Source organism: Schistocerca serialis, chromosome 7 (genome assembly GCF_023864345.2).
Source record: "Schistocerca serialis cubense isolate TAMUIC-IGC-003099 chromosome 7, iqSchSeri2.2, whole genome shotgun sequence".
In the NCBI taxonomy this organism is placed as follows: Eukaryota; Metazoa; Arthropoda; class Insecta; order Orthoptera; family Acrididae; genus Schistocerca; species Schistocerca serialis.
In genome coordinates this window covers 376,404,034-376,548,212 of record NC_064644.1, presented here as the reverse complement: position 1 = coordinate 376,548,212, position 144,179 = coordinate 376,404,034, and the positions used below count along the sequence as shown (strand labels likewise).

Genomic DNA, 144,179 nt, shown 5'->3' with positions numbered 1-144,179 from the left:
AGCAACTGCAAAGGACACTGAATGATTTATACTGACTTATACCGCTGAAGCCTCCTGTTTTTGTGAAGGGTTTGGAGAAAGTGGAGTTAATGACATGTTGCCAGAACATGACGTGAATGATAATGAGGCATCCAAATCAAAACACCTGTTGATGAATATGAACGAGTTATTGCTAAGTTAAAAAACTTTTTTAGAGCGGAGGTGGCACGATTGTCACGTGTGTGATTCCCCATTCGATGGCAATCGGTGGAACGGACATTCGTGTTGCGTAATGAAATAAATGTAATGTTTCTTGACATGAATGACTGAAATGAACCGTGTTGTTGAATAATGAGGAAACTGTTATTTTTCTCATAACAAAATTTATGTCTAGAAATTTTTGTCTGTTTTTTTATCTCTTCCTTTGCAACATATTACATAAAGAAATATTTGGTTGTTGATACTTTGGCGCAATGTGAACATGTTGTTCTTGCTGACTTCACAGTAATCAACATGCAGACTGAAATAGCTGAAGAACTGCATTGCCCAGCACAGGAAGTCTATCTGAGGAAAGTGGCTTTCAGAAAGGCAAATCTTGATTATCATCAAGCTCATATGTTAGATTTAGTCCTATTTTCCAGATAAAATTCAAGCTATGAAAACCTGTTAATAGTAATGTACAGCAAACATGCATGAATCGCTGTTCTAAGGACAGGCTGCAGATGAGCTTAGAAAGACGTGCGGAAGATGTAATAGGAACATGAAACATTTACAAGTAGTCTTAGGTAAGGAATTTTACAATACTCATTTCAAGGAGCTAATGCAAAACGTAAGATTAATCTCTTGGGACTCATTGCTTTCAGCTTGAAAGCTACAGTCGAGGAGCAGTTCAATAGAATTCATAAGGGTAAAATGTTAAAACATTAAACTGCTCAGGGTATTTGTCAGTTGCTTTGATATGGTGCAAGAGCTAGTAAATTTGTATAATCACAAAAAACATCCATCTGTTAATGTGGGACTTATGATGTGAAAGATAATATATAATAGATTCTTTTGTCTGGTGTGTATAGCAATATTAAGATGGTAGATCCACAAAAAAGTGAATGATATGTCACCAGCTTTGTCGCAATTAGCAAATATAATATAATTTCCGGGAAAGGCTTCACACCAAACCGGCTTGATGACATATTCATAAATCGAGCTATTCAAGTATCCATCCCATAACGGCAGAAGACGGATTGCTTTTAACGTCCCGTCAACATCGAGGTCATTAGGGACGGAGCACAAGCTCGGATTGTACCAAGACAGGGTAAGGAAATTGGTCGTGCTCTTTGAAAGAAACTATTCTGACATTTGCTGGAGCTGTTTAGGGAAACCACAGAAAACCTAAATCTGAACGGCCAGACGCGGGTTTCAACCGTCGTCCTGTGAATGCGGATCCAGTGTGATAAGCACTAAGCAGTCTCAAAAATGTTCAAATGTGTGTGAAATCTTGTGGGACTTAACTGCTAAGGTCATCAGTCCCTAAGCTTACACGCTACTTAACCTAAATTATCCTAGGGACGAACACACACACCCATGCCCGAGGGAGGACTCGAACCTCCGCCGGGACCAGCCGCACAGTCCATGACTGCAGTGCCTAAGACCGCTCGGATAATCCCGCGCGGCTGTGCCATCTCACTCGACTATCCCATAATGTATGTGATGGAAGATTACAGACCACAATCCCTAACAGGAAGTTTCTTCAGCAAGGAAATACAGAAAACGACATACCCATCCACATAAGTAGTTGAAAGTATCATGCAGGGAAAAGGAAAAAAAAGGTTTCCTGAAATGGATGAGTTTGGATAGTACTTACAATTTCTGGATTACCTTATAACAGAGTACATGTGTACACAGGCATCTCACTGCAGGGTGGAAATCTCTAAAAAGAGCCATTTCTTATCATGTGTTGCCTGCAGCTTTACCATGAAAACAAACAGTTCGTTGTTGACTTCAAAGGATGCCAGTTGTTTAACACCGGTATGGCGTGCGCCCGATCTCTTATTCGAGCAGCCAGCAGGAGTATTCTTGTTGGGAGATGTGTGCATAATTTTTTCTCAGGTGTGTGTGTGTGTGTGTGTGTGTGTGTGTGTGTGTGTGTGTGTGTGTGTGTGAGAGAGAGAGAGAGAGAGAGAGAGAGAGAGAGAGAGAGAGAGAGAGAGAGAGAGAGAGGGACAGGATCAAGGATAGGGAGAGAAAGAGAGAGACAGGGAGGGAGAGGGAGGGAGACAGAAATTTAGATATTGTGGTATGGTCCTATGGACCAGACTGCTGAGGTCATCGGTCCCTAGGCTTACACACTAGTTAAACTGACTTAAACTAACTTTCGCTAAGGACAACACACGCACACACACCCAAGCCCGAGCGAGGACTCGAACCTCCGCTGGGGGGAGCAGCGTGAACCTTGACAATGAGCCTCACACCCCTCGTCTACCCAGATCGGCGGAGAGAGACAGAGAGAGAGAGAGATCTGAATTTGTTGAATGATGGCACCTTACACATTACAGGTGAAGCTTATATTTATATACGAATGCTGTGTGTGCAGAAGGAGAATGATGATTATCTTAACTGTAACGTCAGAGGGGCGTGAGGTGTTACAAAGCACAATTACGCTATTTTATTCATTTTGATTTCATTAATTTACCTATCAACGACACCTTGCATTTCTTTTTAATTTCGCGAAAATGTGACATCATTTAGAGGTTATGTGGCTTGTGAAGTCATGATTATGACACCATTCATAAGATAACCTGGCTTGCGTTTTCACGCCTAGGTCGCTGACCTCCTGTAAAAGTGATGTCATAAAAGTAAACAAAGCGTTTCAGGTGCCCAACAGCCATTCTACTACAACAGCATATACAACATATAAAACTTCTCTTTGTCTTAGCTACGGAAGAAATAACACTTATCAACTAACTAATCAATTTAATGTAAAACACGTGAATGGTACATACTGACTTCCACTATCCTCAGAACTCCACCAGTATACATGAAACCAACAGCACAGACACTTTGTAATAGATGTCAAACGAGTAACAGTACTACAATAATGTACCAGTGATATTAATGGTACACAGTGCCACATATCAAGAAGGCAGAATCTTTGATGATATGGTTGAAGGCTCTATACCACTATGGATTGTTTTAGGCATTGAATAAATTCAAGCTATACTGTACTCAGATATGCCGTTATCATAGGTGTTTCGTGATATTAAACACCGATAGTCCAGCAAAATATTGGGCATGGCCTTTAAATTTAAGGTTACCGTTTCCAGACCTCCTTAATGTGACCCATCTTATCCTATATTTCTTTTCTCAATATAAACATTTTGTGGTCATTAGAAAGAGTCTCGATCATTATAAATAACCCTGCATATGTTCACGATAGTATGAGATTCAGTGTGGAACTATACAGGGTGGTCCATTGATCGTGACCGGGCCAAATATCTCACGAAATAAGCTTCATACGAAAAAACTACTGCGTCTAAAATTGTGAGCCATATGTTTGTGACTCTTACAGCGCCATCTATCACAAAGCTAAAAAAGTGGTCCACCTGAAACATTCATATTTCTTTACGTAATACACGAATATGTAATAAAAATGGGGGTTCCAATTTTTAGAAAAACGCAGTTGATTTCCGTTTGACCTATGGCAGCGCCATCTAGCGGGCCAACCATAGCGCCATTTGGTTTCCCCTTCAAGTTAGACTAGTTTCGTTCTTTGTAGTATTTTCATTTGCTGCTTATTTCGTGAGATATTTGGTCCGGTCACTGTCAATGGACCACCCTGTATATGTTGGTACAAAATACTTTAATAAGCTGCCTGCTACAGGGCAATAAGAAATCTGAAACCCAACATGTCACTGAAATTAACTGAAAACACTGGTTATTAGCCATTAACCTTTTAATATGTAAAATACGGAAACGCAGATCTGAGAGTGGCACTGAGTGGAATAATGTTCGTAGTTACTGTAAGTAATTCAGTACAACACAGTCAATTATGATACTTGCTTCTCTCTGTTAATGTACTCACTGTCTCGTCCGACGTTAGTGATGGTCTCTTTTTCATGTATGTATCACTGCATCACGACATTTGTCTGAACTGACATGTTCATATTTCTGTACACAGTCTTAAGTATGGTCTGTACGAGGTGGATTTCAATAGTCCAAACAGGACCAGGACGCCCAAGGAATCGGCCGGCTTCATGGCGGAGCTCTTCAGTAGTAAGCAGCTGCCTGACCAGTACAACTAGTAGGAGCTTCTGCGCTCCCCGCAGGAGAACTGGACATCATTATATCAATGAAGTGATTAAATGGACCACTTGACAAATTCACTACAATTACATGAGGCAATAAATGTATCGTATGCAACTACTATATGTAGATGTCTCCACGCACTTACTATGTTAATAAATTTCTAAAAAGAAAGTCTGCACTTCGACCAATGTCTTTTTTTCTGGTACAAAAAGAGTATCAAAAGCCAATGAAGGCGGCACTGATGGCTTCATGGCAGAAGTATTCAGTAGTAGGCAGCTGCCAAACCATCACAAAAGGCGACGAGAAGCTGTCGGCGTTGAGTAACTGTAGGAGGATACAAGATGACATACACAAAATTTCTAGTTTCTCTGATGAACTGCAGCTAGTTCCATATCTAAAAAAGTATAACTTAATGCAAATGAGTAGGAAGGTAGCCTCCCTTCGAGCATAGAATAGAAAAATTGGGAGATTAGATCAAACCAGTCAGAAATGAACGATCTATTGAGAATCCCCACACGCATTTTATTCTCCAAGTGTTTCCTTTAGTTATTCGCAGAAATAGAAATACATTGAATAATTTAGAACCATTTTGCATTTTTACGACTACAATAAGTGGATAGGGAGGGTAGAGACATTTCTTTTTCAAAATTTTACGATTAATATTATGTAATATAAACTTGAAGAGGTTCAGCATCAATATGGAAACACTGCGGGAAATACATCCTTGAACATAAATGATGATGTTAGTCAAGCTTGCAGGTTGCACTGTTTTATTCGCTCACCGACGACACCTCCGCAGTATCCTCAATACGTTGCAAGTATCGTCAAATTTACCCTGATCCTCAGGCACACATTCCTGTAAGGATTCAGTCTTGTTGGCTCGATCTTTAGCCATTCAAGCATTTCTCCCCCTTCCTCTCTTTCTCCTTCCTCTTTGGAGAAGGTAGTACCAACACAAAAGGCGACGAGAAGGTGTCGGCGTTGAGTGACTGTAAGAGGATACAAGATGACTTATACAAAATCTTTAGTTGCTTTCATGAACTGCAGCTAGCTCCAAATGTAGAAAAATATAACTTAATGCAAATGAGTAGGAAGAATGAACCTTTTGTTTCACGTATCGATACTACTCCACAGGCGTCAAAGTTGGCAGCGGAATTCCCCGTTTCTGTCAGACACTGATGGCAGACATGGGGTATACAGCGGACCCAATGGTGCACACCCGCTGAGCCACGCATCCAGCAGCAGTGGACTATGAACGCCCTCTGCCGCTGCTATACAAGTCGGTGGCATTCCTACAACGACAGTTGCCACACCCCTCTGCAGCCCTGCTCTCGTTACCGTCGTGTATAAAGTCGTGCACAACAAATCCCATAACGAAACTTCCTGGCAGATTAAAACTGTGTGCTGGACCGAGACTCGATTTCTGGACCTTTGCCTTTCACGGGCAAGTGCTCTACCATCTGAGCTACCCAAGCACGACTCACGCCCCGTCCTCACAGCTTTACTTCTGCCAGTATTTCGTCTCCTACCTTCCAAAGAGTCTGCGGCAGCAGCACAGCCTCTTTGAGACCGCACGCATGACCTTCCTTGAAATGTCCAACACGAGGCTCGACACACGCTCTTTGAACATGCAAGATGTTTGCTTGTAGTTTTTAGAGTTCTATGCGTATTTGTATCACGTTTTTAAAATCATAGATCTTGGAATTGTGGGCGCATTTTGTTTCCATTTCAGAGTGCCTTGGTAAAAGACAAAAAATGGTGATATCCTAAAGTAACAGATGGGACGAAATGCAATTATATTTAATGAAAATGATCGCTTTCAAACCTGCAGTCTTTGTGTTTCATAGATATACTTTTAGTGTGTATTATTTGTGCATCGTGGAGAAATGAAAGTGTATCAAGTATACTAACAACTGACTGAACACACAACTAAAAGCAAAGGTAAACAAAGCAGTCGGTAGTAGATGTGCGTCAGTCTGCTTACTTTTCTCCAGTCTTTGTCGACCATTGCTATAAATTTCCAAAATGTATGTTTTATGGAATGAGATTTTCACTCTGCAGCGGAGTGTGCGCTCATATGAAACTTCCTGGCAGATTAAAACTGTGTGCCCGACCGAGACTCGAACTCGGGACCTTTGCCTTTCGCGGGCAAGTGCTCTACCAACTGAGTTACAGAAGCACGATACAGGCCCGGTACTCACAGCTTTACTTCTGCCAGTACCTCGTCTCCTACCTTCCAAACTTTACAGTTTTAATCTGCCAGGAAGTTTCATATCAGCGCACACTCCGCTGCAGAGTGAAAATCTCATTCTGGAAACATCCCCCAGGCTGTGGCTAAGCCATGTCTCCGCAATATCCTTTCTTTCAGGAGTGCTAGTTCTGCAAGGTTCGCAGGAGAGCTTCTGTAAAGTTTGGAAGGTAGGAGACGAGGTACTGGCAGAAGTAAAGCTGTGAGTACCGGCCGTGAGTCGTGCTTCGGTAGCTCAGTTGGTAGAGCACTTGCCCGCGAAAGGCAAAGGTCCCGAGTTCGAGTCTCAGTCGGGCACACAGTTTTAATCTGCCAGGAAGTTTGGTATATTTTCTGTTTATTACACCTATTCTGGTATATGCTCCTGTGTATCTCTAATTGAACCTATTCAAATAAAGGAAAGGCTATGTTGCTTGCAGTTTTTGGAGAACGAATCTGCTTTGCAATTGTAAATGATAAATTTTCCAGCAGAAACACTTCTAGAAGTAAGTAATATTACAGGATTTTACGTTTATAATCGTCTTTGCCACAGTCACCATAATATCAATCTGCCATCGTTCAAATCGATACTTAAAACTATTCACAGATGAATTTAGAAAACCATGTTGATTAACTCCTTCCGTTAGACAGATATCACAAACATACTGTGTAGCATTTAAATGTTCAGGTTACTTTCAAAGTACAATTCCTTCTTATCAGAACGATGCAATTGATGCTCTGATACCAACTCCAGCTTTCAGGTCGTGTCAGACTATACGACTTCATTGTTCATTGAATAGTACATGAAATAGTTGCCTAATGGTGGGCATTAAAGCTTCTGTAGTGGCTAACACTCGTGGTACTGTCTTTGATTCAATGATTGCTCTTGATAATAATTGTGGGAAGGCCCGAATTTTTATTTAGTCAGTTAATTAGATAAATTTTGAACTGAACAACTGGACACAACGGATGACACAGTGGAAGGAGCAAGCAATCAAAGGAGATACGTGAATGAAAATATTTGCATCAGTCTCTGACACGATCATTTACCAATGGGATTCTGATGTAAAGAATGATTGATTGAATAGTATTTTGGGATAAAATTATTTGTTGTTGTTGTTGTTGTTGTTGTGATCTTCCTTCGTAAGACTGGTTTAATGCAGGTCTCCATGCTACTCTATACTGTGCAAGCTTCTTCATCCCCCAGTACCTACTGCAACCTACATCCTTCTGAATCTGCTTAGTGTATTCATCTGTTGGTCTGCCTCTACGATTTTTACCCTCCACGCTGCCCTCCAATACTAAATTGGTGATCCCTTAATGCCTCAGAACATGTCCCACCAACCGATCCCTTCTTCTAGTCAAGTTGTGCCACAAACTTCTCTTCTCCCCAAATTTATTTAATACCTCCTCATTAGTTACGTGATCTACCCATCTAATCTTCAGCATTCTTCTCTAACACCACATTTCGAAATCTTTCTCTTCTTGTCCAAACTATTTTTCGTGTATGTTTCACTTCCATACATGGCTACACTCCATACAAATACTTTCAGAAACGACTTCGTGACTCTTAAATCTATACTCAATTTTAGGAAATTTCTCTTCCTCAGAAACACTTTCCTTGCCATTGCCCGTCTACATTTTATATCCTCCCAACTTCGACCATCATCAGTTATTTTGCTCCCCAAATAGCAAAACTTCTTTACTACTTTAAGTGTTTCATTTCCTAATCTAATACCCTCAACATCACCCGATTTGATTCGACTACATTCCATTACTCTCGTTTTGCTTTTGTTGATGTTCATCTTATATCCTCCTTTCAAGGCACTGTCAGTTGCATTCAACTGCTCTTCCAAGTCCTTTGCTGTCCCTGACAGAATTACAATATCATTGGTGAACCTCAAAATTTTTATTTCTTCTCCATGGATTTTAATACCAACTCCGAATTTTTCTTTTGTTTCCTTTACTGTTTGCTCAATATACAGATTGAATAACATTGGGGTAGGCTACAACCCCGTCTCACTCCCTTCCCAACCACTGCTTCCCTTTCATGTCCCTCGACTCTTATAACTGTCATCTGGTTTCTGTACAAATTGCAAATAGCCTTTCGCTCCCTGTATTTTACCCCTACCATCTTCAGAATTTGAAAAAGAGTATTCCAGTCAACATTGTCAAAAGCCTTCTCTAAGTCTACAAATGCTAGAAACGTAGGTTTGCCTTTTCGTAATCAATCTTCTAAGATAAGTCGTATGGTCAGTATTGCCTCACGTGTTCCAATATTTCTACGGAATCCAAACTGATCCTCCCAGAGGTCGGCTTCTACCAGTATTTCCATTCGTATGTAAGGAATTTGTGTTAGTATTTTGCAGCCGTGGCTTATTAAACTGATAGTTCGGTAATTTTCACATGTGTCAACACCTGCCTCCTTTGGGATTGAAATTAATATATTATTCTTGAAGTCTGAGGGTATTTCACCTGTCTCATACATCTTGCTCCCCAGATAGTAGAGTTTTATCAGGACTGGCTCTCCCAAGGCTATCAGTAGTTCTAATGGAATGTTGTCTACTCCCGGGGCCTTGATTCGACTCAGATCTTTCAGTGCTCTGTCAAACTCTTCACACAGTATCATATCTCCCATTTCATCTTCATCTACATCCTCTCCCATTTCCATAATATTGTCATCGTGTACATCGCTCTTGTATAGATCCTCTACATACTCCTTCCACCTTTCTGCTTTCCCGTCTTTGCTTAGATTTTGGTTTCCATCTGAGCTTTTGATATTCGTACAAGTGGTTCTCTTTTCTCCAAAGGTCTCTTTAATTTTCCTGTAGGCAGTATCTATCTTACCCCTATTTAGGATTGCCTTATCAGATAGGGTCAGGTCTATGATATTATTACCGTGAACAATGACGTTGGTTCTCATTAAGCATACAATTTACTTGAGGAATTCCTTCGAACTTTAGTTGAAAACAAAGCATATACAACGTACTTGATGCGCTAAGGATGCTCAGTATCTAAACCTAAGCTATCTCGTATATTATTATGCACAGTATTTGGAGAAAGATTATGTTGGTTCGGGGATCAAGGTGGTTGTCAGATGAAACCTCCGTTCTCATGGCATCCATGCACGTCTAATGCTCAAAGCCAGAAATACGTATTCGCCATTAGGATCGATCTTGGATTAAGAGCAAAGCTTCACACGAAACACAAGTAACACTTATATCAAAATTACACAAAACCTTGTTGCAGTTGTGAAATGATACAGATGTGTAAGCTACGCACTTGAGTAATCTAGAAAAGCGACACTAACACTTTTACAAATGTCATTTGCTAAAACTTAACTCACATAATAAACATTCAAATGAGTTTAATTTTAGGAACTGGGTAACCAAGGTCTAAAACTTGATCAGATTCTTGCAAAAGCAATCCATCCAACGGAAATAAATGTGGCTGTTGTCGAAGCACTTTTCACTATCACTTTGCTGCTTACCTTGGTTACCTTTCAGATAGTTTTATGTTATCCACCAAATAATAATACCATAATTAGCAACCGGGGTAGAAACCGTATAATCTTACTTCACATCTGTGTTGTGGCATCTCGTGACGAAATTACAGGAAGCAGAAGCGAAGACGAGTGAAAGAGGATGGTGTCGACACACCCAGAAGTTTCTTGATGGTGTTGTTGTGCTGTCGCTGCAACTTCAACAATGCGTGATTTTTGTACCAGACGCTTTTCGCTTCATTGAGGTAAATCATCATGCATTATGCATTATAAAGCAACTACGGACACTATGGCCACACAAATGAAGAATTTACACCCAGAAGAGTTTCGACACACTACCGCATCAGATCGCTTACTTAGTCTGACGGGGTTGCCAATCCGCGCAAGTCAGCAGTCAGCGTCGAAGACGACAACATTGTCTCTCTACCGAGCCAGAGGTGCTGCAATTGAATTAGAACTCTGACAAGAGACCATTATCTTGTTCGACATGCTCTGTAATAGAAACAGATACTCATGACAGTGCTGTGGACATCAACTGTACAAAGTTACGTATTTAAGTTGTAATAAAGCGATCTGATATTTTATAATTTGTACTATCATTTCGGCTCATCCAGGTGTAAAGCTAAGAAGATGATGAGGTCTCCGAGTAGTGCAGGGGACGATGCGGGAGACCTGCACCGCCGTACTAGGCAAGGTACTAGCGGAGGTTGTTTGCCCTTGCCTTCCTCCGACCGTAATGGGGATGAATGATGATGATGAATAAGACGACACAACACCCTGTCATCACGAGACAAGGAAATCCGTGACCCCGCCAGGAATCGAACCCGGGACCCCGTGCGCGGGAAGCGAGAACGTTACTGCAAGACCACAAGCTGCGGACTAAAACTAAACCGTTGAGCCAAGGAATGGTATTGCGCCCGTCACAAAAACATTCATAAATGAAAAACATTAAGAAACAAAACAGGGAATGGTCGCCAGTCTCCTGAAGGTACAAAAATAAAATTTTCGTATCTTGACAAAAATGTCATTCTAGACACAAAGGAGTTAAAGACTTTTTCTAACAATGAGCACTGATTTATATCAATGCGAAAGTTTATATCAATGTGAAAGTTGTGCCACACCAGGATTCGAACCTTGATCTCCCTCTTAGTAGGAAGGTGCGCTGAACACTACACCATCTGATCATTTATGTCAATACAACTGCCTTTACTTCTCTAGGATGCCACCCTTCAGATCCAAGTTCTGAACTGATTCACTGCTACAGATGCGGTGCCGTCGCCCATTATCCTCATTACTCAGATTCCCGTAAGACAAATATCATTGGCTGATCATGTCACTAGCTTCCACCGTTTGCTTTAGTGAGGGAAGGGATGATACAATGAACCACGATTTCCATAATTTTCTTTCTTTCTTTCTTGGGGCCTTGGTCCCACTTCAAAGCGGAGCCGGCAGTGTTACTATTGATTTGTCAGTGTTAGTTTCAGAGGGTGGCCGGATGCCCTTCCTGCCGCCACCCCGAAAGGACCCCAGCTGTCTGCATCTAGTGTAAGCCATGAAATAGTGCGAACGTCTTCAAATGTCTGCGAGTCGTGTAACTGAGGCGGAACGCGGGGAACAAATCAGTATTCACATAGTGGGATAGGGAAAACCGCCTAAGAACCACATTCAGGTTTGCCAGCATACCGGCCCTCGTCGTCAATTCGTCGGGCGGATTCGATCCTGGGCCGGCGTGCTTACCCAAGTCCAGGAAACAGCGCATTAGCTCTATGGGCTACCCTGGCGGGTAACCATAATTTCCACACTACTACAGTCACAAACACTAAGTTTGTTCATTATGAAATGCAAACAAATCGAAACTTTCTGACACGAGTTGTTTGTAGTTAATTGATGGTGAACTAATGCCACTGCAACCATTCTCTATTTTAAAGCAAGGGGGGAGGGGGGCTTACATTTACTTTACCGGAATAATCGCATAGCGGTGTGGAACAGAAATTTACCTAGTTACGAAGATGTCGTACGGAACAACTGCCTGGTGCAAGTATTTCTCGTTGATACTGCATGTCCCGACCACGGTGGCCACGCGGTTCTAGGAGCTGCAGTCCGGAACCACGCGACTGCTACGGTCGCAGGTTCGAATCCTGCCTCGGGCATGGGTGTGTGTGATGTCCTTAGGTTAGTTAGGTTTCAGTAGTTCTAAGTTCTAGGGCACTGATGACCTCAGATGTTAAGTCCCATAGGGCTCAGAGCCATTCGAACCATTTTTGATACTGCATGTCCGACAAAAGAACTGAAAACGAATATAAAATACTTTGCAAGCAGCGAAGTAACGTACGAAACGATGAAAATGTTAAGGAAATAAGTAGTCCACTGACCCTAGCATAGTTTTTGTAAGACTTCTATATTGTTCCAAATAGTTACCAAGATTATCAAATGGCTCTGAGCACTATGGGACTCAACTGCTGAGGTCATTAGTCCCCTAGAACTCAGAACTAGTCAAACCCAACTAACCTAAGGACATCACAAACATCCACGCTCGAGACAGGATTCGAACCTGCGACCGTAGTGGTCTTGCGGTTCCAGACTGCAGCGCCTTTAACCGCACGGCCACTTCGGCCGGCACCAAGATTATCAACTTTAACTTAACTCAGTGCTACAGTTCTAAAGAAATAAAACGTTCCCCCCTTCCAAATAATGGACAGACGTGTGAGAAATAATCGGCCAAGACGCTGGAGTGTTTCATTTCTCTTACAACAAGTTAAACTCCAGCTCATCACCTTGCTTTTCTGTAAACAACACGACTGCAGTACTTTTTAGAAATTGTGGACCTAGCAACTTTAACCTTACACTGCCTCAGAAATGTTACGTTTGCGGCGATACACGATGGTCCATTAATATATCTCACGAAATAAGCAGCAAACGAAAAAACCACAAAGAACGAAACTCGTCTAGCTTGAAGGGGAAAACCAGATGGCGCTATGGTTGGTCCGCTACATGGTGCTGCCATAGCTCAAACGGATATCAACTGCGTTTTTTAAAATAGGAGCCCCCATTTTTATTAAATATTCGTGTAGTTCGTAAACAAATACGAATGTTTTACACGGATCACTTTTTTCGCTTTTTGATAGATGGTGCTGTAATAGTCACAAACATATAAGTACGTCGTATCACGTAACATTCCGTCAGTGCGGACGGTATTTGCTTCGTGATACATTAACCGTGTTAAAATGGACCGTTTACAAATTGCGAAAAAGCTATTGTGATCAAAATGCCCAACGGGCGTGTGCTATGTATGCTGCCCGGTATCCTGGACCACATCATTCAAGTGTCCGGACCATTCGCCGAATAGTTACGTTCTATAAGGAATTAGGAAGTGTTCACCCACATGTGAAAGGTCAACCACGACCTGCAACAAATGATGATGCCCAAGTAGGTGTTTTAGCTGCTGTCGTGGCTAATCCGCACATCATCAGCAGACAATTTGCGTGAGAATCGGGAACCTCAAAAACGTCGGTGTTGATAACGCTACATCAACATCGATTGCACCCGTACCATATTTGTATGCGCCAGGAATTGCATGGCGACGACTTTGAACATCATGTACCGTTCTGCCACTGGGCACAAGAGAAATTACGGGACGGTGACAGATTTTTTGCACGCGTTCTATTTAGCGACGAAGCGTCATTCACCAACAGCGGTAACGTAAACCGGCATAATATGCCGTATTGGGCAACGGAAAATCCACGATGGCTGCGACAAGTGGAACATCAGCGACCTTTGCGGGTAAATATATGGTGTGGAATTGTGGGAGGAAGTATAATTGTTCCCCATTTTATCGATGGCATTCTAAATGGTGGAATGTATGCTGATTTCCCTTCATAATGTTCTACCGATGTTACTACAAGATGTTTCACTGCATGACAGAATGGCGATGTATTTCCAACGTGATGGATGTCCGGCACATAGCTCGATTTCGTTTGAAGCGGTATTGAATAGCATATTTCATGACAGGTGGATTGGTCGTCGAAGCATCATACCATGGCCAGCACGTTCACCGGATCTAACGTCCCCGCATTTCTTTCTGTGGGGGAAGTTGAAGGATATTTGCTATCGTGATACACAGACAACGCCTGGCAACATGCGCCAGCGCATTGTCAATGCATGTGCGAACATTACGGAAGGCGAACTACTCGCTGTTGAGAGGAATGTCGTTACACGTATTGCCAAATGCATTGGGGTTGACGGACATCATTTTGAGAATTTATTGCATTAATGTGGTATTTACAGGTAATCACGTTGTAACAGCATGCATTTTGGGAAATGATAAGTTCACAAAGGTACACGTATCACATTGAAACAACTGAAATAAAATGTTCAAACGTACCTACATACTGTATTTTAATTTAAAAAACCTACCTGTTACCAACTGTTCGTCTAAAACTGTGGGCCATACGTTTGTGACTATTACAGCGCCATTTATCACAAAGCGAAAAAAGTGGTCCAACTAAAACATTCATATTTCTTTACGTACTACACGAATATGTAATAAAAATGGGGTTCCTATTTTAAAAAACGCAGTTGATATCCGTTTGAGCTATGGCAGCGCCATCTAGCGGGCCAACCATAGCGCCATCTGGTTTCCCCCTTCATGCTAGACAAGTTTCGTTCTTTGTAGTTTTTTCGTTTTACGCTTATTTCGTGAGATATTTGGCCAGGTCACGATCAATGGACCACCCTGTATAAGAGAAACGACTCATTACTGCAACTGAACTGATCAGTACGCGTCGTCTGACAATGTTCCAAGCTGCCCGTTACCCAACACACTCGATCGTCAGTAGCATCCTCCAGCGGCTCTCCTCCAGAAAAATTCGGTTTACTTCCCCTACTGAAGTAATGGAAGGCTACCTTCAGAAACAGGTAACCATAAATTGATTACATTTGGTATACACTCCTGGAAATTGGAATAAGAACACCGTGAATTCATTGTCCCAGGAAGGGGAAACTTTATTGACAAATTCCTGGGGTCAGATACATCACATGATCACACTGACAGAACCACAGGCACATAGACACAGGCAACAGAGCATGCACAATGTCGGCACTAGTACAGTGTATATCCACCTTTCGCAGCAATGCAGGCTGCTATTCTCCCATGGAGACGATCGTAGAGATGCTGGATGTAGTCCTGTGGAACGGCTTGCCATGCCATTTCCACCTGGCGCCTCAGTTGGACCAGCGTTCGTGCTGGACGTGCAGACCGCGTGAGACGACGCTTCATCCAGTCCCAAACATGCTCAATGGGGTACAGATCCGGAGATCTTGCTGGCCAGGGTAGTTGACTTACACCTTCTAGAGCACGTTGGGTGGCACGGGATACATGCGGACGTGCATTGTCCTGTTGGAACAGCAAGTTCCCTTGCCGGTCTAGGAATGGTAGAACGATGGGTTCGATGACGGTTTGGATGTACCGTGCACTATTCAGTGTCCCCTCGACGATCACCAGTGGTGTACGGCCAGTGTAGGAGATCGCTCCCCACACCATGATGCCGGGTGTTGGCCCTGTGTGCCTCGGTCGTATGCAGTCCTGATTGTGGCGCTCACCTGCACGGCGCCAAACACGCATACGACCATCATTGGCACCAAGGCAGAAGCGACTCTCATCGCTGAAGACGACACGTCTCCATTCGTCCCTCCATTCACGCCTGTCGCGACACCACTGGAGGCGGGCTGCACGATGTTGGGGCGTGAGCGGAAGACGGACTAACGGTGTGCGGGACCGTAGCCCAGCTTCATGGAGACGGTTGCGAATGGTCCTCGCCGATACCCCAGGAGCAACAGTGTCCCTAATTTGCTGGGAAGTGGCGGTGCGGTCCCCTACGGCACTGCGTAGGATCCTACGGTCTTGGCGTGCATCCGTGCGTCGCTGCGGTCCGGTCCCAGGTCGACGGGCACGTGCACCTTCCGCCGACCACTGGCGACAACATCGATGTACTGTGGAGACCTCACGCCCCACGTGTTGAGCAATTCGGCGGTACGTCCACCCGGGCTCCCGCATGCCCACTATACGCCCTCGCTCAAAGTCCGTCAACTGCACATACGGTTCACGTCCACGCTTTCGCGACATGCTACCAGTCTTAAAGACTGCGATGGAGCTCCGTATGCCACGGCAAACTGGCTGACACTGACGGCGGCGGTGCACAAATGCTGCGCAGCTAGCGCCATTCGACGGCCAACACCGCGGTTCCTAGTGTGTCCGCTGTGCCGTGCGTGTGATCATTGCTTGTACAGCCCTCTCGCAGTGTCCGGAGCAAGTATGGTGGGTCTGACACACCGGTGTCAATGTGTTCTTTTTTCCATTTCCAGGAGTGTACTTTACTACACCAAAGTGCCATAGAGTCTGGTATAGCCATGCGTATACAAACACAGATATGTAAACAGATAGACTACCGTGCTGCGTTCGGCAATGCCGATATAAGGAAACAAGTGTCTGGCGCACTTGTTAGATCGGTTACTGATGCTATTATGTCAGGTTATTAAGATTTAAGTAAGTTTGAATGTGGTGTTATAGTCAGCGCACGATGAGACACGGCGTCTCCGAGGTAGCGATGAAATGGGGATTTTCCTGTACTACCATTTCACGAGTTTAGCGTTAATATCAGGAATCCGGTAGAACATCAAATCTCTTACATCGCTGCAGCCAGAAAAAGATTTTGCAATAACAGGAGCAACAACGACTGAAGAGAATCGTTCAGCGTGACAGAAGTGCAACCCTTCCCCAAATTGGTGCAGATTTCAATGCTGGGCCATCAACAAGCGTCAGCGCGCGAACCGTTCAACAAAACATCATCGATATGAGCATTCGGAGCCGTAGGTCCACTGGTGCACCATCGATGACTGCACGATACAAAGGCTTAGGCCTTGCCTGGACCCGTCAATACCGACATTGTGCTGCTAATGACTGGAAATATGTTGCTATGTTGCCTGGTTGGACGAGTCTCGTACCGAGCAGACGGACGTGTACGGGTATGGAGACAACATAGTGAATCCATCGAAGCTGCATGTCATAAGGTGACTGTTCAAACTCGTGGAGGCTCTTTAATAGTGTGGGGCGTGTGTAGTTGGAGTGATAAGGGATCCTTTATAGTCTAGAAACGACTCTTTAAATATGACTCTAACAGGTAACACGTACGTAGCAAGCATCGTGTCTGATCACCTGCATCAATTCGTGTCCATTGTGCGTTCCGACGGACTTGGGCGATTCCAGCAGGACAGTGCGATACCCCACACTAGTAGAATCGTTACAGAGTGACTACAGGGATATGCTTCTATGTTTAAGTACTTCCAATGGTCGCCAAACTCCCCAGACACGAACATTATTGAGGATATTTGGGATGCCTTGCAATGCGCTGGTTCAGAAGAGATCTCCATTCCCTCGTAATATTACGGAATTATGGAAATCCATGGAGGATTCTTAGTGTCAGTTTCCTTCAACATTACTTCAGACATTAGTCGAGTCCTTGCCACGTGCTGTGGCACATCTGCGTGCTCACTGGGACCCTACACGATATTGGGGAGGTATACCAGTTTATTTGGCTCTTCAGTGTATAAAGATATGAACACTAGTTTGACATCTAACATACCTTACAATTACATAATATATACATTATGGGCCATGTTTTCTCTACATTTTGCGGAATGTTTTTAGACATCTCATAATAGTTATGAAAATAAAATTGCAAATAACGTAGGGAACGCAAATATCGTATTTTTACGTCATGATCTATTACGCGTCGAGTTAATGGAGTGACGGGAAAACACCTTGCAATGCTTCTCGATATTTTGCCAAAGAGATGTCTTTCTCACTTATTGGAAGAGCTCCCACACTAACTATTATGTACGACAATGCTAGACGTATCCTCATATGGCGAGAGGTAGGAATACTTAACACACCCAGGAAAACTGTTTGATAAGATCGTTTTGGTGGTCCGAGTTTTTATGTTGTGGGGAGGCACAACGCTGTGTGGGCATACTGACCTCCAAACCTTCGAACACGGTAAACTCGCCGGTCAACTAGTCCTTCCCCATGTGCTTCTTTTAAGAAGTGCATTCGGTCTTGATTTCATTTTTATTTATGACAATGTGTGACCGCATCGAACAGTGCAGGGTGGGGAGCTCGTGAAACGAGAGGCCGTTCGCCGAATGGACTGCTCTGTCCGTTGCACTCACATGAATCCCATCGAGCGCGTGTGGGATGTGTTCGGGGCTGGAGGAGCAGTGGTACATCCTAACAATAGAACTCTGTATCAACCTTGTGTTCAGGATGGGGAAGTTTTGCATATCATGTACTGCCCTCTGTGATGATCATAGATAATATTAAGGACCATTTCCTGCCTTTTGCAAATGTCCAGTGGAACTTCATATCTCGGTGACTTCAGGGCAAGTATTGTGCTTGAATAAAAATCGAACTCGTGTTCCGTACTGCGTATTTATTTCAGTTACTTAATGCACAATACAGCAGTTCCCTCCACTGATGCTCCAAGTTTCATATGTATGTGCTATTTGGCAGTGATCCATCATGCGAAACTTACTTTGGTCCTTACGTTTTACGCTCTTGTCTGCCAAAGCATTCAGAATAATACAAAAGGTACAAAGGTGATTCATATACAACATTTCGCAATTGAAAATATCTGGAATCTTACAGTCGATTTACTCTGCCGCGAGACTGACTCCGCCTTCTTAGCGCTGTTTTCACCTCTCTTCGCACGAGTAGGTCGTGGCCAGATACGTCCTCCACCTCGTACGAAATTTTGCTATTCATTTTTGTCCATATATTGTCGTGAATTAATGCAGCCCCACTATGCAGCAGGCATCCAGAGCATCAAAGCGGCCACTCCAGTATCTGGAGACTTCATCGGCACGTTATCAGAGGCATGAGTGTGTCATTTGATAGCTACACAATGACTTACTGTCGCAGTTGTGGGAGTATTTTCTTTAATAGAAGTGGCGCTAGCGTTCGTGCTACACCAATGTTTTTATACAGCTCAGACAATTTACAGGAGGCGCAGATACTATATGTAATAAATTTGTGCAGCAAGTGTCAGCCGAAATTTTCCCAGACGAATGTTTTCCCCATTGTAAGTGTTTAACAAAAGCCATCTGTATGTGGTTTACAATGAAAGAAAGAATTTTGGTGAGTATAAAAACATATAGGATTCTAAGCGTAAAATAAAAAAATATCCAAAGATTCCCTTAAAACATACGTATGAAACATACTTCTGCAAAAACCTGTGAAAAATGAGCATTGTTCCATAATGCATGAACAAACACTATCGACGATTCGTAAAAATACTCATATGTTTGGGGATACTGTGGTGATAGTTGCAAAACAATAAAAGAACTGGCACTCTATAGAGTAATCTCTGTTTTATCTCCGGCAAGAAAGCGAATTAATTCCTGTCTTTTACCATGAACGACAAGTGATGCACTTGCTAGCAACACATTTCTTACTGATTGTTGCTGGCATTTATTCGTAAAGTTTCAGTGACCGGAAAGCAAGCAACTATTGCAAAAATGTGTAGATGCTTATTCCAAGAAATGAAATCTGAAGCAGAGCAATGCATAGTCACACACAGCATGTTCCGAAGCTACCTCAGCACGATAAGATTCTGATTTGAGTTTGAAACGTATTTTGTTGATTAATTAGAGAATACTGTATAGAACTTATACTAACGAATGATCCAGTGAGATACTTTATCGTATACTTATTTTGTTCTCCTAATTTGAAAACGTTTGGGACATTATATGGCGTCATCTTGATAATAGCTCAAAAATTCGCTTGCTATTACCCTATTAGAAAAAGAAGAAATCAAATAAGATTAGAAATTCACTAGAAGGTCGTAATCGATTTAGAAGGACTAACAGTGCAGCTCCAACGGTAATGTCTTTTATTTGTCACAAAGACGTTCGCAGTTTGGAATATGAAGTCGATTTAAAACCTTAAGTTAAGGGAACATGAGATTTCTCTTGACAGTTGGCTATTCTTATCCGTTACAAATAAAATTTTTACACCAGACACCTGGTAGAAAATGACTTGCAAGTTCGTGGCGCCCTCGGTCGGTAATGCTAGAAAATATGGTGTGGATCCACCCTTAGCCTTGATGACAGCTTCCACTCGCAGGCATACGTTCAGTCAGGTGGGAAATGGCAGCACATTCTTCACGCAGTGCTGCACTGAGGAGTGGTATCGATGTCGGTCAACGAGGCGTGGTACGAAGTCGGCGTTCCAAAACATCCCAAGGGTGTTATACAGAATTCAACGGCGTTCCAAAACATCCCAAGGTTGTTCTACAGAATTCAAGTGGGGACTCTGTGCAGGCCAGTCCATTACAGGGATGTTACTGTCATGTAACCACTCCGCCACAAACCCATTCATTATGAGCAGGCGCTCCATCGAGTGGAAAGATGCAATCGCCATCCCCTAATTGCTCTTCAATAGTCGGAAGCAAGAAGATGTTAGAACAGTACTGTAGGCTTGTGCTGTGATAGAGCCATGTGAAACAACAATGGGTGCAAACCCCTTCCATGCAAAACACGACCACACCATAATACCACCGCCTCCGAATTTTATTGTTGGCACTACAAAAGCTCGATGGCAGATGACGTTCACTGGGCATTCGCTATACCCACAAACTGAAATCGGATCGTCACATTGTGTACCGTGATTCGTCACTCCACACAACGTTTTTCCACTGTTCAATCGTTCATTGTCTACCCCCCTTACACCAAGCGAGGCGTTGTTTGACATTTACCGAGACGATGTGTGGCTTATGAGCAGCCGCTCGACCACGAAATCCATGTTTTCTCATCTCCCACCTAACTGTCATGGTACTTGCAGTGGATCCTGATGCAGTCTGGACTTCCTATGTGACGGTCTGAATAGATGTGTGCCTATCACACATTACGACCCTCTTCAACTGTCAGCGGTCACTATCAGTCAACAGACGAGGGCGGCCTGTACGCTTTTGTGCTGTACGTGTCCCTTCACGTTTCCACTTCACTATTACATCGGAAACAGTCGACCTAGGAGTGTGGAAATCTCGCGTACAGACGTATGCCACAAGTGACACCCAATCACCTGAGCACATACGAAGTCCGTGAGTTCCACGGAGCACCCCATTCTGATCTCTCAAAATGTTTAATGACTACTGAGGTCGCTGATATGGAGTACCTGGCAGTAGGTGGCAGCACAATGAACCTAATAAGAGAAACGTATGTTTTTGGGGGTGTCAGGATACTTTTGATCACGTAGCGCAGATCGTATTTGATCTACTTAAACCTATCTCAAAAGCAACCGTTTGAACTCTCAATCGAATTTTAAATAACACTATATGAAGTTAGCTAACAATATACAGCACAACATTCACAGGTCAAAATAAAGTCTGTAAGTGAGCACTGAAGCCAAGTCTGTCTGGGGCACTGAAGTGTTGGTGCTGATTTTCCATTGCTGTCCTGCGACCTGCTACAAAAGATCTACTACTTTACTCCGCAAGGCCAACTGATGATGTGTGGTTCAAGCTGTCACGTGTTCCACGATCACTTCCTCGATTTCCTACCCCAGTCGTGAATGGTCTCGCGAACCATGATTGATGGTAAGTGCACATGCGAACTCCAGTCTCTACTGTTTTACTTTCATTGCCCTTTAACTTGATACACGTAAGAGCGAGAAATACATTGGCTGATTCTCCTCGGAGCGTACGCTTTCTGATCTGTCAGAATAAAGCATGCCGTGAAGCACAACACCTCTCTTGCAACATATAGACAGGAGTCAGATGAGCATCTCAGTCACTTATTCGCACTTGCTAAGTGAACCTGTAGCGGACCGATTTGCTCGTCTTACGAACTTATAAGTGCTCTACACTGGTCAGACGAGGGTTTTGTAAAATACCTCCTTTGTATGTGGATCTTCCAGTGAATCTGTCTGACATCTACTATGCCCACGATTTGTTTTATGTGGTTGTTACTTTTAAAATTGTAATAATACATTCAGATATTTAATGACCTTCTTGTATTTCATTACAGTTACCAAGTGTTGCGACTTCTCTGTATGAAATAACTTCATCCGCAAAAACTCTCATGGACATTCCGTAGGTATCCACTTGACCATTTGTAGATATTCGGTATAATAATGGGCCTGCTGTACTTCTTTTTGGTGCTCTCGCAGTTATTTCGGCGGCTGACAATTTCTCTCCGTTTTGTTACATCACGCTTGCATTTTCTTTAACGATGCACTACGTTGACGATTTTTCCTCGACCATGATTTATGAGGGTATATATACTGAATCTTGTGTGCACCGTTAGTTACTGATTTTGGGGAGTATTATGCAAATTTTATTGTCTTGCAGATGTGTCCGCCATATGGACAACATATTTAGGATGAGACTCTCTTTTACTAAAAGTAAGCTAACAAGTTTCGTAAAGGTTAGCGCCACCGCTCTAACGTCCATTACAGGCTTTGGTTACAGTGGGAATTACGTACTCCGATAAAAAACAGAATTAGACTTAACTGCGGAAAAAGTTCACTTATGCTTCTCCTTATCGCTTGATGCTACGTGGGTCTTTGATATTATCAAAATGGTTCAAATGGCTCTGAGCACTATGGGACTTAACATCCATGGTCATCAGTCCCCTAGAACTTAGAACTACTTAAACCTAACTAACCTAAGGACAGCACACAACACCCAGCCATCACGAGGCAGAGAAAATCCCTGACCCTGCCAGGAATCGAACCCGGGAACCCGGGCGTGGGAAGCGAGAACGCTACCGCACGACCACGAGATGCGGGCTGATATTATCAAACTCTGCCCTCACACACTTGAGTTCTTCATAAGACCCCGACGGATATCTCTGCGCACTTTATCACGGTCAAATTATCTAGAAGAATGTACACACTGTCTCGATGGCCAACTTGTTATTTCTCTTTATGTAAAAGCAACGTATCCAATGTCAGTGGAAGAGGTAAGTAACAGTCCATGGTAGGATGTTCACTCAAGTTCGACGCTTCCCTTTGGAGTATAGAGGCCGCAATTTTTCTTTACATATCAGTTCCCTAGACTTTCACTGCTTCCTGAAAGACTATCGAATGTCAATGCACCTTCTCCAATCAACGCCTCTAGTTTGCGCTGATAACCCAGACCTTTAGGACCACTGTCCAACGCGAGATTCATTGGTGTTTGGTGGTGTAGCAGGCACTTGACTCGGAATGGATATTATATAACCGGAGCAGAGACGAATAGAGAACCATTCAAGCGACGAACAGGTCAAAATCGGAAAATATGATGACGAGAGAATTTGATGGAAAATTATTATGACCTGGCACCTGGAAACGCTCACCTCGGAAGTAGCGAAGCTGGTTAGTACTCTGCGTGCTACGTCTTGAACATCTACTGAAGGTGGTAGGAGGGCGTTAGGCGTCAAGGTGCGGCGCGTCCACGCCAGAAACGTGGAGAACGGAGGCTTTTCTCCTCCATAAAGGAGAACAGACGGCGACCTGTGAAAGATCTGCCGATAGAGTACAGTGCTGTTTCTGGTACCGCCCGCCGCGGAATTTGAATCCGCGCCAGACGTCATGGACGTCGAAGGGCCCTAGAGGTCTGTGCACCATAGCGCCTTAAGCTGTGGCGGCGCGCCTCCTGGGCCCGCTTTTAGTGTGAGGGCACCACAGTGGAACACGTGGTTCCAGCGGGCAATAGCGGCGCCCCTGATAGAGTACTTAAGCGTCTGCCTCTCGCTCAGACAGCACCTTCCGTATCCTTATGTTCTCCAAACCCAACAAGCCTCCATCTGATGCCTCTTCCTATCGTCCTATCTGTTTCACATCGGTGTTCAACAAGCTCTTGGAATCCATCCTTTCCAGGCGCATCCATCACCACCTCCGCCAAAACCACCTCCTCCCAAACACCCAATGTGGCTTTCGACCTTCCTTCTCTGCTGATGACCAACTCCTCCGCCTCACTCATCTCCTCTCCCTCCAGCTTAACTCCCGTCGCTCTGCCATTTTTGTCTCCATTGACCTCAAAAAGGCCTACGACCGTGTCTGGCATCCCGGTCTCCTGTTTAAACTCCAAACCTACGCCCTTCCTATCAACTACATCCGTCTGGTGGCCTCCGTCTTCTTCCGCCGCCCCTCCTATACTACCATCCATAATGCCAATTCCCACACCTTCTACCCCTCTGCAGGTGTGCCCCAGGGCTCTGTCCTCTTCCCTCTCCTCTAACTCCTGTACATGGCAGATATGCCCCAACCCCCCCCCCCTCCAGTACACCTCTTGCAATATGCTGATGACACCACATTCCTCGCCCTCGCTCCTACACTCCAACGGTCCCAATGCCTTCTCCAGAATCACCTTGACCTTTTTACTGCATGGTGTAACCAGTGGCTCCTGAAACTCAACCCTTCCAAGACCCAGGCAATCATTGTAGGTCGTACCACTCGCTCCTTCCAGCTCCTGGATTTCTCCCTTACTGTCTGTGCCCGTCCTGTCCACCTCACCCCCACCCTCACCGACCTAGGCCTCACCATTGACTGTCACCTCACCTGGATCCCTCATCTCCGCTCCATCCAATCCAAAGCCCACAACTGCCTCCGACTCCTCAAAATCCTCTCTGGCTGGACATAGGGGTTGCACCCCTCTACCATCCTCCACACCTACAAATCCTTAATCCGTCCCATCCTCTGTTATGCCAGTCCTGCCTGGATATCTGCCCCCCCCCCCCCCAAATTCTATAAGTCCCTCCTGATCCTTGAGTGTCATGCACTCCGCCTCGCCTTCCGTATACACCTTCCGTCCCCCACGCGGAACCTCTATGATCTCATTCCTTTCCCCCATCTGCTCCTATTCCTTGAACATATCCACATCCTCTATACCTCCCGCCGTCTTGAACCCCCTCAACCCCTGGTTGCTCCTCTCCTCTCCCATCCCCGCGCCCTGCCGCGTCTTCACTGTTGTGTCCCTCCTACCCTCCATATCTACACCCTACATGTCATTTCCCAAGGTGGCTTCCATCAAATCCCCCTCCCAGCTGATGCCCTCTCTCCTCCATTTATCCCTCCTATCAACTTTGATCCTCACTCTCCCTCCTTTCCTCTGCCCTTTCCCTGGGCCCCCTCTTCCCCCCTTCCGTCCTGTTTTCTCCCCACTAAACCTCTCCCTACCTCCCTTCTCCCCCAACGAGTCCATTTGTATTCCCCCCCTTCTGCCTACCCCACTCCCTGTCATGTCTGCCCCACCCTCTTATGGGTCCTCATCCTCCATCAGCTCCTTTCCCAGCTCCCCCCATTTTTTATTTTCCCATCATCTGTCCACTCCCCCCCCCCCCCCCCGCCCACCTGCTCTCGGCTGCGGTATATCACATTTGCCAACTTTTCAGTGCAGTGTTCCAGTGACTGTTCAGTGTTGTTCGTCTTTCTCATGTTGCGAACAGAAACCATGCCGTCGCTGGGTGTGAATTTTATGTCTTTTGCGAACAGAAACCAGAATGTCGCCGTGTTTTTTTAAATTGTTTGTCTATTGTTTTACCTGTCTGCTTTGCATGTATTTTCTTAGCGTCATCATCCCTCTGTTCTTTGTTTTAAGTTCCACGATTTCTTTTCGCCATGTTACTCTTTAAGTCTCCGATTTTATCGCCTGTTTTTATTATTTATTCTCTTCATCTTTCTAACAAAGTCTGTAGGCTGAAGAGCGGCATACTACGCTGCTGCCACCCCGCCCCCTTCGGGGGGAAATGAAATTCAATAAAGGAAAAAAAAAAGGCTCAGGCAGCCAGTCTAATCTTGCATACGTCTGCGCACACGTCGCCTCGCGTTAGACAGCTTACTTACTTTCTTGTTCTGTGTACGAGTGGACGTGTTCGTTAGGTTTCCTTGTGACTCCATTGTTCGATCTTGTTGTTGTTCGTTCTGTCCTTCGTTGGTCGTGTCCCTCCTCTCCTGTTGTTTTGTTGTTCACGGGTCTCTCTGCGGGTCCCGCTGCGCTTTCCGTCATTTCAACACCGCGACGTCCCGGTCGCAATTACAACACTGTTCAGTGCTGTTGCACGCCTAAGTGTTTTAGAGTGCTCCGCTGAGCGCTCTTAGTTGGATATGAAGCTCCACAACAGACAACCCAAATGTGATCCCAGGTTGACCCAACGACTTCATCAATTATGAGTGCAGTGAACACGTGAGCATTCAGAAATGATCATGGATCAACAGAAACGTGTTTCTGTTCTACCATGTCGTCGGTCGCGTCCACATACGTTGTCATCCAGCCGGACGGATGTTCGAAAGATGCACAAAGCCAAAGACACAGGCCGTGGCGGGAGTATTAATATACGGGGAACATTTACCTACGGGACGTATGTCACTATTCGAAGCGACGATGGCAGCTTCGGTCTACTTGAACAATACTGCCGAATATCTGCACTTACCTTCCTAAACGCTTCCACCTGGATAACTGTCCGTGTCAGCACGTAAAAATTGCGCTACAGTGGTTTTATGAGCACAACTGTGAACGCTTGTTAACGTCTCTTGCACTATATTTACCTAATCTGAACCGAATAAAGCGTATCACAGACACTACCCGGCGTCTGAGCTCACAGACTACCGCCCCATAATCTGCGAGACCTGCGCATAACCACAAACCACAGGAAACTTCCCAAGGAGTTGGTGAATCCGTGCCACACTGAATCGCTACAGCCCTATTTTCCAAAAATGGACCAACACATTATTAAGCAGGTCATAAGTTTTTGCTCATCAGTGTATGTCGCACTTAGGTAGACCAGGTATGATTATTGACTACGAGAATCAGACCAATAGCTGTAATCGATAAAATTTGTGAAATTATTGACATTGCTGTTCCTTTTCTAAACAATACGAACAGACCAAAAGCTGTAAAATTGAAGATATTTAAGGGCGCAACCATTTAGCAATACACATGGTTGATAAGGGATATCTCTAGGGTGTTGAGAAAATATACTGATGTGTTCAAATAACTTAACGGGGATACAGCTGGACGGTTTCGTCAACAACTGCCATTTTCACTGCGAAGCTGTTAATGGAACACTGTATACGCCAGGAGAATCTAAGGTCTCCCAATATGCTGACATGATTTCTGCAAATGAATTGGTACGAAGCAACTTTTCCAGAAGAAAGTGTAAACCTCAGTCACAGAAGTGTCCTATAATGTGATTATATCACTGGAAGCCCCGATGTCACCTCACACTTTCACTAATTACTCATATTTAAAAGTATGGTGTAGGTAGGTAAATCAACTCTGAACACATCCCAGTTTTGATTTAGAACTCTGATAATACAAAGCACCTGAAAGATTAAGTTATGGTTTAGAGAAACATTAAACTCACTGGAATGTAATATGAAGCCTTGTGGTGCATTTAAGGATATCATACTAGTGACATAAGAAGCTATAGCGTCGTAGCAGCACAACAGAGCTGGAAGAGGCCACGCAGAGCGAAAGTGTTCGTCATGAAAATGAAGACGGCAGATAGTATGAGAGTATTGGAGAAGTATTGATATAGTTAACGATTTTAGTCAGAATACTGAGGGCATAACAAAGAAGTGGCTATTGAATGAAGAAAGTATCACACCACTTTCGTTGTCACAAGGTGGTGAATAGAGTGAAGTAATGTGGTTAAGGTGTAGAGGAACAGTGATGCCGAATACACAGCTTAGAAATAATGAGTGGAAACTAAAAAGAAAAAAAATATCATAGGTCAATTATTACTTTTAATCACGTAACATACGAAATAACTCCAAGGAAATGTCCATGCACTGAAACTGAGCTCACAGTCATTTTAAAGATTTTAATCATGTGTAGCAGCGTAATACTTGCAGGATCAAGTCTCGGGAATTTTTGTGACCAGAATTAAAATTTACCTGTAGCGGATTCTTTCAATAACACTTCGTAACTGTCAGATGACAGCATTTGAGCAGAAGATATAAAGACCTGCAGTTCAGATAAGCATTTAAATATTAGCACTCACAAGTCAGCAAACAATTTACTAAAGCAACTTGATGCAATATCTTGCTTCCCATTCCTGTACAAATAAAACATCTACTTTTTACATGATGCCCTACGGGCAAATGAGGAACGTGGGGGGATATGATTCCGACAGTACCTAATTTTTTACATGTAGCAACTTGTAGCCGTGATTCTACACTCAAATTGTCTATGCATTGGTAACAATTAATATATTACACAGAAATATAAAATAAAAGGCAAATAGTTAATTTAACGACAAGGGTCCTATTCTAATGCATGCAACTGATTTAGACGACAGAGAAATATGTTGAATAAAGTTTATTCACGAAAGGACTTCTCGGATTGACGGTAAGTGGTCCTACGATATTCAGTTAAAATGCTGACGGAAAACACCCTTATCAGATGCAGTAAAATTCCGTTGAGAGCGATACAAGAATAGTAGCAAAATCCCCAAGTAAATAGTTATCAAAGGCTCGCTAAAACTAAGTCCATTTCGTGCTCACAATTCATGAAATATTCACCAGCTGAAAAGAATTGAGAGTTCAACATGATGATTCACAAACTGACACACGCTATAAAAAAAAGTAACTCTCTCTCTCTCTCTCTCTCTCTCTCTCTCTATCATTAGTACCATAAACGGCAAAAGTGACTACCCTGGAGCACATTCGGACCTCTCCCAATACAAAATCCATTCAAAAATTAAAGTATGGTAGAGGCCTTTCACTGCCCGCAATCAATCACCTATACAGCCGAATCATACGCGTGACCCACATATAGTGATGCAGTCGCCCTCTTGAGTTCTGCACTCGAAAATTCCCAGTTTCCAGTTGACTCCCGTAGGCTCCGACACCATCCAGCTATCATTGGCTGAAGGCCATTCACACCAAAAGTATACCGTTTTCTAGCTACAGAGGTGATTTGACTCACTTCTCCACTTTCCCTCACTAAAATAATGTATTATGACAGTAATTAATTAAAAGAAATGTTACGAACATTCGTTTATATTCGGACCATTTACAATAAATAAAGGTAATAGCTGCTTCGGAACACAAATAAGCCGGAATTCTTGCGCAACTGCGCTCACGTTACATGACAACAAGTTTTTGTTAGTTGTAGTTTAAACAGTTATTGAGGCCCTCTTGTCAGAAGTGTCTTTTGGCATTCTTCTACAACGGTGGTGTCCGCTAGCATATGTGATTAACCACTTTCAAGTTAGCACAGTTTTTGTCGTAGCACTTGCAATCAACCTTTAAAATAAGTCGCTGGGAAAACCGTTACAATCTGGAACCGCGCGACCGCTAAGGTCGCAGGTTCGAATCCTGCCTCGGGCATGGATGTGTGTGATGTCCTTAGGTTAGTTAGGTTTAAGTAGTTCTAAGTTCTAGGGGAATAATGACCACAGCAGTTAAGTCCCATAGCACTCAGAGCCATTTGAACCATTTTAAAAACCGTAAACTATTAATTAAATAAAAACACAAATATGACAAAATACGAGGTATTCATGTTGCATTCATTTGCTGTGGAGAATACGATGTTCTGACAATCATTTGCCTTATAAAAGATGTACAATCAATAAATAAAATAGATGGTGATACGTAGATTTCAGGGATGATAGTTATAATGCAGTGCTCTCATCTGAAATACCGTTTGTTGAAATCGCATGAAGTGATAATTCAGAGGGTCACTGTGAAAAAGTTTATTCAATGGGGAGTTATCAACTTCTCTAGCTTTAAAGAGATTGAGATATTATTGTGTCACCCGATGCAACTCATTTTTTTGTGATCGCAAATGTATTCAGATTTGCATTAATATTTGATGACAGTTATTGTCGAGTCTCAAAGAGCTTTAAAGGTATGTGACAATCCACCATTTTCTGGAGCATATTCAGCACAAAGGCAATGCGAGCATGAGCCATCCAAATTCCCAGCTCTGGGACTTACCCGTTTCCGGCGACGCGCACATTGTTGCTGCATCTGAGCTCGCATGCGGTGAAAACGGGTAGTTAGCCAACATGGCCAATGCACATCCAAAGCCCTTGGCTCGCTAGCTTTGAGCAGTGCAACAAATTCATGAGTGTAGGGTAATATCAACAGCAGCAGAAAGTGGTGTAATGGAGTAGGATTCGTTATGAATAGGAAGGTAGGGCAGAGTGTGTACTACTGTGAAAAGTTCAATGATAGGGTAGTTCTTATCAGAATCGACAGCAAACCGACACTGACAACGATAATTCACGTATACATGCCGACGTCGCAAGCTGAAGATGAGGAAATAAAGAAAGTATATGAGGATACTGAAAGGGAATACAGTACACCAAGGGAGATGAAGATCTAATAGTCGTGGGGGACTGGAAAGAAGTTGTAGGGGAAGGAGTAGCAGAAAAGATTACAGGGGAATAAGGGATTGGAAAAAGGAATCTCAGGGGAGAAAGATTAATTTCAGCATGTAATAGCGTATACACTGTTCACGATTCAAAAGAGGAGGACGTATACTGGGAAAGGGCCTGGAGATATGGGTAGATTTCAGTTTGATTACATCTTCGACAGAGACTCCGTATTCAGATACTGAATTGTAAGGCATACCCATGAGCAGATATCGACTCAGATCCTAATGTAGTAATGATGAAAAGTAGGCTGAAGTTTAAGAGGTTAGTCAGGAGGAATAAATACGCAAAGAAGTGGGATGTGGAAGTACTAATGAATGACGAGATACCCCTGAAGTTCTGTAAGGCTATAGATACAGCAATAAGGAATAGCTCAATAGACAGTACAGTTGAAGAGGACTGGACATCTCCAAGGAGGGCAGTCACAGAAGGTGGAAAGAAAAACAGGTACAAAGAAGATAACAGCGAAGAATCCATAGATAGCGGAAGAAATGTCAGTTGATCGATGAAAGAGGGAAGTATAAAAATGTCCGTGGAAATTCATGAGTACAGAAGTAAAAGTCGTTAAGGAATGAAATAAATAGGAAGTACAGGGAAGCTAAGACGAAATGGAGACGAAATGGCTGCATGAAAAATGTGTAGAAACCGAAAAAGGGATGACTGTTGGAAGGACTGACTCAGCTTATAGGAAATTCAAAATAAACTTCGCTGGAATTAAAAGCAAGAGTGGTAACCTTAAGAGGGCAACGGGAATTCCTCTGCTAAATGCAGAAGAGAGAGGAGGTACGTGGAAAAAGTACAATTAAAGCCTCTATGAGGGAGAAGATTTGTCTGATGTTATTGAAGAATAAACAGGAGTCAGTTTAGAAGAGATTGTGGATCCAGTATTAGAATCAGAGTTTAAGAGTGCTATGGAGGACTAAAGATCAAATAAGGCAGAAGGGATAGATAACATTCCACCAGAATTTCTAAAAGCACTGGGAAAGTGGCAGCAAAACGACTATTCTCGTTGGTGTTCAGAGTGTATGAGCCAGTCGACATACTATCTTACTTTCGGAAAAAACGTCATCCACATAATTTCTATGATTGCAAGATCTGACAAGTCCGAGAATTATCACACAGTCAGCTTAACAGATCATGCATCTAAGTTGCAGATAAGATAAATATACGGACGAATGGAAATGAAAATGGAGGATGTGGTTGATGACGATCAGTTTGGCTTTAGGAAAAGTAAAGGTTGCAGAGAGGCAATTCTGACGTTGCAGTTGTTAATGGAAGCAAGACTACAGAAAATTGAAGAATAGTTATTAGTATTTGTCGACCGAGAAAAGGGGTTCGACAGTATAAAATGGTGCAAGATGTTCGAAATCCCGAGAAAAACAGGTGTAAGCTATAGGGAGAAACATGTAATATACAATACGTACAAGAGCCAAGAGGGAATAGTAGGTGTTGACGGCCAAGAACTAGATGTTCGGATTAAAAAGGGCGAAAGCCAGGGAAGTAGTCTCTCGCCTCTACTTTTCAATCTGAAAATCGAAGAAGCGATGATGGAATTAAAAGAAAGGTCCAGAAGTGGAATTAAGATTCAAGGTTAAAGGGTATCAATGATACGATTCACTGATGACATTGCTACCCTGAGTGAAAGGTTTACTGAACTGTATGAACAGTTTAGTGAGTACAGAATATGGACTGAGAGTAAATCGAAGAAAGACGAAAGTAATGAGTAGAAGCAGAAATGAAAACAACGAGAAACTTAGGATCAAGATTGATGGTCACGAAGTAGATGAAGTTAAAGAGTTCTGCTACCAAGGTAGTAAAATAACCAATGACGGACGGGGCTAGGGGGACACCAAAAGCAGACTGTGCTGTTCTGCTACTGCCCGAAATGTCGTTGCTGATGAACTTGGAGTCGCCGCCGGTGGCTCGCTTCGCCTTGGTCACCACTGCAGCTATGCCGGCGTCAAGCTCTCCGCTGCTGCTGGTCGCTGCAGACTCGAGCTCAACAGGCCCTTGGGTAGCCTTCTTCTTATTTGTTGAAGTTTGCGGCGAGCTTCACCACACCTAGCTTTTACTGCCGATACTCATGAACGCAACTGCTGCAAAATCTTATGAACACAGTCCCCACGCTAACTGCCTGTCATAGAATAGATTTGAACATGGATCGCAAACGTGTTACAATTACAACTCAAATTCTGAAGGGACTAGATTCTACACCGGACGAGCCTTCCTAAGAGAGAGCCTCCGTTCTTCAAAGCTAATTGTGTAAGTGTAGACCAGATATAGCTCGAATTCAAAGATACAGTATCGACAGTAATAGATAGATTCATACCGCGTAAGTTAAAAACAGACGTGACTGATCCACCACGGTACACAAAACACGTCAGATCACTGTTGCAGAAGCAACGAAAAAAAACATGACAAATTCAGAAACGCGTAAAATCCCCAAGGCGGGCTAAGTTTCACGGAAGCTCGTGCGGACGTCAATGCTAGATGTATTTAACAGTTTCCACAATGAAACATTTTCTCAAAATATGGTAGAAAACCAAAAACGATCCTGGTCGTATGTAAAGTACACCAGTGGCAAAAAACAGTCAATACCGTCACTGCGCGATTGTGATGGAAATGTTAGCGATGATGGTGCACTAAAGCGCAGTTACTAAATACAGTTTTCCGTAGTTCCTTCACGAAATAGGACGAAGTAAATATTGCAGTATTCGAAACGAGAACAGCTGTTAGCATGAATGACATAAAAGTAGATATCTTAGGTGTTGCGAAACATCACAAATCACTTAAGAAAGGCAAGTCTTCCGGTCCAGGTGGTATACCAGTCAGGTTCCTTTGAGAATATGCAGACACAATAGCGCCTTTCTTAGCAATCATATACAACCGTTCACTTGACGAAAGGTCTGTTCCTAAAGACTGGAAAGTAGGACAGGTCACACCAATATTCAATAAAGGTAATAGGAGTAACCCATTGCATTACAGACCCATATCACTGACCTCAATTTGCAGTAGGATTTTGCATCATATACTATAATCGACAATATGAATCACCTTGAAGAAAAGTACTTATTGATACATAACCAACACGGATTCAGAAAATATCGTTCTTGTGCAACAAAGCTAGCTCTTTATTCCCATGAAGTACTGAGTGCTGTCGACAAGGGAACTCAGATCGATTCCATATTCCTAGATTTCCAGAAGGCTTTTGATACCGTTGCTCACAAGCGACTACTAATCAAATTGCGTGCATATGGAGTATCGTCTCAGTTATATGATAGGATTCGTGATTTCCTCTCAGATATGTCACAGTTCGTAGTGATAGACGGTAAATCATCGAGTAGAACCGATGTGATATCTGGCATTCCGCAAGGTAGTGTCATAGGCCCTCTGCTCTTCCTGATTTACATAAATGATCTAGGCGAAAATCTGAGCAGCCCCTTAGATTATCTGTAGATGACGCTGTAATTTACATTCTAGTAAAATCATCAGACGATCAATTGCAATTCTCTAGAGAGAATTTCTGTATGGTGCGAAAAGTGGCAATTGGCACTAAACAAAGAAAAGTGCGAGGTCATCCACATGGGTACTAACAGAAATCCGATAAATTTTGGGTATACGATAAATCAAACAAATCTAAGGGCTGTCAATTCGACTAAATACCTATGAATTATAATTACGAGCAACTTAAATTGGAAAGACCACACAGATAATATTGTAGGGAAGGCGAAACAAAGACTGCGCTTTGTTGGCAGAACACTTGAAGATGCGACAAACCCATTAAAGGGACGGCCTACATTACACTTGTCCTTCATCTGCTGGAATATTGTTGCGTGGTGTGGGATCCTTACCAGGTAGGGTTGACGGAGGACATCGAAAAAATGCAAAGAAGGGCAGCTCGTGTCGTGTTATCGCGCAATAGGGGATGAGACTGACATGATACGCGAGATGGGGTGGCAGTCACTGAAACACAGGCGGTTTTCTTGGCGGTGAGATCTATTTACGAAATTTCAATCACCAATTCTCCTACGAAGTTGAAAATATTTTTTGACACCCACCTACGTAGGGAGAAATGATCATCAAAATAAAATAAGAGAAATCAGAGCTCTAACGGAACAATTTAGGTGTTCCTCTTTCTCACACGCCATTCGGGAGTGGAATAGTAGAGAAGTAGTATGAAAATGTTTAGATGAACGATCTGTCAGGCTCTTACGTGTGAATTGTAGAGTTACCATGAAGCCGTAGACGTAGGAAACAATTATGACTGTACGTAACAGTTACTGTTGAGTTTAGTTGCTCTTCTAAGCGGCAGTCCACACGAAAAAACCAGTTGCCTCTGTGGTGTCACCGCCAGGCTCCACACTTGCTAGGTGGTAGCTTAAATCGGCCGCGGTCCATTTAGTACATGTCAGACCCGCGTGTCGCCACTGTGTGATCGTAGACCTAGCGCCACCACAAGGCAGGTCTCGATATACGATAGAGCACTCGCCCCAGTTGTACGGACGACATTGCTAGCGACAGTACGGAAGAAGCCTTCCTCTCATTTGCCGAGAGACAGTTAGAATAGCCTTCTGCTAAGTCCATGGCTACGACCTAGCAAGGCGCCAATTGTACAGTGCATGTATCTTACGAGTCTCATTTGTATAGTCAAGAGAGATGTATCACAAGGAGTGAATAAAGTTAAGTATATTCCAGCTACGTACTTTTCTTGCTACCATTCAATAGTTATCTTGTTCCAGACTTGACGCCAGTCGGCGTGTGTGTACGCGTGCCTTTCTTTCGGCTACTTCAGTGTGGCATAACAGTCTTGTTACATCACAACAGATTGGCGACGAGTAAAGAGTTCTTTCTAATTGCTTACATTTACTTGTGTCATGGCTTCGCCAGATGTACTGTCCGAATTTTACCGCTTGCAGAATCAGCAGACGCAGGCGTTATTGGATGCCCTTGGACAGCTCGTCCAGGGTCAACGTGCCATTCAAACCGATGCGGCAGCCGCCGCTTCACCGCTCCCGCAGCCACACCATGCCGTTGCACCGCCGTTTCGCAATTTTAACGCGGCGCACGAATCGTGGCCAGAATGGTCCCGACAGTTCGGCTTTCACCTAGCCGCCTACGGAATTCAAGGTAATGAGCGGCAGCCGTTTTTGCTTTCTTGAGTCGGTGTGTCCACCTACCGTGTGATAGTGAAATTGTTTCCCCGACGCAACGTAGCAGCTCTGTCCTACGAAGAAATTTTGTCTGCTTTAGATGCCTATTTCAAAGACACAGTTAATGTGATTGCCAAACGGTATACGTTTTTTCGTACAAAACGTACGGCCGGTCAAACTAATAAGGAGTGGGTAGCAACATTGCAAGGACTTACTAGGGACTGTGCCTTTGAATGTGACTGTGGCCTTTCTTATTCAGATACAATGGTGCGTGATGCAATTGCACAGAACGTTTCTGATGTTCGCATACGGGAGCAAATATTGAAAATAGTTAATCCCTCCCTTCAACAAGTGATAGACATATTGGATAGACAAGACACACTTGACTGTGCTCAGGAATCTTTTGAAACTTCACCAGCTGTGTGTAACATTAACCGGCCCGCCGGGCGCGCTCGCGCTGCGCGGCCCGGTCAACTGCCCTCGCGCACGTCCGCACAGCTGCCGCCGCGCTCTAAGCCAGGTGTGCCGCGCCAGCACACAAATGCAGTGAAATCATGCTCGCGGTGTGCTACTAGCCATTCGCGTGAACATTGCCCGTCACGCCAAGCTATTTGCTTTTTCTGCAATAAGAAAGGACATGTTCAAAGTGTTTGCCAGAAAAAGCTCAGATCAGACAATCACAATCATTCCAGGCCCTTTGCTTCGCTCCGGAATCGAACCAAGGACACTCAGGCTCGTGGACCTTCGCCCATGGACATTCATGTCGTTAATTCCACTTCGTCCAGTGACACTTTCTCTAAAAGTGACTGTGTTCGTCCCACAAAAACTGTGCGTCGACGTCGCCGGAAATCACGTCAATTAGCAAGTGATTCTGTACCAGTGTCTGTTCAAATTGCCCAAAACAGTCGCTCTTGTCGTCAGCAGGACAATAAACTTTTTGTAGATTTGGACTTTAATGGCACGGTCATTCCATTCCAGCTCGATACCGGAGCTGCAGTTTCATTGCGCAATCACGACACGTACAAACAACTGGGCGCACCTGCGTTGCATGCCACAAATGTTAAGTTACATAGTTATTCAGGACAGAAAATACCTGTGTTAGGACAGTGCACTCTTCTTGCAACATACAAGGGACAAACAAAACTTGTGTCATTTTACGTTCTTCGTTCTTCTACTGCAGTGAACTTGTTTGGTTTAGATTTATTTCAGTTGTTTAACATGTCTATTGTAAATCAGGTCCTATCAGTGACTCAGACTGTGCCTTCAGACAGTGTTTCTCGGCTATGTGACGAATTTGCAGACATTTTTGCACCGGGCTTAGGTTGCGCTAAAAACTATGAAGCACATTTGGAACTGAAAGTAAACGCCCAACCGAAATTTTTCAGAGCGCGCAATGTTCCCCACGCATTGCGTGATGAGGTCGCAAGAACATTAAACGATCTCGAATCACAGGGTGTAATTGAACGTGTGCAAGCTTCTCTCTGGGCCTCACCCTTAGTAATTTTGCCAAAACCTTCCGGAAAATTGAGACTTTGCGTGGTCTTCAAGGCCACAGTGAATCCACAACTAGTGACTGCTACTTTTCCTTTGCCCCGCCCAGAAGATCTTTTTGCTAAACTGTGCCCAGGAAAATATTTTTCAAAGTTGGACCTAGCCGATGTGTACTTGCAAATACCGGTGGACGACGAATCCCTGCACGTATTGGTGGTTAACCCGCATCTTGGATTGTACCGATTCAAAAGACTGCCATTCGGGTGTGCATCCGCCCCTGCATTGTTTCAGCAATATTTACAAACTATTTGTGCGTCGGTCCCTACTGCAGCAAACTATCTGGACGATATAGTGATCTCCGGACAGACAGAAGAAGATCATCTTGCGAACCTACGAACATTATTTCAGGTCTTGCGACAAAATGGTCTTCGCTTGCTGAAGGACAAATGTGTGTTTTTTGCTCGTGACTTACCGTACCTGGGCCATGTCATCAATGCCCAAGGCATACATCCGAGTCCAGAGCACCTCCGTGCCATACAAGATTTGCCTTCCGCTCAAAATGTGAAGCAGCTACAGAGAGTGTTGGGTAAAATTAACTATTATCATAAATATGTGCGCAATGCCTCTTCCATTTCAGCTCCGCTTCATCGCTTACGCCGTAAAGGTGTTCCGTTCGTCTGGACGACGGAATGCGAACGCGCCTTTCGCCAGTTGAAATCGGCGTTGCTTTCTAATACTTGCCTTACGCCATTCGATCCCCAGAAACCCCTTTTGTTGATGGTAGATGCATCGGATTTCGGGATCGGTGCTGTGCTTGCGCACAAAGTTGGCTCCCATGATCGCCCTATTGCTTTTGCGTCCAAATTGCTCTCGTCTGCGCAAAGAAATTATTCACAGATAGAGAAAGAAGCTTTGTCTCTCGTGTTTGGTGTTACTAAGTTCCATGATTTCTTGTATGGTCGTCACATCACCATCATCACAGACCACAAACCTTTGACGTCGCTTTTTCATCCGCACAAGCCTGTACCTCCGCGTACAGCGCAGAAATTCATTCGCTGGTCTATTTTCCTCTCGCAGTACCGCTACGATATCTTGTATCGGTCCACTGCTAAGCACGGAAACGCCGATGCGTTGTCCCGTTTGCCTGTTGCTGAGGATAAAGCATTCGATTCTTCCGAACTTGCTTGTATGTTCATTGATTCGGAAACCGATGAAGTGGTCGAATCGTTTCCGATTGATTTTCGTCGTGTAGCTACAGCCACAGCTGCTGACCCTGTCGTTGCTACCGTTTTGCGTTTTGTTGCTACGCAATGGCCTTTGTCAAAGTCTCGGATCGAGGATCCGTTGGTTCGCAGATTTTTTGCTCACAGGGAGAGACTTTTTGTTCGACGTGGTGTTTTGTTGTTGTGTTCTGATAATGATCAGTCCAGAGTCGTGGTCCCACCTTCGTTACTGTCCTCTGTTTTACGGCTTCTTCACCAAGGACTATGGGGTATAGTGCGAACGAAACAACTTGCTCGTCAGCACTGTACTTGGTTCGGAATAGATGCTGCGATTACGAATATGTGTTCTTCTTGCATGGCGTGTGCCGAACAACAATCCGCACCGCCGCGGAAAGTCTTTGCATGGTCAAAAGCCACTTTCCCTTGGCAACGCTTGCACATTGGTTTTGCTGGTCCATTCTGGAATGCTCGATGGTTGGTTCTGGTCGATGCCTTCAGTAATTTTCCTTTTGTTGTCCGGATGTTTTCCACGACGTCCTCCGCCACCATCCAAGCGTTGTCTGCTATCTTTTGCATTGAAGGTCTACCGCAGACTATTGTTTCCGACAATGGCCCACAATTCATGTCCGCAGAATTTCAGTCATTCTGCCAGGCCAATGGTATTCAACATCTGACGTCCGCGCCGTTTTCGCCTCAGTCAAATGGTGCCGCTGAACGGTTGGTCCGGACTTTCAAGTCACAGATGTTGAAATTGAAACAGTCGCATTCTCGGGCGGACGCATTGTTGCTCTTTTTGTCTTCGTATCGCTCTCAGCCCCGAGATGGTCGCTCGCCGGCTGAGTTGCTCCACGGTCGTCCTCATCGCACCTTGATGTCTTTGCTGCATCCGCCGCATCAGGTTCCTGTGCAGCGGCAGACTCCTGCTTTTGCTCCAGGCGACGTTGTATTTTATCGCAACTATCGCGGTTCACGGCGTTGGCTCGCAGGGCGCGTTCTTCGCTGCCTCGGCCGCGCAATGTATTTGGTTTTGGGGGCCTCTGGTGAGGTGCGTCGGCACCTCAATCAGCTGCGCCTCTGTCGTCGCACGGGTTCTCCCGCTCCCCGTCTGCTTTCAGCGACGGTGCCGTCCGGTCAGCGCCCTGGGGACCCATCTACTGGCTCGCCTCATCCCCAGGTGTTACCGACGATGCCTTCCATTTTGCCCCATGGCGACGCACCGCCGCAGCAGCCGCCGCCGCCGCCGCCGCCTGTTCTCCCGCCGGCGCCGCCCGCATTCGACGCTTCGCTGCAGCCGCCAAGCGCCTCCCTGGGTCACGCACCGCCGATCGCTTCCCGTGACCAGCTGTCCTCCGCCATGGACCTCTTGCCCGCTCCGGACAACATGACGTCATCGCGCGTCGGGTACCCCGACGCAATGGAGGTCGACCCTACGGCCCCTCCTGTCTCATTACGGGCGCATACACCGCATGTTGACGAGCACCCTGGACCAGGTTTTCAGGCGGTACCTAGATCCCCTCGGACCTAATGGCTGGGTGCGGGTGGCACAGCCTCGCCTGTTGTTAGGCTCCCCACCTCATCGCATACATCAACATGGGGTCCTCCCCACGGCGGGCGGAAGCCTTATCACACGACCGTTCGCCGATTTGCGGGGGAGGAATGTGGTGTCACCGCCAGGCACCACACTTGCTAGGTGGTAGCTTAAATCGGACGCGGTCCATTTAGTACATGTCGGACCCGCGTGTCGCCACTGTGTGATCGCAGACCTAGCGCCACCACAAGGCAGGTCTCGATATACGATAGAGCACTCGCCCCAGTTGTACGGACGACATTGCTAGCGACAGTACGGAAGAAGCCTTCCTCTCATTTGCCGAGAGACAGTTAGAATAGCCTTCTGCTAAGTCCATGGCTACGACCTAGCAAGGCGCCAATTGTACAGTGCATGTATCTTACGAGTCTCATTTGTATAGTCAAGAGAGATGTATCACAAGGAGTGAATAAAGTTAAGTATATTCCAGCTATGTACTTTTCTTGCTACCATTCAATAGTTATCTTGTTCCAGACTTGACGCCAGTCGGCGTGTGTGTACGCGTGCCTTTCTTTCGGCTACTTCAGTGTGGCATAACAGTCTTGTTACGTCACAACAGCCTCTTTACCTGTTGTTACTCATACTTTAGGTACTTAGGTTACGCACTGCTCTGCTTAAAAAGAATGATGTAGTCATACGGGCGCGAAGTGCATGTTTGCTTTCGTGCCCCCCATTTAATTCGCTGCAAGTGATAACTTGCAGCTGTGATCCTGCAATCAAATAGTTTATGCATTGGGTACAATTGCGAATTAATATATTACGCGGAAATATAAAATAAAATATACGTGAATAATTTAATAACAAGGGTTTAATTCTAGTGTCTGCAATTTATTTAAACGACAGAAAATTATGTTCAATACTGTTTATTCGAGAAAGGACATCTCAAATAAACGGGAAGTGGTCCTACGATATTTAGGTAAAATGCATACCGAAAATGCCCTTATCAAATGCAGTAAAGTTATGTTGAGATCAATACAAGACTGGTAAAAAAGTCCTGAAACCAAACAGTTATCAAAGACTCGTTAAAAGTAAGTCCACTTCATGATCACAATACACGAAATATTCCTCAGCTCAAAACAGTTGAGAGTTCAACATGATGATTCACAAACTGACACATGCTATAAAAAAAAACAGTAAATTATACTCTCTCTATTCTCAGTTTCGTAAATCAGATGGCAAAAGTTACTACTCTGGAGCAAATTCGGACCTATCGAAATATATAACCCCCTTAAAAATTAAAGTATGGCATGGGCCGTTCACCGTCCACAGTAAGTCACAACTATGACCAAATCACACACCTGATAGCAAGCTGATTTGCCTTCTATAAGAACTCGACATAAGGTAATGCAGTCGTTCTCTTGAGCTCTTCGCTCGAAAGCTCCCTGTCTCCACTTGACTCCCGAAGTGTTCCGCAACTGTGCAACTCTCATTAGGTGAAGGCGATTCACATCAAAAATAAAAAATAAAAATGGAAATTTGTCGTAAGTTCTTATGGGACCAAACTACTAAGGTCATCGGTCCCTAGGCTTACACACTACTTAATCTAAGTTAAACTAACTTAGGCTAAGAACAACACACATCCCCTTGCCCGAGGGAGGAATCGAACCTCCGACGGGGTAGCTGCGCGAACCTTGGCGGATGCGGATATGGAGGGACATGTGATCATCACACCGCTCTCCCACCGTCGGTCAGTTTCAGAGACCGAAGCACATGCAGAATAGTGTTCAATGAATTTAGACAGACCGGGAAGCACTAAGAAAGACATATCACGTCAAATAAGTAGTGAGCAGATAGTTGGTAAAAACGATAGATTCCGAGAAGAGAGTGTATTAAAGGAATGTGTTAAAGTGGCATTTATGGAGTCTCAAACATTGTAGCGAAAGGAAAGTAACTTTTTATATACGTAACAGATAGGAAACACATTTTGTAAGACTCGTTGAAGCAACACCAACTTTCAAAGAAACCTGTACTCTGTCTGGAGATATGTGCAAATGGTGATGATTGTGGGCACTAGGACTGAGCCTACTGCAATTTCAAATGATGCTTTGAAATAGTCTTAAATTGTGCGCAACAATATCCTTCCAAAAATGAAATTGAAAGGTTCATTCCTGGAGAAGTGTGCAAGTAACTGACCAGGCCAATATAATTGTTGAACGTGAAGGGATAGTATTGAAATGAATATTTTTGATAGTAAAGTTCTTAATGCAAATGTATTGGACATTGATTATTTCAAGAAGATTAAGAGAAAAAATAGATTTGATTCATGGAAGTGTGCAATTTGGGATCACCAATCGAAAATTTATTCTATCTTTTTGAGGAGAATGGAGAAGGAAAGTGTAATCGGTGTGATTGGGATTTGTAGAAATAGGCCTTGAAAGCCTACGAGAGAATATGAATAGCTCCTCGGTTTATGACAAAATAATTTTTCATGGACAAGATGCATGGCTGAAAGCTGTTCAATGGACAGGAGGAGGATTATTAGTAGAAGATAATTGGAAAGATAGAGAAGTAAAAGCAGAAAAAGCGAAAATGGTGAGAGATGGCTACAATGAACATGAAGAACTGCTAATCCCCAGGATGAATGTAATAGTTTGAAAATCGATTTATAGCAGATGCTGAAGAAATATGGAAGAAGAATAACGGATTCAGTGAGATGATACAAAGAAAATACATTTTTTAACTACAAATATTCCGCCATGTAAAAAATATTACAAGCTGTGAAGGTGACTACAGTAAGTGGGACATATGTAAATATTTTAACCAAAAAATGGTGTCTAAGGATCCGAGAGACATTACTGGAGAAGCAGTTTGTTTTCTTATTCAAGATTATTACGGATGTGTAAAATTATATAAATCGCAATCAAACATGCACAGAAAGCAGCAGACTCAAGAAACAGAAAATGTATATAGAAATGTTTGTCACAGTATGAAAGCTTAAATGAGGAGTCACTATCATTCCGGTAAGGTAAAACAGAAACGTTAAAAGTTCTTAAGAATATTTAGAGATCCACTAGAGTGCTCAATATTCCTCATTCTAATGTTCTGGGAGTGGAAGCATGCCGCAAAAGAAAACGTCGCGGAAGACACCTAATCTTGTAAGTAATTCCAATTAGAGAATAATCCGAAGCAACACAGCTTTTGGAGTCAATGAAGAACGACGAGGTGTAGATAAAATTCCTCGAGAATGGAGAGCCACGATGTGAATAAAAAAAAAAAAAAATGGTTCAAATGGCTCTGAGCACTATGGGACTCAACATCTTAGGTCATAAGTCCCCTAGAACTTAGAACTACGTAAACCTAACTAACCTGAGGACATCACACACACCCATGCCCGAGGTAGGATTCGAACCTGCGACCGTAGCAGTCCCGCGGTTCCGGACTGCAGCGCCAGAACCGCTAGACCACCGCGGCCGGCCGATATCAATACTTATACACCTCTCCTGAATATTAAAAGTCTCAATTTTAGCCCCGTCGCCCGAATGTAGGATATTTATTGTTATCATTAAAAGTAATAATATCTTAGGTGTATACTAGCTGAGAACAACTAATACTAGATTTTTTTTTTTACATATAAGAAATTTGTAAAGTACAGATACTGGTTTAATTGGTTCAAATGACCCTAAGCACTATGGGACTTGACATCTGATGCCATCAGTCCCCTAGACTTTGAACTACTTAAAGCTAATTAACCTAAGGACATCCCACACATTCATGCCCGAGGCAGGATTAGAACCTTCGACCGTAGCAGAAGCGCGGTTCCGGACTATAGAGCCTACAACCACTCGGCCACAGAGGCCGACACTGGTTTGAAAAATTAGGATACTTTTATAGGCAGAACACTTAGAAGACGGAACGGATCTACTAAATTAACTGCGTACACTATGCTTGTCCGTCCTCTTTCAGAGTACTGCTGGGCGGTGTGGATCCTTACCAGATAGAATGAAAGGAGTACATCGAGGAAGTTCAAAGAAGGGTAGCACGTTTTATAGACAAAAAGGGGAGATAGTGTCACAGATATGATGCAGGATATGGCTTGGACATCTCTAAAACAAAGGCGTTTCTCGTTGAGGCGAGATCTTCTCCGAATACGAAACTATTTTCTTAACGCCGGCCTTGGTGGCCGAGCGGTTCTAGGCGCTTCAGTCCGGAACCGCGCGGCTGCTACGTTCGGAGGTTCGAATCCTGCCTCGGGCATGGATGTATGTGATGTCCTTCGGTTAGTTAGGTTTAAGTAGCTCTACGTTCTAGGGGACTGATGACCTCAGATGTTAAGTACCATAGTGCTCAGAGCCATTTGAACCATATTTTCTTAACGCCGACCTACATGAGGAGAAACGATCATCATACTAAAATTAGGGAAATCAAAGCTTGCACGAAAAGATATAGGTGTTCGTTTTTCCCGCGCATTGATCGACGCTTGAATAACAGAGAATGTGAAAGTAGTTCGATGCACCCCCTCCCAGGCATTTAAGTATGATTTGCAGAGTATCCATGTGGATGTAAATGTAAATAACCATTTGCAGTATTAGATGTCTTTCTAATTGGTTTCTTGTTCGAATTAAATGCAATGGATGCTCTATTTAACTCCATGCCCACATACATAAAATGGTATTCAGACAAATATGGCAAATCAAGAGGTATAGACAGAGAATGTCTGGAAAGTACTGGTGAATCAACAAGTAATACGCCTCAACACATAATATCAGTTTCAAGAGGATGATATAAACACTAATATAAGAGGAGAGCATTTTTAACCATTGTTTATTTAGCTAGTCAACAAGAGTCACTGTATATTTGTATATTCATAGTTATAAAGGTATTATTGTGTACTGGACCAGTTTTTTTTTTTTTTGTTAGAATGAGTCAGAATTCTCTTCCTAGTTAATATTATTCAAAGGTGATGTTCTTAATTATGTTATGAAAATGAAGAGAATCAACACATTCTTTCGATATTTTAAGGGGAAGGGAAAGTAAGGTGACCAAATCATTGGAGTTTCATCAACGGTCGAATAATCACCACTGTTGTATAGATAAGTAAATTCGCTCTGATCTCTATCCCATTTTCATGTAGAATCTTAGTAAGAATAAGCATCTTAAGACAAGAATATCATTTAGAAGAAGAATGAGCTCATTGGGACATCACATGCCATGAGGTGCAGTGGGTGGATATCAGAGTTCTGATATAAGGAGCTAAAACGCAGACATTACAGCACAGTCAGTAGCGGCAAACCAGAGCTATAAGAGACCATGGACGTCGAAATTGTTGGGCGTGAAAATGAAGACTGCAAACGAGTGTCGTAGAAGTTTTGAGATGGTTAACAGCTTTTGACAAAATGCTGATGGCATAAGAAAGGAGTCGCTACTGAATAAATAACGTATCGAACCACTTCTATTTTTGCACTGGGGGAACAGAATGAACACTTTTTATAACGTTGTGTACTGCATACAGTGGTTTCTTGCAATTTGAGTAGATGTTTCGAATAATTCCAATAGACAGCTTAGATTTCACTGCTGTGTCTACAAAGAAATACTGACGTGGTTTGCATCACTGTCCTATTTAACGCAGAAAGTCTCTGTAGAGTCTTTATCGAAACGACACTCAGTGGCATTTTGTGGACGAACTGTGTACATTGTGAATAACTTTAAAGTAGTTATCTACTAACATCTTATAGTGCAACAGAGTTCTGTGTAGTAAATACGCCCGTACTTGTCAAATGCCTGAAAAACGCCATAGCGTTCACAATCGTATGATGCTTTCTCTGAATCAACTCTAGTGTTAACGCATTGACTTCTGTAATGGGGATCTGATAACAACGTATCTTATTTTTTCACTATGTGATGCTTTGGGAATATAAATTATATTTATTTATACGCTAACAGTTACATACTTACAATTTCGAATTCAACTGTGTTTGTGTTATTCTCTCTTTCACGGTATATTATGCGCCACTATTGATGTGTGCTCAAAATTGGGTGGTTAGGTGTTTTGCGCTCAATTTTGGTTAATGCTATTCTACGACAGTCTTACGATGCACACTGCACTCCTGACATTCTTCAAGTTCTGTACAGTGGAATCCCTGATTTGGTGTTGTTGTTGTTGTTGTTGTGGTCTTCAGTCCTGAGACTGGTTTGATGCAGCTCTCCATGCTACTCTATCCTGTGCAAGCTTCTTCATCTCTCAGTACCTTCTGCAACCTATATCCTTTTGAGTCTGCTTAGTGTATTCATCTCTCGGTCCCCCTCTACGACTTTTACCCTCCATGCTGCCCTCCAATAATAAATTGGTGATCCCTTGATGCCTCAGAACATGTCCTACCAACTGATCCCTTCATCTAGTCAAGTTGTGCCACAAACTCCTCTTCTCCCCAATCCTATTCAATACCTCGGCATTAGTTATGTGATCTACCCATCTAATCTTCAGCATTCTTCTGTAGCGCCACATTTCGAAAGCTTCTATTCTCTTTTTGTCCAAACTATTGATCGTCCATGTTTCACTTCCATACATGGCTACGGAAACGACTTCCTGACTCTTAAATCAATACTCGATGTTAACAAATTTCTCTTCTTCAGAAACGCTTTCCTTGCCATTGCCAGTCTACATATGATATCCTCGCTACTGCGACCATCATCAGTTATTTTGCTCCCCCAATAGCAAAACTCCTCTACTACTTTAAGTGTCTCATTTCCTAATGTAATTCGCTCAGCATCACCCGACTTAATTCGACTACATTCCATTATCCTCGTTTTGCTTTTGTTAATGTTCATCTTATACCCTCCTTTCAAGGCACTGTCCATTCCATTCAACTGCTCTTCCAAGTCCTTTGCTGTCTCTGACATAATTACAATGTCATCTTCTCCATGGATTTTAATACATACTCTGAATTTTTCTTTTTTCACTGCTTGCTCAATGTACAGATTGAATAACATCGGGGATAGGCTACAACCCACTCTCACTCCCTTCCCAACTACTGCTTCCCTTTGGTGCCCCTCGACTCTTATAACTGCCATCTGGTTTCTGTACAAATTGTAAATAGCCTTTCGCTCCCTGTATTTTACCCTTGCCACATTCAGAATTTGAAATATAGTATCCCAGTCAAAATCGTCAAAAGCTTTCTCTAAGAATACAAATGCTAGTAACATAGGTTTGCCTTTCCTTAATCTAGCTTCTAAGATAAGTCGTAGGGTCAGTATTGCCCACATGTTCCACTATTTCTACGGAATCCAAACTGATCTTCCCCGCGGTCGACTTCTACTAGTTTTGTCTGTAAAGAATTCGTGTTAGTATTTTGCAGCTGTGACTTATTAAACTGATAGTTCGGTAATTTTTACATCTGTCAACAACTGCTTTCTTTACAATTGGAATTATTATATTCTTCCTGAAGTCTGAGGGTATTTCGCCTGTCTCGTACTTCTTGCTCACCAGATGGTAGAGTTTTGTTAGGCCTAGCTCTCCCAAGGCTGTCAGTAGTTCTAATGCAATGTTGTCTACTCCCGGGGCCTTGTTTCGACTCAGGTCTTTCAGTGCTCTGTCAAATTCTTCACGCAGTATCATATCTCCCATTTCATCTTCATCTACATCCTCTTCCATTTCCGTAATATTGTCCTCAAGTACATTTGGATTTGGTGTATCACATACATTTTTCCAGAAAGTGTATGGCTCTCCAAAAGTGCAGCCTCAATTGAAAGCTTCCTTCCTCGGAACAACGTTTCCTACAAATACCAAACATGATGAAAGAGATATACCTAATCAGTATGAGACACCTGCTTTTTCCAAAATAAAGACCAGAAGGAAAACGTGTTGAAATTTAAAAAGACTTATGAGGTGTTGCTAGCGCAGCACCCACCACAGGCGTCGATAGGTCGACAACCTACTCCAGAGAAGGCGCACAGTCCCGTGATTGCTGCAACAAGAAGTCACAGGAGTGGAATCGCATGAGAAGTGATTTGCCCCGGCGCCACAACAGAGTGGGAAAATTTCCAAGTCAGTTCGATTGCTGAGAAGACTGCCCTTCACCTTTGTAATTGCGCTCCGTCGTCAGCTTCTACAGAGTCCGCACCGTCCCGTCTTCAGCGAACATTCTGTTGGGACAAGAACTGTTTACTGCCCAGCCTTAGCTCCTGGATTAGTAGTTGAGCTTCAGGATTTGCTGCCTGAGCCGATAGAGTTGAGCACTCGTCAATAAATGTGCGTGTTCTTGTCACAAATCATTACCAGAATTTCAGCGTTCTCCTCGTTCTCCTCTCATAAAGACGAGTAAAATTTCCTTCTGTGGTTATATCAAAGGTACGATACAAAACTTATCCCAGTCAGTTTCTTATTCACCCTACTGTAAGGATCTGGAGCGACGAACTGCATTAAAAAATAACAGTCATGCAAACCACATCAGTACTTATTTATATTATCGAGAAATATTTCTTCACTTCATAATGATTCAACACGCTTTCTCTTGTCTCAACAGTGACAGTAGACATGGCAGTGTCCCAGTAAGTCATAAGGTAATACGTTTCTGTTATCTTACAGAATGTCAACTAAAACATGTTTGTTTCTTTTCGTGGCGCCATATACTCCGTAATATTTACTTTAATATTTCTTTAAATTCTGCCATGGAATTCTATAACCCAGTGTATACTCTTCCTATAAAAAAAACCTGTAAGTAACAGCACTGTTTCCTAATCTAGTGTTTCCGTCAGGCATCGTAAACGTTTTTGGATGTATTCAGTGCTTTGTGAAGCTCTTCTTCGACATACATCATTTCATTATCGTATGAATTATTACCCGCTGCTTTCGAAGCCAACAAGGAAATTAATAACTTTAGAGATTCATTACGATTATCCCAGCGAACCATGTCGATATGTGCTGGTGATTCGGTGGAGATTGTCTTGCAGTCGCTAACTTGAAGTGCATTTAAACAGCATATCGTAACCTCATACAACTGATCCACCAGTTTTGTTTATTGGACGCTTAACGATTTGAGTGTAGTTATAATTCCGGTTTGAAATTAATCATTTAAGAAAGGTGGCGTCGCCTATGGGCATTCCAAGCCTTGAGAATGTTGCTACACGACTGAAGATCATAGCTACTTTTAGGAGATATAATTTCAAACAATAGTTTACATAATCCTCTCATTTTCGGGCGCATTGCAGTGCGAATTTTGAAATCATCACCTCCAGCACCTCTTGGTGTATCACCAATCATCCACACTCTTGCTATTCGTTAAACACTAATCCCATATACAGTAACACACTTTCTGTCTAATGATTTACTAAAAGATGATGTTGCCAGTCTAACCGCTATTTTCGGCATTACTTTCCTCCTGGATCTACTTTATCACAATGTTTCAGATTGTATTCATCATCTTCTTCTGATTTTATAAATCCTTTAAACCCATTTTTTGTCAGGGTATGTGGTATTCTTCTGTGGGCACAACTCTCCCAACCTCTCTAGCAGTTGAGAAATATGTTTAGATGCTCTTTCCAATATCGAGTCAGCTTCAGCTTGTCCGTTTTGCATCATGGCCAATTTCCTGCGAATGTTTCGTCTAGACTTCATCATCTGACTTTTAAGACTCACCCTCTGTTCAGTCGAATTGAAAGACATGTTGACAACCTCATATCTCAGTTACACCTGAACCAATTACAAGTAAATGTCTCAATGTACACCACTGCTCACATGTAACGCACGATCTCAGATAAAAATATGTTTATCGAAATTAATACGGTATCATCCCTTATTTAAATAATCATTTTTGCTTATAACAAAAAAAATATATGCATTCTTACTCCATGCTGGTTTACATATTTCGAAAAATTCATCAAATTCATATCTGGGCTAAGATTAAAGCTGAAGACATGCTTCAAATTACGTTCGTCTTGCTTGAAGAGAATAATTAGATTAGCATTGGTTCTAAGTAACTAATTCGGAATTTTCAATACGTTTTCTTTCTTGAGACACCCCATAGAGAAGTATGCTTTTATATGGTCATGCTTATAACAAGAAATATCATTGAAAATAAAAATCGAAAGCGCAAGCTCTTCGTCAGGCGATACGACAAACTCATTACTTGATAATGTGTGCAGCTAATATCATTCAAGCTTTGAAACACTTGAGCTATAAATTTATACTTACATTGCAGAAGCTATTTGGAGTACGCGTACACATTCTCACATTTGAGAACATTTTCATGAGGTAGAAGATTAATAATCACATTCGTTTTCCCAAGGTTGAAAGGACCATTTGTAATGCAACGAATTGTATATGGAAACAGTTCGCCATATTTATGATCCTGTGGTTGCAACGGACTCTTGTCAATAGTACTCTGAGATTTCTTCTGCGATGCAGGAACTATATATATATATATATATATATATATATATATATATATATATATATATATATATCACAGTATTCCATACATTCCCAACGAGTAGGTCGTGATGTGTCATTCGAGCAATACACTTCATACTGTTGGATACTCATACTGTCGACTGAGAACAGAGCTGATGGAACGGTTAAACAGAGATGATGTTGGTATAAACCCATTAGGTGCGACGTGCATGGTACATGGCAACGCTAATGCAATGCCGCCAAATCGTTTGTCAGATAGACATGATGTAGACAGCATTCTGGCAGGAAGAGCTTTGTGTAGAGAGAAAGCAAAAGATGCTAGGCTCTGTGAGATACTAGCTGGTTTAGCAGACACTGGTGCGATGAAAGCTGAAGTAAAAGTGTGTTTGAGCATGAACAAAAGTAAGAGAAGATGGCGAAGAAGAAGATTAAGAATATCATTACCTAAACAGGCGGCGTATTACCTGTCATTCTCATATTTGCTGCATTATCATAACTTCAAGGAATAGCTTTTGGAGCGGCAGGCATTACTAAGGCAGTTAATCACGCAAAGGCGGCTCTCAAACAATTGGGAGAGAAACAGACATTAATATGCAATGGAAGCGTTAGCACTCTTTGAAGGGAAGGGCTTGTACTTAGGCACATATAGAAAAAAGTTACTTTGTCTGCATTTAATGAAGAAAATTTTCCTTGAACAGCATTCCGACAAAGGCAGTCACTAATACATAATGCTAAAAAATTCGGAAATACCACATCTTAGTTTGTCTGTGATATATTCTTTATCCGAAACGCCTAAGAGACCTGAGAGCGAGATAGTTAACCTCCAAATGGAAATGAACCACGTTCACACTGTGTTACAAGAAGAAGGCTAATGTGGTTCCCTACTTTGATACCCTTCGCAAATGGCAAGGTATTTCAAAAATTACACAATAAATTATAGCTACAACACGTTTCCATAACCTAACGTCAAAGGGGTGGTCATAAAGAAAGAGCAGGAAAAATACCAATGTCAAACCGAATATCTGTTGCAATAAAACTCTCGAACGATGTGGAGTAGTGTATGTGTTGGTTTTAAGGTTGATAATAATATAGGCTCAGGTTTTGAGAGAAATTTAATTGAGAAATAAACCTTAAAGGAGGTAGATAATCAAGTAAATATTCAGAATGTTAATATCCTAACACTGTCTGTAATATAGTATTTCTAGGGGTTCAGTCGGCAATGTTAATCCTGCACATCTTTCACATTACTTCTGGCATGCATTACCGACTGGACAGGAGTTGTTGGAATTACTGTATACGCTCATTTACTTGCCAGTCATGGTAAGGTACGTTTCAGAGATGAGTATGTCAATTTCAGGTCAAGGAGGAAATTTTGTGGATTGCGAAGTAGCTGTTTGATTACGCTTAAGAAAACGCAATGGGTATCGTATTCCAACAACGTGTTTTGTCCGACTTGATAAAAATGGATGTGAAGAAGTGGAAAATGTCTTACAATCGACATATACTGTCAGCATTATGATACACAGTGCTGCAAGCACGGCCACCATTCTCTGCGATGTCTCATCTGACATCATGCTGGGCGAGGGAGAGGACAAAGAAGAAGATGATGACGCTGAGTTACCCACTGAATGTAAGAGAAAGACGGCATTACTCGATCCGAGTGTCATAAGAACAAGTCGTTTGGTCAACACGTTTTCGCTAACAACGATTCCATATTGATTGTACTACAAAATGAAAATACTGAGCTGCTACCATGTTAAAGTCCTGTGTATTAAAGGAAGACTTTTCAACGAGTCAGGACTGCAGAAAACTAGTGACATCGACTTAAGTACACATTGCGACTTCACTTGTTTTACGAAATACAGTATCGTCTGAATAACCAAATTATTGATCATGTGCTCAATCCGGGAATTGCAATGCCAAAGAATGGACAAGCACATTTCAGACACATAACACAATCGCATTGCAGATTACTGGTTGCGAACGACAAATGACCTATTGGAATTTATGGCTTTACAGCAAACTAGAGGAATTTGTTGCTAATAGTGGTCGTTTTGGTTTCCGTGCCCCACTCAATATGATACTTGGGTTCGCAGAGGATTACAGGAAGATAATTTTGAACGCTCGCTATGAACATGTACTGATTCGCATCAGAGATAGCATTACATCTTTTATCTCAGAAATGCTGACACCAACTCGAAAATCGTGAACGAACAAATTTGGTGGAGAATGCCAGAAACATGAGTTGAAACTTCTTTGTGTGTGTCCACTAAAATAGCTGAGTAGGTGAAACTTCTTAGTCTTTACTTATTTTTGTCATTTCAACACTGACCTACAGAATATACTAGCCCAACGCAATTTGACTTCTATCCAGTGACAACATGACTTCAAATAATTAACACGAACAGAATGGCCCTTAATTGTAAGAAATCCTAACAATAATCCATACTTTTTCATAAGTTATTTACCTCACCGAAAATCTTCATAACACGAGCTACAGCAATTACAGCAAGCAGCAACAACAGCCAACTAAAGAAAAAGATTCTAACTACTGTAGGCTCTAGCTACTAGGACGCTTATGGTTAGCAAAAGAAAGATTTTGTTGAAGAGCTAACAATGTATTTAGAAGATTTTACCTCATTCATGTGATATTCATTTCCAAAAATTCTATAACTGTCAATAATTCCACCCATTCAACGGCAGAATCTCTTGCCAAGGGTGCAGAGCCCTGTCAGTGATATTAATATAGACTATAGCGCTGCCAACATACGAACAGGCTACTTACATAGCCCCCTGCTCCCCTCAAAAAATTTTACAAAGTGTTTTGGGAAGTGTTCAAAACTTTTTATATTAACAACTTTAAATGTATCAGATGCAGTTAAAGGTTAAGTAACATGTTGTTGGTCAATTAAGTAAAAATTCTCCTCACAGTGCCTAAAGACAAATCTAATAATTTAACAGAATAGTACGCCAGTTTTATGCACAAATGCTGAGCAGCATATGAAAATGCACAAGTAAGTAGTGGACAACCACGCAGTCTTGAAGAAGTAGTTTTGTCCTCCCCACGTAAAGACAGTGCTACTCTTGACATAAAGATTTCAGTTGATATCGTAAGACTTGTAACAAGCCACAACAGAGCAGACCCATAGCAGTAGTATTGGAAGTCTTTAAGAATATTGGTAGAACTGATGGGTCACCACAGAGCAGACCCACAGTAGTCCTTCTAGAGATTATGATAGTAGTGGGCTACTAAATGTACAGACTGTAGTTCTTGTAGAGATGGCCAGATCTGTTGGGACTGTGTGGGTGCACAATCACAATTGACGAGTCTCGAGAATAATGTAGCAAGTCCATGAGCTACTGCCGTGTAGTCAGTATTGATGCATATTACAAGTCCATAAACCAACACATGTGCACTCACTAATTTTTTCAGCAGTATCGTTACAACCGGCAATGCTGTTAACCAGTCCCTAGCGGAGTTATCAACACATGTGCAAGCACTAATACAGTCATATAATGTCTGAGATTTGATAGATGTGGTATGACCAACAGACAAATGTGTGCAGTAAAATGTATCCCTACTATCTACCTAACTTGAACAATTGATGTCTATACAATTACAAATTAATAGCATACGAATACAAGCACAAATGTAAAGAAAACATCATCACAGTAAAGAACATGAAAATTCAAACAACATTTGTAGTAATACAGGCTCTACAAAAAAGAATAAAACTAAGCATATACACGAGTACTGCACGAATTGTGACGTACGTAAATGAGTGAAAAACGAGAAATCAGTAGAAGTATAGCAGAACATCTTCCAAACATTGTACAGAAACAGAGATTAGCTCTGAGGATAAAAGTACTCCTCATCATCGTGAATGAAGCTTAGTATTAGAAGGAAAAAAATTCTACCAAATTTATCTTAACATGTAAACACAAAGCGATAGGAAGAACACAGAGACACAAGGATACACCGTTACAGTCGCAGGTTCGAATTCTGCCTCGGGCATGGATGTGTGTGATGTCCTTAGGTTAGTTAGGTTTAAGTAGTTCTAAGTTCTAGGGGAATGATGACCTCAGGCGTTCAGTCCACTAGTGCTCAGAGCCATTTTAACACAAGGGTACACATAAACATAGGGGAATAACACAGAAGGAAAGGACATAGTGAATGAAGCCTAGCATTAGAAGGAAAAAAAATTCTACCAAATTTATCGTAACAGGTAAACACAAAGAGATATGAAGAGCACAGAGACGCAAGGGTACACATAAACATAGCGGAATACCACTAAAGGAAGGGACAGGTTCTGTTTTCAAGTGTAAGTGTGTCAAAGTGTGAGTGTAACATCTGGTACTATAGTACTTGTGGTGAGTATTTCATCCCTCTGTTTCATTTTCCCCATTTCTTTTCTAATATACTTCATGCTCATACCTGTTTCACTTTCAACCAAAACTACTTCATTTTCAACCAAAAACTTAATTTAACTCCGGAAGACGTCTCTTACTTCAACATTTGTTTCCACAAAATATCCTATCCATATGTATTTACACTTTAAACTGTGCTTATACTTCAAAACTTTTCTTTCCTCACCATTTGTTTCCAATAAAATCCTACCTACAGTTGTTGTCACTATACCCTACTTATATCTGTTCATTTCCTCTTTAAAATAATTGTTCCTCATTAGACAATACTTTTTGGCCAAACCTTTTCCTTATAGCTTCTGAATGTATTTCTTCCCAACTCACTGTAACTCATTTTCTTATATTGCATTCCCCCTCTTAAGCTAACTTAAATCTACTCAGCTCAGATGCATAAACTAGAGATGCAACAGCACAAAACAATTAACATAAAGAACAACGAAAATGCAGATTGGCAAATCAAACATCAGCGTATAAAAATTAGCAGAGCAAATGCAACATTACAGCTAATATAAGGCAATATGCAGCTAACAAGAAAAATAGATCAATGGTAAAACTGGCTTAGCACAGTAATACAAAGCAAAATTCAATAGGACATTGCCTGAAAAATATCAGCAGCAAATGCAATAAATTATACCTAAACATGACAAAGCCCAAGCAGAAAAAATATTACAGTAAAAACAGCAATGTAGATAACGGAAATATATGTGTAAGCTTGTATGCATCTGAGATCATAAAAAGTATGCAAAGGACCAGCACAAGGAACAAGATCTATATGATCTACCATGTGAAATGTAATGATTATACGTCACATCTTAACGCTAAATTTGTGCACCAGAATAACATATTCTACCCAAAAAAATACATAGTCCTTGAAAAGAAAATTATGTATGCGATTCCTGTTACTAGTCCTGTCTTCGTCTTATTGTTCTTTCCTTTCCAAGTGCTCTTTTTTAATAATGTGGCTCATAAAATTACTATTTAATGGATCTGTTAGTAGAAAGTGATCACATTAGCATATGTATTGAATTTTATTTTCTAAAGCCAATGCAGCAGCACAGCTAGAATGCAGATACTAAATAAAATAGGCAAATATGTCGAAGCAAAACATAAAAACGTTGTCCAATAGCCATGTGCATTTCATAAGCCAGTAGAAATTCTCTCAACTGTAGTAGAGAGACACTTGTAATAATCAGGTGTGTAAACCTAACAATATTTTTCATCATTTCATAAGCATTTCAGTAAGTATCAAAAAGCACGAACTCCAAAATGTAATCATATACTTCTAAGTAATAGTGTGTTTGTGGTGTGTTCTGCAAAGAAATGTTTAAAGCGAAGTCAACAGCCTCTCTTTTCTACAGCTATGTGGGCGCTTGTGGGAGTGCAGTAGACTTAAAAGCGGCTGAATAGACAGCAGTAAGGTTTACAGGCAACACAACGATGGATATTTCAAGCAGGTTAGTATGTAGCTCATCAAACAGAGCATTATTTCAACGTCACACACAATATGCATCGCTCAAAACTCTCACAGTACCACAATGGTTCCTAAAGTGTATGTGAACAGTTCACAAATTGCAGACAAAGTACAATTTCATAAATGCGAAGTAATCAAACTGTGTAATTACCTAGACATACGTCAGAGACGTAGTGAAAAACGTTTATTTCTCTCTGTTAAATGTAAAATTGCTGGTAATTCTATGTTACACAAATATGGTACCGATATATAAAATTGTATACGCATATATCATATTAGATTGGGCTCCTTGCACATGCCACATGCATGGTACACAAAAGTAGGCGTACCCCCATGAGGGATAATATAATTACACCTCATATCTTACAGATTAAAACTGCAGAATGAAATGTATAACCAAAAACCTTCTCTGTATCATTGTGGTTGTAAAATATGTCTAATAATGACGGTTCTGCGACTGTGTGGGCTGCAGATTCCTTGACTTGCGCCATAGGGTGGTGGGGTTTCGGGTTCCGCTGGATAGGTCAGGAGTCCACTACACACAGCAGGCGCCTACACGGGTAGCAGGGGTACTGTGACGTGGACTGGATGGTTTTTTAGATTAGATGGCCTCGGGGAAGTACAGAAAGGGCAACAGCCTCAAAGGGTGCACGACAAAGTCAGGACATGCGGGAACCAAGCAGCAATCGGTATTGTAATTGTAAACTGTCGAAGCTGCGTTGGTAAAGTACCGGAACTTCAAGCGCTGATAGAAAGCACCGAAGCTGAAATCGTTATAGGTACGGAAAGCTGGCTGAAGCCAGAGATAAATTCTGCAGAAATATTTACAAAGGAGCAGACGGTGTTTAGAAAGGATAGATAGCATGCAACCGGTGGTGGCGTGTTTGTCGCTGTTAGTAGTAGTTTATCCTGTAGTGAAGTAGAAGTGGATAGTTCCTGTGAATTATTATGGGTGGAGGTTACACTCAACAACCGAGCTAGGTTAATAATTGGCTCCTTTTACCGACCTCCCAACTCAGCAGCATTAGTGGCAGAACAACTGAGAGAAAATCTGGAATACATTTCACATAAATTTTCTCAGCATTTTATAATCTTAGGTGGAGATTTCAATTTACAAGATATAGATTGGAACACTAAGATGTTTAGGACGGGTGGTAGGGACAGAGTATCGAGTGACATTATACTGAGTGCACTATGCAAAAATTACCTCGAGCAATTAAACAGAGAACCGACTCGTGGAGATAATATCTCAGACCTACTGATAACAAACAGACCAGAACTTTTCGACTCTGTAAGCGCAGAACAGTGATAATAAGGCCGTTGCAGCATACCTGAATATGGAAGTAAACAGGAATATAAAAATAGGGAGGAAGGTTTATCTGTTTAGCAAAAGTAATAGAAGGCAGATTTCCGACTATCTAACAGATCAAAACGAAAATTTCTGTTCCGACACTGACAATGTTGAGTGTTAATGGAAAAAATTCAAGGCAATCGTAAAGTGCGTTTTACACAGGTACGTGCCGAGTAAAATTGTGAGGAACGGGAAAAACCCACCGTCGTTCAACAACAAAGTTAGGAAACTACTGCGAAAGCAAAGAGAGCTTCACTGCAAGTTTAAACGCAGCCAAAACCTGTCAGACAAACAGAAGCTAAACAATATCAAAGTTGGCGTAAGGAAGGCTATGCGTGAAGCGTTAAGTGAATTAGAAAGTAAAATTCTATGTACCGACTTGACAGAAATCCTAGGAACTTCTGGTGTTACGTGAAATCAGTAAGTGGCTCGAAACAGCATATCCAGACACTCTGGGATGATGATGGCATTGAAACAGAGGGTGACACGCGTAAAGCTGAACTACTAAACACCTTTTTCCAAAGCTGTTTCAGAGAGGAAGACCTTCTCTAAATCCTCGCACAATCGAAAAAAATGGCTGACATCGAAATAAGTGTCAAAGGAATAGAAAAGCAACTGAAATCACTCAACAGAGGAAAGTCCATTGGACCTGACGGGATACCAATTCGATTCTACACAGAGTACGCGAAAGAGCTTGCCCCCCTTCTAACAGCCGTGTACCGCAAATCTCTAGAGGAGCGGAAGGTTCCAAATGATTGGAAAAGAGCACAGGTAGTCCCAGTTTTCAAGAAGGGTCGTCGAGCAGATGCGCAAAATTGTAGACCTATATCCCTGACATCGATCTGTTGTAGTTCTAGATCACGTTTTTTGCTCGCGTATCATGTCATTTCTGGAAACCCAGAACCTACTGTGTAGGATTCAGGAAACAGCGATAGTGTGAGACCCAACTCGCTTTATTTGTTCATGAGACTCAGAAAATATTAGATACAGGCACCCAGGCCGATGCCATTTTCCTTGACTTCCGGAAGGCGTTCGATACAGTTCCGCACTATCGCCTGACAAACAAAGTTAGAGCCTACGGAATATGAGACCAGCTGTGTGGCTGGATTGAAGAGTTTTTACCAAACAGAACACAGCATGTTGTTCTCAATGGAGAGACGTCTGCGGGCGTTATAATAACCTCTGGCGTGCCACAGGGGAGTGTTATGGGACCATTTCTTTTCACAATATATATAAATGACCTAGTAGATAGTGTCGGAAGTTCCATACGGCTTTTCGCGGATGATGCTGTAGTATACAGAGAAATTGCAGCATTAGAAAATTGCAGCGAAATGCAGGAAGATCTGCAGCGGATAGGCACTTGGCGCAGGGTGTGGCAACTAACCCTTAACATAGACAAATGTAATGTATTGCGAATGTAATGTATTGCGAATGTAGAAAGAAGGATCCTTTATTGTATGATTATACGATAGCGGAACAAAGACTGGTAGCAGTTACTTCTGTAAAATATCTTGGAGTATGCGTGCGGATCGATTTCAAGTGGAATGATAACATAAAATAAATTGTTGGTAAGGTGGGTGCCAGGTTGAGATTCATTGGGAGAGTCCTTAGAAAACGTAGTCCATCAACAAAGGAGGTGGCTTACAATACACTCGTTCGACCTATACTTGAGTATTGCTCATCAGTGTGGGATCCGTACCAGGTTGGGTTGACAGAGGAGATAGAGAAGATCCAAAGAAGAGCGGCGCGTTTCGTCACAGGGTTATTTGGTAAGCGTGATAGTGTTACGGAGATGCTTAGCAAACTCAAGTGGCAGACTCTGCAAGAAAGGCGCTCTGCATTGCAGGTGCAGCTTGCTGTCCTGGTTCCGAGAGGTATCGAATATATTACTTCCCCCTACTTATACCTCCCGAGGAGATCACGGAGCCTTTCCGGAAGTCGTTCTTCCCGTGAACCATGCGCGACTGGAACAGGATAGGGAGGTAATGCCAGTGGCACGTAAAGTGCCCTCCGCCACACACCGTTGGGTGGCTTGCGGAGTGTAAATGTAGATGTAGATGTAGAAGTACAAAAGGTAATCATTCAAATGTGTGTTATGTAGAGCTAAACTGTACTTCTTGTCCTAAGAAAATTTCTGTCATCGCTTAACGGTAAAAATGTGCCAAGTGTCGTAGTTATCGTCATTCGTAAGCATAGTTCTCGAAAAATCTATGTGCTTACCTTGTCATACACAGAAGTAAAGTGCTATACGTATACATGTCGTAGCTATTACGTTCGTTGCCGTGATCTTGAAAGTGCTATACTGTAACGTATTGATGTGTGACTGTGCAGACATAAAACAAATACAGCGTGAAATAAATAATGAAAACTTTGTTACTCATAAGTAGTGTCGTAATGTAATCATGTAGTTGTCAAACAAACCTAATACTGTGTCATCTGTGACCTCTCAGAAAGTGCTTTAAATAAAAAATATCTTTTCAAGTAAACCAAAATGTTGCAGTAAAACCTCATTAGTAGTATATGTTCCAAGAATCAGAACTTTATAGTCGTGACGTAATCTTGTAACTAACAAGCAAAAATGTACACACAAAAAGTCTGGACGTCTGTTCTTTATAGAAGTGAACTCGTAAAACTACTGTTTTCATATGTTTCATAGGTTCTTGACCGGATAGTAAAACTTCAACACATCGCTGCATGCTAAATGTGACAAAGCATAATAGTAAATTAAAGTGAAAAATTGTATAGCAAGGAGTAAGTAAGAACGCAAATTATTTCTTAAGAAACGGTCTTACATTAGAAATGTGGAGTAATCCTTTACTTTTCTTAGTATGCAGAGTTTCAGCTTCAACGCAATTATCATGCTGTATACTCGGATCCTGTAAGGTCCACTGTAAATGAGAAAGAATTTGTGACTCAAATGTTTCTTCTTATGTGACAATGAAACGGCTTTAATGACAACTTTTTGACCAATGTGTAGTTTCTTTGCATTTGTCTTACCGTGTACCTTTCTCCTTTTGTCTGCAGTGGAATTCATATTTTTAACAGACAAATCAATTATGTCTTTATGTCGGAGTTTACGTGTACTAGGAAAAGGTACAAGCTCTCTGATTATGTTCGGTGATTCCTCATTCTTCAGTATAAGAATAGATGGTAAAGCTGTGGATTTCATTTACTACATTTTGAAATAAATGTAAGTATCTGTCTCAATACTGATGCTTCCTGTGACAATTAAGACTGAAAAGCCTATTAATTTCTTTCATAATGTGTTCAGACGGGATACAACGTGAAGAGTACATTGAAATAAAAACGATTTTGATTTTACGATTCCGAAGCATGCGTGACCAAACAGCAGATCTGAATCGTGGTCCGTTGTCTGAAATGACCTTGGCAACGTGTCCAACTCCACGTAAGACATTTTTAACAAGCGTTGGATACAGAACGTCAGTGACTTTGCGTAAGTGTGTGGAAGACACAAATTTTAAAGTAAGTTCAACAGCGACGGGTACGTACGGAAATCCATTCAGTGTTTCAACAAAGGGTCCCAGAAGATCAACAGCAGCTAATTCTTTTAATCTAGTAGTGGTAATAGTAAGCAATGGAGCACGATGTGAGGTGGCAGACATTTAGCTTTTTGACAAAGTTTACAAATGGACAAGACTCTCCTAATTCTCTTTTCCATGTTGTTAAAATAACAAGCCGTCCGAAGAATATGATAACATTTTCGTGGACCAAAATGTGCGGAGCTAAAATGAATGTACCAGATGAGATTACTAACAAAATCGTCAGGAATACAAAGTACCCATAGCGTGTCATCAACAGTGCAACGTTTGAAGAGTATGTTATTTCTAACCAGATAATAATGACGAGGCTGTGTGTGTGTGTGTGTGTGTAGCCGGCTGAAGTGGCCGTGCGGTTAACGGCGCTGCAGTCTGGAACCGCAAGACCGCTACGGTCGCAGGTTCGAATCCTGCCTCGGGCATGGATGTTTGTGATGTCCTTAGGTTAGTTAGGTTTAACTAGTTCTAAGTTCTAGGGGACTAATGACCTCAGCAGTTGAGTCTCATAGTGCTCAGAGCCATTTGTGTGTGTGTGTGTGTGTGTGTGTGTGTGTGTGTGTGTGTGGGTGTGGGTGTCTGTCTTTTCATGCCATTTACTTTTAATATCTTTCCAAATCAGATCCTTATCTTGCTCATGAGCGATGTCCTCTAAAGATGCAGTGATGAAGTCTTCAAAGGCTACTTTTTGAATGTAAAGAATACTGAAATTTTTCTCAAGGCTAGCATTTGTGATGATTTTCTCAAGGCTAGCCGATACACGTGACAGTGCGTCCGCAACAATGTTTTCCGCGCCAGGAATGTAGATTATTGTGAAACGGAATTCTTGCAGAAACAGTGCCCAATGTTTCAATCTATGACGACTTAATTTTGAATACATAAGACTTTGTAATGCTCGATGATCACTATAAACTTTTACAAGTTTGCCGGAAAGAAAGAAACGAAATTTGTCAAATACCCAAATACATCTACAGCTTCCAATTCAGTGACGGAACAATTTTCTCAGATTTTTTTAGCACGCGGCTAGCAAAAGCCATGGCTTTCTGAACAGTAATGTCATTTTCTATAGCTTCTTGAAATAAATGGGCAGCAAGACCAACTTTAGAAGAATTCCTGCTAAGACAGAAATCTTGTGACAGATCTGCGTGATCTAAGATTTGCGCGTTAAGTAGCGCTTCTTCCAGAGAATCAAATTCCAACTGTGCCTGTTCGTCTCAGTTCCAAGTAGTGTTTTGCCAGAGAGAGAACAAAGTTTTGTAGTTACTAGAATTTGCATAGTCAGGAAACGACGGTAGAAATTCACGAGACCTAGAAAACCGTCTTTTTGTGGATGAAAGAGCAATGACTCTGATTGCTTCCTACTTTTCAGGATACGGCTGAACGCCCTCAGAGTAATGATGTGACTCAAAAACTTCACCTTTATCCTAGCGAATTCAGATGTTTCCAAGTTAAGTGTAAATCCTGACTCAGCAAATATACGTAACAAACTGTTGAGCACATGATTATATTGTTCCAAGAGGCTTCTGCTATTAAAATATCGTCCACGTACGAGGTGATGTGTCGTTTTAAGAACTCGAGTAATATGGAATGTAGGCCACGAATGAATGCTGCCGAAGAAATGTTCAAACCAAAAGGAAGTTTCCAAAATTGATAACAAACGCCGAAACAAAGAAATGCTGTATATTTTCTACTTTATGGAAGAAGCTCAATTTGATAAAATCTGAATCTGAGATAAACAGAAGACAACACTTTTACGCCATTGAAATTTTGAAGAAGTTCTCCCAGCGTTTGCAGCCTATCTGTTTCAGGAGTTATTATGGTATTTATTTGTCTAGAATCCAAGACAAGCCCGATCGGTCGTTTTTTCTTCTCAACATGTGATGGATTGTTGTATGAGCTTTCAAAGCTATTGACTTACCTTCTTTCTCTAAACTTATTTCAGGGTCGTAAAAGTTTAAAATTGCTTTATACTCATTCAAAAAGTCTACACCTAATATAATCTCTGTCGACAATAACAGAACAATAAGAAACTTCATAATAAATCTGCGGTTTAGTGAAAAGAATTCTAAGTTAGTTTGCTGGCGTACATGTACATTTGACCCAAAAATTGCACCTTGTAATTTAATCTTACGTAAAGGAAGTGTGGGGAAATCGTTCGATTCGTTGCATTTACTGGAAGCTGTTTCACTAATTACCGAAATAAGAATGCCGGAGTCAAGTACTGACGCAAATTTTATGTCATTTGTTGTGATGTGAATTACTGGATAGGCAGTATTGTTCTGTTCATGTCATGTTCCTGGAATGAAATATCCCTAATGTCTTTCACTTTCACATAATTGATAGTCATGGCAGCTACTTCGTCAGCTTTATAAGTATGTTTATGGCTGCCTGCGGTGAGAATCATTCTCAATTATCTTGTTGTTGTTGCGCGTCGTTACTGGGATTTGGAGGCCTAATTTCTACAATTTCAGTATGTCAAGTCACGCCAGTTCTGATTAAATTCACCTCTGTTGGCATGACTATAGCGTCTCTCATCTTGTCCTTAATATCTGTAATTTCTTTGTCAATTAAGTGGTGGAGAATTTCTTCCATAATCGTAATTACGAGTGGACTGCTGCGTCTGAAATTATTTTGTCTCCCTTGATAATAATCATTCTGTTTCCCATATGGTCTATCTCTAAAGTTCTGTCACTCATATTCATTACCATATAAATGTGATTTTTCTGTGTAATTACTCTTATTCTGCCAGTGGTTGTCATACGAGTGGTGTCTGTTTTGGTCACGATTTGCATTATAACAGTAGCCTTGTCGTGTACGGTTATTATTTCTATCGTCACGAAATTGTGATGGATGTTGCTTCTAACTGTTGTTGTTTTCCTGTTTCCGCATCATGCGAGTGTACGTGTCGATTTCCAATTCTTGAAAAACTCCTTGAAAAGCTTCGGTATCATCTTTACAAAGTACAGCCAAAATAATATGTCTTAAGTGTTCAGGCAATTTAAGTAAGCAAATGCGAATAAGTTCCAAGAGGCTGCAAGGGTTTGACAAATACTGATTCTTGCGTAACGTATCTTCAAAGTATTTTACATGATTCGAAAATTCAGACTGTTCGAAATGCTTCATCATTATAATGCTGTGTTTTACTCGATCTTGAGTAGCCTGAGACCAATTCGCTGAACGGAAGGCATGATAAAAATCTCCTTCACTGTGACAGTCGCGAATAACCGATCGCTGGTTCATTTTCTAAATAACCACACATAAATTATAATCTATGCTCTAATGACCAATTAAGAGTAAAACAAAGAAATAACTGATGAAGCCGAGAGTGTGGATGTATGACACTACTAAAATTCTTGAATTTTTAAAATTTACGCGTTGTGATGAAGAGCTTATAGTCAAGGTCGTCGTGTCGCCGGGTCGCAAACCAGTCGTTGTTATGTCGTGTTCGTGGTTGTATCTCAAGGCTCGGTGCATCCTGCCGACTCCTTTCAAAATCTCCGAAATTCCATGTATTATTTCTTTGTGTCTTTTCCGTATTTGTAAATCCCTCTTCCCGTGTCAGAGCGTGAGTATCCTCTGAAATATGTAATTCTTGTATCACCTGTGCCAACTAATCTTGTACTTCCCGCAATCCTCTATTGTGTTGCGTATTGATTTGTTTCTGACTTTGTTTCAATTTCCTGATTTCCTTGTACTCTTCTCTGTCATTAAATGCAACCGGTCTTCTATCATTCAAATCATCATCTACCTTCATAGATAAATTTGTTACCGGATCCAAAAGTTCGGCTATATTTGTCGATAGTGTGCTGATTTCACACGTGTGTTTTTCTGAACCAAGTTTTAGCGTGTCCATTTGTATCGTAAGCGTATCTACTGTGTCCTTTAAGTTTTCCTGACTTTTTAAAAGTTGCGCGACCATATCGGTAGATGCAGCAGAGTTTTAGCTTGCAAAGTGTCGTGATTTTCGTGTGCAATATCCTGCAGTTCCTTTATGGCTGCTTCATGATTCTGTAATGTGCCTTCATGTCGCAAAAAAATAGGCTGGAAATGCTCACAAATTTGTGTGTTTAAGTCTTCAGAAATGTTCTGATAGTTTGATTCGATTTTGTGTATCTCAGTTGTTAAATCTTCACCTGTTTGTTTAATATCGTCCATTATGTCTAACTTTTGAGGTTGTTGCTGTGTTCGTGTCTGATTTTGTTCCATTTGAAGCTTTTGGTCTGTTTGGTCACATTTATGCATTAACTACAGTAATGTTGCATTAGTGACTCAAACATTTCCCTTTGTGTTTTGCGTCAGTGCGTTTACACCGGCAATATTCGTATTTTGAAAAGCAGAGAGTGTGTCTTGACTTAATTGACAAACGTGTACTGACGTAAAACCTGAATCTACGATATTTGCAAGATTTTGTTCTGTTATTTCGCATTCCTGAGGCGAACTGTTACAGACCGATCGATAGACAATAGTTCCCTGTTCACTGTTTGTTTCAATTTCTACCCGTTAATTACTGGCTGCTCCATGCCCTGATGCACCCTTATTCACTTTTACCAAATTATTGTCTTGAATATTTATCAGTTCGTTACTAGGTGGTGCTCACAAGCTGTGCTCACCGTCACTGGCATTTTTAAATTTCCTTTGCAGCCTAGTTGTACGCTTTCCACTCGCCGTGATTAGCACAGTATTTCACACAGTAAAACACAGAAAACAATTTAAAAAGCAAAAATAGGAAGAAGTACCAAATTAGCACTGGAAATAATCAGTTTCTAATTAGTTGAAAAAGTGACTGCGAGAAACCGGTACTTAGTGCCATTTCACATGCGTAACACAACTACTTTTCTCATCACAATATAGTATAACAATAAAAAACTACATCTACAAAGGAAATTCCCTAGATACAATCACGCACTAGCAGTAAGCAATAACTAATTTCTGATCATGCGCTAATTATTCAAACTAAAAGAAAATCAGAAGATTCCAGTGAAGTATCCCCGACTAAGGGTCGACAGGTGAAACTCCTTTGTGTGTGTCCACGGAAATAACTGAGTAGGTGAAACTTCTTAGTCTTTACTCATTGTTATCATTTCAACACAGACCTACGGAATTTTCCCTGACAAAGACAACTCAGACTTATTAACCTATTTATTTATTACCCACAATATACAAGCCCAAACCAATCTGATTGCTATCCCGTGACAATATGGCTTCAAATAATCAACATAAAGGAATGGCTCTGAATTGCAAGAAATCCTAACAATAATCCACACTTTTTTCATAAGTCACTTACCTCACAGAAAATCTTTATAACACAAGCTACAGTAATTACAGCAAGCGGCAACTACAGCCAACTCAATAAAAAGATTCTGCTGTAGGCTCTAACTACTACGAGGCATATGGTTAGCAAAAGAAGGGTTTTGTTGAAGAGCGAACTATGTATTTAGAATATTTTACCTTATTCATGAGACGTCCAGTTCCCAAAATTATACAGCTGTCAATAATTCCCGTAAACAAACATTACCAACTACATCCATGCTCATTTTACAATGCATGTCCTACCAACACAGTGTGTCCACGAAGACATCAAGTACCAAACCTTTACTGTCTGCGCGCTAAATGCTAGTCCGTCCAAACACAGAATCTCTTGTCAAGGGCCCAAAGCACTGCCAGCTATATTTATAGAGTATATATTGCTGCCAACATACAAACAGGCTATTTACAGAGTCTGACAAAGAGATAATGTCACTGAGGACAATCTTAAAAAATGATCTACGCCTGATTAACTTTTCGCCATTGGGATTTGATTCAATGTGTTGCAACAGAAATTAGTATATGGACGTGCATGTTAAATTCAATACAGCACTCCAAACAGCAAGATATGTAAGATTAGCTAATGAGACAAACAAGAATTCGATTTCCAGTGATTACAGTGTCTTCCATGCCCCATAGCCGTAACTGACTTGATGGTATATCTAAATTCATCTAAACTTCCTGAAGATAATTATTCAGTCGACCTTAGCACAAAGAATAATGCAAAAACTTATGATACGTAGTGTAATGTTCAATCACTGTAACTTATTATATGGAGCGAGGACTAAGGTTATACAACTGTTCCACACATTTAATCGATTGTTCGCACCGAGATGAAGGAAAACCGAAATCGTCTGTTGCTGGTATTAGAATTGAAGTACAAGCAAGAAAATTTCCTAAAAATATTACAGCATACTATCTGTTTATACGCCAAGATAGATATGATGCCTACAACCAATTGGGTAACAAGGTATATCTCCGTATGTGAAGTTTAATGTCGCACATATGAAAAATGTTTTGCGCAGTTTTCTTTCTGCATGTTATGGGAAGTGTTGTATCTTGGAACTTTAGAGCATATAAGTAGTCTTTACACTCACAAGAGATTAGTGCTCTGCTAAACATCCTAATGTGCAGGTAAGGAGAAGGATAGTACTTCTATCTTGATTAGGGAGAGATTCTGATTTGCATTTCACTCTTCTTTATCGAGCTTCTTTTTTCAGAAAAGCGTCTTTGTTTGCCAAGGATTACGGTGATAAGAAACTACCGTATTGTGGACGAGTTACCAGCAAATACACAGTTGAATTCGCAGGGAAACTCCTCTGTAATACACAGGAAGAGAGTTTCATTTTGTGTGAGATTGCTCATTGCTGCGATTTCTTTTGTTTTTTTCCAGAATCATGTACGATGCATTCTTCAACTGCTAAGGATTCCGCACAACAGGCTATCGATTTGTTCCGAAGGAACTGGGTGGTCCTTGAAGTAGCATGGTCACTTCTGGTCATTCCACTTTGCATTAGAACCAACTAGGAGTTTGATGTAGGTTCTGCAGTGTAGCTGATTAAACAGATCATCATACCATGGGCTAGCTACTGTACCACTGGCAGATTCACTGAGTAGTATATGCATAGTTATTCCACCTGTCTACGTAAATAGACTGGAGAGAGTGAAATGGATTAAAGATTTATTGCTGAAATATGATATACATAATACTGAGAACAAAAGTTGTCCCTCGCTTCCTGTGTTCCAGTCTAAAATGTGTGTCGACAAATGCAATGTAGTGTCTGAAGAATTAAGTGTGAAACTATTGGAACAACGGTGGCCTGCTTCTCACTTGCAAGATTTCCCGTATGTCGCCAGTGAGAGGAATGGACATTGTTGTTGAATTCGTGAAAGAAATGTATAGCAACAAATTTTATACCTTGATACTGAACAGCGAAAGACATTAATATTTTTATCAATGAAAGAAATTTAATGATTTTTACAAGTAAATTTTATCTACAACATTTTTTGTTCGTGTTTAGATTTTTCACCCTCTGTAAGAATATATATAAAGAAACAACTCATTTTTGATACATTATACTCACGAGAGAACTTGTTCCTGTTAATGATTGACGTAGTAATCAGAATGAAAACTGAACAGCTGAAGAACTGCATCCCTCAGCACATAAAGTTGATCTGAGGAGAGCTGTTATCACAATAGGAATTGATGAGCATCGAACAATTGGTTGACCTGATTGCATATTCCAAATACAATTCAAATTGTACATTTTTATTATCGGTAATTGATTTTTGCTTCAAATGTGGAAGGGTCGCGGCTCTAAAGACAAAAACTGGAACTGAAGTTGGAGATGCCTACAGAAAGATTTCAAATCATTTACAAAGAGACTTAAGTAAAGAAATTTACACTAGCCATTTGTATTGTGATTTGTGGGGTTGGGGAGGGGACTGGGGAGAGGTAGTTTCTTTTTTAATTTTCGCTAATTCATTTGGACTATTTCCGCCATATTAGGTTTATAAAACTGTGCTATGATTAGCTGGAGATAAAGAAAGGGTTGGAGAGGTTCTGGGCTGTGCGGTGAGGCCTCCCACTGATAATACCACTCTACAATAGGCTGTAGATGAGGGAAAAGGGAGGGAAAGAAGGGACCACTCATCTTTGATTTTTTTTAATTTCCGGTCATATTTTTTGACTTCCTATCGGAATAATTTGCCTATTCTTTAATTCCTGCCAGTTATTGAATTTATAAATCCTGCCAATTTTCTTAATTTCCCACTGACCGCCATCTTGTAACAGTACAAAAAAGTCAATGTACAATTGAAGGAAGCATCAATTCTGCTGCGACTACTGCCATTTGAACAGTAATATAGTAACAGGCGATTTTCCCCTTTCCAAACATCATAACCCTGGGCAGATTTGAGGAGTAGGCACCACTTTAAAGTGACTCCGCAGGACAAATCAAAGAGTTTATTTCCAGTACCTGGGGACATTACATAAATAAAAAAAAGGCGTTTGGTTTGAAAGATTCACCAGATACAAGCTAGAATTTGTTAGACATAGCGCTGAAGAGATGAGAACTACATCAGTGTTTTATGTTTTGGCTAACAGAATCGTTTTTAAAGGGATATGAAAGAGCATAGTCAGCGGCTCTGGGAAGTGTTACAAGTTACATTTGTGACTTAAGTTATTTAAGTGGTGTAATTAGTAAGGCTGATATGTGAACTGATAAAGATCGATATAGCTGGTATGAGATTTTACAGTACCAGGGACAAGCAAAGGATCAATGTCTTTCCTGGGCCTCACAAATTTTTACAGAAAAATCGTGATAGGATCTATGAATACAGCACCATTACTTGCTCATTTATTAAGAAAAGGTGTTAGATTTGTGTAGTCTGAAGAGTGGCACAAAGCATTCGATGATTTAATGAAGTATTGATGTCGAGTCTGTTGTTGGTATTCCCGGATATTCAGAAGGAATTTATTTTATTGTGCGGTGAATCGGACCTGGGTTCATTTTGACCTAGGAGGTCAATAAAGAAGGAAACTCTATTGCTTTTGTTTACAAAGAGTTGAACGGAGGTGGTGTAGGAATATCGTGGATCCGGTTTTACCTATATGGGCAGGTTTCCACTATTTACTGGCCATCCTTCTTTGAAGTGGTTACTATGTTTGAAGCACCCGTCCATTTAGTCAAGAATGTCATTAAAACTCAGTGAATCCACAAACCATGGAAGAAAGAAGAAAACTGAGACGCGTGGAGTATAAATATAGCGGTGGTACAAGCACTGTGCCGGGAGCCTACTGGGTGGCAAGCAGCGCAGAGCACTGACAGAGAATTAAAGCGGTACAGTTAGCAGCATCCATTCACTTCGTGTGTCGGGCAAGACTAGATTACGACCACGAGTGGTTGTACCAGCAAAGTTAAGGGGAGAGGTGCTGAGAGAAATGCATGATTACGTTTTGTCCGGCAATAGGGGTGTGTGGAGCGACAAATCACAGGGTGGCAGAAGAGCACTGACACGTAGGAAGGGAAGGTGATGCCGATCAGTACATCAGGATTTGTGTACAGTGTGCGCCAATGTGCAGATCTTAGTTGGAAACAAGGCTGATGGGATAATTTTAGTTTATTGGGGTGGATGCATTAGACAGTTTAACCTAACTGAATCAGCGAATCTATACTAGACGAACTTTCTCGTTATATCGAGATGGCCCCGATGCTGGACCAGCAGTCTGTGACAAACTTGTTAGGATAGGCAAACAGATGGGCGTTAAAGTTTGGGGTGCGGCTCCTGCTGTCCTGTTCAGCTCACTTAAGTCATTTGGATACGCCATTCCAAACATTCTTAAGTAGCCTTTCTCCAATATCTACCATCCCTTTTTCTTCCTCCACAACCCACTCCAACTATCTTGTATCTTCTCCTTCAAACGCAAGTGTGTTGTTGGCAGCTTCTTCTGCTCACTTGACAACTTCCTCAGAGTTAGATTATTTCTTGTAACTAGTGGAAACCCGAAAGTACCTATTACAACCTCCTTATTTCGTTCTGTAGTTGGGAATATCAGAAGGATTTGAATAAAATGCAGAAATAATTACCACTGGTACCATAGTTAGTAGCAATGCCTAACAGTCAGAACCAGCCTTCCCACTACTATGGAGCAACTATGGAAGTAAAACAAAGGTACCAGTGGTGCAGAGAAAAACACCCTGCCAATGGGGTTAGGAACAGTGGGGAAGTTAGTGCAGATAAAAGAGGATTTTATGTAACTGATAGGAGATAACTGGGATCGGCATGTGATAATGACCAAGTAAGAGCTATACCAATGCCAGACCAGGGTGGTCATTGTACGTCATATTTGCGAAATCCAGATGGGAGGAAATGCTTGGACCATGCATTTCTCCAGCAGTAAGGCAGAGAGTCAGTCTTACCAATTTGAGGTGATGGAACTGAAGAGGGTATGTATTGTAAATAGGTTTACATAATATAATATTGGTGGCAAGTTGTCGTGAACCAGGGAAGCACATGGACGCAATATGCTTCGAATTAAGAGGCAGTGAGTTATTAACTAATGGAACCATGTGTAATATTATGTGTTGTGATGTTGCGGTCTTCAGTCCAGAGACTGGTTTGATGCAGCTCTCTATGCTACTCTATCCGGTGCAAGCTTTTTCATCTTCCAGTACCTACTGCAACCTACATCCTTCAGAATCCGCTTAATTTCATCTCTTGGTCTCCCTCTACGATTTTTACCCTCCACGCCCCGGTCCAATACCAAATTGGGTATCCCTGGATGCCTCAGAACATGTTCTACCAACCGATCCCTTCTTCTAATCAAGTTGTGCCACAAATTTCTATTCTCTCCAATTCTATTCAATACCACCTCATTAGTTATGTGGTCTACCTATCTAATCTTCAGCATTCTTCTGTAACACCACATTTCGAAAGCTTATATTCTCTTCTTGTCCAAACTATTTATCGTCCGTGTTTCACTTCCATACATGGATACACTCCATACAAATACTTTCAGAAATGACTTCCTGTCACATAAATCTATGCTCAATGTTAACAAATTTCTCTTCTTCAGAAACGCTTTCCTTGCCATTGCCAGTCTACATTTTATATCCTCTCTACTTCGACCATCATCAGTTATTTTGCTCCCCAAATAGCAAAACGCATTTACTACTTTAATGCTCATTTCCTAATCTAATTCCTCAACATCACCCGACTTAATTCGACTACATTCCTCTATCTTCGTTTTGTGAGGGACGTTTAAATAACCATCGATGACGACAGGAATGATTATTTTAAATGTAATACAACTGCAGCTTTATTGTTCGGGCGAGCCCCTGAAGGTATTGCCGAAACAAAACCTTATCTTCTGGAACGATATGTGGGAACCAAGTCTAGTCCATTCTCTAAGTCGGATGATAGCTGCGCATGAGGCACAGCTAATGCAGAACTTTGAGCAGTTTTGGGATGTTAGGCAACAGTAACAATGCACCTCAGTGACGCAGTTCCTTGAGGCATAGTGACTCTGATTCTCTTTTGCGTAGTTCTTGTTACCTGAGGAGACGATATGTTCAGAAACCCAATCAGTCCGTAATCTGGCTGCAGTGGTATTGATCCCATACACAAGGCATGGAGAATGAATTTGCTAGGGCTTGAGGAGGATTAGAAGTGTGGATGATAACATGTGGGAACAAGGATGTGCCCAGCATGCAGATAGGGCAGGTGATAAATGTGGCGAAGGATTTTCGAGGGAGCTGCACCATTAAATTTAATGTAGAAATGTATATTGCTCGAGATTTCCAGACTGCTACAAAATTGGGAGTACTTCACTTACGTTGTAAATCGACACTGGATGAAGTCTCGAAGAGGGGGGAGGGGAAGGGGGGAGGGGGGGTGGAAGGTCCTGATCAAAACCCGTCTTCCCAAAGGAGGCAGACAGTGTAGTGTCACTAGCTAGTTTTAAGTGAAATTCTACCGCTGGATGTAAGAACGGTGTGGTCACATACAGGTCATAACAAAATGTACGCAAAAGTATTTCTAGTCAGTCTAGCCATTTTTGTTGAAATTTGCACTGTACAGCAGTAATGGTCAGGCCAAAAACAATGTTACGAGCTACATGACCGAGGACTGGGTAATACTGTTACAAATGCTCCCCAGAGCCGTATAAAGAACAGTGAGATTTGAGACATTCAGAATCCAGCAGCACCACCATGATGTCAGAACAATGATGAAGACAAGACAGCTAGATGCCACCAGCTGCGGCCATCCACTGGAGACCAGAACAGGCCAGCCGCCTCCTGCACTGAGTGCACACTGTGGTACTTTGTTCCAAAGCATGCCAACCTGCCATCAGTGCCTGCCGCCGACAGACTCCTGTCAGGGGGCAGCGGGTTGTGTTCCATGCATGGCAGTCTTGACTCATCTCTGCGGTGGACAGAATCTGGCCCTGAGTAGCCTAAGTGCAGCCGTTCTATAGTGAACGCAGTCGCAACCCAAGGGGAGTGCCTCTGAGACTTTGGCCTACTGACGGACCACTCTACTGCCGCCCGCCTGACGTCAGCATTATATGGCACTGACACATGTATCACTTTGCTAGGGTGGATAAGAGCCGTCTACTGGCCATCACTGGTCTGCCACACCAGAGTGGGGCGTGACGGCTTCGTACTGTCAGTGATGAAATGTATAAGCTAAGTGTAATGAAAAGTTTCTCTCCGCCACCAGACTGTCACTGCGCCCCACCGACGTCACTCTTGGCTCCTGAAATCGTTCTCACCCGTACATATTGCTGTCAGGGCACAACGAGGTGGTGCCAATGGTCGGCACCCTCAGCAATAGAATTTTATTGATTTACACTATTGTTCCAAAAAAGTTATGTAATTACTGTATCTGTGATTGGGAATTAGCATTTAACGAAGGAATGAGTCACTTGTTTCCTTGTAATTGTTGACAATTACCTTTTCTTCAGGACTAGCGTTTCCAAACATCAGACTGACGCTACACTAGAGTAATTCTTGAGAACATTTCTCCTAGAAAAAATCAGCAGTCTAGGTAAAACAAAAAAAATGGATTGATAAAAGTATTGACCACAATGAAACATTTATCAGCAATGGGAACTGGTTTCAGTCAGAACGTGACCATTTTCAGACCGTTTATACCCGATGGTAGGCGGTGGCAACGAACGGGGTAGATGTCGTGGCTCCACGAATATCAACTGCAGTTCGTGCAACGACACCCGCTTCATTCACCACCGCCCCTACCCTCACGGTATGATGGTCATAGTCTGACCGAAACCGGTTACCATCAAAAGTGAATATTTGATTGTGGTCAGGTCTGTATTAATCCATTTTTTAAATACGCCAGAGTATCCAAACGCAGTTGATAAGAAAGCTTCTACTGATATCATTGTGTCACACGCAACTCCTTAAGATTCCCCCCCCCCCCCTTTCAACATATGTGATAGTATCAGCGAGAAGCACTTGTACTTCACAACAGCGCTACGAGAAATTTTCTGATTAACTGATGATAACAGAAATAATGGTTTAGTTATTGCTGATTATGAAAACATCTCACTAAACTGCAAGGTAACTACATTATATATACGTAGTCCTTGAAGCTGCTCACACGAAGTCACTGAACAACGGCAATGACGAAGTTCCTCATTGCCTTTACGGCTGTTTTCGTCGGTGCTTCTGCACAGAATGTCACTAACCGATTCCCAGATAACTTCATGTTTGGAGCTGCGACAGCCGCATATCAGATCGAAGGAGCTTGGAATGAAGACGGTGAGTTTAGAAGCATTATTGTCATTCCGTAGCAGAGTAACAAAGAATAAAAAAAACTGTGTGTTAGAAGACGTTACATTACGTTTAGTGCTTATCCGTAGAATGATATATTTCTATGATCATCATTGAGACCGGGTCCTCAGCTGCAATGATTTAGTTTAGTCTGCAATTGTCCGTTCTCCTTTTTGGTTGTACGATTTTACAATTTCGGCGTTAGACCATTATCAACTAGTTTCCAAAAATTTCATAGATGTGACCTTATGCAATACAAATCACTCCACCTGTGTATACTTAAAGAGCGGCCAGTGTTATAGTGTCTATAGAGCAGGTGTTGTTCAAATTGTTCAAATGGCTCTGAGCACTATGGGTCTTAACTTCTGAGGTCATCAGTCCCCTATAACTTAGAACTACTTAAACTTAACTAACCTAAGGACATCACACACATCCATGCCCGAGGCAGGATTCGAACCTGCGACCGTAGCGGTCCCGCGGTTCCAGACTGTAGCGCCTAGAACCACTCGGCCACCACGGCCGGCAGCAGGTGTTGTAACTGTAATAACACAGAAAACGCTTAAATGTACATACATTTTAATTCCCATCCCACTCAACACACACCTTAAGACCACGTGTTTACGGAAAAATTATTGCGAAGATCCTGTGTTGAAGTGTACGCAGAAATACTAAATGTAAACAGATGATGCACACAGGGCTATTCCTCCTTCATGTTTACTTAAAAGAGGTAATGAAGATTTACTTAAAATAAATTCCAGGGATATATTTCATTATTTTATTATTTAAAATATCATAAATTGTGATGTCGAAGAAATGGATATAAATCACTTGTTAACGGACTAAGACCGAAACTCTATGATCGAACAACCATTAAAGAAGAATGGCACCTGCCGAAGGTACTAAATCATCTATATCATGTATGCTTTCATTATGTTCCGTGTTGTTGCTAGTCTTACACAAAGCCAGTAATAAACTTGGATGACATATCATATATTACAATGTTCTTGCATATTTGTACAGGCAAAGGAGAGAGCATTCAGGACTACTTCTTCCACAACTATCCGGAATACACCACAGGAGACACCGGCGACGTGGCCTGCGATTCCTACCACAGGTACCAGGAGGACGTGCAGATGCTGAAGGCGCTCAACGTAAGTATATTTTCCTAAGTAAAGAAGACTAGCTTCTGCTCTTGTAGATCGCAGCACGACATGTGTCTTCATGGTCTCTTCAACTCCTTTGAGATAGCAAAAATCTGGTGATTTACCTACCCAATTCACCCAATTCGCTAGCCGTAAAATGTGTTCTGTTAATTCAGAGACAGTGCTTTTTTTTCGAAAACGGTACGTAGCTCATTTTCAGAAATAATATGATTTGGTTAAATGTCCGATATCGAACTAAATGGTGAACCTTAATCACGCCGAAATCCTTTAACCTAGGAAAGTTAAATATCTGGAGAGACTACAGTTTTGATTTGATGTAGCCTTCCTTCGACCCATACATGGACCCATACATGAAAGAATGCGACTGTTTTCGTCAGTAATTAGAATGATTGCAGGGATCATTTTAACAGTAATTTCCGCTTCTACACTGCAATAGACAGTGAAGAACAAAGAACGAGGGGCGTTCAGTAACAATGCAATACATTTTTTCCTTAGCCGATTTCAGTAGAAGAAATATGGAATTTATTTTCGGACATCGTGGAACATTCCAGCTTCAGTCTTTATAGTTTTGTGAAGTTGCGATATGTGACGTCTGTAATGTAGGTGCGTTTCAAGCAGCGAGATGTAATTGAGTTGCTCTGGCGGAAAACCAGAGCGTGCAGATAGTCATAGACCCGTGCAGAATGTCTAATGAGATTTGGCAATGAACAAAAGCATGGTGAGTCGTCGGGCAAGGCGTCTGTCATCAATGCAGGAAGGTCGCGCAAGCCTTTCTGATCTCCCGCGTGCCGACCGGCCGCACACAGTTGTGACTCCTGCACTGTTGGAAAGTGCGAACACTCTCATTCGAGGTGATGCAAACGAACTTCTCCCTCGTCACTATAACGCAAGGCATCACACTAGTCTACGGACCCGAGTGGAGCTCACAAAACTTCACTGGACTGTTCTTCCGTATCCACCCTACAGTCCAAATCTCGCATCTTCAGACTTCCATCCGTTTGGCCCAATGTAGGAGGCACTCCGCGGGAAGCAGTATGAGGATCATGGGGAAGTTGTTGTTGCAGTAAGACGTTGGCTACGACGTCGACCAGTGGGATGGTACCATGTGGGCATAAATGTCCTCCCAGTAAGTTGACGTAAGACCCACGCATTGAGATTATTTTGAAAAGTAGTGTTTTGTAGGTATAAGAGTGGAGAATAACACTATGTATAGGAATCCTGAATAAAACCAACCTTGTTTCAGAGAAAAAAGTGTTGCATTAGTTATTGAACACCCCTCGTAAATGAGTCTCGGTAGTAGGTCTACAGAAACGAAAGGGAGGATGATCATGGAACAATGTTCCGTCAACGACGAAGTTATTATACATACAGCTAAGCTACGAAAGGGATAGGCATGGTGGCATCATTCTAGAATTCGAGTTAATCGATCAGAAGGGTATCTGAACCACACTCCCCGCATACGAGAGTCGGTGCTACAACCAGTGCGCCAGATTCTCTTTCTTCCGAAGCCTGCGCGCCGTTTTCTTATAATCTTCACATAAAGCCCATAAAAATGAGAGTACAGTGTTTCTCCATTCCTCAGTGGTTTACATGTGTCTTTGCGCCATCTTCGTGAGAGTGATCAATGCGGGTACATCATCATGGTGTCATCGTGTTACTATGGACCATTATGGAAACAGGGAACACATAATCGAGTAAAGCCTGTGCTGCCGCATAACCAACTCTTACTGCAGTCCAGAGAGCCTATGAGCTCTAACGTGTTCTTGCGAAGGTCTTGGGGAACAAATGTTCTACCAGCAGAAAGACATTAAAGAAAAGAATTCCAGTTAGCTATTTATATTAGAATGACTTTCTAACACAGAATCTCGTTGCCTGGATAGGGGCTGCTGAGGGGGGAGGTTAAGGGGTGGTTGAGGGGAGGGGGGAAGTACAGAGAGGGAAATAAAATCTGCAGTAGAAACGTTGCTTCCACGAAGAGATAAATGACTAAATCCAGTGATACATGAGAAGCAAATATATTCGACAAACTTTAACGATTTTCCTCAAGCGGATCAAGAAACTGAGGATTGTAGATTATCAGGAATAAAGTAAAACAAGTGCGAATCTTGGAGTGACATCAGCGAAAATTGGAACTGCATTGATGAGTTTCTCTGATTCTCTTCGTTGACATCAACAAGTCACATATCAGCTGTCATCACAATTTTTTTCTATTAATCAGTACAGTACCAGATGAAAAAATGCAAAGGAATGACAATTAGTATTACACGCAGGACCGGCTCCAGGGACTTTGACGACCTGCGCCAAAATTTCGCGTATTGCCTGCTATCTCCGCCCCCTCCTTGCTTTCCCAGACATAATCAACATTTCTGACAATGGCATTCGCCCATGACGTTTTATTTTCACATATCGCTCTGACTCGTATGTCTTTTTGATTTGAAGACCAGAGGCAGATATGGGATACCAGCGAGTGAAACAAAAATGAAACTTTTACATTTTAATACATCTTGAATGATAACTTCAAAATTACGAGATTTAAATTATACCATCTTAGATTTTTCTTCTCTGGACTGCAGACAGACAAAAACGTACCGTTTGTTTCAAAATAAGCGTGCACCAATTGTGAATGTGTGACAGAGATGGCAGCACAATACGGCACACACTACTCTAGCGCCAGTGGCGGGAATGAGCACTGTTCTTGATACTTAAAATGGCAAAATACATTGATAAGCCAGAACATTACGACCACTGCTTACCGCGACATTGTATGTCGTTTGGTGGCGTTGCGGACAAATGAGGCGGTAACAAAAGTGTGTAAGCGGTGCAGGCACGAATGGACGATCACCCTAGAGAAAATACCGGCTGCAAATGAGGAAATCCATTGAAGTAAGGAGATTATTATAACGCAGAGCCTGTGAACGATTAACTGTGTAGCTGTTAGAATGTCCGTTTGCAACTGTTGTGCGCATCTATGGAAAGAGGTAGAAGAATAATGAAACTACCTCTAGGATGGACCGTGATCCGTGGCATCTCTGCCGAAAGAGCACAGTGGTGGTGCACGCACGTGTGTTTCGGAGCACACTGTTCATCGTACATTGTTAGATACGGAGCTCCGCAGCAGACCACTCCTTCGAGTTCACATGTCGACCCAACGAACTTGTCAATTACGACTGTAGTGGGCATGGGACCATAGGAATTTCGACCGTAGATCGATGGAAACGTCTCGGCTCTTCGGGTGAATCATATTTTTGCTACACTAGGTCGATGGTCGTTTCCTTAAACGCTGGCACTGACGCGAACGGAGACTAGAAAACGAGCAGCACGCCACGGACGAAGGCTGGAAGGAGCAGTATTATATAATGAACGACTTTCTCCTACGCTTGCATGGGATCTGTGCTAGTAATCAAAGACAGCTGCGGACCACATGCATCTCTTCATGCTTGGAGTTTATCCCGACGGCGACGTAATCTTCAGCAGTATAATTGTCTGTGTCTCTGAGCCAAAACCGTGCTACGGTGGTTTGAGGAGTTGATAGTGAAATCATGCTGATGTCTCGGCCACCAGATTCGCCCGACGTAAATCCTATGGAACACATATGGGAGCCATCACTAAGTACGCAAATCACAGGCCAGTTATTCACGGAAATTACATGACCTGGGCGCAGACATCTAATGCCACATACCGCAACAAATCTACCAATGAACTACCGGATCCCTGATACACTGACCGAGTGATGCATTCCATTCCAAAGAGTGACAAACAATATGTTCAGCAGATGCTCATAATGTTTTGCTCATGAGTGTACACCTTCCAGGTGGGTGCCACAAAATCCGAGCGCGTGGCATGATTCTAGGCAAAGCTGACGCATGATGACAGCCTGAATGGGGATTTCTTTTCAGTGACTGTAACAATGGATGCGACGTAGATGCGATATTCCGGTGTTCAAACCAGACTCCTACGGAAGCGTCGATGTTGTGAAATATGAGTACAGCTGCAGGGAGATTACGTCGAGAGGTGACACATGTTTCGCGGTTTCCACGCGATCAATTTGTGAAAAAGGAAAATAGTGGGAAGTGTTATAACTTGTATGCACCTCGTAAGTATGTCAACCAAAATTAATTTTTATCACTCGCCAGCTTATAGCTACGTTCACTTTCTGCCGTTCCCTGGGCACAAGTGAATGCGTGGTGCGAGTCCCGTAGCAACCAGCCCAACTGAGTACTGCATTGTCGACGCCATCATCGTGGCTTCTACTGTGACGTCATAGGTGAGCAAGTGACTTACACTTAAATGATTTATTTGTTCAGAAAATGTAAATCGCCCTTGACACTTTAGTGTGTCCGTAGTACACAAAGGAAAACGCCTCTGGTAAGTTGTCGCGAAGGCGTGGTCTCCGCAATGCCACGATCACTATTTACGGCTTAAAACAAGCAGTTTGGGAAGTGTTAATTTGTGTAGTGCCGTTCAGCTGCTTCAGCTCTAAAACAAGATTTGATCTTAATGCTAACACCTATTGATTATTGCCTTTTCAACACGGAGAAGGAAAAGAAATGAGTCGAAGTTTACAAGAAGAGCAATGTAAATGGTATTAAATAGCAGATCCGAAGGGGAGGGAATGGTAGGGAAAACGTGCCATGAAAACATGCCATTCATCTTTCCGCGTGTAAACTCAGTTTAATAACAATGTCTGGAGTCAAAAGATTATAGCATGTGACGGGCAGAGTATATTATTTATACTTCTATATTATTTAATAACAAGAGTTTTTCTCAATGATTCCACTACAGGTGGTTAAGCCTCATGTATAGAACCAGTCAAGCCATCATATTTGTTTTTCGTTTCTATAGGAGCTTTCAAGCTGGGGTAGATATATTTCCTGTGTTGTGTGGAAGGAAACATATTGACTTGGCAACAGTGCCACTACCAAGCTCTGCTATTCTCGAAGACGCACCCAAGACGACCAACTCTAGCACATCAATTTTCATCTTTTTACGAGACCATAGATAATTTACAGAAAGACATTAGACTATATGAATTATTTGTATTTCCTACTTATTCTCGAACTTAGTCATTTATGGGAAGCTATTATTGTGTGTTTAATCAATTCTCTTGGAACTACGTTAATATTAAGATTTTCCCCCCCCTCAAAAACCTACCACAATGGGCGGAGACATGTTTCGTCCTCCTGTCCCCCTCCCCTTGATCTCGGTCCTGATTATACACCGTTATTTTCAAATATATTTACTACGTCTGTAAGAGAGAAGTGTAACCTACAACCATTATCCACTATAGAAGTGCTTAATTCTTCTCCTCTCTAACGACATTTTCATCTCTCCTGTAAGGATGTGACATTTTTTTCTTGTTCATCCATTCTAATGGTGTTCATTCCCTTGGATGATATGTATTTGTCTTCACCGAGAAATAACGACAGCGCTTTATTCCACATCAATAATGTACTCTTTGTTCTTCCGTTGTTTAGGATGTGTACCATCACGTCTGTGACTCGAAGCCAGTCATTTCTATATTTTTTCGACTTTCACATCTTCCTTTGTCTTTTCTTACAACCCGTACTTAAATTCCGCACAGCATGCGAGGAATAGGGTGATCAATTTCGTAATAATCACCTTTTTCCCTAATTTTTCAAATTATGTAATTTACCTACCCTATTTTATTTCAGATTGTAGAAAATTTAATCATAGTCTAGTAAATCAATGAATTTACGTTTTCTACACGTTTATTTCCCTTCACTACGTTTCGCCCAAAATAGTTCTGATACTCTGCGATGGGTTTGGTTTTGTTGTTGTTGTTGTTGTGGTCTTCAGTCCTGAGACTGATTTGATGCAGCTCTCCATGCTACTCCACCCTGTGCAAGCCTCTTCATCTCCCAGTACCTACCGCAACCTACATCCCTCTGAATCTGCTTAGTGTATTCATCTCTTGGTCTCCCTCTACGATTTTTACCCTCCACGCTGCCCTCCAATACTAAATTGGTGATCCCTTGATGCCTCAGAACATGTACTACAAACCGGTCCCTTCTTCTTGTCAAGTTGTGCCACAAACTCCTCTTCTCCCCAATTCTATTCAATACCTCCTGATTAGTTATGTGATCTACCCATCTAATCTTCAGCATTTCTCTGTAGCACCACATTTCGAAATCTTCTATTCTCTTCTTGTCCAAACTATTTGTCGTCCATGTTTCACTTCCATACATAGCTACACTCCTTACAAATACTTTCAGAAATGACTTCCTGACACTTAAATCTATACTCGATGTTAACAAATTTCTGATACTAAAATGTAGACTTTCACGGCAGGAAATATCAGTCCATTATAATTATCCGGACTGTTATGCCGTGGTCGGTTAACGAATTCTGTGTCGATCCCCTTTTTTTTTCAAACGTTTCGTCTCCGACTGCGGGAGACTTCTTCAAGGGGGTCCGTAGCTCAATGGAAGGTCCAACACACCCACTGGCTCGCTACTGACTACCGCTAAATTCCGTGTCCGCGCGCTCCCACGCCGCGGTGTGACGTCACGTGTTTTGAAAACGTCAGTGCAATTGGCCGCTGTCCGTCGCCGTCGATCGCCGTTGCCATCACCCAGTAGTGGGCGGGTGGTACACATCTTCTTTAACGCCGGCATCCATATGCCGTTTAATTTCACACCCTCCTCATTACGGTTGAAATTATTAGGATGTTTAGCGATTTCGATTGCCTCCCTGTAGAGCCTTTCGTAATATCCGCTTGTGGCCGCTAGTACTTGCGTCTCCTCGAAACGAATGTTGTGGTTCCCTGGCTGGAACGCATGCTCCACAACAGCTGATCGTTCCGTTTCTCCTCTTCTGCAATTTCCCTTATGCTCTTCCAAACGTTTAGAAATAGTTCTTTTAGTGGTACCCACATAAACATCACCACAGCTGCATGGGATCCTATACACTCCAGCTTTTTCGAGTGGTTTGCGAGCGTCCTGGGCAGGCTTAAGGTATTCCTGTATCTTCCTCGTGGGCTTGTAAATTACGCTAATATTCCGCTTCGTCAAGATCCTCCCTATTTTTTCCGTTACATTTTTAACAAACGGCAGGGAAACCTTAGATTTTGCAGTAGCCTGTACGTCAGTATGATTTCTGCATGGGTGCCTCAACGCACGTTTTATTTCGGCGGACGAATATCCGTTCTTCATTAGTGCATTGTGAAGATGTTCCATCTCAGCGTCGAGCAACTCGGGTTCACAAATATTTCTATCTCTGTCCGCTAACGTCTTGATAACACTCCGTTTCTGTTGTGGGTGGTGGTTCGAATCCCGGTGCAAATAACGGTCCGTGTGCGTGGGTTTGCGGTATACTGAGTGGCCCAAACTACCAATTTCGTTTCTAAAAATAAGCACATCGAGGAAATGTAACTAGCCGTCTACGTCCTCCTCCATTGTAAACTGAATTCTCGAGTTTATGCTGTTCAGATGGTCGTGGAACCGGCTTAGTTCCTCCCTACCATGTCTCCACAGCACAAACGTGTCATCCACGAATCGGAACCATACATTTGCTTTTTGCTGGCAGTACCTAAGGCCTGTTCTTCGAATTTCTCCATAAAGACGTTTGCAATTACGGGCTTCCCATAGCCACGCCATCCGTTTGCTCATAAAACTGTTCATTCCACTTGAAGTATGTGGTCGTCAAACAACACTTAAACAGTTCTGAAATATCGGTAGGAAAAATTCGATCCAGCTGTTCCAATACATCATTAAGAGGAACCATGGTAAACAGCGATACCACATCGAAGCTGACCAAAATGTCTTCCGGCTCGACTACTATGCCATTCAATCTGCTAATGAAATGTGTCGAGTTCTTTATATAAGAGTCCGAACGGCCCACATGTGGTTTTAGCAGCGTAGTCAAAAACTTGGCTAACGAGTAGGTGGGCGAACCAATGGCACTTAGTATCGGTCTTAACGGCACATTTTCTTTATGAATTTTGGGCAATCCATAAAGCCTCGGTGGTAGCGGAACCGAATTGCAGAGACCTTTCTGTACACTCTCTTCAATGGAGGACTTTTTTATTAACCGTGACACAGTTCTGAGAACGCTGTTAGTGGGGTCCTTATTCAGCTTCCTATATGCTTGCGGATCCAGCAGATCAGTAATTTTACTCCGGTAGTTGGCCACATCCATAACCACCGTTGCGCTTCCTTTGTCAGCTGGGAGAACCAAAATACTATCGTCGTTATTCCGGAGTTTTAAAGCTCTTCTCTCACCCACAGTTATATTACTTTTCGGCGGTTTCGCATTGGCTAATATTCTTACTGTTTCTATACGGATTTCTTCAGCTGTTACAGAATCCACACTGCGAATTCCTGCTTCTACACCGGCTATAATTTCTTCCGTGGGCACAAAACGCGGACTAACAGCAAAATTTCCTCCCTTGGCAAGCACAGATGTCTCAACGTCAGATAACGAACGTTTGGACAAATTGATAGCGGTCCGGGAAACGTCTAAATGCCGAACAGTCTGATTAGGTAGCAAATTATCAAACTTCTTCTTCTGTCTACTAGACGTTATCAACATACGCTTCCCCATGGTATCATGCAGTAGTCTATCAATTTTATCCCAGTCACCACTGCACAGTTTATTACTGATCGTAATATGGAGAGACATTAACTTACAGTTTGTGCTTGCCAAGTCCCGTCGGGTCTGCTGAATGCGCTCACGTAGTAGTAAGGCCTCCTCAGTCCGTTTGAAAATGCGTTGTGCCTTCCCCGAATAAAACACTCGCTTTATCTTCAGAAGCTTCGGTATAACGCCGACGGCTCTGCAACGAGACAGGAATGTGAGGGAACACAAAAGCTGCACTCTCTTCTTCTGGAGTCCTTCCAGGCGTCGCACTTCTCTTGACATCTCCTCCCCGTAGAGGCGTCTAATACTAAAATGTAGACTTTCACGGCCGGAAATATCATGTCCATTATAATTTTCCGGGCTGTTATGCCGTGGTCGGTTGACGGCATAACAGCTCGGATAATTATAATGGACATAACAAATTTCTCTTCTTCAGAAACGCTTTCCTTGCCATTGCCAGTCTACATTTTATATCCTCTAAACTTCGACCATCATCAGTTATTTTGCTCCACAAATAGCAAAACTCCTTTACTGCTTTAAGGGTCTCATTTGATAATCTAATTCCCTTAGCATCACCTGACTTAATTCGACTACATTCCATTATCCTCGTTTTGCATTTGTTGATGTTCATCTTATACCCTCATTTCAAGACACTGTCCATTCCGTTCAGCTGTTCTTCCAAGTCCTTTGCTCTCTCTGACAGAATTACAATGTCATCGGCGAACCTCAAAGCTTTTATTTCTTCTTCATGGATTTTAATACATACTCCGAACTTTTCTTTTGTTTCCTTCACTGCTTGCTCAATATACAAATCGAATAACATCGGGGATAGGCTACAACCCTTTCTCACTCTCTTCCCAACCACTGCTTACCTTTCATGCCCCTCGACTCTTATAACTGCCATCTGGTTTCTGTACAAATTGTAAACAGCCTTTCGCTCTCTGTATTTTACCCTGCCACCTTCAGAATTTGAAAGAGAGTATTCCAGTCAACATTGTCAAAAGCTTTCTCTAAGTCTACAAATGACAGAAACGTAGGTTTGCCCTTCCTTAATCTAGCTTCTAAGATGAGTCTTAGGGTCAGTATTGCCTCACGTGTTCCAAAATTTCTACGGAATCCAAACTGATCTTCCCCGAGGTCGGCTTCTACTAGTTTTTCCATTCTTCTGTAAAGAATTCACGTTAGTATTTTGCAGCTGTGACTTATTAAACTGATTGTTTGGTAATTTTCACAACTGTCAACACCTGCTTTCTTTGGGATTGGAATTATTATATTCTTCTTGAAGTCTGCGGATATTTCGCCTGTTTCATACATCTTGCTCACCAGATGGTAGGGTTTTGTCAGGACTGGCTCTCCTAAGGCCGTCAGTAGTTCCAATGGAATGTTGTCTACTCCTGGGGCCTTGTTTCGACTCAGGTCTTTCAGTGTTCTGTCAAACTCTTCACGCAGTATCGTATCTCCCATTTCATATTCATCTACACCCTCTTCCATTTCCATTATTTTGTCCGAAAGTACATCGCCCTTGTATAGACCTTCTATACACTCCTTCCACCTTTCTGCTTTCCCTTCTTTGCTTAGAACGGGGTTTCCAACTGAGCTCTTGATGTTCATGCAAGTGGTTCTCTTATCTCCAAAGGTCTCTTTAATTTTCCTGTAGGCAGTATCTATCTTACCCCTACATTCTTACATTTGTCCTCTAGCCATCCCTACTTAGCCATTTACACTTCCTGTCGATCTAATTTTTGAGACGTTTGTATTCCTTTTTGCCTGCTACATTTACTGCATTTTTATATTTTCTCCTTTCATCAATTAAATTCAATATCTCTTCTGTTACCCAACGATTTCTACTAGCCCTCGTGTTTTTACCTACATGATCCTCTGCTGCCTCCACTACTTCATCCCTCAGAGCTACCCATTCTTCTTCTACTGTATTTCTTTCCCCCATTCCTGTCAATTGTTCCCTTATGCTCTCCCTGAAACTCTGTACAACCTCTGGTTCTTTCCGTTTATCCAGTTCCCGCCTCCTTAAATTCCCACCTTTTTCTTCAGTTTTAATCTACAGGTTGTCAGAGTCCGCATCTGTCCCTGGAAATGTCTTACAATTTAAAACCTGGTTCCTAAATCTGTGTCTTACCATTAGATAATCTATCCGAAACCTGTCAGTATCTCCAGGCTCCTTCCATGTATACAGCCTTCTTTTATGATTCTTGAACCAAGTATTAGCTATGATTAAGTTATGCTTTTTGCAAAATTCTACCAGGCGGCTTCCTCTTTCATTTCTTCCCCCCAATCCATATTCACCTACTACGTTTCCTTTTCTCTCTTTCCCTACTACCGAATTCCAGTCACCCATGACTATTAAATTTTTATCACCCTTCACTATCTGAATAATTTATTTTATTTCATCATACATTTCTTCAATTTCTTCTTCATCTTCAGAACTAGTTGGCATATAAACTTATACTACTGTAGTAGGTGTAGGTTTCGTATCTATCTGGCCACAATTATGCCACCTGCCCGATTAAGGAATCTGACATTCCACGCTCCGATCCGTAGAACGCCGGTTTTCTTTCTCCTGATAACGACGTCCTCTTGAGTAGTCCCCGCCCGGAGATCCGAATGGGGGACTATTTTACCTCCGGAATATTTTACCCAAGAGGACACCATCATCATTTAACCATACAGTAAAGCTGCATGCCCTAGGGAAAAATTACGGCCGTAGTTTCCCCTTGCTTTCAGCCGTTCGCAGTACCAGCACGGCAAGGCCGTTTTGGTTAGTGTTACAAGGCCAGATCAGTCAATCATTGAGACTGCTGCCCTTGCAACTACTGAAAAGGCTGCTGCCCCTCTTCAGGAACCACACGTTTGTCTGGCCTCTCAACAGATACACCTCCGTTGTGGTTGCACCTATGGTACGGCTATCTGTATCACTGAGGTACGCAAGCCTCCCCACCAACGGCAAGGTCCATGGTTCATGGGGGGGGGGGGGGGGTTGGTTTTATTGAAGGTAATAAGTGATTTCCTGAAAAAATTCTCTTCAGTTAGTAGCGAGTGACGAGCTATTACGCGTACAGTACCTCGTAACCTATGCATTAAGCTCCTCTCAATTTTCAATGTCCACTTTCGTAGCTAATTATCTATTTAAGAACTACAAGATACCATAGTAATATATTACATAAATTTCTTTCTCATATAATTCGTTTCCATCGCTGTCTATTTCAAGTACTTGATTAATGGTCCTTACAGCTTCTTAGGAGGATAAACTACATTTCAGGGTCATTTCCTGAAATATTATCTTAGATTCTAAAGAGACTAGGTAGTTTTATCTGAAATATTCTGAACTTTTTTGGTTTGTTTGTTAGATAATGTATATACGTCGTAACCAAGTATAATTGTTCTTCGACGAATAGTTTATTCTTCTACCTATTAAGCCCAACAGTGTTGGTTAATTAGGTAGTTATAATTTTTGATGTGTCTTATTCTATGAGTTCAGCGCCACTAAATAAATTAACAGCGAAATTTCAGCCATCAGTCCCCAATGTTTTTGTCACAACCATTAAGACACTTTTGTTGAACAGGCAGACGTATATCGATTTTCGATTTCCTGGCCACGTGTGTTGCCTACCGGGGACGTGGACGTTATCAATCAGCTTGGTATCGACTATTACAACAACCTCATCAACGAGCTGCTTGCCAATGGAATTCAGCCTGTGGTAAGTAACAACTGACAGTGTCCACTAGCCTCATCTCCTGCAGTACCCCTTTCTTGCATTTACAGACATCTACGTGCAGTAGACTGATGATTACAATATGAAAAAAATGAACGATTCAAATTTTTTACAGCTATAACAGAATTTTTGAGCCTCTCGTGATAAAGGCAGAAAAAAAAATTTGAATTTTTCCGTAACATCATATAGGTACTGAGACATAACCCCCTTCGTGTCGGGTTGTTTGTTTCACTGCCTTAATGAGTGTAGCACATATGCAACTCTTTTGTATTCAGTAGAAAGAACGGCAAAATATAGTGCTGATTGTGTCACTTGGTACTTCGGACCATGAGTTGCGAACGGCCAGCAACGCAAGTATGCACTGGTGCAAGGTCAAAAATAAGGGAAATTGTTTCCAAAACTACTGTGAGAAACAATTAGTTCTCCGCGCCTTTGACAGTGCGACAATTATAATATCAACGGTAACCAGAAGAGATATTACAAGAGATTCAACTATACGACTGTTTCTAACTTTCCCCGTTAGTCAACAGCCTATGCAGATGCTGAAGGCAACTGACCTCGGTAACCAATGAAGAAAACGGTAACGAGTATTCCATTGAGTTAGTGAGAGTGGTATCAGAAACATAGTTTCTGCGGCGGTGTATACGTTCCTACCCTTCAATGGAACGACATTGCCGTTCTGTGTTCAGGCAATACAACTGAGCTCTGCTGGATTAGTCCCAGGACCATTAAAAAGGGAAAAAGAAAACCGTCCGCAATTTGATCACATTAGTTCTACAAGGAAACGGTGGGCACATTTGGTGAAATCATGAGACCAAGTGAAACTGAAGGAAGATTATAATTTAAGAACCGTCCACGGCGATGTTTACGCAGACAGGGCACACTAGAGAAAACTATCAAAGCTTTATGAAGAAATCCGCCATTGGCTCCTTAGTGAACACAATTCCTTAATCGATTTAGGGAAACACAGGGAAACTTCATTATGAATGATTAGACCGAGATTTAAATCTTTGTTTACCAAACCTGAACCCAGTAATTTAACCACGTGCCAAATCTCACGACGAGAATAGTAGTAATGTTAATAGTAACACAAATATTAGAATTTGGGTAATGGGGTGAGGGAACAATAGCAGTTTTGTAACAGGTACGTTTCTGTAATGATAACATATAATAAGCAATAACAATTAACATAAGCAAAAATATGGGATTATATGACCTTTATAATTTATATATATGTAATAAGCCAGTTATGTAGGAAAAAATAAGTAATACTATATACTCGTCGTATATCTATACATATTATGTACTTATGTATGTGTATATGAATCTGTGTCTGTATGTATGTTACACATTTCGTTCTAAAGTGCAGGAGCGATTTCTACCATACTCTCTACACATATCACTCACTGTGTGCAGCCTATCAAAGGGGAGAGGGCGGGGGGTGGGGGTTGAGGGGCGGAGAGAGGAGATGAAAAAGTAGTGTTGCTCACGACGCTTGAAAGCGCAGACTTCATTTATCCAGTATTTGAGGTTGAGAGCGCTTAGTGATTTGCAACAAACTTTGCATATAATTTCAAAACATTATGAAATTTTTTCTCGATGACAATCCCCAAAACTAATGAAAGGACAAAAGTTTCTCACTTAATAAATTTTCGCTCTTCATGCAGCAGAACTGCCGCACCAGGCCTGAAGTTTTAATTTATTACTGATTACTGTTTTCAGGACACATTCTTCAGACAGTATTTAGACATACCGCTGAATGTGCATGCAAAATTATATTTTCGTATGACACATTGTTCGGGAGATATGACGGTACAAACACTGAGCCGGCCGAAGTGGCCGTGCGGTTAACGGAGCTGCAGTCTGGAACCGTGAGACCGCTACGGTAGCAGGTTCGAATCCTGCCTCGGGCATGGATGTGTGTGATGTCCTTAGGTTAGTTAGGTTTAACTAGTTCTAAGTTCTAGGGGACTAATGACCTGAGAAGTTGAGTCCCATAGTGCTCAGGGCCATTTTAACCAATTTTTGAACAAATGCTGAGATGCGTCAACAACTGCATGCTTGACGTTTAAATGTATTATTTATCTGACACTAACTCTATTCGCAAAATATTTAACGTACTCCTTAATAATATACCACTGAATGCGCCTGCAAACTTACATCATTATACGATACAGTATTCAGGAGCTGTAATGTCATAGACGCCGAGCTGCGTGAAATCGAAACTGCAGGACGAAATTCGCTACAGATACAGATGAAATATGTGTAGAAATATGTGAGATACATGTTCAATCTGTGTGGTATATGTGCACTCTGGCAAAGCTCCGGGTAAAGAACACCTAAACTCCTGTATCTGCTTCAGCCAAATGTCTTACGCAAATTATTATCTGGGAAGAAATACTGCTAGAGCGAGGTTGATAACCGGAAAAGAGAATGGCAGAGGAAGAGGTGAGGAGACACAGAAGGAGAGGAGGGTATGGTCACAGATATGATGGAATATCAGATGGGACCAATGAGGGTGTGGGGCCGAGATGGGAACGAGCAGAAGATGGGCAGAGAGAGGAGACAGGAAGATATGGACAGAATAAAGAAAGAGGGGGAGTTGGACAGGGACAGGGGGAGAAGGACAGAGAGAAGGGAGGAGGAGATGTGCAGAGAGAAAGGGGAGGAGGAGATAAAGGGAGGAGATACACAGGCAGGGAGAGATGGATTAAGAGAGGGCAATGGAGGAAATGAACAAAAGGTTTAGTTGAGGATGGACAGAGAGAGAAAATAGGTGGAGACAGACAGTGGGGGGAGGGGGCAGGGCGGGAAGGGTGGACGAATTAAACAGAGACAGGGGTGAGACGGAGATCGTAAGAGAAGAGGACGGAGGAGAATAAGAGGAAACGGCGTCATGTGGAAATCAGCTCATGTCTATCGCGGCCTAGACCTACAGCGTGGATGTTACTTCATGCCATGTATCGTCAGTCACTGTTTCAGATAAAGTTTTTTTGTTGATAACGTATTTGTTTAGTGCAAGGATTGTGCTGTTGAAAGCAATAAGAAAAAATTGGGTGAGTTGCTACATTTCTCCAACACGTCACCTAATCGTCTTGCATAGTTCCTTGGAGGCTAGTGAGCTTAACTGTTCTATCTAACTGACGAATAGACTCAGCAGTGCAACATATCCATATTCCAGTGTGGAAAGAAGACTCAACCGTAGACAGTAGCACAGAACCTAGTCAACGGAAACTGTACACCAAAACTACTTCTTCTGTCACGGTTAGCCATAGGTGGCACAAATTTCTTCAACGGGGAAAGTTCGATGAGGCCTGCCAGTTCGATTGATACACATACTGGTTCGTTCTCTACTACTTCTGTGGATGCGACAGACTATTTCCGTACCAAGAGTTCTCGGCACGTATAATGATGACTTCATTGGTCCTAAGGGTGTGCAACACACACAGTAAGAAATAGTAACAATAGAAGAAAGTTCATGTATTTCTCACACGTCCTTAAAGTCAACCACTGAATATTTTGACCCTGAAACAATTCCGTAGTGTAAAGACCTTCTTGTCGAGCTACACTGTAGGTTCATAACTTCAAGTCCAACTGAGACTTAAAAGATCAAGTATGATTCCCAGTTCTCCACACACTTTTAATCTTAGGAAGTTATATAACGGCATCGTTAAATCATTTTCTGCTACAGTCATTTTTGACTACTATGACTGAGTTCACGTTGTGAAACTTTTGATGTTACTAGACGTCCTTCTGTAGGCAGGAGAAACGGAGCTATCTTTGATATATAGGATGTTTCAAAAAGAGTGACCTGAATTTAAAACTCCATAGTATTTTATAAAAATATACTAAAAATATTGGATGAATTGCAAAACACTCAGAAAATCTTAAACTATTAACTGTGGTATTATAAATACTCCATGTGTCCACCAGCAGCCGAACGAACAGCGGCTGGACGATAGCTAAATCTGTCATAAACTTTACACAATGTATCTGGTTTTACAGAAGATGTGGCGGCTGTTATTCTGCTCTGCACTTATTCTGTATCACGAGCAGGGGGAAGGCGAACACACTTTCCTTCACAGATCTCCACAATAAAAACCGCATGGGGTCCAGTATGGAGATCAGTGTCTCGATGTCCCTTGTGCCGCATCCAGCGTTGGGGCAGAGAGTAATTAGAAAGTGACGTACGTTGTTGTACCAGCAAGGCGGAGTTGTATCCTATTTGAAAATGACCTTACCAGAATTCTCCTGAAGTTTCAGAGAAAGCTAATTCTGCAGCAGTTGAAGATAGCTCATTCCGATCAGTGTATTTTCCTTAAAAAAGAAGGGACCACATACTTCTTCACGAGAAATGGCACAAAAAGGTTCACTTTAGGTGAATATCTCTCGTGCTCAGAAATGTCATGTCGGTCCTGGAGTACCAACATGCGCACGTTATGTCGGTTTCCTTCACCGCTAACATGAAATGTTGCTTCATCACTGAAAATTAATCGTGGTACAAATGTATCGCATTCCATGTCCTCTAACAGAGCGTTGTTGAAGTTAATCGGATTCTTTCACCAGCAACCCGAAGAACTTTCACCAATTGTAGTCTCTGTGTTCCACAAACCAAACGATGCTTTAACATTCGCCAGAGGGTCGTATGAGGCATTACCAGATCTCTCCTTGAGCAGCGAGTAGACTTTCGTTTACTCCGTTTAAATGTTTGACGAATTCATTCCACCATGTCATGAGAAGTTCAAGGTCGACCTGGTCACTGATCTTCTCACAAGAATCCTGTCTCTTCAGATTACCGATACCAGCTACGAATGGTTTTGTGTGCAGGCGGATCAATGTCAAAACGCCGACAGAAAACACTCTGCAGCGAAATCTCTGACTTACTCTTCGCAGACTACAGCATGCAAAACTCCCTCTGTTGAGCGGACGCCATCTCACTTCTGGCTGACTGAAAACTGAGAAGACTAACATCCAACGGTGATTTTCTGAAACTCTAAGCCATTCAAACAACGCACATTTCCCTGCCGGCACGTCCCATGTTTTGTAACTATCAGGTCGCTCTTTTTGAAACATCTTGGACTGGAGGAAGATCTACAGGCTTTTACGTTAATTTAAGGACAGTTACGCCGACTGTGTGCACTTTAAGGATGCGGAGAAGTTTCTTTCTGTACAGGTGACATCATGGAAATGGCGTCCGGACGTAACTACTTCGTACATCTATTTTCCACAGCTAGTTGTAAAGCGGTTAATTTAATATTCTATTCCAACGTACTGTTAGCCTTTGCGAGAACAACAAAAGAAAAAATCAGCCATGGTGGTTGCCGACGCCCATTTAACGTCAGCTCACTGGTATCCGTCCCAAACGAGCGGTGTTCCATGATACGCATTCACAAAGTAAATTATAAAATGGTATTATTACTGGACTGGTATATGTGGTACAAGCAGTCTCAGTGAGGTAAATAGCAAAGTAACTTTACTAACTCTAGTACATTTGACATTATCGTCGATTGTTGTGATTGTTTGAAGCATAACGGGAGAGAGATCTCAAATTCCTTTTGGTATTTCCGTAGTTACAAAATGTTTAAATGTGTGTGAAATCTTATCGGACTTAACTGCTAACGTCATCAGTCCCTAAGCTGACACTTAACCTAAATTATCCTAAGGAGAAACACACACACCCATGCCCGAGGGAGGACGCGAATCTCCGCTGGGACCAGCCGCACAGTCCACGACTGCAGCGCCTGAGACCGCTCGGCTAATCCCACGCGGCTCCGTAGTTACATTCCGCTTAGTTACACTGAAACAGTTCTTGCGAACGGTTCATGACTTCCCTCGGTAAGACAATGTCTGATGTCCGTCTTTACCCTTGGTGAACATAACCAAGCGTTCCCCTCTCAAGCTGATGCTGGGACGTTGCTTTCCCTTTTGTATCAGTGCCACTTTACAGATATCCAACAGTTTAGTGTATGGAAGTTCCAATGAATCCATTGCACACATAAGAGATCAAGAAAACGACACAATAAGAGAATGTACATTTTCATTATTAACTTAGACTTAAAGTTGCTAGCGTAAGGACAGCTATAGTTAACATATTAAGCCATATTTCAACTACCGCAGTTCAAATCTGTCATACCTTCCGCACGTTGAGGCAGAGTTTGTCCGTCATTTATTGAACTGCTATTATCTTTGGATCGTTCTTGCAACCTGTTCATTTCTGCACCCATTTTTATATTCGGCATCCATCATTTGGAGTAATTCTTATGATGATATTAACCTCACATTAAAAACGATTGCATCCTCGTTTCTTAACGGAAGCAATATTCTTGATGTAGCATAATACAAGCGCTATTTTCGTTCCAACTTCCGATTGGTCACTAAATGTAAAGCACGATGAATATCAAAAATGTTGTATTAGAAACATTTAGTCACACCTTGCAGCTTCTTCGCCAACTTTCCAATAACCTCTTCGTAGAAGGCACCCACCTGTGCTTTCCTACAATTCCTTACGTTAGTCAGCAGCTCGTTGTCCTCATAGCCAACGGTTCACGTGAGCGAAGATACGGAAATCAGAGGGAGCAAGTCCAGGCTGTATGGTGGGCGATCACTTCCCACCGAAAACGCTGCAGATGCGTCGTTGCTGCACCTGGAGTATGCGGCAGAGCACTGTCATGAGGAATGAAACTCATGACATTTACGTTATGTTGGCTACATGAAATCAAACCGGACGCCTCGACAGACACTTTACACCCGACAGGAATTCTATTGTTCTAAGCAGCTTTGTATGCTCACAATGCGCTCAGAACTGAAAAACACGCTGTGACGCGATCGACACGTATACTAGAGCAACATATCTGCGCAACGCTTCATCGGATTTTCACTGTAGTTTTAACTTGGCGACCAATCGGAGGTCGAAAAAAGAATTGGTCTCGTATCAGGTCATCACCTTGTGTCCTCAAAACACCAGTTACCACAAAAGATTACAGGCATCATTAGAAAACTACAAGCCTACATCGCTGTCCCAGCATCCCTCAACACCACTAGGCCTAATTTGATTACTTGACCAAAAACTTCATCAAGTTTTACACTACACTACACTGTCTGCAGGTTACAATGTACAACTTCGATCTCCCTCAAGCACTGCAGTACATCGGAGGCCGGCCCAACGAGACGCTGGTCGACTACTTCGTTTAATATGCAGGGATACTCTTTCAAAACTTCGGTGATAGGGTGAGTAAAACTTTAAAATTTCTTAGAGGCTTGAACCACGTTCACTTTACCGAGCGTAATGATGCGATACGGTTACATAGGTGAAGTGGTGGATCACATTTAACGAGCCTGCTGTCTTCGTTAACGGCTACGCGGCGGAAGGTATCGCCCCTTCTCAGCCAGCGTCGGGCATTGGTGACTACCTAGCGACACACACCGTCATCAAAGCACACGCACGGGTCTGGCATCTGTATGATGAAGAGTTCAGAGCATCACAGAATGGTCAGTGCCTCAAGAGAACAGAACTATATAACTACTGTCCACCGTGACACTGGCGACAAGGGAAGTACAGCATAGATGGTTGGGGAATGCTTACGGTAATGACAAGGGCTATCGATCGTGAAATCAACCTACTTAAGTGACTCTGACAATGGGCAGATTGCTATCTCCAAAAGCCAGGGAACAATCATTTAGGAAACGGCGAAGTTAGTCGGGTGCTCTTCGTGTAATGATGCATCTTTGTAAAGCAATACAACGCTATTATACACTTAACATCTTCCATAAAAATAAAGCTTATTTGTTTCATCAGAACAATAGAGGGTCAAAAACAATATAGATGAGCTTACTTTATGCCTAGAAGATGTGGAAAATACTTATAGGATATAACCACAGTGATAGAGAAGTTAAATATCAGAGATTGAAGACTTGCAACATTTTAATCTACAATTAACATAGAAAAAGGAGGAATTGCAGCATATGAAAAATGGGACACACATTCAAAAAATATTGAAACAAATAGTTTTTATGTTGATCAAAACCCAGAAGTATGTGCTTGTGAGTTGTTACTCCAGAATACTTCTTCGATAATTGTAAAACTCAACTGGTCTCTTCTACAAAACTTACAGTTATTTATGAGATCTCCAGATGCATTATTTATCTGCCTGCCAGACAAGAAGGAAAAGTTAGTAGTTGTGGAGATTACACTAAACATTTCTTAAAAGGTACAGATCAGAATTACAATTTGGATGTTTCAATCCAATTTCAGCAGTCAATTCTCAACTCATGTGCAGCAAGAATGTAGAACATTGAATGATAACTTTTTTGCGAACAGTGCTCAGGATGAAACAATTATGTCTACCCAGTTGCTAAAAGACTATATGATCGTAATGGACAATTAGTAGAAATAAATAGTATGGCACTTCACAACCTTTTTATAAACAGTGCTCATGGTGAAATAACTGTGTCTACCCAGTTGCTAATAGACTATTTGATCATAATGGACAATAAATAGAAATAATCTCTATGGCACCTCACAACTTGGAGACAGTTTCGTATAAAGCAGTGTGGCTTACTTATGTGTTACGTAACAGGGGTGCAATGGGATTAGGTACATCTCAGAAGAGATGCAAATATCCAGTTCAATTTATTCCATACTAAATTTGTGTCAATATTTGAAAGTTACTTTCGTGAATAATTATCCAAAAGATTCATTAAAAAGAAGTAAGTCATGAATAACTAACATATCAAATCTCATGGAAGAGGAAGGGAAAAGTTTATGCAAGGGCCAGGATAAACAGAGATTCCGCATTACTTGCATACTGCATAAAACGCTGTAGAACTTAAAAGGAAATTCATTAAATTATCCAGATGTGTGCATGTCCTGAGCCAAATAAATGATTTAGACAATAAGATTAAAGCTATATGGGACATTGTCAAATGCAAGACAAGAAAGCCAGTCAGTGTACACGATTACATAACAGTTAACCTAAATGACAAGTTTTTGACTGCTAATTTACAAGTTTCACCACCTTTAAACATCACTTTCTAAATATAGCAGGAAATTGAGGATTAAATTGTTCAGTTGAAGAAACAAGAAAATATATTAAAAATATCATTCCACAAACCTTTAAGCAACTTGAAGTAGCATCAATATGGTTCACTGAGGTTAATACAATTATAGAAATTCTAAACAACAGATGCTCTTATGGAGTTGATGGTATTTCATACAGAATTCTGACAAATTGTTCCAAATTAATAATGTCCTTAATATAATCAGTAATAAGCGTTGCATCCGTGGCACAGGCAATTTTTCCAGACAGATCATAGAATTATTAAACTACTTCATTACAAACATGATAAGACAGACTTAAACAATTATCGTCCAGTTTCCTTACTGACTTCTTTTTTCCAAATATTCGAAAACGTAATGTACTGAAATGCAGTCACACATTTCGAAAACAATTTATATATCATATTGCAGCCTGGATTTCAGAAAGGCTGCTCAGCTGAGAATGTTATTTATACACTACCTTATCTGATACCACAAGCATTAAATAATAACATATCACCTGTGAATATTTTCTCCCCAAGGCCTTCGATCTTCTAGATCATTATTCTCTCTAAAAAAAAAAAACAGGTTTTATGGAATTGATGGCTTTAAACTCAGCTGGTTTCACTCATACTTGACTAACAGAATCCAATACATTGTGCTGAATAATTCAGACGTCGGAAAGGTAGAACATTTTTGCGACTGGAAAAAAAAAATCAGAAATGGAGCCCTGCAAGGTTCAAATTTGGGTCAAGTCCTACTTCTTATATATCTGAATGACTTTCACTTAACATTCAACAAGAAAAATTTGTTATTTTCTGCAGATGATACTAGTGTTACAATGAATCCCATTAGAGAGAACACGAAATAAAAGTTATTAAATGATATTTTCCAAAGAATTATTAAGTTGTCTGCAAATGAGTTATCACTAAATTTTGAAAAAAACACACTGCATTCAGTTCTGTACAACAAACAGAATCGTATCAATAATTCATGTCGCACTCTAGCAGGAGTCAGTAAGTAGGACAGAATGCTTCAAATTTTTGGTGGTTCATACTGATGAACAGGTGAATATGAAGAAGTGTATTACCGAGATTTTCCACCAATCAAGTTCAGCTACTTTTACTCTTCATATAATTCCTAATCTTAGAAAAAATGTGTCAACCTCTTGAGTTATTTTGCATATCTCCATTCTATTATTGCCATACAGAATAATTTACTGGTGTAACTCATCACATAGGAAGAAAGTATTGATTCAAAAAAGCTAGAACAAAAAATAGCACGTGGTATTCACTCACGGACATCAGTAGGTATCTTTCAAAGGAGCTAAATATTTTAACTGTGCCATGGCAATACATATTTTCGCTAATGAAGTAACTTATAAAACGTCCATCACAATTTAAGAAGAACAGTGATGTACATACTTACAACACTAGAGGGAAAATGACCTTTATTACTCATTGTTAAAGCTGACAGTGGCTCAGAGACGAGTTCAGTAGACAGTAATAAAAATTTTTGCTCATTTGCACACTAACATAAAATGTCTGACAGTAGCGGAGCAAGTCTTAAATTTAATTTGCAGTCATTTTTCCCAGACAACTCTTTCTATTCCTTTGATAAATTTCTACTTCAAAACTGGTAGCTAATAAAAATATTTTTAAGTGTAATTGCATGGTAGGAATAAAACGTTATTGTGTTCATTAATATTAACACTAATCATGTATGCAAGAATACATACATTATAAACTGACTCGTTCCATATCATTTCGATAAAAGAATCGTTCAAATGATCTATGAAACCTGTAACTAACCTACTAACTGAAGTGGTTGAAGGACGATGTAATAACGTCTAGACGGCAAGCCACCTCATACAACAGGAGGGTGTGCTGAAAGGTAGTGACTCAGAATTTTTTATTCTCTTCCCGTAATCGGATGAGGTATTACATTTTACGTGTATTACTCACATGACTTCCCGATTTGCTGACACACCTTGCAACCCTCTGCCGCAATGGGGTTCCAAACTGTACCGTGTATCCGTGTATCAACAGGGTGTCAAACGTAACTTTATAGGTGCATAAGAAACGGCCCAACAAACCCAAAGGATGTATTCCAAGAATTCGTCCAGACAATCAGCATTCTCTTCTTCAGCATGACAATGTCATATAATTTTATTTATATGTATGTGTATATGTACAGGGTGTTTCAAAAATGACTGGTATATTTGAAACGGCAATAAAAACTAAATGAGCAGCGATAGAAATACACCGTTTGTTGCAATATGCTTGGGACAACAGTACATTTTCGGGTGGACAAACTTTCGAAATTACAGTAGTTACAATTTTCAACAACAGATGGCGCTGCAAGTGATGTGAAAGATATAAAAGACAACGCAGTCTGTGGGTGCGCCATTCTGTACGTCGTCTTTCTGCTGTAAGCGTGTGCTGTTCACAACGTGCAAGTGTGCTGTAAACAACATGGTTTATTCCTTAGAATAGAGGATTTTTCTGGTGTTGGAATTCCACCACCTAGAACACAGTGTTGTTGCAACAAGACGAAGTTTTCAACGGAGGTTTAATGTAACCAAAGGACCGAAAAGCGATACAATAAAGGATATGTTTGAAAAATTTCAACGGACTGGGAACGTGACGGATGAACGTGCTGGAAAGGTAGGGCGACCGCGTACGGCAACCACAGAGGGCAACGCGCAGCTAGTGCAGCAGGTGATCCAACAGCGGCCTCGGGTTTCCGTTCGCCATGTTGCAGCTGCGGTCCAAATTACACCAACGTCCACGTATCGTCTCATGCGCCAGAGCTTACACCTCGATCCATACAAAATTCAAATGCGGCAACCCCTCAGCGCCTCTACCATTGCTGCACGAGAGAGATTCGCTAACGATATAGTGCACAGGATTGATGACGGCGATATGCATGTGGGCAGCATTTGGTTTACTGACGAAGCTTATTTTTACCTGGACGGCTTCGTCAATAAACAGAACTGGCGCATATGGGGAACCGAAAAGCCCCATGTTGCACTCCCATCGACCCTGCATCCTGAAAAAGTACTGGTCTGGGCCGCCATTTCTTCCAAAGGAATCATTGGCCCATTTTTCAGATCCTAAACGATTACTGCATCACGCTATCTGGACATTCTTCGTGAATTTGTGGCGGTACAAACTGCCTTAGACGACACTGCGAACACCTCGTGGTTTATGCAAGATGGTGCCCAGCCACATCGCACGGCCGACGTCTTTAATTTCCTGAATGAATATTTCGATGATCGTGTGATTGCTTTGGGCTATCCGAAACATACAGGAGGCGGCGTGGATTGGCCTCCCTATTCGCCAGTCATGAACCCCTGTGACTTCTTTCTGTGGGGACACGTGAAAGACCAGGTGTACCGCCAGAATCCAGAAACAATTGAACAGCTGAAGCAGTACATCTCATCTGCATGTGAAGCCATTCCGCCAGACATGTTGTCAAAGGTTTCGGGTAATTTCATTCAGAGACTACGCCATATTATTGCTACGCTTGGTGGATATGTGGAAAATATAGTACTATAGAGTTTCCCAGACCGCAGCGCCATCTGTTGTTGAAAATTGTACCTACTGTAATTTCGAAAGTTTGTCTGCCTGAAAATGTACTGTTGTCCCAAGCATATTGCAACAAATGGTGTATTTCTATCGCTGCTCGTTTAGTTTTTATTGCCGTTTCAAATATACCGGTCATTTTTGAAACACACTGTATATGTGTATGGTTTGGTATACTTTACAGGTAGTGTGGTAATCACACTTAATACGGATGGGCTTGAACCGGCGAGTAACACAGAAGGGGGAAACGATGCCAGTGAACGAGCACGACAGTTTCAGGTGGGTGTTTCAGCCCTGCTGTCAACCAGTTGGAGGTTCTCTAAATTTTCCGTGTATTGCTAGTACCTTAGAGTCTTCAACGGATAGCAATCACGCGAGTTATGAAGCCTACATATGAGAATTTTTTGACAGTGAGGAAAACTAATGTTCATCCTGTTCTGCAGATGGGTATCTTCGCACACCCAATCTACACTGAGGAAGGGGATTACCCACTTGTGGTGCAACAGTTAGGGGATGACAACAGTGCTCGTGAGGGACGAAACCACTGAAGGCTACCAAAATTCACACAGGAAGAGATTGAATACATTAGGGGTGAGTCTCCAAATACACAGCAGTGGAGGATACTTTGGATTCAACAACTGTCGATATAACATTTCTAGTACTGTCGGGATATGACTGTGACATAAATTGTTCCTATCACATTTTCGTTCAGCTTATATAATTATTTCTAATGAAATTTTCTAACTGAATCATGTCACCATCCCAGTGTTAACAGCAGTAGATATTGAGTCTCTCGACGCTGGAATTCGTTTCATCGGCAAGTTTCGTTGCCTGTATGTTGAGCAGAACCAGAAAGCTTGCTGAGTCGTACACTCGAAAGGAATTTAAACAGATTCTCCAGGAAAACTTTCGAAGAAACAGCACTGTTTGTTTGACAGTGTGATGCTGGAGGATTAGAAAGCATTCTTGACGTGATATGAAGTGTCAGTTAAGATTCAAGAGGCAAAGCGGCAAAATAACTGACTATTTTGATCCTGAAATCCGTCAGCCACAAGGGTGATACCACAGGCTTTGAAACCAACAACACTGCTGGGCTTAATAGTCAAATATCTCCTATATTTTCGTTGTCCTTTATACAGAGTAATAGAAATGCTTTGAAAAGCTCATTAGGGCATTGCAAGGTAGGTTGTATAGAGAAGTATTTGCTAAGTAAAAAGATTCGACACGTTGCCTCATTTCCGAGTTAATTAACCTTGAAGTTAACCGATCAGGCCGCTGCGCGCGCAAACTCAAACTGCCCGCCAGAGACGGTGTCGCCAAAAGTGTTCTTCGTTTGGTTTCCTAAAACCGTATAAGGGAGTGATACAAAAATTGGACATGGAATCATAGTAAGAATGGAACCCGAACTAAGGATAAACAGTCTTATGCGCCATAACCTATGCTATGAGAACAAGTATCTGGCGGGCCGCTTGAATTTGCGGGCGCCACGGCCCGAATGGCTAACGTCAATGATAATTAACTCGGTAATGGCTCAACGTGTAGAAATTGTTCTGAACATTTATTTTTAAGCACAACCTGCACTACAAAACCCTTCTATAATTTCCCGACTCTTTGTGGCATCGGTTGCGCTGCGCATCCATTCGCTCAGATCAGAATAACCACCTTTTCGTCATGAAGAACGGAAACAAATTCCAAAGTCAATGTATAAGAACTTAATGGAAGTACGTCTCCAAATTATTTAAATGTAATAGATACCAACGCTACTTTATACATGACTTGTGTCTTTAGGCCGACCGGTGTGGTCGAGCGGTTCGAGGCGCTTCAGTCTCGAACCGCGCGACCGCTACGATCGCAGGTTCGAATCCTGCCTAGGGCATGGATGTGTGTGATGTCCTTAGGTTAGTTAGGTTTAAGTAGTTCTAAGTTCTAGGGTACTGATGACCTCAGATGTTAACTCCCATGGTGCTCAGAGCCATTTGAACCATCTGTGTCTTTAGGAATAATAGAAATGGCTGTCCAGAGCCTGAGGCAATACGATTCCAAAAAATTCCTGGAAACACTGAACCAGTACAGGTCTGTTCTCCACATTACGTTATTGAGTCTTGTAACACGTAACTATCAACGTATGCAGTAGAAGTGCCAGCAGCACTTTATGCATGAAGATTTTAAAGTGTTTCTTGTAACATAGAAAACGATTTTTGTCACAGAACCTTTCAAAAACATATGAAATGTAAATATTGTTAGTAACTAGTGGCAGTCATCTTTTATACAGGGTGTTACAAAAAGGTATGGCCAAACTTTCAGGAAACATTCCTCGCACAGAAAGAAAGAAAATATGTTATGAGGAAATGTGTCCGGAAACGATTACTTTCCATGTTAGAGCTCATTTTATTACTTCTCTTCAAATCACATTAATCAGGGAATGGAAACACACAGCACAGCAACAGAACTTACCAGCGTGACTTCAAACACTTTGTTACAGGAAATGTTCAAAATGTCCTCCGTTAGCGAGAATACATGCATCCACCCTCCGTCGCATGGAATCCCTGATGCGCTGACGCAGCCCTGGAGAATGGCGTATTGTATCACAGTCGTCCACTATACGAGCACGAAGAGTCTCTACATTTGGTACTGGGGTTGCGCAGACAAGAGCTTTCAAATGCCCCCATAAATGAAAGTCAAGAGGGTTGAGGTCAGGAGAGCGTGGAGGCCATGGAAGTGGTCCGCCTCTACCAATCCATCGGTCACCGAAACTGTTGTTGAGAAGCGTGTAACCTCCCCACCGTAATTTTATAAGAAAAGACAAAGACAATACTTAATAGAAATGGGAGCCGAGTGTAACCTCCCCACAAAATTTTTAAAGAAAAGGACGATACTAATTAGAAATGCTGATGGACATGGCTCTATGCGTAACCTGCCCACAATGAAATGTACTGACAATGGCAACAAAAATGTGAAATTCGCAATCTGACTCAAATATAAATCCTTCAAAAAATTAAAGTCCATTCAGTGACAAGAAAATTCAATTAAACCGAAATATCGGTCTTTGGCCCTGTGTAAAACAATCAGAATTAAAGTCTTACCTCAGAATAAATGGATGTCACATATCTGCTCTTGTTGTTGCGCACCGCTTGGAGGAACTGCATTGCAAATAATAATATTCTCTTTTTTTGTGATTTTAGTGGAATTTTTCTTCAAAAGAAGTGGAATGAAATGGGAAGTGCAACGAAATCTTGAGTTCAATAAAAAATTAAATTTTTGAGAAAATGCTTTTGAAATAAAAAAATTATTATTGGGAGACTTGTTGGAGAATAATTACAATAAATAAAATTTTTCATTATCTAATGATTATATTAATTAACAGTATACCTTATTCCTCATCTTGACCAGTGTTGCCGACCGCCTACATCACACAACCGCACTGGGCTGCTACTACTGACCGACCGCTCTGCATGACGACTACAGACTGAGTACTGCTCTCAACTAGACAGAGCTACAGACTCGCAACGACTACTACTGACAGACTCGCAACGACTGACTGACTGAGAACCGCTCGCAACACTCGCGCGGTCAAGCGCATACTCTCTGGTCACAGATGCTACAATGCCTCGCCATCGCTGCTGCGTTACATACGTGTTTCATAACCCTCCACTGGGGGGGCAAAAATTTGGCAGCGATGGTGAGTCATTTGGACTTGCCAATCGCGGCAAAATTTTTCTTTAATTAACAAAATTCTACAACTTACAGATTATTTAAATGTTGTGCACACACACTAAGTACAAAATATAACAGACAAAGACAAAATGTGAGTACAAAACATAGTAGCAAATCAGAAAAATGTATATACAAATTATTTGACAGATAATAAAGTGCACAGGCACTGAAAAAATTCTTTAGCATATGCAGAACAAATGAACAGACTGGCAAAAAAAAATATTATGTTGACAAGTGACATAAGTGTACTCGCATTGGAGTTCAGCGAATCGAAAAATGTATAACCTATGAACATAAATGATGTTACCAAAAAAATTTTTTTCTTTATGTGACAAGAATCAGGATAGGAAAGGGAAGGATTGCATCATGGTTGTAGCACTTTAGATTGCACACAGCTGCTCTGAAAGTCCATATCTTTCCACAGAAGTACAACACCAAGTGACACAACTTGAAGTTCTTTTCCCATCAGAATTTATCAGTGTAGCAAAGACACTGAACTGTCGTAGTAATGTTCCATGTTTTCATTTTGGCAGTACATTACGTACACCAAACAGTGGGACCATAATAATGTCTTCATCGCTCATGGTGGTGGACAGCATGTCGTGTCAACACCACACTCTTACAAGGCACACCAACGTAGAATTAGTGCAAAACCAAAAGTAGTGCTCCATGATCACTAGGATAAACAGGACAAATGGACATTGCAGTAATTCAGGGTAGTCAGCTTATGAGGTGAAGGACATCAAGTCACATAATATTGACAATTACAGACTTAATTAGCAGTTTGTGGCATTCATAGCCCAGTTATTGAACATTTCTGTACCAAGTATGTAGTATTACAGAAAAATGTTCATTGATTGTTTTACATAGAATCAGTAGTCTTCTTTTCCTGGTTACAAAGCATTATGAAATAATCGCATTCTTTTCAGTTACAGAGTATAATTAAGAATCATTAACCTTCTCCTAATTACAGTTGATTAATCAGTTGTCATTCCAATAATCATTAGCCTTTTCCTAATTACAGTTAATTAATCATTTGTCATTAATTGATCATTTGTCTAATTACAGTTAATTAATCATTTGTATAATTACAGTTAATTAATCATTTGTCGTTAATTAATCATTTGTCTAATTACAGTTAATTAATTGATCATTTGTCATTTCAATATAGTAAGAATTATTAGCCTTAATTAATTACAAAGCATTATTAAACAGTACCATAGTTAATTAATTATGTGTCATTCCAATCTATTAAGAATCACTAGCTGGCATCATGGGTGATCGTATTACAATAAACAGTGGCGGTCCTTGGCCAGTTACAAAGTATATTTAGTACGACAGAATAATGTTCATCAGAAGTCTTAGTTGAAAAGGAGAGTCAATTATTGGCCTAGCATTAACATAATACATTGAGTGATACAAATTATTGGCACTCATTGGCCATTAACCAAAACATGAAAACTCAACATGAAAAAAAAAAGGCTAATTAATGGCATAATTAATAACAATTCTTCAAGTGACATTAATTATTGGCACTCAGTGGCCAGCAAGTATTGAATAGAATCATCATTCAGTATTATTCAGATTATTACGAAGTCATTATTAAAAATCAGTTAATTACAGTCAAATCATTAATAATCACAGGCATTATAAGTGGTATCATTACAATAAACAGTGTCAGTTATTAGCTAGTGACAAAGCATTATTTTGAATATAGTCTCATTAAGAGGTCATTACTCAAGTGACATGCTATTCATAGTTGATCAGTATTATTCAGAATTATCATAAACTAGTGACATTATGTGCGACTGGTAATACATTTTTTTGGTAGCAATGCATTGCGTTGGGATCGATAATTAATTGCTGAAACATAACACTATTTGCTTTTGACCTATTGCAGCAAATGAGGATAGGTAACGTCATTCGTCATGAGTCAGCTGTAGCAAGATTATGTAACAAGGCAGTATATGTGATTACATTTATAAATGGTAAACACAAATGGGTAAAAATATAAAAATGCAAGTACTAGAACAGGTATAATAAGTAACAGGTTTAGTAAGTGTCATGAAAAACTTCTCCTGGAAAAAAATACAAAATGGATTATTGACCTGAAAGAAGAAACGCACACTATGCTGAAAAGTAGTGAACTTCGAATTAACAGGTAGTGAAATGTGTATAAAATATGTTCCATAGCTGTCCTTTCCAAAACTTTCAGTCATCCTACTATGCAATGTAACACCTGCTGTCAAAGCAAACTGCAACAAATACTTAAATAACTACGTAGCATAAATACATAACTTCAACATTATCCTCATCTGTAAAGAAAAAACTTCATTATCAATCACTTCATTATCCACATTATCATAACTTCACCATTATCATCACCTGTAAAGAAAAACTCCATTGTTCATAATACCATTTCCTTCATCATTATTCATCAGTATTCATTATCATCTGCAAAAAATCACTTCATTACTCATTACATAACTATTCCTTATCTCTAGCATATTTCATCACTAAAACTAAGATGTGTAGTTCTCTCTGACAGCCTGCATCAATCACCCTGTATTCTGAAAGAAAAAATTAGTTAAGACTGCTATTCTTCGATGAGTATAGTATATTCTTGTTAATGCCTGCCAATCCTGATCCATTTACTCTTCCTCATAAAGTTATTGCATCTCCTTTCGTTTATTCCGCAGGTGAAATTCCCATTTATGTTAAATTTATTTCTTAGAATCATCATTCCTTTCTGAAATTGATGAACAAAGATTAATGTCCTGCATTTAAATCATATACCCCCTAGATAATGACTGGTTCATGGTAACATAATTAACCCTACAGCATAACATGACAGAAAACGTAATATGTTAAAGACGTTGACAGTGTTCAGATGCAAAAATGTACACAGAATAATACAATGCAGTAGCAAAAAAAAAATGTGAAACAGTCACGATGTTGAGATGTCATAAGGCAAAAAAAATGTCAAAGTCGACTGGTGTGCGTTATATCTTAACTATTTCATAGTGCATACAAACAAAACTGGAGTACAGTCATATACACAAAAAAAATGAAAAATGTGCACGGTCTGATGTGTAACGACAAGAAAAGCGACCTGCTAACCTTACCTTGCCGGGCACTTGCCAAGAAAAAATACGATAATCATCAATAAGTAGTCACATAAATATAATTGCAGAAATAGTCGTAAATGTGTAAATTCATCTGGAAAAATATGCACGGTCTGATGTGTAACGACAAGAAGAGCGACCTGCTAACCTTACCTTGCCGGGCACTTGCCAAGAAAAAATACGATAATCATCAGTAAGTAGTCAGGTGAATTAATTGCATTAGTAAATGGCATCATAGTGTGTTGACTCATACAGTGGTTTCACTCAATAAACGGTTTAATGTTTGATATATGGTGATTGCCTTTCGATTTTCTGGTTCTCAAAGTTTCGACGTGTACAACATTGGGGTGAGGGATGCTGCGAATCCGATATGGACCTGCGTATAGAAGTTCAAATTTACTGCACTTACCTTTTAATTTACTGGATAAATAATGTGTACGTACTAATATTTTCTGTCCAACGTGAAAGTCTCGGCGTCTACAAACCTGTTTTTGCTGTCTTCTCCGGCGCTCTGCGGCACGTTTGATGTTGTTCAGCGCAATGTCAATTATTTCGTGGTGTCGTAGGCGACGACTTTTGGGAAATTCTATTAATTCTTTAATTTTGTTCGGTGGTTCAACGTTTTTCAGTATAACAGTCGGAGATAGCATAGTGGATTCATTTGGAATGGAATTAATTACATCTTGGAATGAGAGTATGTGTGTATCCCAATCAATATGTCTTTTGTGGCAGTATATTCTACACAGTTTACCAATTTCCTTCATTAATCTTTCACAGGGGTTCGAAGAAGCGTGGTACTTGGATATATAGATCGGAGAAATGTTTCTAGCTCGTAACATGCGTGTCCATACGCTACTACGAAATTGAGATCCATTGTCAGAAATTACTTTCATTACATGCCCTACATGAGATAGAAAATGTTTTACAAATGCTTTCGAAACAGTTTTAGCAGTAGCTTTGCGTAATGGAGTGAAAGTAACAAATTTTGAAGTGAGCTCAACAGCGACAAAGATGTAGCAAAAACCTCTGTTAGTTCTCGGAATCGGACCAAAAATGTCTACTGCGGCCATGTGTCTTAATTTCACAGGTATAATGGGATATAAAGGAGGAATATGTGAAGTGGTGTCTGATTTAGCTTTCTGGCAAATTTTACAAGACGCTAAAACTCGTCGTATACGTTTTTCCATGTTAGTAAAATAACAGTTCTGTCTCAGTATAAGAAAACATTTTCGTGCTCCGTAATGTGCGTAACTTAAATGAGTGTACCAAATTAATTTGTTGACCAGTTCGTCAGGAATGCATAATAACCAATTGTTGCTGTCAGGATGAGAGCGGCGAAACAGAATGTCATTGCGTACTGTGTAGTGGTTCCTAATCGTAACATTGTTTCTATCTTGCCAAAGGTGTTTAATTTCTTTCCACACATTGTCTTTATTTTGCTCTTGTGCTATGTCCTGTAATGACGATGAAATAAAGTTTTCAAATGCAACTTGCTGAATGTACATGACACTGAAATTTGTTTTGCAGAAGTTGGTTGCTACGTCTTGCTGATTGTTGCCGAGAGAACGCGATAGTGCGTCTGCTATAACATTTTGTGTGCCGGGAATGTGAACTATTGTAAAATTAAATTCCTGTAAATAAAGTTTCCATCTGCTTAATCTATCGTGCGTGAATTTGGCCGAAAGTAAAAATTGTATCGCTCTGTGATCTGTGTAAACGGTGGTATGTCTGCCATAAAGAAAGTGCCGAAATCTCGTAAAAGCCCATACAACACATAATGTTTCAAGTTCTGTAACAGAATAATTTCGTTCAGCGGGTGACAAAATGCGACTTGCAAATGCGATGTTTTTAATTACTGTAGAGCCATCTTCTTCAATTTCCTGAAAAATGTGTACGCCTAAAGCGGTATTGGAACTGTCGGTGGCAATGGAAAAATTTCTAGTAAGATCTGGGTGCGATAAAAGTGGTGCATTCAACAAAGCATGTTTCAGGTTCATGAATTCAGAGTGTGCTTGCTTATCCCAAGACCAAATAGTGTTTTTACCTGTTAATTGACATAATCTAGGCGTGTCTAAAGCGGAGTGATGAATAAATTTGCGAAAAAAGTTAATTAAGCCCAAAAAACTGCGTAATTGCTTTTTTGTTGTAGGAACAGTAATGTCACGTAGAGCTTGAAGTTTTTCCGGATCAGGTGCAATGCCTTCTGCTGAAATTACGTGTCCAAGAAATTTTATAGAAGTTTTGCCAAAGTGCGATTTACTAAGATTAACTGTAAGTCCTTGTGCATGAAAAGTTTGTAACAGTTGTTCAAGAATCAGATTATGTTCATACCAGTTAGTTTTTGCAATAAGAATGTCGTCTACGTACGTCGTGATTCTGTCTTTAATGCAAACGTGTGTCGGATGGCGTCAAAATTAATAACATTTTCGTGAACAAGATTCTGCGTGCCTAAATTATTGCTTACGTTATTGGAATATGCAATCTGTACTGTGTCTGGTCAAATTTTATCGTACGTGCTGTTATTTACGCGAGAATATTGTGGCATATCCACTATATGAACTGTTCTGTTATTTCTTACTGACGTGTTATGCTATGGATGACACCTATTGTCTGTTTCATTCATGATTATTTGTTGTTGCTGATGTTGTTGCTGCTCATAAGATCGACTGTTATTAAATGTACGCTGAGAATTGTGCTCATTATTTTACGTCTGTCGTGATAGTCATTCCTATACGGTGTATTGCGATACGAGTTGAAATAGAGTGTTGTCTGTACGTAGTTATTTCTTTGCTGCCATGCGTTACTATTTGTTGGAGCTGGGACTATACTTGCACGCGGCGAAACATTAAAGTTTGGTTGACCTTGTAGACTGCATTGTTGGTTACGTATGCTAAGCGGCTGACTTTCATGCTATTGTGGTGAAAAACATCTATTGTTACAAAAATATGGTTTCTATTGCTGATAATTTTACACATACTGATGATTACGATTTTTATCTGTTATTTAAGTTCTCGTGATTCTGGAGTGCCTAATGAAAATTGTCACATTCGGTAAAATATTTGTCATATCGGGTTTTCAGTACAATATTTCTTAATTCTAGATAGAGCAATAGTTAAAGAGCTGTTTGGATAGATATAAAGGATAGTAGAAGAGAAGGCAGCAGTGCAGAAAACTAAAGATGAAATAGCACTACTACAGCTCGGGGCCCTATGCTCGCTACGGCACATATTCATTAAAGCGTAATGAATCCCCTGAGGTCAATTACGCACTGCAAATAAATTTCAGCTTTTGTGTTATAGGCAATGGCGGTACAAATTCAGAAATAAGTTGCTGTCTGCATGCTAATTGTTGTTTCTTCATTACAGGCAATGCTGTTGAAAGTGCAATAACAAATTGTCGCCTCAGGTTCAAAGCTAGTTTCTCCATTACAGATAATAGCGGTGAATGTACAAAGATAAATTGTCGTATACAGTGCAAAGCGTGTGCCTGTACGCCGTCATTATTACTTTCTTTACATTTTCTGGCGGATAAAATTTGCTCGTAATCTACGTTCTCGTCATTGAATTTGAAAACACGTTCGGGTTTGTGTGTGAATCTGTTTGTCTGTGTCATTTCGGATTTCAAGTTGCGTAGCTTTTCAGATTTTAAGTCACGTGGCTTTTCGGATTTTAAGTCGCGTAGTTGCTGTAAATTGCTCACATGATACGCGCTGCGTGACTCTGATAAATGCTCGCAACGTGGCGGATTCTGTGACGTATTGGTGATTGAAATAGTTTTCGAATCTGTTACTGTAACACTTTCGTCAATTTGGTTGATCTGTCTTGCTAATGTCTCGTCAACTTCCATATTCGGAGTGTGTGAAACTTCCAGTGGCTCTAAATTAAACTCGTCGCTTATCTGTACTGCGTTTTTACGGCATTGTTCAGTAACTACATTAACTTCGTGTATCTATGTTGCGTTTGCTGAACATTGTTCAGTGACTGCTTTAACTTCGTCTTTATGTAACTCTGTTGTGCTTACACGTGTGCTACTTAATTCTTGTGCAACAGTGCCAACTTTTTCATTACTGTTATTAGCACAAGTCTTAGTATCCACACGTAATTGTCCTCTATTATCATAATAATGCGCGGCAATGGCTTCAATCTGTTCATTAAGCTGTTCATTCCGTTCACTAAGTTGTTTGATTTTTTTATTAATGTTGTCTTGTTCTTCATTCGATTGTTTATACCTTTCATTAATTAATTTACTTTGTTTGAGATCGTTTTCCAGTTTTTCATTCATTAGTCGTAAAAAAGCCATTATTTGATCCCAGACATTATTACCTACTCTATTATCTGTGCTGTTTGACGGTGTATTTGCAAGTGTCGCGTTTTGCGTGACCATTTGGTCATTCTGTAATTTAGAAAAAGGTTTGCCAGTCAAATGTACACTATCAGTCATTGTTTCGGAATTAAATAAATCCGTCCTACTTTGTGTGATCTGTTCATTTTCATTAGACAAATTTGTCTGTTCGTTACTTGAGTTTTCCGAATCGGGTGTGTTAAGCTGGGCAGCGCTCATTACAATAGAGCGTTCTGCGTCATCAATTGTCGTCAAATTAACAGACGAGACAATTGAGTTTGTTTGTTCATTATCAGGGTAAAAGTCATCACTAGTGGTTGGAATGCATTGATTGTCAGTGAACGCAGGATTGTCATCATTACACTGCGTGTCGCATGTCCTATCGGCAAAGTTGTTTAAGTCGGTAATTTCATTCACAATACTTCGCGATACACTATTCACAGTCTTTCGCGGCATTTTTGCAATAGTCACAATTATTCACAAAACAAATAAGCACAATGCAAAAGCAACACACAAATACAACAGAGCAACGAATTGCCGTTGACCTGTAGAAAGAAAGTCACAAGTTAATAAAAGCGTTGCGCCAAATCCTAATTATATCTAAGCAAATAAGAGCAGATATCTGACTGTCGCTCAAAAGACTCTCAACGAAATACGATCCTGCACTGGGTGTCGCCAAGTGTAACCTCCCCACCGCAATTTTATAAGAAAATATAGCAATACTTAATAGAAATGGGAGCCGAGTGTAACCTCCCCACAAAATTTTTAAAGAAAAGGACGATACTAATTAGAAATGCTGATGGACATGGCTCTATGCGTAACCTGCCCACAATGAAATGTACTGACAATGGCAACAAAAATGTGAAATTCGCAATCTGACTCAAATATAAATCCTTCAAAAAATTAAAGTCCATTCAGTGACAAGAAAATTCAATTAAACCGAAATATCGGTCTTTGGCCCTGTGTAAAACAATCAGAATTAAAGTCTTACCTCAGAATAAATGGATGTCACATATCTGCTCTTGTTGTTGCGCACCGCTTGGAGGAACTGCATTGCAAATAATAATATTCTCTTTTTTTGTGATTTTAGTGGAATTTTTCTTCAAAAGAAGTGGAATGAAATGGGAAGTGCAACGAAATCTTGAGTTCAATAAAAAATTAAATTTTTGAGAAAATGCTTTTGAAATAAAAAAATTATTATTGGGAGACTTGTTGGAGAATAATTACAATAAATAAAATTTTTCATTATCTAATGATTATATTAATTAACAGTATACCTTATTCCTCATCTTGACCAGTGTTGCCGACCGCCTACATCACACAACCGCACTGGGCTGCTACTACTGACCGACCGCTCTGCATGACGACTACAGACTGAGTACTGCTCTCAACTAGACAGAGCTACAGACTCGCAACGACTACTACTGACAGACTCGCAACGACTGACTGACTGAGAACCGCTCGCAACACTCGCGCGGTCAAGCGCATACTCTCTGGTCACAGATGCTACAATGCCTCGCCATCGCTGCTGCGTTACATACGTGTTTCAAGCGTAAGAACACTTCGACTGAAATGTGCAGGAGCTCCATCGTGCATGAACCACATGTTGCGTCGTACTTGTAAAGGCACATGTTCTAGCAGCACAGGTAGAGTATACCGTATGAAATCATGGCGATGAATCGAGGAAGTACAGTACATACTGATGAAACTAAAATGAGCTCTAACATTGAAATTAAGCGTTTCCGGACACATGTCCACATAACATTTTTTCTTTATTTGTGTGTGAGGAATGTTTCCTGAAAGTTTGGCCGTACCTTTTTGTAACACCCTGTATAAAAATTCATGTTTTATGGCTGATTCGAAATAGATGCTAATTTAATAATTATTGAAGACACAAAAATAAATTTTATACGATTTTTGTCGTTAAGTGTTTGGTAATTTGTTTGTGGCCCCGTAAAACTTTGAAGCTGGCCAAGACTCTTACTCTGATGCCAGCCTTTCGTACTTAGTTAACTTACAAACGATCAGACTCCAGCTCAGTTGTCGACTGAAAGGTTTAACTGGGCACTGATTCCTTCCTGGTGTATCTAAGTCTCAAATGGTACACATTCATATGGATTATTACCTGTATTCAGATTCCACAGCATCGTCGTGACGAAATGGAAAAAAAGCTTTATAAATTCTTTAACAAGGTTAAAGCTGTCGTTTCGGTTTATCAGTCAACTGAAAAGGAAATAAACCGTGTTACAGGGTCGGCAGACTTTCTCGGAATGAACCACTACTCAACCAACTTCGTGACGCCAGGCCTCATAGGTGAATCGCCTCCCAAATCTCGGGACTCTGGAGTGTATACAATGATTGGTGGGGTAAGCTCATTTACTGAATATACAGAAATACAAGGAACAAAAGCATGTGAGTTGAAAGACCATTGAAGGTTCTCAAGTTTTTAAAAATTGCGACCACAAAGGTAAGAAAATTGTGATACCACATATGCAATTTGTCACGACTCCATCCAGGATCAGATGCTATTTCTTACTCTCGACTGTTGGTACACACTAATGCTGGTATGTTTTGAAACATGGCAGGTGGTTGTTGCACTGAATCATTGCAGGACATTTGAGAAAAGCATTAGTTATAAGATCGAACAGAACGAACGTTCCACGAAGCTCATGATCATGATGACATATTAGAATTTTATTCTGTTTAAACATGCTATTTTTTGTAGGCAGTTTTTCAATTTTGATAATAGCCTTTCATAACCGGATTTCATAGCCAGTTTCTTTCCAAATACGTAATTACAATCTGCTCATAGTGCGCGATACAAGATCAATCTCAACATGTTGACGTAGGATTGATTTATTTATTATAACTTTTTTACTGCTTTGTGAAAGCAGAGTGATGGAGAAGAAAGTGAATGGCAGCCTGCAGTTGTAATTCTTGTGGGGGATAAGTTACTTTTCTACAATTCCCGTCTCAAGTTTATATTATAAACCCATAGGTTAGTACTATTGTAAACCTGAAAACTTCTGTCGAATTTCAATGCCTGTTAAATCTGAAAAAAAATGATATACATTACATTACAACCATGCAAACAATCGATTTTATAAACTAAATATTTCACTACAACACAATATCCACTCCACGAAGTGCTGTAGAGCAAAGAATTATCTGAGTATTGTAATTTTAATATAAAATTTAACACAAACCTTAATTTACAGTTGACTCTAAACGTTTTCAGCAACAGATTACGCTACGTACTTAATGAAACTGACAAATACAACAACCAAAACCGAGCGAGGGAGAGCAGTGGTTATCAAACTGGACTCGCATTTGGGAGGATGACGTTTCAAATCCGCGTCCTGTGGACCTGATGTAGGTTTTTGAGCAAATTTTGGATTGGTTTCTGTGGAAAGCCACGGCCGGTTTCCTTCCTCATCCTTCCCTAATCCTATGGGACAGATGACCTCGAAGTTTGCCGGCAGGAGTGGCCGAGCGGTTCTTGGTGCTACAGTCTAGAACCGCAAGACCTGTACGGTCACAGGTTCGAATCCTGCCTCCTGCATGGATGTGTGTGATGTCCTTAGGTTAGTTAGATGTAAGTAGTTCTAAGTTCTAGGGGACTGATGACCTCAGAAGTTAAGTCTCATAGAGCTCAGAGCCATTTGAACCATTTGAACCTTGCTGTTTGGTCCCCTCACTCAAATCAATCAGTCGACAACTGTAGATCGTGCTTCAGTGTGTATTAAGTACTTGGAAGCGGAGTCTCACAGAAAGAACAAACCTTACGTAGCGTACGTTATAGAAGTAGTATCGTATGAATGTATCGTGAAGACAGCAACAACTGTAGCGAATAAATCCTATAAAACCACAGCAAATAAGCCCAGAGCAATGTGATAATCTCATAAAGCCTAGATGGTTAGTAAGCAGTGTACATAAGGGAGGAATAAGTATTACCCAATACGTTACCAGCAATAATTTTAATGCGAAACCTAGGAATTTTAGAGTCTTACATAGTAAGATGGAAATTGTAAATATAACAAAATAACAATTTCTATCTGCAATGATATATTTCAAGAGAAGAATAGATGTGTGTTTCCTGGGACACGGCAGCAACAATTCGGTCCAAATTTTGTACACGCGTTGTGCCTAAATAATTTTTCACATGTTCCTCTAAGGATGAGGTGGGATGGAAACGGAAGAAATTTCGAAGCTACAAAGAAATACCTTGAACCGATAGCTTTAATATTTGATTGGTATATTAGTGATGCAATAGTCTGTGATTCGATATTTAATCAAACAACAGAAGCGTAATGCAGAATCCTCTTCAAACTGGTCGTTAAAAATGGGACTTTGCAGAATTTTGAGAAAAAGGCTGCCAAGAGGAAGAGAGGTGGTGGCGTAAAATTCCTGCTCAGCCATCAGATGTTGCGCTGCTCAGAAGGATTACATTCCAACTCACGCCCCAGAGCTACATGGAGTGAGAAAGTGAGTCACTGCTGATGGTGATTCATCCGTCGGATGAAGAAGTGAAAACCGCGAAAATACCACTCTAAACTGGCCACAACCTCTCATCACAGCCATCCACGCGATGATTGATACTTCGGCAGAAGGCAACGGCAAATGGCCTCCACTAGCAACTTCTTCAGAACAGTACGTCGAGATTCTCTGATCTTCTTCCAAATCTTATTTCCTTAGCCCGGGACTAACTTATTTCTATTCTGCGAAATTCCCCTCAGCAAATAGGTAGTATGTACTATTTAAGTTCGATGGTTGCGAAAAGAAACCTGTAATTATTACACTGTATTAATACTTTCACGAATACGCCAGAGGATTTCTTGGATTTTTACACTATGGTCTTTTTTCTTTCAAACACAGGATTGGAATAAGTGAATGTAAGTAAATGGTCAATGCCAGACTTTTAACTAATGTGGAGATAAAATTTCCAACCAACTAATTATTATGTTTGTGCATGCATCTTGATGAAGTAGAGTGAGATAGAAATAATATCTAAACTAAGTATTTACATTTCAGCACCATGCTTGGGGACTACGAAATCAACTGAATTGGGTTGCCACCTGTAAAGTTCCCTGGCAACACTCACACTATTAATAAAATAAATTTAATTGTACTATATACGCCGCTATGAAGCAATTTGTATATACTGTAATTATTTAACAAAAATATTATTTAATTTTGTGTAAAGGACATTCGTTATTATTGTAATATTTTCTGTAGTAATATTCTCGATGTATTTATGAATGTAATATTTCTATACTCATAATGTAATTGCAAAATGTGTCAATATCTGCAATAACAAAAATGCAAAATTCAGCCACAGAGGAAAATAATGTTGTAAGATTACAAAGAGATGTTAATGGTCAGCAATAATATAAATAACACCGCATGGTGTGCGTCTTTGTCATCTTCCTCGAGAGCTGAGAGTGAGAGGAACCTGTGATGTAGCATTTTATGAATGGGTAGACTTCACTTGTCTGTATCTAGATTTAGCCGCCATTAGAGGATAAATTACAAACTAATGTAAGTTGAATAATTGTTGTGGTCTAAATACATTACAATTGATCAAAAGTGTGTATTACTAATGTAAATTAGCTTTCCCATGTCATCTATAATATTTCTTTAAAGAATTTTCAGCATTTTTAGCTATGATCGCTGGTGTTGCTGGGCTGTGCCACAACCGAACGATTTGCAGCGGCGGCACATTTAAAAAATTGTTCCGCTAAGAAAAATTAACCAAACCCGTAAATCGGGAGCAGATAAAATTAGCAGTGAATTAAGAAAATGTTTTTCTTTTACAGCGATCCTGAGACTGACGGAATTTATTACTAGTTTCACATTTGTGTATTCATAGGCGGATAGTTAATGTTGAAATTTAACAATTTGTTGGTTCTTTCAAATAACTTAAATGTATAGGGAAGTGTGTTTTATCAATGATAATTAAATGTCGGCTTGGCAATATTTACCCATTTTCTGCTAATAGAGACAGTCTTGTGTTCCATAGCTAACACCGGGAAAGAATTCAGTAAATATTAAAAAAAAAAACACTGCAATTGGAAAATGTGTGCCAAGGCCGAATTATGTAAAGGATTTAATTCTCAACTAAATATTCTTAATCAGTTAATATGAATTTATCAGAATGATAGGGTTGACTAAGTTCACATAATTTTAAATGTACTTAATTCTGTCTAAATGAACTTTTATTACCACACGTAAACAAGTGGTTCTACAACAGAGTTCGTACTGACTGAAAGAAAGAAGGAAAAAAAATAACAAAAAAAACTTTATAAAAAAAGTAACTATTTAATTAATTTTTTTAAAATTAAATTTCATTTAATTGGCGCCCACCGTGGGGCCCGAATATGCAGTGGCCCCTAAATACTCATGAGATAACTGGGGAATTATTGTAGTAGAACTTTGTTGAAGAACAATTAATATTTTTTTAATGTATTGTATGTATTGCCTAACCAATATTGTGTGGTAATACCTGTATATGATTTTTTTGCATGAGAACACTATATACCCAGAGGCAAGCTGAAGAAGAGAGCTCATTATATCGAAAAATTAATTACCTACCACAATACCAGGAGGCAGCTGCACCCAAGATAGATCACCAAAAGGTAAAGCTACAGTGTAGTTGTCCTGTGGGTGGTAAAGTAGCCTCAGTGCAGTGTTCTCGGATCATTAGTGGTGTGCTTGTTGTTAGTGTTCTTTTTTTAAAAATAACAGGACATTTGAGTAGTTAGACATTGTAGTATATAATACGTGTGTTTCAACAAATGACCATTTCTTATGTGATTATGTCAGTGAAACCTGAGTGTTAGGATATTTAGTTCAGATTTTGTTTCTTTTGTTGACTATGGTTAGATTGCGTAGTCAGAAAGATATAAACATGGATAATGAATAACAGTTAGCAAGCAGTGATACCGAGTTAGAAAGTGGGGCACAAAGTAATGTTAGTGGCGTAGTTCAGGAAGTACAATGTGAGAATCTGGGGTCTGAAGGGCATGAAATGTTGCCACTGCCAGCCAGTGATTCAGTTGATAGTAGAAATACTGTACCACCCACAAACACTAGACACGGACCAGAGAGTGGTGAGGTGTCAGAAGTGCAGTCATTAAGGGTTATGTTAGAGTGCACGCTCAATTTCCAAGCTGAATTTGCACGTATGCAAGCAGAACGCGATAGAGAACGTGATGCTAAACAAGCAGAGCGTGATCGACGCCTGCATGAGAGAGACTTGCAGTTAATGCAATCTTTGGAAGCTATGCAAAGTGAGATTGTTAGTTTGAGACAAAACTATGAAACCATACCTAAAGCGGTGCAAGAACCGAGCGAAAGAGTAGATAGTATCCAAGTAGCTAACGCCAGTATCGTAGATGAAATTAGTGTACTGGCTAACAGGATGTAACAATTAGAAATTGACACAAGTCAAGTAATTGAGCAGAAAATGTCCGAACAAGTGCACAAAATTGAAAACGAATTTATAAAAAAAAAAAAAAATTGACGAGAAGGTGCGCGCCGCGATTGAAGCCAAAGACGTTGGCTCCAATGCAGAAGTGCAGGACCTAAAAAAGGCGGTGCACAATGACATTCCGCTGTGGCAGCGAAATGTCAACCATCGTCTTGCGGAGCTGGAAAACAGATTGCTGCACGGCGTCGCACAGGCGTGTGTCACGCCAGCCAGGTCCAACAATGATAGGCATATAAGTACAGCAGTGAAAAATTGCGACTGCGAGACAGAACAAGCAACCAATGTTAGCGAAACAAACAAATGTTACTCCAAAATAGTGATTGAAGAAAGCCTGATTAGAAACCGACAGTTTCAGATCTTTACAACGGAGAAGAAATCTGTTCACCCTGTAGTGTTTATCAAGGGACTTAGAAACATTTTGCCTGGCGTTTGGAGTCATACACAGAAATTACAGTTCGTTATGTCTTACATACAAGGAGATGCTGCATTATGGGCAACCGAAGCAGCTGACAGTTGCGACACATATGAGCAATTTGAAAAGGCATTCTTGGCCAAATATTGTGCAAACCAGACTAGTGAAGGCCTACTGGATAATAACTGCCAATAACTGTGTGCGTTTTTTCCCACAGCAGGAAAAATGCCCATAAGGATAGTACACTGTTTGTGAACTTCTTGCATGTTTGCTAGAGCACTGCAAGAAGATGTCACATGGGCGAGCTGATATACAACGCGCATCCGGCTACCTCAGCCATGCAGCGGCCGCAGCAGCCCGTAGCAGACAAGACAGCCACACGCCTCTCCGCGCCGTAGCTGTCAACACCGGGGGCGGTGACCTACACGGAGCCAACGCGCCGCGCCGAGCGCTGCTCAACAACCACTCCGCACCGCTCACCAACTACAGCATTATTAACATATTCCAAAATATTTACACAAACTGCATAACATGTCAATGAACTCGATTTTTGATAAACATTGAACATTTATTATGTATACCTGTAAATTGACAAGAGAAAATGAACACTACCAAGTGTAGGAGATGGATTTGTAACACGTAGGTAGTGGGAACATTATGAAAAGTGACGTTGTGCTAAATGATTTCAAAACCTAAGTGATATGTCCTAGGACAAGTGACCTTGCTGTATATCGCACAACAAACTTTCGTTGAACTGTATGTGACTGTGATATTATGTAACCGTTGATGACAAACTGCTAAATCAGTTCAAAAGAATGACTGTTAAAGAGACAAGATTAATCATGAACCAACTGGGATGGCTGGGCTCCGGCACAGTTTTACCCAGGTTTCCTGTCTGCCTTCGCCCAAATGGGGGAGCCATGAACATATATAACCCTGGGACTAATTAAAAGAGCCATTCCATAAAAAAATACAGAATTGTAAAGAACGTTACTGGCACCATTGCGTCGAAGTATCGAAACTCTTTGCCAAATGCTGCCAGGGGGCAATGTAACGTTCCCTGGTAACACTCACACTATTAATAAACTAAAATTTAATTGTACTATATACGCCGCTATGAAGCAATTTGTATATACTGTAATTATTTAACAAAAAATTATTTAATTTTGTGTAAAGGACATTCGTTATTATTGTAATATTTTCTGTAGTAATATTTTCGATGTATTTATGATTGTAATATTTCTATACTCATAATGTAATTGCGAAATGTGTCAATATCTGCGATAGCAAAAATGTAAAATTCAGCCACAGAGCAAAATAATGTTGTAAGATGACAAAGAGGTGTTAATGGTCAGCAATAATATAACTAACACCGCATGGTGTGCGCCTTTGTCGTCTTCCTCGAGAGCTGAGAGTGAGAGGAACCTGTGACGTAGCATTTTATGAATGGGTAGACTTCACTTGTCTGTATCTAGATTTAGCCGCCATTAGAGGAGAAATTACAAACTAATGTAAGTTGAACTATTGTTGTGGTCTAAATACATTACAAATGATCAAAAGTGTGTATTACTATTGTAAATTAGCTTGCCCATGTCATCTATAATATTTCTTTAAAAAATTTTCAGCATTTTTAGCAATGATCGCTGGTGTTGCTGGGCTGTGCCGCGACCGAACGATTTGCAGCGGCGGCACATTTAAAAAATTGTTCCGCTAAGAAAAGTTAACCAAGCCCGTAAATTGGGAGCAGATAAAAATTAGCAGTGAATTAAGAAAATGTTTTTCTTTTACAGCGATCCTGAGACTGACCGAATTTATTACTAGTTTCACATTTGTGCATTCATAAGCGGATAGTTAACGTTGAAATTTAACAATTTGTTGGTTCTTTCAAATAACTTAAATGTATAGTGAAGTGTGTTTTATCAATGATAATTAAATGTTGGCTTGGCAATATTTAACCATTTTCTGCTAATAGAGACAGTCTTGAGTGCCATAGCTAACGCCGGGAAACAATTCAGTAAATATTAAAAAAAAAAAACACTGCATTTGCAAAATGTGTGCCAAGGCCGAATTATGTAACAGATTTAATTCTCAACTAAATATTCTTCACCAGTTAATATGAATTTATCAGCATGATAGGGTTGACTAAGTTCACGTAATTTTAAATGTACTTAATTCTGTCTAAATGAATTTTTATTACCACACGTAAATAATAGGTTCTGCAACAAAGTTCGTACTGACTGAAAGAAAGAAGGAAATAATAACAAAAAAAACATTATAAAAAGTAACTATTTAATTAATTTTTTAAATTAAATTTCATTAAGCACCGAATACCCAGGATATCCAATCTTTATAACAGAGAACGGTCTCTCCAACTCTGGAGGGCTAAACGACACAGACCGCATCGATTACTTTACAGTAAGTAGATGTTTTCACACGAATCTAGTAATCGCTTTTACTCTCCGAATGTCATTTCATTACCAGCAATCTGCGGTATTATTTTTAGGAATACCTCAGAGCTGTCCTAGAAGCGATAAACACTGATGGTGTTCCAGTAATTGGTTACACAGCGTGGAGTCTCATGGACAACTTTGAATGGAACTCGGGATACACGTGAGTACCTGTCATACTTGCTTCTGTTAAATGAAATAATACAGATAAAACATAAATATATTTAGTTATCAATAAATAATGGCGCCCTCCTTGGAGTTGGTACAACATAGTGTCAAGTTGAGGAATGTATCATATTTCCTAATGGCTTCAATTCGTCTTCGGGAGTTAACAGATGATTAGAAATGGAGAGAAATGTTCTAAGCTGCCCTGTGTTGGTACGTTAATTTTTCAAATAATGTCACACATCTTTACGTCACCACAAAGTTAATGAAATATCTCTAGTAATTTAAATAAAATCCTTTTGAGTTCTAGGACGTCTCAAAATAAAACGCTAAAGCAGTTATATTACCCTCAGTTCTGGCGTCTAAACAGGGATATTAATCAGGGCGAGCAATTTATTCCCTCTGAAGAGAATCAAAACAAAGGCGGTCGAAACGTCAGTAATATAATACTCAAAAGGATTTTACCCAAATTGACATCGGTAATGGAAGCTTACGAACTTATACAGGGCTATTGCAAATGATTGAAGTGATTTCATAAATTCACTGTAGCTCCATTCATTGACATATGGTCACGACACACTACAGATACGTAGAAAAACTCATAAAGTTTTGTTCGGCTGAAGCCGCACTTCAGGTTTCTGCCGCCAGAGCGCTCGAGAGCGCAGTGAGACAAAATGGCCACAGGAGCCGAGAAAGCGTATGTCGTGCTTGAAATGCACTCACATCAGTCAGTCATAACAGTGCAACGACTCTTTAGGACGAAGTTCAACAAAGATCCACCAACTGCTAACTCCATTCGGCGATGGTATGCGCAGTTTAAAGTTTCTGGATGCCTCTGTAAGGGGAAATCAACGGGTCGGCTTGCAGTGAGCGAAGAAACGGTTGTATGCGTGCGGGCAAGTTTCACGCGTAGCTCGCGGAAGTCGACGAATAAAGCAAGCAGGGAGCTAAACGTACCATAGGATGGTGCTCCACCGCACTTCCATCATGATGTTCGGCATTTCTTAAACAGGAGATTGGAAAACCGATGGATCGGTCGTGGTGGAGATCATGATCAGCAATTCATGTCATGGCCTCCACGTTCTCTCGACTTAACCCCATGCGATTTCTTTCTGTGGGGTTATGTGAAAGATTCAGTGTTTAAACCTCCTCTACCAAGAAACGTGCCAGAACTGCGTGCTCGCATCGACGATGCTTTCGAACTGATTGATGGGGACATGCTGCACCGAGTGTGGGAGGAACTTGATTATCGGCTTGATGTCTGCCGAATCACTAAAGGGGCACATATCGAACATTTGTGAATGCCTAAAAAAACTTTTTGAGTTTTTGTATGTGTGTGCAAAGCATTGCGAAAATATCTCAAATAATAAAGTTATTGTAGAGCTGTGAAATCGCTTCAATCATTTGTAATAACCCTGTAGATCTAGTAGTGTTTACAGAAACTAATTCAATATTTGGAGCATTGGAGGAACTCCAATGCAAGCCAAACTTAATAATTTAGAAGATTTCGGTAGTGTTTACTTCTTTCCAAATGAATTTCAGAAGACATTATATACTCTCTGTACTAGTCTGAATGTCCTATAGTCACAATCATTCAGCAATCTCATACATTCTGAGACCCCAGTACATTATGATCACCCACTTAACTGCGTGTTGATTCACCTCTGGAACGCAACACGACACTGGTTCTGCGTGCATGGATTCGGCAAGTCATTGGCAGGTTTCCCAGTGGATGTGACACGAGACGTTTACGCACAGATCACGCAATTCCCATAAAATACTTGCCGATGGCTCGTGGCTGCCGAGTTGGCACCCAGCAGGGTAGCACATGTGTTCCATCGGTGAACTTAATGGCCAAGATATGAGTGTCAGCTCACTATCAAGCTTCTCGAACCACTGTTCACGACTTTGACATTGTGACACCATCATCATCAAGGAATATAAGGGGTTCTCAATAATGTCCTGTTGGTTCGTAGCAGCCATTCATGTCTTCGATTACTGTCATAGGTCCCATGTATGACTAAGTGAATGTTCTCATCTAATTTACATGTTCATTCGCCAAATTTTACAATTAGTTCCATGGGTCATTTGGTACGATAGCCGCAATGGGTAATTTTGCACGATAAATGGTTCAAATGGCTCTGAGTAGTATGGGACTTAACATCTGAGGTCATCAGTTCCCTATAACTTAGAACTAGTTAAACCTAACTAACCTAAGGACATCACACACATCCATGCCTGAGGCAGGATTAGAACCTGCGATCGCAGCGGTCGCGCGGTTCCAGACTGTAGCGCCTAGAACAGCCCGGCCACATCGGCCAGCATTTTACACGATAGATCGTAATGATGTGCAACGAGTCATGTTACTACATCGCTTATTAATTTGTACATATGCTTATTTTTTGAAGAAAAAGAAGAAAAATATACAGGTGCAAGTTACTAATTTTTAAATAATACAATAGTGCCAGCTGACATTTTCTGCGACCTATCTAAGGCATTGGACTCTGTAAATCATAGTATTCTATTAGTTAAATTCAAGTTTTATGACAAAGCAAGTTGGCACCATGGTTAGCACACTGGACTCGCATTCGGGAGGACAACTGTTCAAACCCGCGTCCGCCCATCCTGATTTAGGCTTTCCGTGATTTACCCTTAATCGATTCAGGAAAATGGTGGGATGGTTGTCTTGAAGAAGCGAGGCCAAATTCCTTCCCATGCTTCCCTAATCCGATGGGACCGATGACCTCGCTGTTTGGTCTCCTCCCCCAAATCAACCAACCAACAAATCAGGTTTTATGGGATTTATGTTATAGCCAACCAATGGATAACGTCATGTCTCAGCAAAAGAATGCAGAAAGTTGTACTTAGTAACACAACCAATACACTCCGTGGACGTAATTCTGACTTCGAGGGAACCACTTATGGGATTCTGCAAGGCTTAATCTCAGGTCCACCAATGCTTCCCATACATGTGAACGATCTTCCGCCTAATATACAGCAAGCAGAATTAGTTCTTCTTGTAGATGATACTGCTACTGTAATCAATTAAGCATGCACACAGAAGCAGAAGACATGGTAAATAATGTTCTTAAAAGTACCATTGACTGGTTTTCTGTGAATGGTTTTGCCCTTAATTTAAAAAAAAAAAAGACATTCAGTTCTGCACATCTTGGGAAACTACACTAATGACAAGTGTAATACAGGCTGAGAAAATAATAAATATGGTTGAAACTTCAAAATTCTTAAATGTCTATATTGACGGGAATTTAAATTGAACAAAGCACGTTTTGTTATTTCTAAAACAACTTATTTCAGCCACATTTCCACTTCGAATCATCCCAAATGTTGGGGAGAGACAACTGAGTAAGTTGACATACTTTGAATATTTTCATTAATTAATGTCATTTGCAATAATGTTCTGGGGTAGCTCGTCTGTATGAAAGAAAGTCTCTGTTACTCGAAAACGTCCTGTAAGAATAAAATGTGGTGCTTACCCACGATCATTTTGCAGACATCTGTTTAAGGAGTTAGGCATTAAATCTCCTTAGTCAGAGTATATTCTTTCCCTGGTGTAGTCTTTTGTAAATGATCCACTGTAGTTCAAACGAAACAATGCTGTACATAATTACAAACCAGAAGGTAAAATGAGAGTCATTACACCACATTAAGTTTGTCTTTAGCTCAAAAAGGATTGCACAATGCTGCGACAAAAAGATTTAATCACTAGGTCGACAGAAAGCAAAGCAAAATTACGAAACAGACAGCAAAAAAAAATTTGAAAACAAACTAAAGAAGTTTCTGTATCACAACTCCTTCCATTCCGTAGAAGAATTTCTATTATCTCAATGTGTAAAAGGTCGTGGGTAGGAATTACCACCCAACATCTGTATATGAAAAAATTCAGCATGTAGCCATTTTCCCAAAATAATTTTTAATGGACAGATCATTAGGATTTATCATACATAATCATCCAAAGAACATGAAACTAACCTATAGCACAGTATTGCACCCATCTGGTCATGTTTGCATCCCTTAGAATAATCATTTTTCGAGCAGTCGTCCGCCTCTATGATGCGATTTCCAGACCCTACTATCGACCCTGTGTCATACGAAAAGTAAATCATCCACCCAGGCGACATGTGTCCATCGATGCGCAGTCGAGTCTCGATGATTCCGTGTTCAGTCCAGTCTCAGTTGACGATATCGTTTGGTCAACATGAGAAGACGTATCGGTTTTGTTGCTGCGGAGCTCCGTGTTGAACAGTGTGCGCTGGATAATGTGCTCAGAAACACATTTGCTTGGACAGCCACTGTGCTCGACACCAGATCTATCATACACCGCCACCTTCCCGTCGCTACAGAGGGAGTATTCTTCACACCGGCGAGTTCTGTGATGAGGTATGACCGTCCAATACCTTGCCACATTCCCCTGATTCCGCAGTCCTTCGACCACTCTCCATAGACTCTCACTTCAGTAACACGCGAACAGGCGACCAGTTGCTTGTTCTCAGGTGACCGGTCGCAACAACATGCCCTTCGTGAAAGGCGCTTGTCTCAGTAAATTTCACCAACTGCGACCTCTATCGTCACTAGAGCGAGTCCCCACTCGTCTCTGATCAGCTTTTATACTCGCGCTGGGCAGTGGTCACAACGTTGTTGTAGTATGTAATCCGATCCTGGACATCTCCTTTAGTACCACCTTCACCTCCCTGTATTTCCTAACAGACTACTCTTCTCTTGTCGTGTTCGCCTCATAATTATTCTTCTTTCAGTTTACAATTTTCCATAGGCCTTTTAATAAACGTTATCGTGCAGTTGCTACGAAAGTTGTTTCGCGTTCTTGAGAAGGGAATTTCAAATCTTCGTCCAGCTATCAAGATGTAGCTTCTAGTAGCTTCCAAAACTTATCTTTGAAAAGGCCACATCCAACTTTCTTCTCACCCTTCCCCAGATGGAGCCCGTTCTCAGTTTTTAATGATCTGGGCATGAACGGAACATTTAACAGCGCTTATTTCTCCTAGTATCTCGTATAAGTTTTGATAGCCTAATGCAGTGAGTTAGGTGCGTGTATTTTGTACTATTGCTATTGTTCACTTAAAAATAATGCAGCTTACAAAACAGATTACCTCCTTGTTGTTCGAACGCTCTATTTTCACTGTCTTACGTGCTGTATTGAGCCAGAAAGCTGCCTCTTAATGCAGAACACGTGTATATACACAGGATAAGACCTGTAAATGCTTCAGATTACGAAGCACTATCATGTCAGTTTTCTACTAAATTCAGCAGTTACTTTCGTGACTACTGTTATCTTATTAGAGCCACCAATCCATGTCAACATCCTTCTTTCATAACCAGTAAGTTTAACTTTTTCCAAGCGATAAAATTATTCACTGAACTCCACATACGATGTACTGTATTTAGTTACATCTACTTGATACGTAGCTCTGATAATGGACGCACAGCTATGTGACAACAGCAATACAGAGACAATTGCACATGTTGAACAATTGTTCTGTAGTCTCCGGCGAAATCTAGTCAGCTGTAGTGTACCATTTAGTATATAAGGTGATTTTTTCCACCGTGTACATACTCTAGGGATTGATCGATGAGAAGATACGGAGCAAAAAGATCTAACGAGCGTGTGTCCGTAAATGCATGGTTTCCATGCTAGAGACCATTTATTCAATTCTTCTTTATCACAGAGACTGCGGCCTAATACGCACTGTACCATGAAGCCACAGTTACAGTATGCATTGTTTCCTCTTAAAGGGCGGTACTGTTCCTCATACCCTCATATGTCGTGCCGTAGCACCCTCTCCGGGCAAGTTAATTGGTAACTTCCTTCGCTGACTCACTTTCTAGTGGATGTGATACAGCGTTGTACACAATAGTTCCGTATTCACATCGAGAGCTTGCAACATAGTGTTCACTTACGGTAAAGCAAATGGCAACGGGTGGCGGGCAGCATGATTGTACCAAGAGACATATCCCCGCCGTCACAGCATTCAATGTTTGCAAAAGTGTTCCGCCGTTTGTCTGAGACAGTCGTTTCAGGAAGCAGGAAATCATGAAGCACGTACCCGAAAAGTTCGGCCAACATACTTGGAGGGAAATGTGATAAACACTGGAAGGCGACCGTAGTGTCAGTGCCAGACAGTTGGCCCGCCAGTATTGGATAAACCAGACGACCGTGTGGAACATTCTCCATGACAATTGTTACTACCCTTATCACTTACAGCTTATGCAGGGCTTGCTAGCGACAGACTTTCCACATCGTGAACAGTTTTGTAACTGGTTCCTTCACCAGACAACAACGATTCCGGGGTTTTGTGTCATTCACCCTACACACAGATGAGACCAGCTTTCCGAGAAGTGGCTCTTCAGCTTTCATAACAGTCATCTGTGAGATTGTATGCAGAGCCCCCATGGTATGGTGACTGCGAAACATCAGCATCGGTGCAGCCGGAATGTGTGGGCCAGGATAATTGACGACCGTATTTTGGGACCAGTGTTACTTCCACGTCGCCTAACAGGCCGGAAATTCTTGCTGGTGACTTTGCCTCTCTTGCTGGAAGAAATGCCATTGACGATTCGAATGGCTATGTGTCTGCTACGTGATGGTGCTCCAGCCCACTTCACCTTTAGTGTCCGGATGCATCTTAATCTTCCCTGACCTATGGATCGGCCGAGGGAGTCCAGTTGCATGACCTGCTCGTTCATCAGATCTCAAACCGTGAGATTTCTAGTTATGGGGCTGTCTCAAAAGTACCATTTATCTAGAACCCATTCCAGATGTGGACACACTGGAGTGGCGTATTCATGCTGCCATTAACACTGTTCGGATGCAGCACGGCCGACGTGAACGTGTGATAGAGAACATGCTACGGAGCGTACACTCATGTCTGAGGCACATGGAAACCATTTTCAATACATACTGTAACTGTAGCTGCGTGATACAATGCGCATTAGACATCAGTCTCTGTAACAATGTATGACTGAATAAGTAGTCTCTGGGTTAGAAACCATGTATTTCCAGACATCAGTTGATTATACGTTTTTGTTCCGTATCCTCTCATCGTTCAATCCCCAAGGTTAGAACACGCTGCAAAAAATCGCCCTCTATAGCAACATGGCAAGAAGAGAAATCGACCTTCACTGGAAACCCACATGTGGCTGCCTAACTACCATGGACAAAAACACAACTAATTAATAATTTTAGCGGTGCCACTAATATCATAAAGGTTTAGTTGTGCGCTATTGCATTACGCCTATAGAAAAATTCTTCAGATAGGGATAATCCACGTTAATGAACAGTCGATGTGTAAATATAAATCCACAGATAATATGAAATATTAGTTGAAATGAATCAGAAGTAATCCACAAGGACAGAGATGTACCGTAAGAGAAGAATTAGAATTAATTTCAATTTTATTTAAGACAAGAACAAGCTATTAGCAATGGTGACTTCACAAATGACTAATAATATTCAAAATAAGTAAGCTTAGATTTTAATAAGTTATTGCCAGTGACATTGTCTAGAGCACTGATTCGTTTATGGAAGCTAATCTTCCACATCCAGTCAGTTCTCTAAAGACTATTGGCTACCTTATGCGCATAATGCTCCTCAGTGACATTTGTCCGTACTACATATACAACGATTAAGTTTATGACAAGCTGATGCACTAAAATAGCTCCGATCAAAGTGACTGCAAACAACGTTATAGCTGACACAATCGGCTCAATGGCCGTTCACCCCTTCCCCCAATAGGAGAGCTAACAAATGACTCCGGCTCTGGTCTGCATTGCTTTCCTCAAGTACGTCACACGACCAACCTATCTAGTCAAATGGATTACTACACGCATGAGCATCATTCCAAATAGACTTGTATACAGGTTTCTTTAATCACGCCAACTACGTACCAGGATTGCCCAGAAAGTAATGGAACGCATTTTTCCTTCACAAATTCTTTATTGAACATAATGAGAATTACACAAACGGAAGAATGGTGTTTTATCTAGACACCCTATTTTTCCACGTAACCTTCCTCCCGTTCTATGACCTTACTGCAGAGAGAAACAAGGGCGTGTATGCCCTGTCAGTACCAATCCTTGTCCAGGTGGCGGAGCCAGAGCTTCACTCTGTAAATCAACTGCTCATTGTCCTCAAAATGTCTCCCACGAATGGGATGTTTTAATGGCCGAAAGAAATGTAAGTCCGAGGAGGCTAGGTCTGGGCTGGAGGGTGAACGGGATAACACTGTCCAACCCTGTTTTGCCATGGGTTCAGAAGTCATCAGACTTGTGTCCTGCAACAAAACGCCCCTCGGTTGCTGTAGCTCCGAAGTCGAACGAAGCGCACCTTGAGTTTTGTTAATGTATTGAAATGTTCTTCTGAATTAATGGTACCGCCTCTTCGCATCGCATCAATGAGAATCACGCCTTCACAGTCCCTGATCACTCCCTCGACTGTCGTTTTGTTTCAGTCTCGAAATGGTGAACACAGGTTTCATCACCTGTAAAAACCTGTGGCAAGAAGGCCTTCTCCTTAGCTTCAAAACATTGCAACTAATCAAGACAAATGTTTTTTTCTGTGCTATTTGTAATCCACCGTTAGACACTGCAGGACTCATCTTGCACACACTTTTGAATATCCAAGAGCACGGATAATTCCATCCACACTTCCTTTGCTGATTGACAGATGCAACCCCAACTGTCGAATAGGTATGTGTCTGTCCTCGCGAATGACAACATCAGCTCGCTGCAATATGTCCGGTGTGACAACCATGTAACGTACATCACCTACAGACGCCATTTTGAAACTGTGTTGCAGTCATCCTGTCAGTCGGAAGTGACGGAAACTTGGTGCGCTCGCTCAGCAGACTTCAAATAGTACGTACGCAACGTTTCACATAGGTAGCAGTGTTTTCGACTGAGAAAAAATATGAGGTGCAGTACTTTCTGGGGAACCGTCGTATAATATCCACTTGCAAACATTCCTGATAGAATAATAATCCTCTTTTGTTACATATTTTCGAAATTACAGACCAATACCCCTAACTTTGGTTTGCTGCAGAATCCTTGAAAGAATTCTCAGTTCGAACAAAAGAAATTTTCATGAGACTGAGAAGCTTATGTCCACGAATCTTCATGGTTTTAGAAAGCACCGCTCCTGCGAAACTCAGCTTGCCTCTTTCTCAGATGATATATTGCCAACTATGGATGAAGGGCAACAGGTAGATTCCATATTTCTGGATTTCCGGAAGCATTTGACACGGCGCACCATTACAAGCTATTAACAAAGTTAGGAACATGTGGTATAAGTTCACAGATAGTTGAGTGGCTCGAATACTTCTTAAGTAACAAAAACTATTTTGTTGCCCTCGACGGCGAGTATTCATTAGAAACAAGGGTATCGACAGGAGTGCCCCAGGGCAGTAAGACGGGACTGCAGCTCTTCTCTGCATACATAAATTATTTGGCACACAGGGTGGGCAAGAACCGGCGGTTGCTTGCTGAAGGTGCCGTTATGTGTGGAAGTTGAGTGACTGTAGAAGATACGACTTACACAAAATTTCCAGTTGGTTTTATCAATGGCAGTTAGCTCTAAATGAGGGAAAATGTAAGCTAATGTGGATATGTAGGAGGGCCACAACTGTAATGTTCGGATACAGTGTTGGTAGTGTCCTATATCACGCAGAGAAGTCGTTTAAATATCTGGGTGTAATGATCTGAGGCGATATGAAATGGAACGAGCTTGTGAAAACTGTGGTAGGGAGGGCGAGTAGTCGACTTTGCTTTATTGGGAGAATTATAGGAAAGATTGGTGCACCTGTAAAGGAGATCGAATATAGGACGCTGGTGCGACGTATTCTTGAGTCTTACTCGAGTGTTTGGGATCCGTACCAGGTCAGATCGAAGAAAGACATCGAAGCAATTCAGAGGCAGGCTGCCACATTTGTGACCGGTAGATTCAGACAACACGTAAGTGTTACGGAGTTGCTTCGAAAAGTCAAATGGGCATCCCCCGAGGGAAGGCGACGCTCTTTTCGAGAAACACGACTGAGAAAATTTAGAGAACCGGCGTCTGAAGCTTGAAACTTCCCCTTTGAACAATTCATACAAGACTATGCTTAAACTGACACACAATGTTTTTTAGCGCAACGCAATCTGACTTTCAGAATTCCCTACAAAAGAATGGCCCTGACTATGCAAACTAGCCACAGACTGCACACAGCACAGCCAGTGATTTTCATACAGAGGTGGCGTTACCAATAAAAAAACCTAAACAGCCTACTTACAAGCTGACTGCCAAACGACTGTACTGTCGTCACATACATTGCGCGTAAGGAGTATGACAGCAAAACATGAGAAATTAGGGCTGATACCCAGACATATAGCTAGTAGTTTTCCCTCGCTCTATTTGCGAGAGGAACAGGGAACGAAATGACTAATCGTGGTACGACCCTCCGCCCGCCCTGTACGTTGGCCTGCATTGTGTCTATGTAGATGTTGATGTAGAATGTTAACACAAACGGAGGTATGTGTACTGCGTTCTTTAAATATCGTCTATTAGACTTATTCCACAAATACGAGGGCTATCCACAAAGTACATTACGTTTTGGAATTAAAAGTAAATAAAGTATTGGAATTTTTTTATTATATACAGATGAAAGCCACACTTAAATACTACTTTTCTACATAGTTGCCATTTAAATTAAGGCACTTATCGTAGCGATGGACGAGCTTGGAAATTCCTTCGTCGTAAAATTCGGCCGCCTGCGCCTTCAACCACGTGGTTACCTCTTCTTGAAGCCGTGCGTCGTCATCAAAACGCTGCATAGCCAACCACTTCTTCATTGCTGGGAATAAGTGGAAGTCGCTCGGTGCCAGGTCGGGACTGTACGGCGGATGAGGAAACAACTCCCACTTAAAAGATTCGAGAACTTCACAAGTGGCATTTGCCGTGTGGGCCCGGGCGTTGTCGTCAATTAGCAAGATCTTTGAGCCAAACTTTCCCCTGCGCTTGTTTTGTATTGCACTTCTGAGGTTGTGCAGAATTTGGCAATACCTTTGAGAGTTTGTTGTAGTGCCTCTTTCCAGGAAATCCACAAAAATCACACCTTTTCTGTCCCAAAAGAAGAAGGTGCAGGCGGCCGAATTTTACGGCGAAGGAATTTCCAAGCTCGTCCATCGCTAAAATAAGTGCCTTAATTTAAATGGCAACTATGTAGAAAAGTAGTATTTAAGTGTGGCTTTCATTTGTATATAATAAAAAATTTCCAATATTTTACTTATTTTTAATTCCAAAACGTAATATACTTTGTGGATAGCCCTCGTATCTTATAAAATAAACATGACAGTAATAGACAATAGTATAAACAGACCATGCCATGGCTAACCTTGCTTATATATCTGTGGTCAGCAATAATATAAATAACACCGCATGGTGTGCGTCTTTGTCGTCTTCCTCTAGAGCTGATAGTGAGAGGAACCTGTGACGTAGTATTTTATGAATGGGTAGACTTCACTTGTCTGTATCTAGATTTAGCCGCCATTAGAGGAGAAATTACAAACTAATGTAAGTTGAATTATTTTTGTGGTCTAAATACATTACAAAAAAAATGGTTCAAATGGCTCTGAGCACTATGGGACTCAACATCTTAGGTCATAAGTCCCCTAGAACTTAGAACTACTTAAACCTAACTAACCTAAGGACATCACACACACCCATGCCCGAGGCAGGATTCGAACCTGCGACCGTAGCAGTCCCGCGGTTCCGGACTGCAGCGCCAGAACCGCACGGCCACCGCGGCCGGCTAAATACATTACAACTGATCAAAAGTGTGTATTACTAATGTAATTTAGCTTTCCCATGTCATCTATAATATTTCTTTAAAGAATTTTCAGCATTTTTAGCAATGATCGCTGGTGTTGCTGGGCTGTGCCGCGACCGAACGATTTGCAGCGGCGGCACATTTAAAAAATTGTTCCGCTAAGAAAAGTTAACCAAACCCGTAAATCGGGAGCAGATAAAAATTAGCAGTGAATTAAGAAAATGTTTTTCTTTTACAGCGATTCTGAGACTGACCGAATTTATTACTAGTTTCACATTTGTGCATTCATAAGCGGATAGTTAACGTTGAAATTTAACAATTTGTTGGTTCTTTCAAATAACTTAAATGTATAGTGAAGTGTGTTTTATCAATGATAATTAAATGTCGGCTTGGCAATATTTAACCATTTTCTGCTAATAGAGACAGTCTTGTGGTCCATAGCTAACGCCGGGAAAGAATTCAGTAAATATTAAAAAAAAAAACCACTCCATTTGGAAAATGTGTGCCAAGGCCGAATTATGTAAAGGATTTAATTCTCAACTAAATATTCTTAACCAGTTAATATGAATTTATCAGCATGATAGGGTTGACTAAGTTCACGTAATTTTAAATGTACTTAATTCTGTCTAAATGCATTTTTATTACCACACGTGAATAATAGGTTCTACAACAAAGTTCGTACTGACTGAAAGAAAGAAAGAAAAAATAACAAAAAAAAAATTATAAAAAGTAACTATTTAATTAATTTTTTTAATTAAATTTCATTAAACACCGAAAAAAGTTCTGTAGATGATGGGGACAAAATGATAAGAGAATACAGTTGTGTTAGAGGAACGACGTGGTGGCCACTAAGAATCTTCATGGAAATGACAGATATTGCAGCGCTGAATGCATATATTCTGTACACTCAAAGATTTCCTGAATGAAAGAAGAATAATCGAATCCGACGTAAACTCTTCACGACTGAACTGGCATCTGGAGTCAGCAGAGACAACATGGAAGAAAGAAAGAGCCAAAAATATCAACGGTCTTCATAGATATGTACAAGATGCACTGAAAGCTTGTGGTATTGCAATTCCTACAGCATTGATGCGGACCCAGTGTTCCAAGTTACCAATGCCACGATACCAAGATTGGAAGAGAAACGAAGATCGGAAAACAAGATCCTTTTGTGTAACGTGCAAGAAATCTGTTTGTAATATACACAGAGAAGATACTGCTACTGTGAAGTGCAAGCAGTGCAGAAATATATTTGACCGAAAAGTTTAAAAAAGTCTTGTGTTATTTTACTGCAGTGACTCTTGAGGTATGGCCTAGCGGGTCTAGGCGCCACAGTCTGGACCCGCGCGACCGCTACGGTCGCAGGTTCGAATCCTGCCTCAGGCATGGATGTGTGTGATGTCCTTAGGTTAGTTAGGTTTAAGTAGTTCTAAGTTCTAGGGGACTGATGATCTAAGCAGTTAAGTCCCATAGTGCTCAGAGTCATTTGAACCAGATTATTTTAGTGAAAGATATAAAAAAAATTTGTACTGTGTATCTGTGATCTGATTAAATACTTCTAATAACCTGAAAAGCTGTTTTCAGTACTAAATAAACCCATTCAACGGAAATAACGAAATCTGAGAACAAAAATTACAATAAAACACAATACTCTTTTGGGGTAGTCCAAATATCCCGCTAGGTAAAATAGAGGTATGAAAAAGCTTGGTAACGGGAGGGTTAAGCAATGGTTGGCCTCCATCTTCCCCACACGCCCCATCTGTCTCCCAAACTAACTTAGAACCTAGGAAGGTTCACGCTCATCCTGATAAATAAGAACTGTTTTAAACACTCCTCGAAATGGAAAAAAGAACACATTGACACCGGTGTGTCAGACCCACCATACTTGCTCCGGACACTGCGAGAGGGCTGTACAAGCAATGATCACACGCACGGCACAGCGGACACACCAGGAACCGTGGTGTTGGCCGTCGAATGGCGCTAGCTGCGCAGCATTTGTGCACCGCCGCCGTCAGTGTCAGCCAGTTTGCCATGGCATACGGAGCTCCATCGCAGTCTTTAACACTGGTAGCATGCCACGACAGCGTGGACGTGAACCGTATGTGCAGTTGACGGACTTTGAGCGAGGGCGTATAGTGGGCATGCGGGAGGCCGGGTGGACGTACCGCCGAATTTCTCAACACGTGGGGCGTGAGGTCTCCACAGTACATCGATGTTGTCGCCAGTGGTCGGCGGAAGGTGCACGTGCCCGTCGACCTGGGACCGGACCGCAGCGACGCACGGATGCACGCCAAGACCGTAGGGTTCCTACGCAGTGCCGTAGGGGACCGCACCGCCACTTCCCAGCAAATTAGGGACACTGTTGCTCCTGGAGTATCGGCGAGGACCATTCGCAACCGTCTCCATGAAGCTGGGCTACGGTCCCGCACACCGTTAGGCCGTCTTCCGCTCACGCCCCAACATCGTGCAGCCCGCCTCCAGTGGTGTCGCGACAGGCGTGAATGGAGGGACGAATGGAGACGTGTCGTCTTCAGCGATTAGAGTCGCTTCTGCCTTGGTGCCAATGATGGTCGTATGCGTGTTTGGCGCCGTGCAGGTGAGCGCCACAATCAGGACTGCATACGACCGAGGCACACAGGGCCAACACCCGGCATCATGGTGTGGGGAGCGATCTCCTACACTGGCCGTACACCACTGGTGATCGTCGAGGGGACACTGAATAGTGCACGGTACATCCAAACCCTCATCGAACCCATCGTTCTACCATTCCTAGACCGGCAAGGGAACTTGCTGTTCCAACAGGACAATGCACGTCCGCATGTATCCCGTGCCACCCAACGTGCTCTAGAAGGTGTAAGTCAACTACTCTGGCCAGCAAGATCTCCGGATCTGTCCCCCATTGAGCATGATTGGGACTGGATGAAGCGTCGTCTCACGCGGTTTGCACGTCCAGCACGAACGCTGGTCTAACTGAGGCGCCAGGTGGAAATGGAATGGCAAGCTGTTCCACAGGACTACATCCAGCATCTCTACGATCGTCTCCATGGGAGAATAGCAGCCTGCATTGCTGCGAAAGGTGGATATACACTGTACTAGTGCTGACATTGTGCATGCTCTGTTGGCTGTGTCTATGTGCCTGTGGTTCTGTCAGTGTGATCATGTGATGTATCTGACCCCAGGAATGTGTCAATAAAGTTTCCCCTTCCTGGGACAATGAATTCACGGTGTTCTTATTTCAATTTCCAGGAGTGTATTTCACTCATGATTAAGTGCTGCCACTCCAATTGCCTCTGAAATAGAATCCCCATCGCCGTACAGTGAAGAAGAAAAGGTGAAAGTGCATGTGAGAATACCATAGAAACTTGAAGAGTAATAATAGAAAAGAGAGTTTACTCTGAGGTGTTAGAAGTCATTGGATATCTTCTAATATCGCGTCGGACCTTCTCTATCCTGGTGTAGTGCAGCAACTCGACGTGGTATGAACTCAGCAAGTCGCTGGAGGTTCCTTGCAGAATTGTTGAGCGATGCTGCCTCTATACTCGTCCATAATAGCGAAACTGTTGCCAGTGCAGGATTTTGTGCATGAATTGACTTCTAGATTATGTCCCATAAATGGTCGACGCGATTGATGTGAGACGTTTTGGGTGTCTAGAACATTCGATCGAATTGTCCAGAATGTTCTTCAAACAACTGCGAGCAACTGCGCCCAGGTGACATGGCACATTGACACACCTAAGAATTCCATCCTTATTTGGGAACACGATGTCCATGAATGGCTGCAAATAGTCTCCAAGTAGCCGAGCATTAACTTTTTCAGTCAATAAAAATCGATTACCTTGACCAGAGAACCCAGTCCATTCCATATAAACACTACCAATACTGTTATTGAGTCAATAGTAGCTTGAACAGTGCATTGCTGACAACTTGGATCCATGTCTTCACCGGTCTGCGCTATACTCTAACCTTACCATCAGCTCTTACCAACTGAAATCGGAACTCATCTGACCACGCTACGGCTCTCCAGTCATCTAGGGTCCAACTGATATGGTCACGAACCCAGGAGAGGCGCTGCAGGCGATGTCGTGCTGTCAGCAAAGGCGCTCGCGTCGGTCGTCTGTAACGACAAATTTCGCAGCTCTATCCTAGCGGATTGGTTCGTCGTATATCCCAAATTGATTTCAGCTAGTATTTCGAGCAGTGTTGCTTCCCTATTATCGCTGACAACTCTACGTAAACGCCGCTGCTCTAAGTCGTTAAGTGAAGGCTGTCGGCCACTGCGTAGTCCTTGGCGAGAGGTAATGCCTGAACTTTTGTATTCTCGGCGCTCTCTCGACACTGTGGATCTCGGTATATTAAATTCCCTAACGATTTCCGAGGTGGGATGTCCCACGTGTGTAGCTCTATTACCATTCCGTATTCAGAGTCTGTTAATTACCGTCGTGCGGGCGTAATCACGTCTAACAACTATACACATGACTCAAGTGAGTATGTGTGAAAGTTCCGCTAGTCCAATGCCCTTTTAAACCTCATCTCTCTAATGAGTACACTATCCTACTGTGATTGTATCATTGTCACATGATAAATCATCCACTTCAGCTCTCATCTACGCATTCAAGATATTACATTTACAAACATCGAAATATATTTTTTGCACGATATAATGAGATTCAGACCCAAAATGTATACGCTTGTACAAAACACTTTAATAACCTACCTGCTGCGTAAAAGTAAGAAATTTGAACCCAAATGTTATTAAAAACGAATGGACCCCCCATGTTAGCCGAGAGCGCTAGTAAGTTGCCATCTGGACTCTGGTAGGTTCGCTAGGCCCGGATCGAACCCCCCTGGTGGACTACCGACTTCAGTCGGTGCGCCATACAGCCTAGATGTGGTTTTTAGGCGGTTTTCCACATTCCACTAGGTGAATACAGGGCTGGTCCTCACTTTACGCCTCATTTACACGACTTGCAGACATCTGAACACATTCGCACTATTCCATGCAGACTGGATGCAGACAGCTGGGGTACACTCATTCCATCTTGGGTTGGGGGGGGGGGGGGGGTACGGAGTGGTGGCAGGAAGGGCATCTGGCCACCTATTAAAATTCACCTTGCCAGTTCTGTCCCAACCGTGCCGACTCTGCGAAACTGCAGGACATGGCACCAGTAACAGAAAGAAAGGATGTCATTAAAATTAATTGTTACCACTCGTGGGCAATCACTCCCATCTAGTATTTGAGTACCCAGAATACAGAAGTGCGGACCACATTTTGGTATACATGAAATAATGCTAGGAGGCACTATATTTTTTTGTATAACACTGCCTATATTAATAGATACTGCTGTGTGTTGTGTACTCACTGTGTCATTACACTTCGCGGATAAGTGTCAGTGGATCATGACATTTCATTAAACAACCCTCTCATGTTTTCTGTGCAGGGTTAGGTTTGGACTGTACGAGGTGTATTTCAACAGTACAAACAGGACGAGGACGCCGAAAGACTCGGCCAGCTTCATGGCAGAAGTCTTCAGCAGCAAGCAGCTACCTGACCAGTACAGCCTGTGGGAGGTACATCAGTATGTTAACTCTCCGTTTCCTGCCAGATACAAAATGCATTACTGTACACGAAGCAGTAAATGTATTGTCTGCAACTACTTACTGTTGATGCACTGCGTATACAATTAAAGTTCTGAAAACAGATGTTTGCACTATAATCTCTTATTTCCCTTCACTTCAGCAAGAGCAACATCGAGCAGCAAGAGCAAGCTGAAGCAGCATAGTTTTCCACTCGTGGCCTCGCTTGAAGCATAAAATAGGAAAAATACAGGATAGCACCAACCCAGTCGGAATACTGATAACGTGAACAGATCTAAAATAAATCCGATTCTGTAAACATTTCTTGAAATTTTTATAAAAATCGAAATACATACTCAGACTTAGGTCCATTTGTCCTATTAAAGGCTAAAATAAATATAAAGGAACTGTAGAAACATTATTTTTTCGATAAATTTACGAATAAACTTAGGAGGTCTAAATATATATGGATTCTACATGAATCAATATCTATATGAATACTCTGCAATTCAAACACAACTGCCTGCAGAGGGTTCGTCGAACCATCTTTAGACAATTTCTAAACCGTACCCACTGAACAATGCACGGGAGAAATATATACATATTTTCGTGCAAGCCCTGATTTCTCTTAATTTATTACGATGGTCATTCCTCCCCACGAAGCGGTTGTCAACAAAATATTTTCCCACTCGCTGAAGGAGGCTGCTGATCGCAATCTCTTGAAAAGACGTCACCGCCACGGAAAACACATTTGTTTTAATGATTGTTACCTCGACTCGTTATCATATCTGTGGCACTCTCTCCCCTACTTCGGAGTAATACGAAACGATCTATGAACTTTTTCGGTATTTCCGTCAATCCTATTTGGTAAGGATCCCACACGGCGCAGCAGTGCTTCAAAAAGAAAAAGGCGGACAAGCCCAGTGTAGGCAGTCTATTTACCGGATCTATTGCATTTTGTTAGTGTATGTCCAATACAACACAGTCATTAGTTCCCCTTCCCCACAACATTTTCTATACTATAGTTCCAATTTAAATTGTTCTTCATTGTAATTCCTAGATATTTAGCTGTATTGACAGCGTCTAAATTTGTGAGGTTTATTGTGTAGCCGTAATGAAATGGTTTCCTTTTAGTACTCATGTACACAATTTCACACTTTTTATCATTTAGATTTAATTATCACTTTTTATGCCATACGGTTGTCTAGTTTAAATTATTTTGCAATAGGATTTAACACTATGTTGACTGTACTCGACAGAAAATGGCAGTATCACCTGCAGACAGCCTCAGATTGTTTCCTAAATTGTTTCTATAAATCAGTAACAGTAGAGGACTTATAACACTTTCTTGGGTACCGCCATACATAACTTCTGTTTCACTCGATGGCTTTCCGTCAGCTACTACAAATTGTGGCAGTTCTGACAGGAAAACACGAATCCCGTCGCACAACTGAGACGATACGCCGCAGGCGCGCAATTTCATTAGAAGCTACGTGTGAGGCACAGTGTCAAAAGCCTACAGGAAATCTAGAAATATTGAATCATTTTGAGATCCCCTGTCAATAGCACTCATTATTTCATGTGAGCGAAGAGCTAGTTTTGTTCCAAAAGCAAAATATTTCCCTATACAGTGCACGCACAGATGGTTATCTTCTTTGTAATTCATAACGTTAGTAACCACTATGTTTTCCCGCACCCTACGAAATATCGGCGTTAATGACATGTGTGTGTGATTCAACGGAATACTTATACTTCCTTGCTTGTGTATTGGTGTGGCCTTTTTTTTCTTTCTTTTTTTTGTTTGTGGTTTTAGGGCGCAAAACTTCTATGGTCATTAGCGCCCAGGTGTGACCTGTGTCACTTCTCACTCGTTCGGTACGGATCTTTCCCTGAGAGAGCGTTTGTATATGACTACTGAACACAGAGCTATTACATGAGCGTACTCAGGATGAATGAACGAAAATTTGGACCAGGGCTAGGGTTCGAACCTGAATCTCCAGCTCGCTAGGTGTATGTACTAACCATTACGCCACCATGGCACAGTGTCTTTGCACAAATGGACGCACTACCCTAGCACGCCTCCTTCTCCAGTCCAAATTCCCATTCAGTGTCACTCCATTTGGTGTCCCCCTAAGTTCAAACAGCATTGCAGAGGCTCTCCAGCTGTATTGGATTAGCGCCTCAGCGTTGAATGAGAGGGGAATCCTGTCTGAAACCCAGGCATAAGTGCCTTAATCAAGCGAAACTATATTGTGCCAGGGACTTTTTTCTGTGTCAAATATCTTTGATGTATACAGGGTGGTCCACTGATCGTGACCGGGCCAAATATCTCAAGAAATAAGCGTCAAACGTGAAAACTACAAAGAACGAAACTTGTCTAGCCTGAAGGGGGGAACCAGATGGCGCTATGGTAAGCCCGCTAGATGACGATGTCATAGGTCCAATGGATATAAACTGCGTTTTTTAAAAACAGAAACCCCCATTTTTTATAACATATTCATGTAGTACGTAAAGAAATATGAATGTTTTAGTTGGACCACTTTTTTCGCTCTGTGATAGATGACGCTGTAATAGTCACAAACATATGGCTCACAATTTTAGATGAACAGTTGGTAATAGGTAGGTTTCTTAAATTAAAATACAGAACGTAGGTATGTTTGAAAATTTTATTTCGGTTGTTCCAATGTGTTACATGTACCTTTATGAACTTATCATTTCTGAGAACGCATGCTGTTACACCGTTATTACCTGTAAATACCACATTAATGCAATAAATTCTCAAAATGATGTCCGTCAACCTCAATGCATTTGGCAATACGTGTAACGACATTCCTCTCAATAGCGAGTAGTTCGCCTTCCGTAATGTTCGCACATGCGTTGACAGTGCGCTGACGCATGTTGTCAGGCGTTGTCGGTGAATGACGATAGCAAATATCCTTCAACTTTCCCCACAAAAAGAAATCCGGGGACGTCAGATCCGGTGAACGTGCGTGTCATGATATGGAGCTTCGACGACCAATCCTCCCATCATGAAATATGCTATTCAATACCGCTTCAACCGCACGTGAGCTATGTGTCGGACATGTATCATGTTGGAAGTACTCGCCATTCTGTCATGCAGTGAAACATCTTGTAGTAACATCGGTAGAACATTACGTAGGAAATCAGCATACATTGCACCATCGATAAAATGGGGGCCAATTATCCTTCTTCCCATAATGCCGCACCATACATTAACCCGCCAAGGTCGCTGATGTTCCACTTGTCGCAGCCATCGTGGATTTTCCGTTGCGCAGTAGTGCATATTATGCCGGTTTACGTTACCGCTTTTGGTGAATGACGCTTCGTCGGTAAACAGAACGCGTGCAGAAAAATCTGTCATCGTCCCGTAATTTCTCTTCTGGCCAGTGGCAGACCTGTACACGACATTCAAAGTCGTCGCCATGCAATTCTTGAGTGAGCCTTGAGCAAACGCTGGTGAAGTATAAGTGCAGCAGCAGTGCAGTAGCGAGTCGCATATTTAGCTTTCATATTTGTTTTGTAGTTTAATTCTTAATTTCTTTCCGAGTGTTTATGAACTTGCATATTTAATTACATAAAATTCTTGCGTATTCTCGTATTTCAGAGGAGAAACATTGCTTATTGATAGCTGTAGAGTATAAATTCGCGGAGTCGTTAGATGTTAACAGTAGGATGGATAGGGTATGTGCGTGCTGTGTGCGGGCGCAGGAGGAACTGGCCGTGGTTCGCGAGCAGCTGAGCGTGCTGTTGACCACGGTCAGCCGCCATCAGGCTGTTGCCTCGAGGGGCAGCGACGGCGGAGGGTCTGGCGGTCGCTTGAGACACCCCAGATGTCGCTTGGTGCGTCCGCTGACTCAGCCGCCGAGGCACCTTCTAGTGTACCCGGCGCGTTGGGGCCACCCTCACCTCAGGGTGAGTGGCGGACTGCAACGCGTTCGCTTCGCTCGAGGCGGAGGGTCAGCGTGGAGGCTGTCCGGCTGGCTTCGCCCGTTCGTGCTGTCAGTGGGCATGTGGCCGCTCCTTCAGCGGGGCCCGAGCAGGCACACGGGGGGGCAAAGGCTTGCCAGTTATTGGGAGCTCCAACGTTAGGCGTGTTATGGAGCCCCTTAGGGAAATAGCGTACAGGGCTGGAAAGAAATCCAACGTGCACTCGGTTTGTCTGCCGGGGGGCCTCATCCAAGATGTGGAGGCGGCCTTGCCTGCGGCTATCGAGCGTACGGGGTGCAGTTGTCTGCAAGTAGTTGCTCACGTTGGCACCTATAATGCCTGTCGCTTGAGTTTTGAGGCGATCCTCGGTTCGTACAGGCGGCTGGCGGATTTGGTGAAGGCCGC

At 41.5% G+C, this 144,179-nt stretch overlaps 1 protein-coding gene and 1 pseudogene across 1 annotated transcript in view; both read left to right on the top strand.

The window, feature by feature from the left end:
• LOC126413106 (myrosinase 1-like) overlaps nucleotides 1-4,274 on the top strand; it is a 51,500-nt gene extending 47,226 nt beyond the window's left edge. The window contains exon 11 of the mRNA XM_050083000.1: nucleotides 4,151-4,274. Coding sequence (XP_049938957.1) covers nucleotides 4,151-4,274 — 124 coding nt within the window. The remainder of the gene's footprint in view (nucleotides 1-4,150) is intronic.
• A 70,190-nt stretch (nucleotides 4,275-74,464) lies between these two features.
• On the top strand, nucleotides 74,465-140,032 carry LOC126413105 (myrosinase 1-like; annotated as a pseudogene).
• The last annotated feature ends 4,147 nt before the right edge of the window (nucleotides 140,033-144,179 follow it).